The sequence below is a fragment of the Ciconia boyciana genome, chromosome 3, assembly GCF_034638445.1.
Source record: "Ciconia boyciana chromosome 3, ASM3463844v1, whole genome shotgun sequence".
NCBI lineage: Eukaryota > Metazoa > Chordata > Aves > Ciconiiformes > Ciconiidae > Ciconia > Ciconia boyciana.
This window is the reverse complement of record NC_132936.1, coordinates 123,877,139-123,983,768: the sequence shown is the minus strand read 5'-3', so window position 1 is coordinate 123,983,768 and position 106,630 is coordinate 123,877,139. Positions and strand designations below refer to the sequence as shown.

General features: G+C 42.6%; 4 protein-coding genes and 1 long non-coding RNA gene across 11 annotated transcripts; 1 reads left to right on the top strand and 4 right to left on the bottom strand.

Annotated features, from left to right (window-relative positions):
- Positions 1 to 1,608: 1,608 nt before the first annotated feature.
- On the bottom strand, positions 1,609 to 12,269 carry FAM161A (FAM161 centrosomal protein A). 5 transcript variants are annotated; one of them, XM_072857472.1, is made up of 7 exons: positions 12,044 to 12,269; positions 10,359 to 10,606; positions 8,715 to 9,899; positions 8,147 to 8,314; positions 4,980 to 5,079; positions 3,796 to 3,950; positions 1,609 to 3,145 (listed from the first exon to the last, which is right to left on the bottom strand). In XM_072857472.1, exons 1-7 carry the CDS (start codon positions 12,161 to 12,163, stop codon positions 2,668 to 2,670), a joined length of 2,454 nt encoding a protein of 817 aa, XP_072713573.1. In that variant the 5' UTR covers positions 12,164 to 12,269; the 3' UTR covers positions 1,609 to 2,667. The 5 variants fall into 5 exon arrangements, with proteins under 5 accessions (XP_072713573.1, XP_072713576.1, XP_072713575.1 ...); XM_072857475.1 differs by lacking the exon at positions 12,044 to 12,269 and adding an exon at positions 11,432 to 11,570; XM_072857474.1 differs by lacking the exon at positions 12,044 to 12,269 and adding an exon at positions 11,435 to 11,569.
- A 2,008-nt stretch (positions 12,270 to 14,277) lies between these two features.
- On the bottom strand, positions 14,278 to 22,426 carry CCT4 (chaperonin containing TCP1 subunit 4). The gene is made up of 15 exons (XM_072857471.1): positions 22,377 to 22,426; positions 22,088 to 22,290; positions 21,384 to 21,436; positions 21,048 to 21,137; positions 20,098 to 20,206; positions 18,680 to 18,822; positions 17,854 to 17,975; positions 17,633 to 17,765; positions 17,116 to 17,255; positions 16,719 to 16,815; positions 16,287 to 16,397; positions 15,875 to 16,005; positions 15,529 to 15,763; positions 14,819 to 14,932; positions 14,278 to 14,511 (listed from the first exon to the last, which is right to left on the bottom strand). The coding sequence occupies exons 2-15, from the start codon at positions 22,203 to 22,205 to the stop codon at positions 14,497 to 14,499; spliced, it is 1,611 nt and encodes a 536-aa protein (XP_072713572.1). The 5' UTR covers positions 22,206 to 22,290; positions 22,377 to 22,426; the 3' UTR covers positions 14,278 to 14,496.
- A 429-nt stretch (positions 22,427 to 22,855) lies between these two features.
- LOC140649781 (uncharacterized) lies at positions 22,856 to 106,189 on the top strand. Its single transcript, XR_012041755.1, has 4 exons — positions 22,856 to 23,508; positions 28,811 to 29,703; positions 100,650 to 101,591; positions 106,015 to 106,189. It is a non-coding gene; the product is annotated as an uncharacterized lncRNA (long non-coding RNA).
- Positions 32,180 to 42,047, bottom strand: LRRN4 (leucine rich repeat neuronal 4). The gene is made up of 5 exons (XM_072857467.1): positions 41,681 to 42,047; positions 39,140 to 39,863; positions 37,720 to 37,924; positions 35,980 to 36,117; positions 32,180 to 34,808 (listed from the first exon to the last, which is right to left on the bottom strand). The coding sequence occupies exons 2-5, from the start codon at positions 39,825 to 39,827 to the stop codon at positions 33,479 to 33,481; spliced, it is 2,361 nt and encodes a 786-aa protein (XP_072713568.1). The 5' UTR covers positions 39,828 to 39,863; positions 41,681 to 42,047; the 3' UTR covers positions 32,180 to 33,478.
- FERMT1 (FERM domain containing kindlin 1) lies at positions 47,137 to 70,656 on the bottom strand. Of its 3 annotated transcripts, XM_072857465.1 has the most exons (16): positions 70,310 to 70,656; positions 68,769 to 68,900; positions 66,301 to 66,473; positions 63,199 to 63,432; positions 61,499 to 61,645; positions 60,698 to 60,911; positions 59,592 to 59,694; positions 57,887 to 57,994; positions 56,830 to 56,961; positions 56,633 to 56,682; positions 53,897 to 54,021; positions 52,461 to 52,567; positions 51,503 to 51,724; positions 50,698 to 50,822; positions 48,867 to 49,008; positions 47,137 to 47,586 (listed from the first exon to the last, which is right to left on the bottom strand). In XM_072857465.1, the coding sequence occupies exons 3-16, from the start codon at positions 66,449 to 66,451 to the stop codon at positions 47,413 to 47,415; spliced, it is 2,034 nt and encodes a 677-aa protein (XP_072713566.1). In that variant the 5' UTR covers positions 66,452 to 66,473; positions 68,769 to 68,900; positions 70,310 to 70,656; the 3' UTR covers positions 47,137 to 47,412. The 3 variants fall into 3 exon arrangements, with proteins under 3 accessions (XP_072713566.1, XP_072713565.1, XP_072713567.1); XM_072857464.1 differs by lacking the exon at positions 68,769 to 68,900 and having other exon boundaries at positions 70,310 to 70,442; XM_072857466.1 differs by lacking the exon at positions 68,769 to 68,900 and having other exon boundaries at positions 66,380 to 66,473; positions 70,310 to 70,336.
- Positions 106,190 to 106,630: the final 441 nt, after the last annotated feature.

The window sequence follows — 106,630 nt, the reverse complement described above, 5'->3', positions numbered from 1 at the left end:
ATATCTGTTCTTCTATCATTCGGTGTCACAAGATCCTTCGGCATGTTCTTTGCAGTCAGTTTCAGTTTTTCACAGCATTGAATAACTCTGTGGGCCTCAGCAAACTCTTTGGAATGGATACTACAGATCCCTTCTGAGTATGCTGAACAGTTTGAATCTCGTTGAATGTCTGCCGATAACTGCATTTATTCTGTGAAAGTTGACCTTTTCTTCCCTGAACTTTTAATTGGTCACTAATTCATTCAGACCTTTATTCTCCTACAATAAGGTTGGTTTCTTTAAGATCCTTTGATAGCAAATTGTCAAATGCTTCCTGAAAATCTAGGTAAACCACATCAACTGGATCCCCTTAGTCCACATGATTCTGCTTGACTTTTTCAGAAATCCTAAAAAAGTTGAGGTGTAATCTCCAAAAGCGTACTATAACTCTTCCTTGTTATATCACATTTATCCATGTGTTCATTAATTCTGTTCTTATTAAGGTTAATACAGTAAAAAGTCAGTGAAAACCTCGATCGAAGTTATACACAGGTCCCCAACTCCTTCTTCTAAAACCTAAAAAAAAGAAAGAGTTGTTTTTGCTACCTCCTTCCAGTTCAAAGGAATTTTAGTAATATTTTTAGTCTCTATCTTAATAGTTCAACAATTATATATTTATGTTCTTTTAGAACACTTAGTTGAGTCCTATCAGATCTTAAAACCACATTTTTTTTATTTGAAACCTCTTCAAAATAATCTTTGAGAAAACCATAATTTAGAGCTCCTCTGCCTTCTTTCAAAAAACCTGATTTACTAAAGAGACAAATATGAGTAATACGTGACTACGAATTCAGTAACATATTGTACAACTCCTCAGAATTACACAATACTGACAAGCACAAGCAAACCAACCCCGAGTTTGTATTGTGGGGTTGTCAGGTATAACTAGCGATTGTAAACTGTGATTTTCCTTGTGAAGTAATGATTAATATTTTCATGTATGACACATATACAATGGATAGTTTATTTAAGTAAAAAAATAAGTTTCAAATTCATATTATTTATGCTCACACTTAAAAAATAAATAAAAGCAGTAATGATAAAAATCTTCCAAACATTGTTACACAGTTTCTCAAAGTCAGGAGGAAGAAATAATAACAGATTTAGTTAGTGCTCTTGCATGCAGCATGCAAGAAAATAATAATAAAAAAAAAAATCCTTATTGTTAGTCATTGCAGATGCTTTTGCAAATCTGGTAGTTTTAACAAATGCATTTACTATTCAATTACCATGTTTTGAGCACCTGTGCAATGTCGCGTTATACTCTGTCCTGACAAAGCTTGTTTGCGGTCTGTTATTATGTGGGTGCATTCTTTCCTAACATTGCATATGACAGGTTAGCAAGAAAGCTAGTAATAGGAGGAGAAGGTGCTACTGATACAAAGAAGAGGGGTGGAAAAAAAAAAACACAATCAACAAAAAAGCCCAAACCTTCCCTTTGTATTCTTTGTTGTGTAGTAGCTGAAGTCCTGAGTAGCAAGCGCATAAGAAAAGGTACTAAAGCACTTCTTTCCATACTTTCATGTAAACTAGAGTTGCTGGGCTACATTTTTATCCAATGTAATAAGATTCTGTCTTTACAGTGTGTGTTTACTGTCTCAATAAAGAAATTTGAAGATTAATGTCAGCACTTGTGGTTATGTTATGAAGAATGATTTTACATGATCATGGGAAGAACTCTTCAAAACAAAATGGAGTTGAAAGAACAGTTTTGGGGCTTGGTTAGACAGTAATACAGGATCTGCAGCATAACATTATTCTACTGACTTACTCTTCTACCTTACTTGTCTATAAGTAAGTGTTAAAAATCTCTGTGAAAGTTTAAGTGGCTCCTCTCAAGTGTATTCTAGGCATTTTCTCCCCTATAGGGAGAGCCACTGCAGTACTGTTAATATTTTAGTTGGACAAAGTAGTTGAATTGATATAACAGCTTGTTTCCTCCAAAAGCAGTAATCTTTTCTGGCCCTGGCACTCATCTGACCCATCACTGAGCCAATTCAGCTCACTTAAGTGGGCAGAAGACGAACCCCATGGGAAGAGTAGGGAGGAACTGAACAGATTAATTTGGCCATACTGTCTAACTACACAAGCTGTCTTCCTAGCACCTGCTCTGCTAAAAACACTCAGAGGTCTTGCACAACACACCCTTGTCTATTCATTGCCATCCTAGAAGATGTTGCAGGAACAGACCCCAGAAGTACGGAAATGTTTGAGACTGGGAGGCACAGATAATGGCAATTTACTACTCCAAAATCGCATCTGGCTTTGCCAGCACATAGAAAGAGCTGGACGTAAGACCTCAGTACTTAACAACACAGCATGCAAGACGTTATTATTAAACAGTGGTTGCAGTTCATTTTATGAACAGCTGTGCACTAATGTCACACAAGACTAGAATAAAGAAGATGAATATTCAAGTAATTTTTTTTCTTGATGGAAATTAGTAACTTGATCTTTCTTACTGGAAAATAGACAAAATTTCTGTGCTGCAAAGACTGCTAAGCTAAGAGGTTTCAATTCACAGAATTCTGTATCAGTAGCAAAGTGCCGAGTTTTTCTTTGGTGTCTATTTCACTGCCAGCAACAAAATAGGTTCTGGAGCCCCAGGCCATCCTGTCTGCCTTCCTTTCAGTCAGCTTCATCATTGCTGGGTTTCTCTTCTGAATCATCATTTTCGTATTCTTCGTCCTCATATCTGAAGGCACCCTCAGCTTCAGGGTCAGACTGACTTTCCTCTTCACGCTCAAGGGACTGGTCAGACCGAGAGCTGGGTCTTGACTGATCGTCTTCCTCCTCCTCCTGGGAATGGCCAAGCGACAGGCCTGCCTTTGCTTCCTCTTCCTCCTCCTCATCCTCTTCACGGTGCTGCTCAGAGGCAGAGCTGGACCCAGCCTCCTCTGCGTGGCAAGGCTGAGGAGCATAAGGGCTGGCTCTTGCCTCTTCCTCATCCGCCAGCTCACTGGACTGGCCATCCCGGGTGGAGGTTTTGACACCTTTTCTCTTCTCTCCCTCCTCCTCCTCCTCCTCATGGGACTGCTCAGACTGAGGACTGCTGTCAGCTGCTTCCTCAAAGGATTCCCTTTCTTTCACTTTATCCTTGATGACTCTGAAAAGACAATTTGCATGTGTGATTTTATTTTCAGGTAAGATGCTTTCCAGCAGGTTTTAAACTACCTTCAGGTAATCTAGGACAAATCCTGGTAGATTTGGCTGGGGTGGAACTGGGGAAGGAAAAGGAAAGGGGGGACACTAGAGTCTCCTTTTATGCTAGAAAGTAACTCGAACAGTATTGCTTATATACTTCAATTTTTTTATTTCTGCTTCCTTTTAAATCATAACACCTAATGGATATTGAAAAGTATTTTTTTATAAGGCTCATTTTAAAAATTCAGTAATGGTAATGCAGAATAGAGTGACTTACTAGCAACCTGCCAGAATTTTTGGTGAATGGAACAAATAAAAAACGTTTTTCTTCATTTTTCTTTGAAGTGCATTACATAACATATCCAGTGCTCTCCTCTGTTTTATGAAATAATATTTAATTCAGGAAAAACAATAAAGAATACACACTAATGCTAACATTAGTAAAGCTAACTACATAGTAAAATATTTACCTGGGAAACACTACAAATAATTAAAAACAAAACAAAACAAAACAAAAACCCAAAAAACAACCTACTCATCAAAAATTACTTTCTAATTACTAGGTATGTAGTGGCAAAAAAAGAAAAAAAAAAAGCCTTCAGTAATCTCTACCTTTCTCTGGCATCAGTGGAGTTATTAAAATCTTCAGCACTGGAGCATTGTGGCAATTTAGTTGTTTGTCCTTTCTTTGAAACAAACTCTGGGCATATCCCCAGCGCTCTCAGTCTGTTAGAATAATGCTTTTCTGCAGCTATTCTGGCATTTTTCTGTAGGAAAACCACAATGGTTATGTGTTATCTAAATGCATTAAATGCCTGTCTTTTGATACTTTTGTTTATTTATATTAATACTCTGTTTCATTAATTGCATCTGACAAGTTGAATGATTATTCCCTGCAGGTAAGAATGGCAAAACAATGTTTGAAAACCTCACACCAGGTTTTCCTTTTCTGTACTAATTTAAATCCCATTTGTTCCCTGTGCCCACTGGCTAATGAAGAGCTATATATTCTGTATATAGCTGTGAGGGAGGAGGGGGAAGATGTGGACGTGTAGAAAATTAGATTCCTAGGGCTTCTCCCTTATCCCCTCTCCTTCTCCTCTGTCTTCCCTCTCTGGGACCTGCTGCCCTAAAAAAGTAGTATTGATTCACCTTCTTATAGTGCTGTTTAACAAATTACATAGATGTGTATCTCTGCTTCTGAAATGGAGGGTGTAAATTCTGTTCCTCCAGGGAATATCCGAGTGAGGAGGACTTGTCCTCCGATCTACACTGATGGTCCTGCCCCGCAGCGATGGCAGAACAGGAAACCCACACAGACAGAAGGGACAAGGGAACCAGCAATCTGTGACTTGCTGCCTCTCTGGGCTTGGCAACAGGTCAGGGACCACACTACCAGCACATACTTGTACTGAAATGGAGAGATAAAAAGTACTGCGTCTGAGCTTTAAAGACGATGCTAAGAATACTCAGATTTTCTTATCGCTTCTTTCCCAGCTTAAACTTCTCACATTTTGGCTGTAAATTTTTGTTGTGTTTAGAGTTAGTCATGTTATAACTGAATTGGACAACACGTTTAGAACAGCCATCTCGGTTCCCTGTGCAAGCAAGCCATGAGTGCTTAGTCACAAAAATTAGTAATAGCTGTATGGAGATGGGGCAATAGAGATTAAAATGGACAAATACTGGCCTCAAAAGTATTTTTCAAGTATCTTCTATGTTTGCAATGTTTGACTACAAATGCCTTATGCAGTATTTGAAGATAAGATTAAGAAGTAATACAGAAGCAAGACAACCTGAGTGACTCTTTCAAAAAGCAACGGCCTTTCATTTACTCTTTCTTCCATTTCTTGCAACTCCTGCAAATATTCTTGCATTCTCTGCTTCTCATAATTCCTAAGGGAAACAGAGTACAAGAGAAATTATTATTAATTTATAACACAATAAGTAATTTTCTACACCAACTGAAAGTTAAATTGCTCATAACCAATATTGTCCTACTTAAAGACATGTAAAAGGCAAATTATTTTATAGTGGTTACAGGGTCTGAGGTATATTGTCTAATTTTCACAGCAATTGCTTGCCTGTAAGTACTGAACAAAACTGTCTCTGAAGCAGTCACTTTGGATAAGCAGAGAGGTCCTGGCTAGTGAGGTTAAATAGCAACTGAGTTTGGATTCTTAGGTTTTTTGGATACTTAGGGGTTTTTTTTAAGTTTGGATACCTAGAGTTTTTTACATGCTGATTTCATACCGATATTCTAGTTGTTCTAAGCAAAATTAAACAGTTTGAAATGACTGATAAAATCAGAATACACCATAGGAAATTAATATCATTAAATAAAAATCAGTACGTTAAGGTAAAGTTTGGTGATAAGAATCTTGCTGCTTTACCAGTGTGTCTCACAAGAGGGGCGGCCACATTCTGGATCACAGTACACTTTTTCTCCTAGTTGGTTTGTCAAGGGCCCAGTCAATATAGCAGGATGACGAAACTGTTGATTCATCAACTGAAATGATATCTCAGGTTGTAGCAAGCACTAGATAATCCAGGTAGCATGGGTTGTAATCCTCGGTGTGTGACAAAGGCACCTCTGTGTGATGTTGCCTCTCTACTGGGCCAGCTCTAGCATTACTAAGGCAGACACTTAAGGGCAAGTATGAGGGCTAGGGAGCATTTTACACTTGGGTCCCCTCCTGCCTCTTTCCCTTACCATCCTCTGAATTTCTGCAATATGGCTGTGCGTTAAGGCAAGTTATTCACCATTTTGAGGGAGTGAACTTCATTGTTGCTACTTGCTTGCTCTCTCGGGCGGCTTTCTACAAACCTAATTATCTGTTAGAAGAGCACTTACATTAATATACCTTATTACCCAGCCTACGCTGAAATAAGCATTATCAAGTTAAGCACTTGTACCAGCCTTAATGCATCAGCACTAGGGACATAATCTTGCTTTGTAATAGCATAATTTTGTGTGCAGACAAGAATTAAGCATGAGTGTTTTACAATACTCCTGAAATCTGATTAAGCTAAATACTGTAATGTGAAGTTTGCTGTTGAATGAACTCAAATGAAATCTGCAAGCACACCCACTGTCTCAATTCTCCACCTTGCTACTGTAACTCCAATTGTTTTCTGCTTCCGTCCTAGAGTCAGCAGATCATCTGCCCAAGGACACTTACGTTATAGAGCTCCTGTTATTAACAGTATCTGCTGGTCGTCTTGCAAAAGCAATTGCGCTTGAGCTCTGACTCTAATGAAATAATTAGAAGGGACCGCCCTCTTTGACCTGCATCTCTACCACTGCCTCTCTGCTCTCCAGGACCCTGTGTAAGCCCTGCTTCTCCCAGACCACTGCTGCTTCCTATGTGTGCTTTGGCTTCAGCTGTCTTTGGGGGAGCTGGTAGGTGGGCACAGATGTATGCTGGATAGTCACTGACTGCCCGTGGAGTCAAGCAGAAAATGTTTGTTGCAATGCTGCTTCTAGCATATCCCGGCTGCGCCAGTGCATGTCGTGCTTTCAGCATGCGAGAACGCACGTGCTTCAGCTTCTGCTACATTCTCTCGTTCTGGTCGCGGCACAGCAACATTGGTGGTGAATAACCATTACAAAGTTTGCTGGAGGAACAGTGTGCGGTATTGTCTTGCCATGGTGCTGCACTATTTTAGCAAATTTGCTTATAACAGCCCAGAGTTTAAAGTCTATTAAGAATAAATCCACAGTTTTCTATTTTAGCTATAAAGAAAGAAGAGACCCATGTAAAGCAAAAAAAAAAAAAAAGAGAATGAGGAAACCTTATTTGTTACCTTTCAACTCAGCCATAAAGACAGCCCTAGTCTCCACCCTCTTTTCAGAAAGATCTCTATCCTGGACCATATTCTAAATGCCTTAAAGTTCCGTACGGTAACTTAAAAGTTGCTAGTGCAAGCTATGAATCTTGTAATCAGGCGTATCCCCTGATCATTCACCCTTGTATTGTTTTGCCCTACTACTGTCAGTTACTGGCAATTTGCCTGGTTACTGGAAATCAGGATTCATAGTCGCTGCCCAAGAATATCCTGCCTATGCATGAAGCAACAGGGGCAGAGCAGTCAGTACCTCCCACCGTCTCCACGTAACAGCGCCTTAAATACTGCTGCAGTGCCATCATGCCAAGACAGGTTATAAACCTCACTAAAGACTCATTCAAACAGGACTGATTTTTTTTTCTAAGATTAAAAAGAACAGGAAGCAGAAATGGTTAAATTAGCCACAAACACAAGGTCAAGCAGCAATTCCGGAGCTAGATCAGCATCAGCGAGCTGGAGCCATGTGGACTGCAAGCCTACAGCACACTGAGAAGGCCCTGATGTTTTTCCCTGTGCACTACTTTTCTCAATCGTGTAGAAACAGTCTTTGAATTTGTATCTCTACTAAAGGTAACTTCGGATCCCATTCCTCCTAAGCACCAGCAGCTTCCTGGTTAGCTGTTGATACATGTGCTAAGTTAAAATAATATCCCTGCTCTAATTTTCCCTCTTAAGTGGGGACCTGCTGAGGCAAAGAAGTGAATTGTGAAATGTTCGCTGCTTTAGGAGACAGCTAGCACCAAAGTTGTACCAACATCTATCAATCCAGCAGTGCAATGATATTCTGTAACTATACTATTCCTTTTCCTTTTGATTTTTTTAACCTTTTCCTCTTTAGTTGATAAGTCAATTGAGAAAACACAGGAATCTCCTGTTAGCTGATCTATAATACTATAAGGTGGAACATACAGATCAAAATCATTAGAACAGGCAACAATTTCCCAGTTGAAATACTAAATTTGGCCACTTTTTTTTACTAGCTGCTTGTACAGTGTATAATTTATCAAACATGTAATTATGTAAACTTAGACTATGCTATTTTTTACATTGTATGTTTGTTTAACATACAAGGCAGAACCAGAGGTTCAGGATTCAGGGGAATGCAACAAAATACCTGAATGTTTTTAATTTGGATTTAGACATCTGAGCTAGGCTCTGATGTGGGTCATTGGCCTCAGCCCGAGTTGTTACAATTTTCTGGAGTTTTTTCGTTCTTTGTTTCTGCTTTGTTCTGTTCCTTTTTTGTTGTTCTTCCAGCTTTCTCTTTTCCTCAAGTGAATTCCTGGGTGGAAAAATAAACTAAGGCTGAATTCATTTTAAATCAAGAGCAAGACTTCAAAGGAAGCTTTGGCAAAGGAGATTCAAAAGAGAAAAACAGGGTGATAACAGGGTTTCCCAGGCATATCCTGGGAAACAGCAGTCATTTGTCCCTTTCCTATGGAGGTTCTGAGAAAAATGCACCATGTTTCTTTAACAATGATAAATACTAATGAAGTCCTATATTTAAATATTTTAAGTTTTCTATTATAATTAAGTCCTTTAAGTTTTCTATTATAATTAAGTCCTTATATGAATGTATTAAGTCCTATATTCACTGCACGGAAGGACTACATCTGTAGAAATACAAAAGAAATCTACTCTTAAAGTATATATAAAATATAGAGCAGCACTAAAGTAGTCACCTTATGGCTTGTAGCCGTCGTCTTGTAGATTCTGTGATTTTTGGTGATTTAGATTCTCCACATCCTGAGAGATGTGAATTTGCACTGGAATGTCTCATTTGAGGTTTACGTCTTGGAGAGGCATACGGCCAGCGTGTTTCTTTCAACTTTTCTTCATCCTCTTGAATGTCCTTCAAAATCTTCCCCTTGTTTGAGGGAATATAGGGCGTACGAAGATCGAAAGGTTCACAGACTGTAAGGTGTTTCACTTGTTTTTGTTGCAGGAGCCATGTCTGAAATTTCTGGTGTAGCAGATCAAAATCTGGAACGTTTGATTTGATCTTAGGCTTATGTTCTGTTTCCTTTGGTTCAATGCACTTGTGTTTCTTCTTTTTATTGGTATCTTTTAAGGCCAGTCTGCTGTTGGGTAGAGATGAATTACGTAGCAACTCTTCAGCTCTCATTCTGATCCTGATTTCTCTGTAGAGCTCTTCCTCCTTTAGCTTGTTGTTAACAGCTGGACTATAAACACACTTAGGAACTGGTTTTGCTTTGAACAGTTTTGTTTTCTTTTCAGGTGCGGAAAGGTCTCTTAATTGCATTTTCCTAATTTCGTTCCTTTGCTTCTCTCGTTCAATGAATTTAAATGGCTTCTGAGAAGCCAAGAGCTTGAGTTTGCTTCTCTCTTTCACAGACCTCCTGCGTTCTTCGTTTCGTTGCACGATTTCATGGTACAGCGGAAGGAAGACAGCAGCAGGCACTGGATTGGCTCGGAATTTTTTCTGACACTCTGCTTCTTCCTCTAGTTGCTTCTTCAATAAGTTATTTTCCATTTCAGTCTGTGACTTTGATTTGACATTCTGTTCTTTTTTTCTAGCTTCTCTAATAGTCATCTGGAAAGGCTTGGGCACAGTAACTTTTGGTGACCATGCTTTCTGTTTCTTCCGTATCATTCTGAAGGCTGGTGAGCTTGGTAAGCTGTGTTTGGTGCGGGAGATGTAGTCTTCCACAGAGAACCCCTCCCACATTTTTTCAATCCGTTCCTTAGCAAATGCAGATGATCCAGTTTCACTGCTATTTTCTTCAAACGCTAATTCTCTGTCAGACCCATCAGATATACTTGAGCCTAAGGGATCACTTAAGTCAGAGTCTGAAAAGGATTTGTGCAAAGTTAGAGGCTGATACAAGCTCTTCTCCCAAGCTAGCCTTTAAAAAAGGAAAAAAAAGTTGTTTTGAGTCCAGTCCAACACTGATGCAAAGCCACTAACTTCCACTTTATGGTATCATCATTAGAAAAAAAATTAACAGCACTGGTGGGGAAGAAGAGAGGGGGAAGAGAAGGGAAAAGAGAAGCACATTGGGCACTCACACCAGATCATAGTTTTAAGTAAGTGCTGATTGTGAACAAGTCAGCACTTCTTAGGGAAAGGCACCGCGCTTTACTAAACACGTTGCCCAGTCGCTGCTGCACGCACACTTGTAAGTCTCACAGTCCGTTAGCAAGGTGAATAAGCGTTTTTAGTATTAAAACTAACTTTTCTGTGATTATCTGCTCATAGGAAATGGGGAAAGTAACACTTCCCAGCCCCAGAAAAAAACCTGCTGTTTTACAGATGTCTGCAAAGCATTTGAGGATCTTCAGATAAAAAGTACCACCATCCTTACCTACGACCCATGTCAGAAGCAGCATTTTTCTTGTCCGAGGGTTGTACTCCTTTTAAATATAGTTTATTCCGATACATACTTTCTAATTTTGCCATGGTCTCCAAGTGGGCATTCTTCAACTCTTCTAGCTTCAAGTAATATTCTTGATTTGAATTGCACATTTTGGAAAAGTCTATCCACTCGTCAGAGTCTCCATTTAGAGAGAGGGTCTGCTCTCTGTTGGTATTTGAATCCAAATCAAAACCATCCTAGAAGAGACGTTTAAAATTTTCTGACTGTTAGAAGAAAGGGGAGCAAGGTTCTTAATACTGCTTTATCCTAATTAAGTCTAATGAATGATACGGTAACAGCAAACAGAGATACCTGTATACAAAGGTTAATGCAGAGTTACATGGAATAATTTTATTGCATAATAATTTCTATCCTAAGGGTCCTATTTAAAGCATGTAAAATTCCAAACTCTGTCCCTATAATCAATATATTTATACCAGGAAATATGATCAAAGGGACTTATCAAAATAAAAAAAATTTAACTATTTTGTAAAGTGTAATTTTTCCTTGATTGCTACACAGCTCTAAAAAAGCCTGTATTTAAAAACAAACAAAACCACAACGGAACCTTCTCTGCCTCCCATTTCCCTAAGCATTCTAAAAATAAGTCATTAGGTACCTTGTGTATAAAGGTTTATTCCCATTTCCATAACTTACTGTGAAATGACAGGGATTCTGCACAGCTTACAGTTCCCATACTGTTTGGCAGCTTGCAGCTGCGTGCAGGCAAGCACATTCTTTAAATATTTTTAAAGCTTACTCAAGTTAGAGAAGTTATTAAAACCAGGTTAGTCTGCATTACAAAGGCTTCCTTTAAGTTATTTTTTTTTAAGCACCATGTTTTAAAAAATTACGGGACTAGTTTCTTTACCCAAAAATTAGAATGCTACTTTTCCACACAGAGGTATTTTAATACGCTTTGACATTCCAACAAAAAGCCTGGTTTACGTTTTGTCAGGTTTTCACTGCAAAAACCTCCGACCCGTTTTTTCCGTAGCATAGTGACCTAATGCAACACGAACTACCTGATCAAAGCAGCAAATTTAAAAAGCCGTTGCAGAACGCCCAGCGAAAGGCACCATCCGCCTCTTTCTGAATCTGCTGCTTCTGCCATTGTCTGTAACCCTCCCGTTTGTTCTCGATCTGCAGAACGATCCAAGCCTCTTCCCTGGACTCGGGCATCGCCAGGTCTTCAATCTGCTCTGCAGCCCCCGGGGTGTGAGAAGCTCATTAAGAGCTTGCTGTTGCACAGGCGCTGCCGCAGGACCATCTGTCAGGTTCTTCCACATCGGTCTGTCTTTGCCGTGTGCGTGTACTTGTGCCGCGTGTCGCTGCCACGGGGTGCAAAAAACGCGCCCAAGGCCGTTTTGGCTCCCGGTGCGGGGGAAAGCGGCGGCCCCTCTCCAGGGGCGGCTTTGCGGTGCAAGGGCACGCAGCGGTGCCCAGCCGGTAGGGCCAGCTTCGGGTGAGCCCCTCGCCCGGCCTCAGGCCTGCCGCGTCCCCCGGCTGCCCAACAACCCCGAACGGCGCTTCCCGCCTCCTACCCGCCGTCAGCCGTGCTCTGGGGCCCGGGAGACACACAGACACACAGCCAGCCAGACACACACAGACACCCCCCCCGCCCCCGGCGGTACCTGCGCGGCGGCGGGCGGCGGCCCCCGCTCGTACAGCGCGGCGGGCGCCCGGGTGCGGGGGTCGAGCGGGGTGCGGAGGCAGGAGGCGGCCAGCCGCGCCGCCCGGTGCGCCGCCGCCATGCCGCCCGCTTCCCCCGCCGCCGGCAGGGCAAGGGAAGCCGGGAGGGAGGCGGGCCCGGCCCGCCGCCCAGGCAGCGAGCCCCGCGGCGGGGGCCGGGGGGGGCTCCCGCTCCGCCTCCGCGGCGCGGCTGGAGGCGGCCCGTTGAGCGGAAGGGGAGGGCTCTCTCCGCCGCCGGGGCGGAGGGGCCCGGCCGGCTCCGCGCGGGGCGGCGGGGCGGGCGGCAGCGCGGCTCTGGGCGGGGAACGGGCTCCTGCCCGCCACGGGACTGCCCTCGGACGGGCGAGGGGAGCCGAGGCCCGCCAAGGCGACCCTTCTGCCAGCCACCCTCCGGGCCGTGTGCGAGGCGCTGCCGTCTCCGCGGGTGCCTGCCAGGAGGTGCTGGAGGCCTGGGGTTTGGGGCTGGAGCTTGACCCCATCGCCTGTCTGCATCTGCAACGCTTGCTCTCCGCTGTGCTCGTCTGTAGGCTGCCCATACCCGTTTTTAGTAACTTTTGGCGGGATTTTAGTTGGAACTCGTAACTCCCTCTTTGACAAGCCCACATTTTTTACCCCCTCAAGTTATTAAAGAATCTTCTCCTGTCATAAAGTTTGTGCTTCAGATACGCCATTACAGGATGCAGGAATATTCTTCCACCGCTGCAGCAAGGCATTAATGACTGCTGGAACTGATTTATTGTAGTGAAGTTACAAATACTCCTTATGTAAAGAAACAGATTAAATCACACATGATAGTTGTTGTAAGTCTTGCCAAGAATGGGAAGTTTGTGATGATGGGGAGGGAAAGCCTTCATCAGAGTTAGTACCTAAACTACAAGAGATCATTGCTGGATGTAATCCTGTGGGGTAAGGCATTATTTCTAATTTTAAACAGCCAATAAGTAATTCATGCAGAGCACTGATGCCTGAATCAATTGTCTAATTTAGTTACTAACTTATTAGTATTTATTTGAATTTTTATTTGAATGTTCTACTTAGCTAAGTCATAGGAAAGTATTTCAACAGTAGCTGGTCAACAAAGTGGTGGAAGTTTACTCAAAAGCTACAGCGCCGACCAATGATAAATAGAAACACGAATTAGAGAGTCATGAAAGAAATACTTTGCTTTAAACATAAAAGGGAATCTGGTCATCTCAGTATAGCAATAATGAAGATGAAAGGGTAAATTCAACATTTCAGGCTAAGAATGAGAAGCTGAAAACTGTTTATTCTAAACTATGAACTGTAACACTAAAAACAAATTAAATTAAACTGAATGAATCCTGGGCTACCAGGAAAATCCTGGCTGCCCAAGAACCCCTGCGTTACCACTCACCCTCATAAAGTGACTCTCGCTAACGCACCGAGATGCAGTGACACAAACAAGGGTACCCATTTCCTTCAGGTATTAACAGATTTTAATGTCTTTTCTAGGACTTGTTTTAGGAAGGTGTAATTCGCATTATAAAATACACTTTTTGACTTCTCTGCCAGTTTTGGGAAAACCACCTAATATGGGGGGTGGATTACTTCAAGCTGCCCAAAAGTTTCACTCCTGGGGTTTTCCCAAACAGAACTGTGAGGTGACCGCCGCCAAGATGTAAGTGACCAAAAGAACAGTTTTGTTGAGAAGAACTGTTTCCAAAATGGATTTTAACTAAACCCCTATTAATTTAGATAAGCCTAGTTATCCTTGCCTTTTTAGAACTAGGTTTAGTTTTGCCACTTGCACTTCGCTGTTGGATGAAGTACAAAAAAACTGCATGTAAGGACTGCCCTTTGTAATGCTCTGCATCACGGGATGGCATCAGAAATCGCTGCAGGCTTTGGGAGACAAACCAGAGCAAGGACTGTGATCGTATTCTTAAGCGCTACCACTGCAAAGACAGCCCTTTGCTCTAGCCAGTCATCGTTAAGGGAAATAATACCACTTCATTATGGAAAAGTGCCAGAGAAGCAGCTCTAAGCTAGCATGGTAGGAGAGTGTAAATTCAAGGGTGTTTTTAGAATATATTACAAGAGCTAATTGTTTGCTGTTAAACATTTGAGAGCTAAGCAGGAGCACGAAAGCAGAGAGAAGAAAACCTAACAAGAAGTTTACCTTATTTCTAGCAAAATTATAAAGCAAAGACTCAGGTAGACTACTGCATGTTTATTGATAAACAGCATTTCCTTTTTGAAAACATTGTTGTTGGTTTTTTTTGTTTTGTTTTGTTTTTTTTAAATTAACGCAATGAAAGTACATAAGCCGTTGTGGACTTTAAGACAATTCACACAGGCGCTTTTGGTGAGGAAACCATATTCCAGACTACAGGGAAGGAGCTCTAGGGCACAGTCCCAGCTTGCTTTCTTCAGCTTACCGAGTGTTCACCTGCAAAGACGAGTTCACAAAATCAGGCCTAAGAAGCCCACAGGATACATAACAATTACTTCTCCTCTGCTTAAAGATCCTGGTGTTTTAGTAACTTCCTTCACTCCTTACTTTAAGGGACAGTATTTCTGATGCATTTCATTTTGTTCCAACTGCAGTTATTGGAAGGCCAAATGGTCGAAGTAGCGCATAAACTGAGAGTACTACACAGTAATTCTATTTTGAAGCACAGCAAATTAGATGACAATAATCATCTTGGTGCTTGCGAAGACAAGATTAAACAAAACACGATGCAAACACTACTCACCACATCATCAATCTTAAGAATACTGCGCACGGTTTCTGTCGCAAGAGTCAACGCGCTCAAAGACACCAGCAGCGGCTGGACGACCAACTCCTCCAGGATGTTGGAAATGCCACCCTGTGAGAACAAGTAGCTTTGACTTTGTGCAAGACAGACTACAGTCAGATTTAGCAAGTTTTCTTTTAGTAGAATCCCGAGAAGGACGGTCAACTCCAAATTAGCCTATCAAAGGGCTTGTACTCTTCCGTCCTCAACAAGAATATCATGGTATGCATCTTCTCCCCCCAAGCACTTGACATATCCAGTCAAAATTAGCCAAGGGAAAAGATAAACATAGTTGTGCCAGCTTAAACATGGTGACAACGTGAAAGAAGGTAGCCCACTGTGCTACTCCTAACATATGAGCACCTTCCACTGCAGGTAATACTGAGGGATCATTCTAAATGGATCTATTTTTGTAGCTGAAACGATGTTTTGAAGAGACCCAGGAAGTTTCTTGTATGGCATTTAAGTATCTGCTATTACCAATGCTCAGGATAAGCTGTTAAAGCCTCAGAGACAACCTAGAATCTACCTCAACACAAATTTTAGGAAAAATACTGTTACGCAACACAACCTTGCCCTCTCCTTAGTTTAGCCCTAATGCAAAGCATTCTCCTTTTAATGCCCAAGTATTTTTTTAGCCGTGCTATGCCTACACAATTCCTTGTTACCTTTCTGACGTTAATGCCAGCTGTTTTCTCTCCTTGAGCATGTCTATTTCTCAGCTCTGTGACCGTTGAAATAGGATTGAGACCTGCATTTTCAGCCAGTGTAGATGGTATGACTTCCAGTGCGTCTCCATACGCACGGACGCAGTACGAGTCCATACCCCTCAAAGTGCGAGCATACTCATTCAAGCGCAGTGCCAGCTCTATCTCCGGTGCTCCACCTCCTGCAATTAAAGCTCTGAGGACGGAAATTAAAAAAAAGTCAACCCTCATTTTACATAAGTGCATAAATCATTAGCTTTCTGTATCATTAATATAATAAATTACTCTAACCAAGCTGAGACATTACCTTTTCTTAACGAGGCATCTTATGACACACAGGGCATCATGAATTGAACGCTCAGCTTCTTCTAGTACAAGTTTGTTGGATCCACGTACCACGATGGTTACCGTTTTTCCAGGGTTTGTGCAGCCTGTAATCTAAAACATAAAACCAAATACTAAGACTGTAAAAAAAAGGGTTCTGGACAAAAAGAGACTTCAGTTGGTATTCACAAGTTCTAGAACAGTACTGACGTCTGGTTAAGCAAAACCATTACACTTCCTGAGTCGGTGGCTAACTCAGGGATTAGAAGTAGGTACGTAAATGTAATGTTTTTTACTACTGAAGTTATTAAAGTTACCAGTCGCTATTAAAATAATTGGCAGATGTTAAGTAGGTATTAACATTTTTTCACTCACTCACTCACTCACTCACTCACCTTTATTAATTTCCCAGAACCGTTCAAGTTGACCTCCTCTGCCAGCTCAGCAGACCCCAGCATATCAGCAGTAAACTGGTCAATATGAGCAACAGGCTTAGTTCCAATTGTCTGAAAAAAATAACGGGGAATAAAGTAATCCAGAACCGGAACAGCAGAGTCACCAAGTATACTGCACCATGTTCTTCTGCATATTACAGTAAAAATGCAGTTAGGACTACAGCTTTTACATCTGTCCCAAATCTTTCTAAAAATGTGACTGCTCAACAGAACAGGCAAGTTTTTTAAGGGAAATGTCTGCTCTTATGTTACAGTCAGAACATGAAACTTGTGAAAGTATCATAATAAACTGGCACTAGCTGGCTACTTAGTTTTGGGGTAGACTTTAAACACCACTGCTATTTTAACAGCCATTTATGTAACTCACTTTACCTTACATATAAACTCAATGTCATCTCTTTCAATGTCTTTGACCACCATGATCTTCATTTTGTTCAGAAAATGGAGGGCTAGGTCACTAAGAGCATCCCTAAAAACAAGAGGGAAGGAGTCAGTCCACAATGCTATGTTAGTAACCGGATCATACTTGCCAGCTGCATGCGTCTTACCAGCAGTGCTGAAATTCTTCAGACTACAAAGTAGGGATGTCACTAAACTCAAAATATAGACAACACCAGTGCTTTCTAAAGGTAAGGTCACTGCTACAGCCAGTCTGACACTCTGCCAAGTGTGACTGGTAGTATTTGACTTCGATTTTCCAGGTATTCCAAACAATTCCAATTGTTCCCCCAAACACACACAGTAAGCCAGTAAATCAGTATTAACGTACCGTAGAATAGACTTCTGAATCAGCAGCACATTGCATCCAGCCTTCTTAATTTGCTTAACTAAATTTAGAATATAGGCTCTCTCTTCACGCAATACTCTGTCCATTTGAGCATAATCAGAAACAACTATTTGGTTGTCCATCTATTTTAAAAAAAAAAAAAAAAGAGAAAAGCAAGTATTATGAACAACTGCTGACTTTAGAAGCAAGTGTCAAGATGTTCCACATTCTTTAACTTAGGAGCCTGTTATTCAAAGCAAATAAGCATGACAGGAAACTATGTCTTATTAGAGATTGTTTAAATGATGAGAAATACTGGACTTTTGAACTATTTCTTTTCTTATACCAACTATACATTCTTTAAGAGTTATGAGTATCTATGCATTACCCAGCAGACCTTCACGACAGCTGCGGAATAGAGCTGACATCACGACACCTTAAAAAAACATGTTATCATTACATTTACATCCCTCCCGAGTACTACAGCAAAAGGTTTCGCTATAGTTGTAGTTTAACTTACATCTGTCTTTGGAGCAGACAAGCAGAACTGAATGAGGCCAATTTTGGCTTTTTCTACTCTGGTTACACCGGTATTTGCCACCTTCTGAGTCAGGACTAGTCCTTCAACCAGTTCGCAATCATCAATTGTGCCTCTGGAAACAAAAACTATCCATGACTCTAGCACTTTGGGAAGCTGATTTCACAGAGACAAAATTCATCTAGTTACAAACTGTTTCTTACCCCAACTTCTTAACAATTTTAATATCTCTGAGGTCCACACTACTAGCCGTAGTTGGGTCAATCACCTTCATCACTGCATCCACACTCATTGGAGAAAGTAAACTAGAATACTGACACACAACCTAAGGGATTTAATAGTAAAGAAAAAAAAATGGTGAGAGATTTAACACTGGTAAACAGTAATTTCAAAATAATACTGTCATTGTATTTTAGTGTTTGACTTCTGAATTTTGAAACAAAGCTCTTTTCCCCTCCCTGTCCGTCAGCCAAGTGTCTTAATATGGCACCTTCTTAAGGGCCACTCCATTTAAAGAAAGAGCAGCTACATTGCTGGGAAAAACCTATGCTAAGGACTTACAGAAGAAACTTGAATTTCTCTTTCTTAGAATCTTAAGATAGGACTTTTGAGAGCTTCCCAGATTATTCTGCAGGAAGGGAAACTAGCACATTTCTCCACATTTTGATGCTGTTTAGGAGTTTCTGCCACACGAACAAGAACCGCCTACACAAAAAGCTGGCAAAAGCTCTCAGTATCCCACCTGATTTTTCTGTTGCCGTTTTCAGTTGAAGCTTGTTTATTTTACACTTACAGTTAACATCTAAGATTGCTAAATAATTCAGACTGAAATTCAGTTTGAGTGCTTCGATTTAATCTCAATTGACCATGGCTTTCTGAAAAGTCAGTCTAACAGAAGGTAGCCAATGGTGGAAAACCAACTAGATTCATGATGTGCAGGGTACTCTTAATAAGCAAACAGTAGCACGGACTGGGAAAAGCTGAAGGCTCAGCTAGTCTGGAGGTGCTAAGTTCAAGTATCAGTCATACCTTTGAATTCAGCGAAGTCGTTGCACTGTTTAGCAAGGTTTCTCTGTCACTCAGTTCAACCGGCTGCGCCATGTTGGTCAATACTTCAATACCTTTATCCAAAGCTTTCTGGAATGACTCCGAAATGATGGTGGGGTGAATTCCTGTGGATCGTATAAAAAGGTTGTTAGACAGTCATGCTTTCAAACCAGCGGTTTTTTACTGTTTTTGCCTCACCCTCTTTTTCCGTTTCAAAGATTGAGAGAGACTCTCATGTCAGAATAAACTGAAGACATTTTAGCAAAATGTGTTCTTCAAGAGCAGATGACTTCCCTTATTACTTTCCACTGTTAAAGCTGAAGAAAAAAGCTATCATGTTCCTAATAATTTGTCCTCACACACAAGTACAGCACATTTCCCTGCAACGTCTGACATCCCAGAAACATACTTCCTCAAAGTTATGCTTACCCTTGGCATTCTTAAAGCTGCCGCTGTTTATGTAATACCTGCGAGGAGCCTGACAGGGATTTTAATTCAGATTTTCAAAGACTGTTTTCCCACAGTTGTATATGAAGTTCCTCACTTTCTCTGGAGTGTGTGATAGATCCTTTATATTTTCAAAGCAGGCAGCTTATTTATGGGCAAACATTAGACAGGCATCTTCTAACTACCCCTTACGGTAGAGGATGCCAGGCTACTGGTCCAGCAGTACCACCGGTACCGGGAAAGGAAGTAAACCTAAGCGAACTGTTGGTAGGGGCCAGAAAGAGGACAAGCAGCAAAATGGTGTGTATCGAGATGAGGCAAGCGTAAGTAAACCACTATAAAGTCCCGATCTGAGACAGAAAAGGACTCTGCAGGTCCGATCATCCTTGCTCTATTTCCAGTGCACACAGAAGCCTACGTGTTATCTGGCTGGACAGCTAAAAAAGCTCCTGAACTGCACAGAAGCAGACTACAAGAGAACATCCTGAGCTAATGGAACAGAACCTACATTAACTATTGTGTTCCATCATTCACGTCTTTTCCTGACCAGACTTTCTCAAGGTCCCTGTATTTTAAGTGATGGGAGGAGACAAATTTGCCGAGCATAAAAAAAACCTGTAGAATCACCGGTTCCAAATTTCATTTATACCTTCTTACGCTATCTCTCTGTCCACAAGAGAAGTACAAGTATAATCAAGGTGAGTTTTTACAAGGCAACATTCATCACATCATCTAGGCACTATTTCCTGTATCAACAGTAATGCATTCAGCTCAAAGTAAAAGGCTAAACAGATTTTTAATCAAAAGTGGGACACGAGTGAAACCTGAACATGAAGACTCAAGTCACCTTTCATGTTTAAACTGGAAACAGCTACTTTAAGCTTCATTATACAAGTGCAAGCGGATAGAGGACTTAACTATGTCCAGTCATGGTTTTATATTAATGTATTTACCTTTCTGAAGAAGTCTGGAACAGGCATCCAGAAGAGCTCCAGCAATGACAACAACAGATGTAGTGCCATCACCAGCTTCAATATCTTGTGCTTTTGACAGCTCTACCAACTAAATGACAAATTATGGCAATGGTTTATATATAATGCTACTTAACTGCAATCACTGACAATTACAAAAAACCAAACCAAAACAAGATATTCAAGAATGCAGCACTACTGAAATCAACCTTAGTATCAGGACTAATCACACCTTTTCTAATTTGAAGTTGGTGCCTTTTGCACCTTGCTTTCCATACTTGTACACCTATTTGGTGCACAACTTGTGGTTTGGTGTACAACTTGTGTACAACCTACTTGGTTGTACAACTTGTACAACTACTGTGAAACAGGTCCCTTATAGAAGCAAAGAAGCTTTTCTCCCAAGCTTAAAACTGATCACACCCCCATCTAACAGGTCTACCTTTCCCTTTCCTGTAGAAGGGTCATGGGAAGCTCATTTCCATCTCCAACCACAATCAAATCTAAGAGGTTGACATTTAACTTCTCAAAAGACCAGGCTACTGCATCCTCAGATCACCTGACCATAATGTTATTAATTCTCTTCTTTCATTCTCTTCTGTCCTAGCAGTTCAGGACATCACTGACTTCTCTTTCTTAGAAGAGAGAATAAGGTTTGGGCTAGATTCTTTTATGTCTTAAAACATCTCCAGAAGGATTACGCATGAGGAATATCAGGTAAGAAATAAGGTCTTGGAACTCTTCAGCACATCTTAATGTGCTTACATCTTACAATCAAAATAAACAGTCCCGGAGCACGCCGCGCAAAATTTCTTGCTCTATCGCTAGCGGGTAATGCTCCTCAAATCCACATGAAATGTTACTATGGTTTTTTGTCCCAGAAATTAAGCTCTAACACATATCACTGTCCAAGCAATGGAAAAAACACTTACCATTTTGGCTGCAGGGTGCAGAACCTGCATTTGTTTCAGAATAGTAGCACCATCATTAGTGATCGTCACATCTCCTTTAGCATCCTGAATCTGAGAAGAGGAGAAAGACAGTTCTGATCAGTAACTACAAGTCTTTGATTTGATACTCAACGTAAAATATTTTTCCTGACAACATTAGATCTCAAACTGAGATGTGCATTTAGTACACACTTTCCCTTAAATACATGAAACTTGGAAAGGAATTTCAAGGCAAAAGATGGCATCCTATATAAAACATGTTGACTTTACAGTATCTCTATAAGCTTAACGTCTCAAAAATTTAAGTATAAGGTTTACCATTTTATCCATTCCCTTTGGTCCAAGGCTTGTTCTAATTGCATCGGCAACAGCTAGGAAGAGAAAAAAATACGTTTGCAAGTTGATCTAAAGAACTACAAGCACTCGCTCCATCATTCAATGGCCGATCACTTGATTACGGCCATTTTAAAACTGAGCAATAACGTGGAAATATTATATGCCAAGTAATCCAACCAAGGCTTGTGCCAAATGCCAAATGCAGCATCCCCCAACACGCACTGGCCCCATCCCTGGGAGTTTCCTGCCATTAAAAACCACAAGAACGCCTCCCGCTAACACAAAACCGAGCTCCTATCGCAGGAGGAGACACCGGGAACGTCTGCCCCTGAGCCGTGACACCAGACCAGGGCGATGCACGTCCAGCTGTCAGGCCTCGGCAATGACAGGCACGGCCCACCCCGCACCGTCTCTCCCCCCACCCCAACGGGTGCACACGAAGGGACGAGTCTCCTCGGGGCGCGGGGCCTCCTCACCGAGGGGAGGAAGCGAACCCGCGCTGCCCTCCTCCGCTCCAGGCGGCTGGCTCGGGGCGGGAAGGGCTGCCGCTGGCCCAGGCCCGGGCCCGGCCCCGAGCGGCCCGCGGGGGGAGGCCGCCGGCCGCCTCCCCTCAGCACAAAGGGGGGCGCGGAGCGCTCCCGCCTCCTCCGCGGCTGGCGGCCGCCACCCGCCGCGCCTCACCTCACCTTTGCCGGCGGAGATGTTGCTGAAGCGGATCTGGGAGGGCTTGTCCCGGTCCTGGTAGGTGCCTTTGGCCCGGTTCCCCGCGCCGCCGTGGGCTTTGGCCCCTGTGTTCTCCGGCATCGTCGCCCGCCGCCGATGGACACGGATGGGCCCCGCGCTCAGCGCCGCCCCGCCGCCGATGGACACGGATGGGCCCCGCGCTCAGCGCCGCCCCGCCGCCGATGGACACGGATGGGCCCCGCGCTCAGCGCCGCCCCGCCGCCGATGGACACGGATGGGCCCCGCGCTCAGGGCCGCCCCGCCGGGAACCTTCCAGAAGGCACCGCCGCCCCCCGCCACCAGGAGGACGCGCCCGGGTCCTTCCGGCCGGCGCCAAGCGTAACGTCACGCGGGGCTGCCCGCTGCGCGCCTGCGCCCTGGTAACGGGGAAGAGACTCCCCTGCCTGCCGGCGAACGGCACGGACACCTAAAGGAACGCGCCGCCGCCTCTAGAACGAGCCGCGCGGGGTCCTCGGGAGGTTTCCCGCCCAGCGGGGCGGGGCGGGGCTCCCGGGGCGGCGCTGCGCCAATGGCGCGGCTGGGCCCGCCCCGCGCCGCCGCCGCCGCCGCCGCTGGGGGGCGGAGGGGCGTGGCCGGTGGAACGTTAAGGCGGGCGGCGGCGTCCCCTCGTCCTCTGTCGTCCCCGAGGCTGGGGCGGCTGGTGTCCGCCTGGGCCCCCTCGGCCCGGGCCGCCTCCCCTCCACCCGCCCCTCAGGGGGAGCTGGGGCACGGAGGTGCTGGCTCTGGAGAGCAGAGGAGCGCAGGGGTACGTGGGTTTCTTCACCTGTGAAGCAGCTGGTGAAAGGGTCCCGCTGGCAAAGCGGGCTCTCCGAGGGAAGGTGTTTTCTGAGGATGTCTGGTGTTATGAGGAGGGATAACTTCCCTTGCGTTATGACTGTGAAATCACTCTGTTGGCCTTATCTGTCACTGCACAGCCCGTGTGGAATTCAGCTGCACAACTACGTTAGAAACATTTGACAGGCAACTCTTAGAAAGCAATTAATATTGGTGCCACATAAAGCACTAGCGGTGGACGGGAGTATAGCTGTGACTTGTCCTCTCTGGTCCGGCCCAGGGCTAGGGAGGCCTGGTCTTTTGCCTCTATTTGTCCTGCTGTGGCATCTTGCAGTTTTTTTCCTGCTAAGACCAAGACCTGCTATGCCATGCCACCTTTAAGTAGGTTTTGAGCACCTGTTTTCTTACATTTTGCAGAACCTGTTACCAAAAAGGATTTTAAGCAGCCCCTTTATTGCAAGTGAAGTTAAACAGACTTGAATAACAGGAAAAGAACAGAAACAATGTGTATTTTCTTGTAACACCCTGATCTGATCTTCCCATGTGTCTGAGGGACTCTCACTTCAGCTGCTACCACCATTGTAAAAAGGTAGGCTTTATTATCAATAAAAATAATGCTAGAGTTGAAAGATAGCTTATACCTCTTAGGATGATCTTGCCTCAACTACTGTATTGATATAAGAAGCTGGTGTACACTTGTCTTTTTTGGGATTTCTGAATAGCTATTTAAATTATTTTCTTCACCTTGAACAGAATACAAACATAATACAGTTTAGATGCAAAGCACATACTTGAATCCACAAAGTAAATTAATTTTGTACTGTGTTCAAAGTAAGACACAGCAGCTCAAAAGAACTCTGACTGAAAAAAAAGCCCAAGTAATATCTAAACCATATAATTTTTGTGGCATATCTCTTTCTGACTGGATGTGAAAAGTCAGGATTTATAATATGGCAGTGCCAGTAAAGTGCTCCTGTGTAGAGACAGTTACACAAGAAATGTGTCCCTGCACTAGTAAGGTGCTGCTGATGTGAGACAGTACATTGTAAGAAACAGGCAAAGGATGTGAGCTCTTGAGCTTGTTTTCCATTTCCAAGTACCTGCATCTATATCAGGAGCTCATTGCAAGTGAAACGTGTCCTCATGGTGAGCAATTTTCTACTGCCGGCAACAGCTTCGTATGGTGATACATAAAAATCAAGCATTTGGACAGTTCTGTTGTCAGAAAAAAATAGGAAAAAAGACTCTGTAGTGACATGATTTCATCATTTCTCAACCATTTTTAACAGTTGCTTTTGAATTTTTTTCGCTGGATTTATGCACCATTGAAACATAGATAACTGCTCTTTGTCTGTTGGAGACTGTTTATAGAGAGAAGGTTTTGGAACTGACTGGTCTTTGCCTTTTTATATTCAATTTTTAACAGGCAAAGAAGAAAACAGTTTTAAGTATAAAGGTAGAGATACATCCAGGTCATAGACAGGGGGAAGATCTACTAGTGAGACTCTTGACCTGGGTTTATATCACCTTCAAAATCATCAGAAACACATCCTAAATGACCAAGATCATTGTGGTCTCTGACCCTTATCTTAAAGTACATCAAGCAGCGATGGCAACAGTACTAAATCCTGGACATTTAACGCTAATGCAATGTTAAAAGCTAGAATTGGTAGAGAGCCAAGCTTTTAAAAGAGCTATTGAGGTATGTTTAGGTGGTTGTAGCTGGCCACCTCCTTGTCGCCTCAGGTTAGGGATCATTTAGAGTTTGTTGTGGTATCACAAGAGGTTCCTGGTTTCTTCTGGATGTATATAAGTGGTATAGCTACATTTAAGGGTATTGTGTAAATTGGGGCAGTGGCAGATGTTGCTTCTCTGGTGCTGAACTGGGCTTTGGGTTTGGTTATGCCAGAGTGTGGCACAAAGGACCTTGTTTTCTGGCAGGAAAACACAGATCATGTGCTATTACCATCAGTGAGCACGTGCTGCTCAATGCTGCACTTGGGTTAGGAGCAAGGTTTTTTCAAGATTTTGAAGGAAATGAAGGTTAGAACTGATGCTGTCGCAGCCACCTTGTTACACAGAGCTCTGCGTCTGGCAAAAACAGCCCCTCTAGTGTTAAGAATCATTTGGGGTTGGAGTTTGTTCCATTGCTGGGTGGAGAGCCTGGATTTTTACTTGGTACGTAACAAGCTGCTGAGCTAAGTTTAGGGCTGTTGTGGTTAGCAGCTACCTTCTTCCTAATAATTTTGGTCTGGCAGGGTTGCTTCTCCAGAGCTGGGCTTCAGGGCAGAGTTACGATTAAGGGTTTTGTAAGCGTTAGTCTGTGCGATCAGGTTTGCACTGGATGTCAGAGGAGTTGTCTGGCTAATTTAAAGGTTGTCATCCACTGCCGCCTCATTCCGTGTCCAATAGAAACTCCTTGGGTAGGGTTTGGTTTGATCTTAGGTCATTGCAGGTTTTAAGGTGTCACTGGGTGGAGACTGACCCGGAGCATGCGTTGTGTTTTATTACTTGTTTCATGTCTGCTACCTGTAATTTAGATGAGCAGATCCATAGGGCTATCAAGCTGTTGAGTTTTGTTCAGGGCTTTGGCTACTACTCAGTTTTTTGCTTCATTCTGTGTGAAACAAAGATTATTTTTTTCTTTTTACTAGTGCTTATTTAGGACAGCCTTATGGTTAGGCTTCCTCCTGCAACGTGCCGTTGACCTGCATGTCAGTGTTTAATGTTGATCCAGGCAGAGGGTTGTGGAGAGACATTTCTTAGGTATTCATAATTTGGTGTTGCTTGTGGGAGAGTTATCTGAGATGGCTTAACATCAATCAGACTTGCTGTTGAAGTTCAACTTCATGTCAGGGTAAAGGTTCAGGTTTCAGACAGCAGACCCAAAGGACCAAATTTGTTGTTAGGTCATGTTTAGAGCCAGCACTCACAGAAGCCTTCCAGGCTTGTTTTAGAGCTGAGATTAGACTTGGAGTTGCCTGCACATTATATTGTTTTTCTTACCCTCTTATCATCATTTTTGGCTGTTCTGACCTTTTCCAGCGTTTCCAAGGAGCAGTGAGACAATAACAAATCATACAGAAAACACCCACGCACGTGATCCTAGGGGTTGTAACGTTTTTTTTTAGCTTAGTTTCTTGAAAAAATTAGATTTGTGTGCTTAGTACTCTGTCTGTCAAATAGGACTTGGACCTATAGCCAATTTTGACTAAATGTAGAAACTCTGAGTTTTCTGGCTTTCTGCAAATAAGCAGCTGCACAGAGAAGAGAGATTTTTAGTTAAAGGCACACTGAGGTGTGCTGGTTTTGGCTGGGATAGAGTGCCAAAACCAGCACGTGAGGACAGAGCTCAGTCCTTCTGAGATGTTCATCGGTGGCACAATGTTTCTATGGCTTTCAAAGCTTTATTTTACTCAGGCAGAGGCAATGACCCGCTATCAACATGAAACTTTTTTGATAGTCACTGTTGTATAAGGTGCTTGTGATTCTGGGCAGATCACGTCACCTCTCTGTCTCTTGATTTTTCTTCCCCAACTGTTTCTACTCTGGTGCTAGTTCTACTGCAATATGAACAACATGAACAACCTTCACAGCATAAATATAGTCAGTGGACACCTAATCATGTGATTAGGACAAAATGGGGCTTCTGGGAATATTTCTGTCCTTTTCACAAGGTGAAAAATGCCTGGGATGTGTATCTTCACTACTTACTGCACTTATGTCAGGTTGGATGTGAACGTTAGTCTCGTGTAGGGTCTTTTTTTCTTTTTTCTGGAGATAACTTGCTGAGTATTCTCAAGTCAGTAGCGATGACAGCATAACGAATGATTGCCAAAGAGAAGGTGACATCATTTCACCTAATGGCCTTAGATAAGTTATTATGTACCATTGCTTAATCATGCTGTGATAAGAGCGAGTAGCTTCTAAACATTTAATAAATGCAATACTCATGCCTTCCCTGCACAAAATATTTTGCACAGCAAGTAGATTTTTGTTTTTCAAAGAAGAAGAAAGTCTCTACCTAGTGCTGAGTGTGTGGTTTTTTTCTCTTTTATCTGAAGTTTCATCCCAGAAGTTATTGCTCTTCGTGTCTGAGCGCTGTGCCCTGGTTAGAGCCCTCCAGGAGCTGCCAGCCCTGTGCCTGCCTGCATGGCAGGGATAGCTGCATCGCTGCTTCCACCTTCTGGAGGAGACAGTGCACAAGGGATCCTGGGTTTTATGGATTTTTCGTGGGATTCTTTTACTTGATTTCTTTTGATTTTCGTTGGTTCTCTCCTGCTCTGGGTGTATCCAATGGACTATGTATTGTGAAGACTTTTTGTCCCTTTTCTCACACTCCCTCCATTTCTCGTTAGTATTTTCTGAGGTTTTTTTCTCCCTTATGTTCCTTTAAAAAAATATAATCTGGGAGTCATGGTAAACAGTTGAAAAGGCTGCTCACCCATTAAAGGAGGTTGCAAAAATGAGGATATATACTGTGTAAGTATGTTGGGAAATAAACAAAGTGCCATACAGGTATTATCTTCTTACATATACTAGTAGGTAATATCATCCAGCACTGAAGTGCGAGGATTAGGTAGCAGCACAAAATACAATGCTGCACTGTGGTTTGGAAGAGAAGAAAAATACCCTATTTATGGTGATTTTAATCTGCTAAGACACTAAGGTAGATATTGCTAATCCTGTGAAGAATTTGCTATAAGGGATTCCTATGGATTCAGACCTTTTTTTTGAAGACTGTACTTTAAAGGTAGCGACATTGTCAAAGTACTCTTAAAAACATGTTGTGGCATGGGAAATGTCAGCTTGAAGTTATGGGTTGGTCAACTCTAGCAGTGAAAATGGAGATGATTTATTTCGTGCTTTCTTGGCAGTCCCTGACTCCTCAGAGCTGCTATAGCTGGGGCATGCAAAAACCTACATTTTGTATACGGGTGGATCAATTGTATGTATCAGTGGGCCCAGAGCACTGATCTGCTCGTGTCTCGAGTAACCAGATGCTGCAGAGACACTGTGTCTGGCTGGACATATTGCATAGGTACTACGGAATGGCTCTGTGCGTGGCCCGACTGTCTGCCCAGGGCTCTACAAAATCCATGAGCATCAGCTGACTCGATCAGTGTTTTCTGAAGCAGATAAGAGTTGCTTAGAAGATCCCCATCCAATTATTGTAATATTCCACAGTAATATTAAATGCAAAATGACATTCAAGATATCAGATAACGTAAACATACTTAACTGTTACTGATCTTTATGTGTGCTGAATCAAAAAGCCAAGCAATTCTTGCCTTTTTTTTTTCTGTAAGTGCAAAGAATGTGATCTGATCTCTGTTTCCAAAATCTTCAATATTTAAAAAATCTTATTGCACTTGTAGACTGATTTACCAGTTTTGGTTTTCTCAGACAGTCATCCCCTCCTTGCTCTTCAGTTTCATTTACATTTTTCCTTCCTATTGTCAAGTTGGCAGAGAACCTCCAGGTCATAAGGCTACAAAAAGTATTAGAGACAGGGACAGATAAGCTGCTGAGTAGCAGTCTATGGGACTGGGACTGTTGCTACTGTTAATTCTTAGGGGGATTAGTACCTGGGGAGATGATTCCACCCTCTCCCTCTAGATGACAGCAGAACACCAGTCTTGCTGGGAGGGATTGTTTCCTGAATGTATTTCAAAAGAATATTGTTATTTGTTGTCCTGCTCGGTAACTTTTTAAAGAGGTTGGAATTACTGTTGTAATATATTGCCCTGCTTCAGAACAAACTCTGCATACTTTGGACAGCTGATAAAAAGAAAAAGCACCGGGAGTTTAAACATGTTCTTTTATGAATATCTGTTTCCGCAAACATGAAACATGTTCACACCTGCAATAGGTATCTCTGTATTTCACAGGTAAAGTGCGAATTGGATGCTTCTGGACAAGCAAGATCCTGAACCCTCAGAGGCATCCTCATTTCTAACACCACATGAATGCGTTTTTCTGGAGACCACTGCAGAGGAGTACGTCTGTGCCAGTGCAGTGCTTGATGAATGATCATGGTGGTTTGATTTTGCATCCTTCCACGAAGAGGCTGATAAAGCCAGTGGTGTGATGGGCTGCATCACAGCCTTGGGCTGCATTGTCTCCCAGCTGGCCCGTTAAATGCCTCTCAAGCCTGTGGCCAGGGACAACTCTCAAAAGCACCTTCTGTCACCCAGGCAGATCAGGGTAAAGCGCTTTGTCCTGTTGCTCAGGGCTTTCCTGCCCACCCGCTTCTGCCACCCAGGACAGGGCTCTTGGTAACTGCTTCTCTACATGGTGTTTGTTGCACCAAAGACGAGGTGGTCTATTCCCTTGCAGCCAGCAAGGCTTTTGCCTGGGTGGGTTCTGGCCCTTGGAGAGCTGCTGTTTTTTTCTGTATGGAGGCCTTTTCAGGGATCAGCTTTTTTCCCCAGAGTGTTTCTGCTTCCTGGGAGACTCCATGAGACTCAGTGACTGATTTTCAAATGCTGAGCTAGAAAATGGAGCAGCATGCACCTCTGCCATGACACCCAGGGGATGCACCCACATGCACTGTTGGCTATTTTGGACTTTCTTTGCTTGAACTTGGTCCTGTGGAAAGAAGAAAAACATTGACAAGCGAACAGAGAAGGTTCTTAGGAATGCAGATAACAATTTCTTCTTAGGAAGAAAAGCCAGAAAAAAAATTACACAACCTCTTCAAAAAACATATTAAAATGCTCTCTGCGCTTCCCCAAGTGATCTTCCTCTCACAGAGAAACAGGACAAGTTGAACTATGAAACAGTAAGTGGATTATTAGTTATATTTTTCTAATGGGTTGGCTTTTGTTAGCTTTTAAAATTGTTTCAGAGATGTTTGGGTATCCCAGTCATGCTGCCAAAGGTTTACGTCTTTGGAGTTGGAGGTACAAACAGGATTTGCTATTGGGTGCAAACAGGAAGAGGAGGAGGAACAACCAGGCGGAGCAGAGCTGGGCAACGTCTTAACATGGCTTTAGGCGTGGGTGGGAAAGTTTCCGTTTAGCTCCTTGGTTGTGCTCCCTCACTGCCCCAGTCCCAAGCAGCACTGTGAGAGCTGGCTCTGCTGCTTGAGTCGATCCACAGTAGTGAAAATACAGGAAGCATCCAAACTGGTTATTAGTTGTGTTTACAAGAATGACAGCTCTGGGTTTTGAGGTTGGGGAATGGGGACAACATTAATTTTTTTCTGCAGTTATACTTGGATTATGTAGAAGCCAGAAAATAGGCTTCAAGATAACATTGCCCTATTGATAAAAATATTGCTTGCTTTTTAGGGTTTACTTTCTAAATTGGTAGGTGCAACTACAATAAAAAATCTAGAGGGGATAATGTGGTGATTCAGTTTTTCTAGAAGTATACATTGGTTTTAAGAACTAGCAATAGGCAGTGCTTTCAAAGAAAGGTTTTATACTTGAATACTTACTTTGAAAATATTGTGACTTACTCAAATGAAAGTTGCTCTTTTGAATAATTGTCATTTTACCTGTTCTTGGGATGCAGCAGCTATTTACAAGACACACGAGTTCTGGGTGGGAATACAGGGGAGGGCTTTCTAATCCAAGCTGGAATTTTTGAGGGATGGCAGAATAAAGCTTTCATAACTTGAAAATTATTTCAGAGTGTATATATATGATATATCCAAGGAAGAGTGTTGTAGCTTAGCACAAATATCAGGAAAAAGTGAAGTAAGAGAAGCACTGATTCAAATAGAGAAAAAAGACAACAGACTAAAGTTGGTCATTACTAAAATAAACTCTGGTGAAACTATAAAGTGGTAGTGGGGGAAAAAAAAGAACCTCTGCACCTAAAGCAGTGATACTTACCATAGGCGTTGATAAATAAAAATCTCATGTGTCAAATCCTGCTGCGAAATCTCTTACATCTGACTTGTGAAAGGGTAGAGTGTGATCAGGCAAGAGAGAGGGCACTACCCCTGGCTGGGGGATCTGTGGTTCAGGACGGTTCATTAGCCCAGATGAAACTGGGCTGTTGAGGGTTACTTTAAGTTGGAGCAACTGGGGCACATGGGAGTGGGACTTATATATTTGTTTGGCTCCCAGGAAGGGCACTTTTAAAGAATGGGAGGCTCTGACATGTTGCCTTGGCTTGAAGGCAGTGAAGACTTGTGAAAAGTCAGGAGCAGCTGGAGTGAGAATTGGTTGGAGAAATCGGTTGTGATAAACCTGCATCTGACAGTGGGGAAAGATTCAAGAGACTGAGGTTGCGCTTCTGGGTAGTGTCAGGTTGGAGTGTCCTCTGGTCACTGACCCTCAGGGAAGTCAAATCTTACTGGCAGATCTTCTTCTGCTGAGCTTTGTGGCTTTCTAGTTAGGTGTTGCACTGATTATGAGTTGCAATGTTGTAAAGGGTAGTTAGACGTATCTCCTCAAAATCTCATTTTAAATGATGTCCTGTTGCTTTGGACTAACTCCTAGTTAAGCTGGAACAATCTTTATTTTCAGTTGCAGTATCTTTTTTTGTCCTCCTCCTCTAGAGCTAATCTTTAAGACTATATAAATTGCTATTCACAAATCTCTTATTTTGCTCCACTTTGTTTCTGTTTCTGGTAATACCAAAGACCCCAGTCAAGGTCTCTTAAGGCTATGTTGTACAAACACAAGGGAGTATATGATCTCTGCCCCAGTCTGGAATAATGAGTCAAAGACTGAAGGTTCCAGCTCATTCCAAATGAGGTTAAAGTATCATCTGCGCCTGTTCACTAGACCTTCCAGAAAACGCAGGAAAAAACAGGCCGGAAATAAATACGAAAAACTTAAGTCCAAACAAAGAAAGGTCTGAACTACCAGAATGTGGAAAAAAAAAGATTTTCCAAGTGAAAGGTGACGCCATCCTGGCTTCTCCATTTGCATGTCACTGCTGTTGTGAGTTTCAGTCATGGGGCTCAGCCAAGCTCAAGCAGCTCAGGATGGGCACGGCAGGCATTTGCAACGAGCATCTGTCCAAGGACGGTGTCATTCCCAACAACGGTGTAGGGGAAAGGACAAACCTGCAGGAAAGGGCTGCAAGCCTGTAGTGGTGAGGATGGCACGGGCCACCTTATGCACATACAAAATGAAAGCTCTTATGGCATCAGATAACACAAATTTACCACGATAAAAACATTACTTTACTATATGTTGAAAGTTTGTTCCAAAGCAACAAAATATTTAATTTCTCAGGCTAAATGTTGTAGATGGTAAAGACAACACAAAGATCTAGGTCTTTAACAAAGAACCAGAACTCAACTCTGTAGATTTTATTTCCATTAATACTGGAAGCATTAAAAAAAAAATGGACAGAACAGAGACTCTTTTACACTGTATAGCACCCTTCATTCTCTGAGATCGGGCGGATTTTACATATTGTATCTATACAGCAGCAGAAAGACGCAGCTACTGGAACATAAACCTCTGGGTCTCTGAATAGGAAGTATTTGGGACAAACACCTCCTCTTACAAAAACATCTCTTTGAATTTTAATGGCAAGCTCAAAGCTGCTGAGGAACCAGGGTTCTCAGCATCTGTTATTATTTTATAGCAGAAATTAGCATCCCAAAGTACATTTGAAAAATGTCTGCATAACTGTCTGCTGCTAGTGGATGGGATTTCAGTTTTTCAAGTCTCAGCAACACACGCATTAAATTGTTGCATTACTTGGCTCTTTGCCTCTGTATGAGGTAAATCATCAGCCTGCTAAATCTGTAGATGGGACTGAGCAATCATCTCTGCTTAAAATCAGTTGTGAAGCAAATGCTAATGTGCTCCCCCCTTCTGCGGGTTACTGCTGTACTGCAAACTCCTCACTGCCTGTAAATTGGTATTGTGGTAGCACTTGGGAGCCTCAGTTGTGGAAAACATCGTACAAAGTCAGAACAAAACAATTATCCCTGTGCTAAGGATCCTGCACTGTCCTTTTTTACAATTAGTCTTCATATTTCTTTTTCCTGATCTGAAGTTGTGCTGAGCAGTTGTAGTCACCGGAGTTATTTAATGGAGTTAGATCTGCCCAGCACCTTGCCGCTGAGCCCAAGGAGACCTTTCTCTCGCTCCTTACAGTAAGACCCTCTTTTTGGATAATACCTTTATAGGTACATTAGAAGAAATTGAAAACCCAGCTTCACTTGTGTGAGTAAAAGCAGAGTCTCTCTTGCTTAGATAGATGCATCTTGGATCATGGCTGTCAGCGGACTGTATCCATGAGAGATACTGGAGGCAGAGTATCTGCCTGGCAAGGCAGCCTCTCACTGTGTGAAATGTATGCTAGTATATTTGTAGGTGATTATAAAAACAACTTTTCAAGGTTGATCTCCAAGTTTGCTGCTACTTAGCACATGAACAAGAGTCCAAAGGCTTTTTTCTGTTTGACTACCTTCACTATTAAGTTTTTCTTTTTTTGTGTTTTTTTTCTCCCTTAGAAACATAAGGGCTATGAAGTCTGGTGTTTCATAGTTTTGCTGAAGGACATTTTGAGAGTCTCAGGAAAACATACCAAGGTGATAGAGACAGTGAGCTTTGAATGTGTAGAACAATCACCTAGAGCTAATTAGTGGTTTGTAGTTTTAACGGGTAATCAAATGCTGGGTTCTTATAAGAGACTAAGTGTGTACCATATTGCTCACTCTGAGGCTTTTTACATGCCTTACACAGACATACAGACAAAATAATTGTGGAAATGAGGAAGAGTCCGCTTGCTGCAGACAGAGCAGCAAAGACAGACTTGTAGCTGGGTTTTGTTTTAAATCTGGTGCACGAATTACCTGGAATTTCCTGACTTGCTGTCTGGCTTGACCCTGCTTTGTTCAAAGCAGTCACGCAAATGTGGTAAGTGGTGTATGGTAATAGATTATACAGAGTGTACTGCCTTGCTGTGGAATAAATATTGTCCAGGACAAACTGTCTGTCCTCATTGCCTTGGGCATGAAGCGTCAGCTCGTAGGTGTGAACAACTGAATTTGGGGCACACCAGCGTATCTGTGCAGAGCTGTCTGTAACTTCAGACACCTCTCTGAGCCTCGGTGGATCTGGAACCTCATCTTCCCTTGACATGCCAGGACATAAACATTGGGATGCACTCTGAAGTTCACTGCATGGCTTCTGAAGGTGTCTGCAAGGGTTGTAGTCACAGGAGGTGTATGCCAGTTGCACTGGGGTTTCCGTCGACTGTTCGTCGTAATCGTAGTCATCTACATAGTGTATCAGCAATCTGGTGGATGCAGGCTGTGACCGAGCATTGGTCCTTGTGGAGTTCAGCTGTGGTAGGCTCGTTTGTAGTGTACCTTCCCCAGCGTGAGTGGCAAAGGAGTGGATATAATGGTCAGTGGCATCGGGGTTTCCTGTTGCTCTAGTAGAATAATCACTAGTGGGCTGGTTCGATGTGCCTTCCTGGGGAAATGTCGCATCGGTTGTTCTGAGCTCTCTCTTTAGCTGATCTGTTTCAGTTTGGCTTGTGGAGCCATAATCCAAGGAGTGACTATAGAGCTCTTTGAGAAAACCCGGGGAGGTGGTTACAGACTCAAAGGAAGGGGGATTGCTCGTGGATTCGGAAACTGCGCCCTCCTCGTGGGAGGAACTGTTGGCCGTTGTGAGCATCTGCTCCGTCGGGTTGGCTGCCATCGTGCTCATTACATTCCTCTGAATTAGGGAGCTGGTGTAAGTGTCTTTGGTTAGCGGAACAGAGTCTGTTGTTGCTACAGTAGTGGGATCGTAACTGGTAAGGCTGAAAGCATCGTGTTTGGGAGAAGGTGTGTTTGAATCGGGCAGCACAACGCTTCTCTCAGATTGGCATTTGTTGTAGAGTTCTAGCAGTGAAAAAGATGTTGAAGGTCTGCCCCAATCTTCCTGGGATGTGTTGCAAAAAGTCTCCCAAGCCCTGCAGAGGGGACAAGTTAGAATAGACAAGGTCCACAAGAACATTACAGGCTCCTGTAAGGCTGCTTGGATTGGAATTGGCAACTTGCTGTCCAAAACCAGTCTTCATATTAAAGAAGATGTGAAACCTAGACCAAAGCTAGGTTGTCTTAACAATAGTCCTGTGCTTGGCAGATGGCTTTCCACAGCACTGGGAACTTAGCTGACTGGCTTTTTGTTTTTGTAAGGTGCAGGAATATCTTTTGCCTGAGAGGAAGCAGCCTTTGGTACAAGGACTGTGAACCTTAGCAAGAGTGTTGGGGTTCAAGGCAACTTGTCAGAAACGGTCAGACTTTAATGCCACACTAAGAGGGGAACGCATGCAGAGAGATGTAATAGGGTTCGCAAGATCCTTAAGCCAGCTGGTTTAGGCAGCTGGAACTGTGCTGACACGGGATGCGCTTTCGAATGACTAAGCTCATGTTCTTTACTCAGACATCGCATGTTTTTGTAAAGAATGCAATTGCTAAGCCAATCCTGATGAGAAACAATCTAATTTTAACAATCTACTTCTCTGCTCTTCCTGCTACGGATGACAAATCTTCTTGGTGGCCTTTCAAAAGGAAGAGAGATCATATATATGCAAAGTACTTCTTTTAACTACAGCTTATTGTAATTAGTCTGTGAAACTGTAGGAGAGCATGAAAACAATAGGTGACAAATGGTGCTATTTGCAAGGGGGGTTGTTGACTGCCTGTGCTGATGTAGGCTTTGGGAATGCAAGGGCAAGGAGGAAATAATTTGCTAAAGTTCTTGCAAAGTCTTCCAGTTCCTGCTCCCAGTGCTGGCCCATCAAGGCCACCAAGCCAGCCCATTTTTTATCTCCAGCTAATAGAGTAATATGAACCGAAATAGAGAGAAAATAAGCTATTCTCACCTTAAAGGAGAATCCACAGCTAATAACACTTTATACTGTTCTACATGTGCCCATCGCATTTGTCGACATTCAAGTATAATTCAGCCATGATTTATCCCTGAAGGGGACTTTGTTTTGCATTTCTACCTCTTGTGGGAGGGAAGAACACGCAAGGAATTTGAATAACTTAGATGGTAGTGAATGTTCGGTCCCCAAATAACTTACACATTTAAGTTGTGTCTGAAGAGCATTACTTTATCTCCTTGAACTCACTTACTTTTGCAGCACAACTTTCTTGGGCTTGGAGAGCAGCCAGGAGAGCTGGCAGTTGCATAACAGAGGATTTCCATACAAGTTGATGATGATGCTATCCGATGAATTGATATTCCAAGGATTAAAGGAACTCAGGTTACAGCTACAAGATGACAAATGCAGTAATTAGCAAGCGCTGAGCTACCTTCCAAGGGCTGGAGTGTGCTTAGCATCCTAGCATGTGTAAGACACAAAGCAATATTCCCAGTTCCCTTGGAAGCAGGCAGTTACCAACACCACCATCCTGGACTTTAAAGTCCAGGCTAATACCTGGACTTTAGTTGCACAGCATAGCTGCTGTGTGGTAAAGCATAACAAGAGCATCGTAAGGGGATAACACCTTTAGAGATGGCAGCTGGAAGGGAAAAGACCTGGCATTTTGGCAAGGGCCTTCTGTGAAAGATGATCTCCTCTCTGCAATCATGCATTCAGCTACAATTTTCTTTTATACTATACCATTTCTCTAGCTTCTTTCTCAGTTTGCTTGTAATGGCTTGACTTTCTCTATGCCGATCATCCTCTTCGTGTTAATTGCCTCTCTCTGACAGGTACTCTCACCTACTCAAGTCAAATGACTAATACAGGAAGACCTTGCTTGCCTTTATTGTTAAGCTGTCCTAGCTGCAGAAACAGTGTGATAATGGGACCTCTTTGCAGTCTGTGTGCTCAGAAGATGCTCTCTTTTGTCTATGACTTTAACTACCACACCTTTGTCTTTTAAGTTTGGATCGTGATTTTTGGCACTTTTAAGTGGTATTCCTGCAGGTATTGTAAAGTGCTGTGTAAAATTCAGTGTGGCAATCTAGTGAGGGATGGAATCCGTTGGGTTTTTTTGCTTAAATGGGTTTATTTTCCTAAAACTGGTTCCTAGAGCACAGCCAGTGCTTTAGTGTTTGTTTTCTGATATGCTTATAATCTGGGCCTATATTATAGAAATCTTTTAAGATGCTCTCCAAGTCTTTTCCTTTATGCTGACTGTTCTATGTGCAGTTTACCTACTCTTATTTTGATAAATCACTTTCAGACTTTGGTTTCCCTTAGTATTTCAACAGGTGTGTAACATACCATGTAAATCACACTGCGGTGTTACCTCTAGAATAAGGACTAAACCATTGCTTTTACTAGTGCTGAACAAGGAACTCTAATAATCTCTCACACTGAAAGTGGGAGGGACAGAATTTTTGACTGCTTCCAAGGCGCAGATTTTAGGAAACTGTCAGCATTCATCCTTTGTAGAGCAAGGAATCCTCAGTGACCTGCTTCTCTGGTGAGACATTGCCATTGTAGATGTTGGAAGCATGGTATGTGTTGCAAGTGGGCTTCAGTGGGTCTATGCTAATCTTAACAGCGCTAGACAAATTAATCCCGTGGACTGGGAGATAAGGCAGACGAGTGGGAGCACGATGGACGTGATCTCAAGCAGACAGTAACTGTGCTGTTGCTTTGAGTCTCATGCCACCCCTTTGGGCTGTATCAGCTCTTCTGCTGTATCAGGTCTACCTCGCAGGCTTTACGTGGCATATCTGAGTATAAGAGAGCGTGTTTCTCTGTAGCACGCAAGCCCATACCTCCTTCCTAAACATTTGATAACAAGCAAACTTTGCATAAAAATCACCTTTCACTTTGCATAAAAATCAGCTCCCAGGCACCATGGTGCTGAGGCAAAGGCGACATTATGTGTGGAAGAATAAAAAAGAAAACTCACTTCTCAAAGGAGAGATGGCTCAGATGAGGAGCACTGTCAAACATCTCTGTCCTCACGAAACCCAGTGAGCGGGAGTCTTGGCAGTTCAGCTCTCGGAGATCAGGCATGGACTTGAAGAAGTCAGTATCGAGGCTTCTTAATCGTGACATCTTTGTCAGGTGAAGTGATCTGAGGTTGGGCAAGTGTCTGGCCCACTCTGGTTGAACTGAAGCAGAAAAAAGATTTACACCTGTTGCCTAAATAGAGCATTCCTGTGGATTTCTGCCTAGAAAAAAGTTTTGAGTTCATAGAGACAGAAAATATCTCTGTGATCTTCTGCAGCTATTCTCTTTGGGAAAGGAATAGAACAAAAATCAATATGCCAGTGTATAAACACCCATGCAATCACATTTTTGTAATATTACCTGCAGGTCATGCTGTCATAGGACAGAGGAAAAGAAGGGAAGATAGAAGGGCAATAAAGCTGATAAGAGATATGGAATAGCTTTCCTGTTAGGTGAGATTAAATGAACAAGGATTTCTCTGCTCAGAGAAGTGGTGGGTGGGGGGAGATTAGAGAGGTCTGCAAAATCTTGACTGGTGTGAGAAAGGCAAATAACTTCTTATTTCTCCTAGCACAGGAAAAAGAGCTGAGAAGCATGAAACTCAAATAATAGGTCTTATATAAGTGCCTTTCCATCCCATGACTGAATTGTGTAACTCACTGCCACAAGAGGGATTAGGCAAATTCATGCAGGAAATTCAGTGGTGTATCTGTTAAATGTGAGTTGAGGTGAAACCTCTAGCTTGAGGAGTCCCTGGGGTCCTGGCTCTGCCCCAGGCTGAGCGCAGCTGGGCAAGGCATCTAACATCTGTCTGCCTCAGCACCTTAGTTATAAACTGAGGCTGGCAGGGGAGGCAGACAAAAGAAAAAAAAAAGCTGTAAATTGCCCAGGGCAGGGATTGTCTCCCTGTGCGGAAGTATTTGGCCCATTGCAGTTGACACAAAAAGCCTCTCTCTGTGCTACTTCAATACAGTGGTATAAAGAAGAGTGTAACTGTGGCGATAGACAAAGAAAGATTTCAGCAGTGTGTCTGGAAAGAGAAATTAACTTCCTCCTGCGTGTCCCAAAGCTAATCTCAGGGCTGACAGTGGAATTAGGATAGAGGTGGGGGACTAGAGACAAATAGTCCTGTTTGGTGGTCTCCGTTCTCTGCCCTTCCTTCAGGAGGCTGGTCTGCATGAGGGTTTCCCCCCAGCAGTTTCGTCACAGCTGGAGAGTGCCTTGCACGCTTGGACCAGCTGTTTGCAGCTTTCAGCGTGGCGTGTTCCCCCTCCACCCCAGGTATGGCCAGGATGGGAGCCATCGTCCCAGCAAGGCTTCTGCTCCCCCCAGCCTGACCAAGCCTTATGTTTACAGTGGGAAATCCAGGAACTTACTTTTCTCAAGAAAGGTCCCGCTCAGATCAAGCACGTTGATGGTGTTTCCAGGTCTGTTCGTGGCCTTACTAGGAGATGTGCTGATGGCAAAAGCAGACTCCCTAATTCCTCTGCTGTCATCCTGCCCGAGCAGTGTTGCAGAGAGGTTCAGGAACTGTAGCTGAGGGTAACAGGAAAAAGCCAGTGGCTGGATTTCAATCAGTGGATTTCCAGCCAGGGACAACCACCTCAAGTTAGGCAGGGCAGAGCTGTGGCATGATGGCACAGACGACAGCTTATTAAAGCTTAAATCCAGGGAGAGGAGACTGCTGAGGGGTTCAGATCCCCATCTAACTGCCTGGATATGGTTCTGCCTCAGCAAGAGGATGCGCAGCCGTGGGAGGTTTGCTATCTCTGTGCCGTTCACCTCTTCTAAGAGGTTGTTGCTGAGATCCAAGGTCTCCAAGGCCTCTGGAAGGCAGATGGGGAAAGCCGTCAGGCTGCTGTTGGTCAGCTGCAGGGTGATCCAGGTCCTGTTCTTCTGATCCTCACAGGACATGCTGGTGAGATTGACATTCTCCCAAGAGTCTTCCTGAGCCAGCTGGAAAAAGGTGGTGACGTCCCTGGATGCTGCAGGCTCTGCTCTGCTCACTGGGCCCGACGCTGTGTTCCCCAGCAGCAGAAAGAGGATGAGCAAGCGTGAAAACATCCTTCCCCTAAGTGGCTTGCAATTAACTTGCAAGATCTGTTTGGTTTTTGTTTCAGGGAGAGGAAAACAAAACATCAGCATTAAGAGCTAAATTAAATCCCTCCAGAAAGCTACAAGCTATTTAGAAGTGAAACGTTTGTAAGTCCTTTCCTATTGGATCCAGACAGTGGAAGTGATAATTAATGTCTCTTCTGTAATTAAGCCTAAGTAAACACAAACCCTTGGGGACAGGAGTATCATGCGATCTTAGTCTTAAGTATACCTACAGTTTTTCATGCAGAAAGCAACCAAGTGGTATCACGGTGTCTGGTTCCCAGGCCGGTACCCTCAGTACCAGTCTGGCACCCAGAACAGCAGCAACGCAGGAGGTGGGCTCCCGGTGGGCTCCCGGGTCTCTCTGCTCGGCTGCCTCTGTGCAGTACAGGGGTATGAGGGAGTGCCAGTGCTACTCCAGTATAAAGATAGCAGTTAGTACTATACTGGACAAGCTGCAGGAGAGGGATATTGCCATGTTATGGGACTTGACTTTTATACCTGATTGTGTATTGCTATCTACAGGGCTGTCCTACTGCATAGTGTCCCGTTTGGCCAGCCCACTGGGAAGAGTTATCTAACGGGATGATACCCAAGCAACAGGGCTAGGGTCAGGTGTGACCATGGCAAGGGATTTTTTTCTGTGAGGTTGTCTGTACAAAGCAAATATACGGATCCAAAGGCAGGGAGGGTTGTCAAACATTAAAGGACATAGGAGCCCAAACTGGGCTGAGCTGCAATGGGGTGGGCAGGTAACAGTGCCTTTCCTCTGTTAGGAAGGGCTTTCCTTCCCTTAGCAGAAGTTGAAACAGCAAAAGCCCAGGGCTTGCGCGGGCTCTGCCAGAGCAGTTCTGTCCCGTTCTGAGTGGCAGCCACAGTGTCTGAGTGGCAGCCCAAAGGCACTGTGAGACTTGCCCTCCTCCTTTGCTCCTGACCCGCTGGCAGTGCCCCGGAGGCTGTCTGCCAGGGGGTGGCAGGGCTGGGGCCCTGCTGCAGGTGGGTGCCTCAGGCGTGGTATGCACTCCAGCTGCTGGGGAAAGGAGGTGCTGAGCACGCAGCTCCTGAACCACATTTCAGTCAAAGTGGTCAGAAACAGAGAGTGTGCTCCTGGATCAGGGCCCCAAAGGCCCGGGTACGAAGCAGAATGTTATTCAGTTTTACAGTTCCCTCTGTGCTCCTTCCTCGTCCCACCCCAGCTTTGTCTTTGCCATAAAAAAAAAATTTAAAAAAAGAAAGAAAACGTCTTAAATGACTTGTCCAAGGTTGCGCAGGTAATCTGTGTCAGAGGAGGGAATTAACCACAGTCCAAAACTAGTGCTTTTCTTACTGAGCTGTCTTTTGCACTGCCAGGCATCATAATGATCATTACTCATCCAAAAATATATTACACTGTAATATATGTGTATTACACTGTAATATATGTCACCCCCATGTGTATAAATTACACAAGGGGGTGACTGAACCCCCTTCTAGGATGAAATATCTCAGAATTACTCCAAACCTTAACAGCTACTTGCTGTTCCCTGAATGGTGCCAGGTCTTGCCCAGACTGTTGCTTGCCATCCCAGCAAATCTGTTGATGCGTGGGTTGTGCAGATCTGTTGCTTGCCATCCCAGCAAATTAGTATAATTGGGTTGCCTGTGCCCTTTTTGTCATCTGGAACCGGGCAAGAGCTGAGCAGCCTCAGGGCTTCCCGGTCACCGGAGCTGCTGGATTCCCAGCACATGGTAGGGAGAGGATGGGAGGAATTGGACTGCTGGATCCCGTTCTTAGATTTAATCTTAATCCCTGGCTCGAAACCGCATCCGCTTGCACATACCTGCCCCGAAGTCCTGATGCCTCGTGCCTCCGCTCTGTGTGGCTCCGATTGCCTGGCCTTGATTTTATGCACTTCGGTGACTCAGCCGAGAGCGTGAAATGCCTCTTTGCTGTTCCCAGCTTTCCCTGCTCGCGGCTCTGCCCACAAAGGCAGGCGAGGTTTGTTCCAGGCTCGCTCCCCCGCATCCAGCTTTCCCCTGCCTGGGGAGGGGGTGGCTCCGGGCAGCTTTCGCCGCTCCCTTGGCCCTAGCAGGAGGTGGGTGGGAGGGAGGGCTCTTTTTCCCAACACTCAGGCAGGGCTACTCCGACTGTCTTTGTCTAAGTAGAGGGGGGTAGAGGGAAAAGATCAGTGCCTGTAGTCCCAGCTCGCACGTCTTCCACTGACAGGGGGGAAGGGAGAGGAATTACTGTGTTTCTTTGCTGACAGGTCATGATGATGTAAAGCTAAGGCTCTGTCTGCTGACACGGGCTTTGGTCGCTCTCTAGGTGCCAGTAAAAGGCTTCAAGTGTTTTTATTTCTCTCTAAGACTCTTGCACTTGGGAGTAAATCCTGGAAATGTTCACGCAGGACAAATGACTTTTCTAAGGAGGCCCTTGGGAAATGTCAAAAGCGAAGCTCTCACCTGCCGCTCCTGCAGAGGCAAATTGTCTCGGCCGATGGAGAGGGCCTGCGGCATCTCACGCCGCGCGTGACAGACTTGGGAGGCCTCTCCTGGTCCTGCTGTGCGTGGGTTGTGTTCTCCATTCTGCATCTGCTGTACCGCGTGGCTTGGCAGAATTCCCATTCAGCTCTTTCTCTCATCCTTTGCTGGATAAGTAAGACTGACAATGTAAAACATCTTCTACCAAGGGACCTGCCCTGAGCTGGGTTTCTCAGCATTCCCACCATTCGCATAATAATTAGGCTGGTCAAGGGCTGAGAATAAAGCCAGGAACTGGAAAGGGATGAATTGACAGAGGTTGTTCCAAAGTAAAAGCAGAAGGGTGGTTGTTCAGTTGCTACTGTAAGGCAATTAATGATTAAAATTTCCAGGGAGAACAGTAGTCAGTGCTTTCCATTTGTCAGGACAACAAAACAGATCCATGACATGAAGGCAACACAGACCTGTATGCTTTGGTGCTAAAGTGAAGATAAAGGTCTTGCTTTCCCAAAAACCTTGAGTCTGCATGTACACAGACCTTATCTATTGACCGTGTCATTCATTATCTGTGTGGGGAGAGAGCCTTGAAAAACACCAGAACATCCACAGAATAAGATACCGTCTTTTAGTAGGGCTCTCTGGAGCCATTGCGGTTCCCTTGGAGGCTGGGTGAGATGTACATACTGTTCCCCGTGTGGAATGGCTCTAAGGTAAGACAAATAGTTTCCTAAATGGGGGGCTAATCCCACAGTTTAACCCTGGTGGAGCAGCTCACAGGCCTGCGCTTAGGGCAGCGTGCAGGCCAGGCACGTGCACACTGACAGGTACCTTCAGAGATCTGCACTCTCTTAGGTTCAAAGGGCAAATTGGAGCAGGTTAAAAAAATCTGAAGAATTTGGTATAATAGGAGGGAAGTCCAGCCCCTGCCAGGCCGGTGGAAACCCTGCCTTCCCTTTGGTTTTGCAGACCTGCTGCAAAGCTCCTCTTCGAGAGAAGCTGGGGAGCAGGGGGTGGCCTTGGCTATTAAGTCCCCCCGTGTTGTGTTTGCTGCCGTTAGCTCAGTATTTACAGACAGTGAATTTTCATTGGTTATTGCATCATTTTTAATCTCTTAAAAAACTACTCCATGAAACCTGGAGAGTCAAATGCTGCCTTACTTTTAATGTGTTCAACCTTACTGACTTCGTTTCGGAGACTGAGACAAGCAGCCTTGTAAGACTGGAAAAGCAGCCCAGCCGTGAGGTAGCAAGTGGGCCACTCATTTCAGTGAAGGTGGAAGGGAAGTGGAGTCTTTGCCCAGAGGCGCTTGATTTCCGAGTGATGCAGAGAACCTCTTGCAAGAAGCAAAGCACCCTTGGAAAACGAGCTTTTGTTATTTTTATTTTCCACCTTTGTTTCTGCTTTTTGGATGCCCAGTTTTTGAGGCAGGCATTGTATTTTCCCCAGCTCTTTGCCTAGCTGCAAACTCTAATCATCTGGAATATTACTACTATGGTACTACGTCTCAAACAGCTGCCCGGTTATTGGTGAGGGTTTCCCAGGGCAGACAGCAGCCCTCTCTCACCAGTTTCTTTGAAACCATCTGGTAGCAGCAGGCAGAGATTTCCCCTTCGTGAGTCACTTTGGCCTGTTCTCATGTTGCTGTGTTTCTTCAGGTTATTCTTCTGCTTTTTCTACTTTTCTAAGAGTTTCAGTGGCAACCTGGGGGCTCGTTTAGTAAAGGCAGGCATTTTTGTCAGCCTTTTCACGTGGATGATGCACAAAGAGCTGAACCAGATGCCCCCTCCCCGGGGCTTATTTAGTGCTGCACAAAACACCTCTGCCTGAAGGAATGCTAGGGATGAGCCCTGCATTCCTTAGTGACACCCAGATAAGCAGAAGCACCAGGAGAGCAGGAGAAGGCGAGGATGGTACCAGGCTGTAAAGTTTAAGAGATGAATGTTTCTCACTGGCCGTGATCCAAGTGATGGTTAAGAATGAAACTATCCTGAAAAAATCCGGAGAACGGCTTTTAAGGCCAACAAAAGAAGAATTTTGCAGGTCAGTTCACAGAGCAACCACAAGCAAGACATTTTCCTACAGAGAACAGGGAGAGAATGAAAGGACATGATTATTCAGCCTGAGGTTGCAGAAAACTCTGGGGGGGTGTGTGTTGTCTGCTGCAGTAACGCATGCTGAAGGCAGCGGTGAAATCCCCTACAGAATTTATTGTGAGTAAGAACAGACAGCAGCCATCTGACATCGGTAGTGTTTTACCCTGACCTGACTTTGGTTTAATTATGCACGATGTACAGAATAGGGTTGCAGCTGAGCCAAGGTATTAGTTTCTTAAAGGTTTTTGTTTTCATCTAAACAACATTCCTGTCCAGGATTTTGCCTCTGCATTGCGAAATTTCAGGGCAGACGCCCTTGTCCTGCTTTTACTCTCTCTGCAAAACATCTCATGCATCTGGCACCGTGCAATTAGTAACTCGGTTACTATAGACCGCTGAGCCTGTGGTCTTTATGTATAAATCAGGTGGTACAAACAAGCGAAAGCCAAGTCTAATCAGGTTATTGGATGAGTAAAGGGAGGGTGCGGTACCCCATGTGCATTAAGGGGAACGTCTGGAGTTTGGCTGGGACATGTTCAGTGACATGGGGATGGAAAATGACTCGGTGCTGTGGCTGGCCCCGAGCTGGGCTGGTGCAGGTGCCAGGCAGAGCAGGGTGGTGCAGGCCTCCTCTCAGGAGCTGCCAACCGTATCCAGCCTGGAATTATGGAGGTGCAGGAGTGCGCTGGGTTGTGCCTTCCCACTCCGACCTCTTCAGGGGCTGCTTGTAGGAAGCGGAGCTACAGTCACTGCCCCCACGCAGCGCTGAAGGCAGCTGGATAAAACAGATGCCCTTCCTAAGTGTTCCTTACCTGTCAGGGAAAAGCCTTGCAAGGTGAGTGGGGCAAGGAGAAAGATAGCTGATGAGCTAAAGAAATACGGAGACAGGACAGCAGCAAGGGATCATTCCCTTAAAGCTAAAATGATAAGGGTGGGTCTTACAGCCAGCCTGGATGAGCTGGCAGAGCTCCTCCTTGCAGAGCAGCAGGAAGTTTATACTCGAAAGGCAGTGACACATGGAGTGAGACTGAGGGAGGGGCAGGAAAGAAAATGGAAATATTTGATAATTTCTCTGAAATCCCAGCGCAGACAACTTGGACTGCAAGCAGGCATGTTTGCTTAGCAGTCAGATGAGCCGTACACTCTGCTAATGAGAACTACATTCAAAGTTCCCGTATCTGCATTCATGTGTTCGGATCATTTAGACAACAGGTGGCAACTACAAGGCTTCCCTGCAACAGTCGTGTGACAAGCTCTGCTCCGAGAGTGGCAAGCACGGGGCTGTGCTGCCCGATGAACAATTTAAGGGAGTCTGTCATTGCCAAATGAGGGGTTCCAATGCAGGCACGGGCACAATCCTGACTGTAACTCAGTAGCCAAAAAAGTGGAGGCTGAGTCTGGAAGAGGGCTGCCTGTGGAAGAAGTGCTGGCCCTAAGATGTGCATTCAGCTCTCCCACAGCACCCTCGGGCAGGTTTTAAATATTGCAAGTGTTTGGACTTGGACTATCTGTTATAGGTGGTTCTCACACTCTGAGGAAAATACTTGGCCCTCATCAAGCAAGTGAGAAGCAGGTAAGTCAGTCCTCTGCTGAAGGAAAACTGGATGGTCCCTCCGCCCCTGTGTAAAAAGTGCTGAGGAGAGGCAAGTACAGAGGGCTGGGAAGCAGGTTGTATCAACTCTTTATTTTGAAAAATGTAAAGCTATAGTTTGTTTAAACTGGCACAAATTGGGAGCTATTCCACTGCAGCCTACTGACAGGCACTGGAGAAAAGCAGAGGATATGACAGAAAAATCCGGGCTATCCGGTCCCAGTTAGGAACTATGCAGTGATTTCTGCAATATCTCTTGGTGATATGACAACACCTGTCTATTGTATCTAGATACGTGAAACCAGTTTTGGTTTGTCCAGCAGTTTCACGAATCCTCCTAGCTTCGTTCTCTCCTTGCTTCACTGATCACTATGCATTGCAGGGCAGAACCGAATTTCTTTCAACTCAGTGGATGTGTGTGGCTCCCTCCGGCAGGCAGAGCTGACTGCTACAGATCTGGTTCCTCAGGCACAGTATGACCGAATAATCTCTTTGTATTCTGCATTACATACATGAGTAAGATCATTTCTACAGGCACTTCAACTCCTTACTCAACTTATGAACAAGTTTAGTTTAGAGTTAGATGTCTCAGTGAAACAGAGTAACAGGGACAGAAAATGGAAAGGCCTATACTCAGAGGCCTTTTTAACAAGCAAATAATTTTAAATAGTACCTAAAGCATTTTTTTCAACCTGGAAATTAACAAAGTTCCTCAAAAGATCAACGTTTTGAATACAGTTTTGCCAAGATTAATGCTTTGTTTTAAGTGTCTGGTAGCTTCTCTGGCTTTAAGGGAACTACTTAAGTGGACGAAGGTAGACACGAGTGCTACATTTTTGAACAATTGTGTTATCACTACTTGGATTGTGATAGCTCAGTCTGCAGGACTTTGGAACACTGATGGAATGTTTTCTGTTCCCAGTGCAAGTGTTAGACAAGTAATGTAGCTTTAAAATAAGTATTTATTCAGCTTTATTTCTGTTAAATGCTGGCCTTTTTAACAATGGCCAGTTTAACAGTGGGAGTTGCACGGCTGTAACAGAGAAGAAAATTTGCTGTACAATATCCTCAAGATACTTGTTCCGGATGCTTAAACAGATTACTGCAATTAAAAATACTAGATTCAAAAATGCCCAGTGGCTAGGCGCTGTTTATTTTAAAACTTCTAGCTGTACAAAAGGAAAACAAAGACAATTTAATTTTCCTAGTGTTGATGATGGATACTGCATCCAGTGACATTGGCTTCAATATTTAACAAAAACTGTAAATAGTCCAGTCATATTACAAGATGGATTGACATGTACAAGATATATTAGTCAGCAATTAACAATCAGAGAGATTTTTGTTTAATCTCTGGTCTTCTTAGCTGTGGGGAGAAGCAGGCAGAGGGAAGAGAGTTTACTTCACCTCATTCCTGACCTCCAGTTAATTTATGGAACAGATCTTCGTCCAGTGTTTCATTCTGGTCTTTGGAGCGGGTTGACAAGAAGATGTAGCCCCCAATATACTCATGGATGATTTTGCAGTCTGCGCTCAGACACGTGAAAGCGATAGATACATTCTGATCAAACTCAATTGCAACCTAAAGAAAATACATATAGGAAAATCAGGAACGGAGATAAGCTGCATCTGGGAAGAAAGAACCGGTGTGAGAGCACAGCTGGACCACAGATACTGTGATAAAGCAGTACCTGTCTCTGCTAACCGAGAGCTGTAAAGATTTCTGGGTCTGCAGGATGTCGAGTGTTTGGCTGCTTGTATCTTAATTTTCTGCTATGGCAGGGCCCTCTTGTGGTCAAAATCTTGTTGCTTTTTTAGGCAGGCAACAAACACATGCTTTTAACTATTTTTTCTAATGGTGTATAAAGTGAACACTGAGAAAAGCAGGAATGGTACTCCTGACTCTTTGTACACTGAACCAATAATGTTTAATACTGTCCATTATTATGTGCTGACCTTAAATCTGCTTTTGGGGTCCAGGTTTTGATTTCCAACTACCGTCAGTTCTAAAATCCAGCAAACTGAGGTTAGCTGCTAACTGTGGATTCTGCCTTTTTTTGAGAGAGATTTAAAGCAAACCCCACAGTTTTACGCAGCATTACAGGCTCGGGCACAGGAGTACTGCAGGAGAGTACTAGGGATTGTATCTGATCTCTCCTGGCTCCTACAGACGGATGTGGAAAACTGTGTAAGCAGGAACAGTTTCCAGGCTGCTTGAATTTACATCAGGTCACACTAGTTCTACCCCAGAAATCTAAAATTTACAAAGCTGGCTTCAAGCTTTCAAACCCAAACTCTCTAGTGGACTGCTGGGCAACAGCTGGCCCCACTGAGCAGCCTTCAGCAGGGTCAGGAGCACCCCAGTATAAATCACACAACGGAGCCTCTTTCTCAGGACCGCATACTGACACCGAGGAGCTTGCAGCCTGGCCTTGCACTCTCAGTTTAGGATTTGAAAGACAAACGGGGTTCCTGTATCCTCAGCCTGTAAAAGAGACTGAATCACCACCATTTACAGGATGATGCATGAGCTAGACTATACAGAGAGCTAAAATGAGACTTTTACTGACTGAGCCGTAAACATCATGGGTTGGAGTTTACATTTGAGTCTCTGTATTTCATCCCATCGAAATCAAGGGCAACTTATAAATAATAAGCTTGGTATGAACCTTTTAAACTGGAGATCTTTTGCTTTCTGAATTTTGACTACAGACTCCATTAAGAAAAATTTTAGACATTATTTAATAACATGTCACAACACATTCAAAATCTTTTCACTCTGAGGTTTAAAAAGATTTTCTGACAGCATCCTCCAGTGTCTGAAATGTAATGACTGAATGCAGAGAGCTGTTCCAGTTTTACCTGGCGTATTTCCCAGTTCACATTCCACTGCTTCATGTTGGAGAACCTCCATGTTGTGATAGGATCTCCTGTGGCTATATCTATTCGTATCAGCCTGTTATAGGACACCCCAAGCACATCATCCTTTTTGCTTCCTTTAAACCTGAAAAAAAAAACCCCAACAAAGCCTTTGAGAAGATCTGGTTTGCAGTGATTTCTGTCTAGAGAAACATTTCACCTGCCCTCCTCTGAAAGTGCAAAAAATGTGGGAAAAGTCACAACAGCCTGGGCCTGCGGAGAGCTTGGACCCCTCTTTGGAACAGTATTTGTTATAAAGCAAAAATGTAGGCTGGTGAATGATGGTATAAGATGGAAAATAATCAGGCAGGTGTATCTAGCTGAAATCTTTCCAATTAATTGTTTTCTGCTAAAAATTACTCTTCTGCCAAAATGCATGAATTTGTTTATACTTTTACTGGAAAAGTGTCAACAATAATTTTCCTTGCTTCATTTCACTAATGTTTGAACCTGTTCGTCTAGTTATATTCACCTAAATTATACAAGCATATAATAGGAATAGCTAGGAAAAGGTTACTCTAGTAAAGCAACTACCTTCCTCTACCTTCATGCTGAAAGCTGGAAGAAATCTCATCTGTCTGCTGTTAATATTTTCAGTATTTTTGATCCTGTTTCTGAACCTTCTCTCCTTAGATGAAGCTGGCTCTTAGGGAAAGAATGTGACCTGGACCACAATTTGTGCCTTAATGCCCCCACTGAGATGTTGCCCATCAGTTTGTAGAAATTCACCACAAGGTGTTTTGCTCATGCTACAAAATGCAGTTTGAGTGTTGGGTTGGTTTGTTTGTTGAACAGAATTAGTGCTGACAGATGGGGCAAAACATCTATATCTATGTTAGTAAATTAAATAGTGACAGGGAACATTCCCGGGCACTGAACTCGTGTTCTGTTCAATAGCTAGAAGAGTCCCAGGCAGAATTCTGGCTGCAACCAAGCAGCACTCTCTCAAATTACTCCCAGGTATGGCTCAGGAGCTGGAACATCCAGGGACCAACATGATCTGGTAGTTCACATGAGGCTACTGGGTTTTGGGAAGTCAGAAAGTTTAATAATACAGATGTGGGCTGTTCTATGCCAGCTGGCCTCTGTGCCAGAGAATGGTTCCCAGCCGGTTCAATTTATACTGCAGATGATTCCTAAGTAGCCCTGAAGAGGTGTTAAGCACAAATTAAGGAAGGTGCCTCCAAGTATGGTTGTGTCAGTACTTCTCAGTTTTTTGGTGGTTTGTCAAGAGACAAGAATGCAGGTCAGAACCCTGCCATATTCAAGGTAAGCATCCCGGGAAACTGCTGTGAACACAACAGGACCCTTCTTGTGCTGACTGCTCTTCCAGATTAACCTAAAAAAGGGATCATTTGCCGTTTTCTTAGTGAAATGCCAAAGAAATTAGCATTTTGTCATATTCCAATAAGCAAGAGTTGGAGTGAACAAATATATTGCAAACCTGAGAACACCAACAAGACATGCAATGTTTTACATTTTAGTGAGTTTATGTCCATAAGGGCTTAATCCTAGTGATATGTTACTTCAGGCAAAACCCGACAAGTCTGTATGAAGGCAGCCATAAATGGAGAGTCTCACTCCAGGAATGGAGCTACTGAGTGCTACTGCTATAGAAAAAAAACCCAGCAGTATGGAAATTACTAGAATTAAAAAAGCTCTGTGCGGGAAAAAATAGAGAATGTTTCCAGAACAGAGAGTCAAAGAAGTTCCTGCAAATCACTGACCGTGAACATGTTATGGCAGCTTGACACCGCTGTAACAGCGTGATTACCTTACAATGTAGTAGGATAAGCCAAACTCGGGGAGGGACTGCCATGCTTGAATAAAACGCAGCTTAGCCTCCACTAGGGGCATCTGGGATACATTTTGGTGGGCTTCCAGAATACGAGCAGCCAACTGGGAAACACAGGAAGAGAGAAAGGTTTCAGTTGACTGGAGAACAAAAATACCCTTGCTTTCACTAAATCAAACAGCATTAGCTCTGATGCCATGTGCAGACACTTAGTCGTTGCCGTTCATGCAGATGTACTGCAGAGAGCACTTGGGGACAGATCCTGAGCTACAAGGGCAGAACAGTGCAGGAAGGTCTCAGTGTCTGGGTTTGTGCTGCACTGGGTCTAGCTCCAGCAAACTGCTCTGGAGACTGTGTCCTGAGGATGGGGAGGCTGAACTCTTTTGCAGCAAAAGCAGTGGACAAGGAATTAGGTGGAGAGGAAGGAGAGGCACCCAGGCTGAGAGGACAGGAAGACACTGTTGTTTAAGATGCAGACAGTAACTTCCTGTCCTTAAAACCCTTCCTTTCTTACTCTGAAGAGACTTTCAGGGACAGCGTTATCAGGAGGAGACCATGATGAGTGACTTAGGAGGCGGTGTGAATGTAGGAGGAGTACTTGGAAGAAGTGCCCAGAGACCTGTCCCTGTGTCCAGTTTAAAGAAAAGGCCTCTTGGCAAAGGGACAAACGAGTATTGCAAGATGATTCTACTGTATGGTTTCCAAATGCTGCTTGTATCCAGCCTCACCCCTAAGCAATCATTGGAACCACCCAGACCCAACCATCAAGCCATGCTCAGGATACCTGCTTGGACTTGTATTTTTTGGTATAACGTAGTGAGACGAAGCACTCTGGTTTCATATCTATGCTTTCTGGATCAGAGACAGCCTGGGGAGACATGGTCCAGTTCTTCATCTTTAGAAATGAAAGGATCTTATGGACCTCAGGATGATAAGAGCTATCGGCCATTGTTTTGCCTTTTGAGGCTAAAACACAAGCAGCCATCCACCGAGCATATTGATTCTCCTGCAACAAAGACAATTGTTTGATATTTTCGGACAAACCATTTATGAAGATGGCTACTGCTCACGCATCTTTCACTGTGTGATAAAACCACTCTGGAGTTACTCCGCTTAATTTGCATGGATGTATAGTTACCATAGTACTGTTGTTCTTCCCTGATTGGGCTAGTTCCACCTACAGGACTGCCTTTACAGAACAGTTAGGTTTTAAATCTCCAAAGAAATCCAGTACTTTGGAATAGGTTTTCTTGGAAATTTTATTGCATGACTATTTTCCACCTAATGAACATTTTTACACAATTTGGATTGATGCATTTCAATACAAATGAAATACATTGAAATTTAAAACAAATGTAAGATCCTTAGCATGCTATACTCATCTGAATGGGGAGAGTTCTAATTAAGAAAAAAGAAGAGAGCAAAACCCAAACCCCCATCCTCTGAAAACACTGAAGCAAAATACTGTAACTTCTTTTTACTTTTTTGATAGTATGTTTTTTCTTTCCAGCAGCTTTACTTGGAAACTGATTATAAACATAGAATTACTGTCCTTTTGTCCCCTCAATCATGAAGTATTCGTTAGATCACCACATCGTTCTTAAATTTTACTAAACATGTAGATAATAAACTCTCTGCAGCATCCTTATTTTTCTATACAAATTCTAGAACAAGACAATGGGTCCTCTAGACAATCTGCCAACAAATCTGGAATACAAACTTTCCCTTGTCTTATTACTCACATTTTCGCATCTTAAATATACTTCATTCATGCCATCAGCAACAGGAATTAGTAATTTGATTCCAAACTTCTTCGCTGCAACATTTACATCTGGTAAAACTTCACATCCTAGATCACACAGAATCAGGAAGGAATAGATTTATTTAATTACTACATTACTAATTTTAAGTACTGATTAATACTAAAGAACAGTACTTAATGGTTGTTTTCCTTTGAGATCAAGGGCCAAGACTTTCGAGGCTTAGGCCTGTTCTAGCTTTCTGTTCTAGTTCACTGCCTGGTCTGGCTTGCCAGGGTGATGAATGCTCTGAGCTCAAAGAGCATGCTAGTCAATGTGGAATAGAAAAGATGCAAGTGCTCTCAAAACCTCAGCCTGCTCTTAGGAAATGCTTAACACTTAAAATAGAGAGGAGCTGATGAGATGGGCACTTTTGGAAATTTTAGCCTAATTGTCTTGAAAGCCTGGACTATATTTTCAGAAGCAACTAAGTACTGACAATGGGATGTAGGTGACATCTACAACAGGGCTGGCCAGTTCAGGAGTCCCAGAGACCTCTGGGGACCTGATGTTTCATGTTGATGGTGCTCTTACAGGCCTTCTGGATTCAGCTGGAGTCGAGGATGCCTACAGTTCCCCTTTGTGTCAAGGGACACCAAGGCTGTGGGCTACTTGGTGAGGTTCCAGTCACCTTGGCTAGTTTTACCATACATTTATCTGACGTACTGAGGATATGCAGATTGGTATGCAGAGCCATTTGTTCACAGGGGTCAATCTTCTTTCTATTTCAAAGGTTTATTCTAGGATGAATCCTGGGCATCACTGGTTCCCTGATGCTGAACAAATGATGTCCCTGCAGGAGTAGATGTAGATGGAGGCTATATAGGGTGCTGGTGTTTGCCGTGTGTACACCCGGGGTTTCTCTTCCAGAAGTACCTAAGGCTGGTTGTAGCTATGGAAATCCCCATGCATGAAACAACAAGGTCCAGAGAAGGTCTTCGAGCTGTCCCTGCACAGCAGCATATAGGTGCAACCTATGGCATTCTTGTCCACTGCATCATCCATAATCCTCTGCTACCAGTGTGCATTTGCCAAGGATAGAGGTGAGTACTACCATTTAACGTAGAGTAAAAATATTTGGAAATAAAAGTGTCACACAGATCACATTCTCTATCTGACTCATCTTTAAGTGAATTCAGCAGTACGTGGCATTTTACAAGCCAGGTCCAGATAATCTTGGATTGGGCTAAGCTATTGAATCCTTTTTGTTTAGGCCTCTTCTGCAGATGTGGTCTGCCTGCTTAGGAGTGTCAGTAACTGAAAAAGTTCCAAGACTAAATGCTACTGTGCTTGCCTTCCTGAGTCTCACAGGAATTCCTTGATTTATTCAGTTCACAAATGCAATAGAAAAAGGAAAGAAAGGAAAAGAAAATTCCTACCTTTTAGGTTTAGTTTCTCAATAGGTTCCCCCTGTGCGGATTCCTTGTTTTTAAAATAAGATACTGAAGTGTCTTTAAAGACAAACCAATATGGCTTGATAGCTTTGAGTGACAGCTTCCTGGGCCTAAAAGAAAAAAAAAGAAATCACATTGGTTTATATTGAAATGGACAAATTGCTAAGTCACTCACAAATATTACTGTGGACATCAAATTGCTTTGAGGTCATACACATGGCTTCAGTTGGGTTACTCATACTTGGGTCAGTGAGGGGGGTGGAAAACGCCTGGAACCAACACAGCATCCAAGTTATCCCGGGTATGGATGTGTTTTTTACCCCGGATTCTAGCTGAATCCTATCTATGATTTCTCTCAGATTTTTTCTTTGTCTTCTATGTGGTTTTTCTTACTTTTTTTTTCTTCCATTCCTAATCAAAGCCATTCCCTTCTAACAAAGACTGGTTCTGTTTTTCACATGAACTCAGTAACACTAATGTAACCCACTAATTTGTTCACATGCACTAGAATTAGCTTCAGTTTTTCACGGCTCCTTACCTAGAAGATTTGCATCCATAAAACTAACTTGTATTCATTAAATTGTAAGGGAGTAGAGACCATCTTTTTGGCTTTATCTGAATAGTATCTAACAAAACAAAATTCTATTCCTTCACTTAGTTTAGAGAGGTTCTGTAGCACTCCAAGAAAAGGTAATAGTTTAAACCATCTTCTTCCACTAGGGCAGTGTTATTCCAGGTCCTTAGACATGTATATAGATGGATATAATCCTCATTTTAATTATTTTACTTAATTTTAATCCTTTGCTAGTGCAAACTGATTTCTTTCATAGAATAAATTTAAAAATATCTACTTCGGAATTCAGAATAAACTGATAGATACTAATGGTCAAACATAATCACTGTGCGCGCCCCATCTCTCTTCAGTAAGAGATAAAAATCATCATTAATTCTACAAAGAATATACTAACAAAGCCACGGGGGGGATATAAAATCCCAGGTTCAATATATTTCAGGAGAGAAAACCAGAGGTATTAGTACTATTTTAGTAGAGAAATACTTCACAACTAGCTACAAAGATCAACAATGAAGTTAAAAAGAAGAAAAAAGAAAAACAAATTCTACTGTCTATTTACTACTTCCCTTTAAATCTCAGATGATGGTACAAAGAGTATACAGCTAGCTGGAAAACAGTGATTTCTTATACCCACTCTTGCTTTCTCCAGAGCCTTTCTAGAAATCCTAGTTTAGAATCCTTTCTAGAAAATGGCAATTTTTATGTTTAAATTAAAAAAATAACTTGGATTTTCAAAACTGCCAAATATTTTGGCTTTTAATTTTCCAATACAGTGACATTCTTCAAAAATAAGGGACTATAATATTTTTAGACTGACAAAATTATTTTTCTATCAAAAAAAAGTTGCTGAAAACTTTTTTGAAAGCTTTTGTTGTTGTTGTTTTCGAAAAAAATATGGTAATTCTCCACCATATTGCCACCCACCTGGAAGCAGTATTTACTAGTGTGCTAACGTGGTGCATATTGTGAATAAATGTGAATAAAAGTTCACTATATGAATAGACCTAGCAGTATGACATGCAGAACTTTGCATTTCTGTTCACAATTAAGCAAATAATTATAGTAACAAAATGCTGTTGTTCCTGTAAAGAAATGCTTTACACCTTACCTAGTTTCTACAATGTCTTAGGTTTAGTAAGGGATTTATCATGTCTATAGGAAATTTTTCATGATGAAAAATAACCGTTGAATGCTTTTAAAAGCAAGCTGCTCTGCTGCTGGGGAAAAATAAACAACGCATTGTTAGAGGCGAGTAACTGACAGAACTTAAAAGGCTTAAATTCCCTTTCATCTTAAGCCACCTTAGTAATTTGAATGTCAAATAAAGTTTCTTAATTGGGAATTATTAATTAACAATTCTTAACAGTTAACAAAAGTTAACAGTTTCCAAGTGCAATTTTCAGTTCACTGGCTACAAATATGATTTGTCAACAGAATGAATGATAAATATTTGTGCAACAGAAATCTTTATCTTTCTAAAACATGAAGACTGTTTTGTGATAAAAGGCATTCCAGACTTGAGGTCACTGCAGCCATTTAAATAACCCATAAATCAAGATATTATAGTGGGATCACAGAATTGTACTTTCCTCAGTTTCCTTATTTAGGTGAGGTATTACTGACCTGGTTTACCATACTGCTACTCCAACTTGAAAGACATTTTGATATTAGAAACAGACTCCATGTTTGGTTAGAAAGGGGTAATTTGTTTGTTTCTTTTGTTTAAAAAAATAAATAAATCCCCAGGGTTGCTTTCAGAAATTCTTCTCAGGGAGAGCTGAAAGTTTTTTCAAGTTTTTCATTGGCAAAACCCAGTAAAATGTGATTGAAAATAAAAATGTAGACTCTGTTGTTTAGAGATGATGATTGATGAGCACTAGGAAGTACAAAGAGCCTGGTCTTTTAATAAGCATAAGTATAGCTACCCCAGCACCCCAAGAGCTAGAAAGATTTGCTGAGAATCTTGCTCAGAAGCCATAAGAGAAAGATTTGAAGAGGATGATATTAGGCTAGTTAGACCTATCTGGTGTATTTGTTGATTTATAACCTTAGGATCTACTGTTAGATTAGAATGAAAAACTCAACAGATCTCTTGTATGGTTAAACTTTTTGTTTTGTATGTTTTATTATTAGTTTTAATAACTCACCTAACTAGCCTGAGATTATCAGCAAGTTTCGGGATGTCTGTGATGTCCTCCTATCAGGAATAATTAGGAATAATTTTAGTACAATGCACTTTGTAATCGGCTGTTAACTCTGTTAAAAAAATCAGGAACCAGGTGGGGTCATCAGAGTCAACATATTTGACACAGTGAAAACAATTCTGGGACCCGAAAGGACATACCAAAGTGTTACTTGCATTTCCCCCTTCCAGTGTCACTTCCAGATTAGAAAGTGCAGCTTCTATTTCATCTACTTCTGATTCAGAGGTGAAATCTTGTGCCTCTGATGATAACGATAACTTGCTTACATGATACTAAAATAAAACATCAAATATCAGATAGTCAAGATAACAATTAGCAACACACAATCACAGCATATGAAAATAGGCCATTTGGTCTTCTGGGTCTTGGACAACTGCATACAGTTCTGCAGCACGGAACTATGGGGTGTTCCACAAGGAAACAGGTATGTCCGCTATGATCGCCAGTGCAATTACTGATAACAGTTTCTTATTTTAATTGCCAGTGTTTGTATTCCTTCACTGTATAATCATCCTGTTCTGTGAGGTATAATCATCCTGTTCTGTGAAGCTGACTCAATGCTAACATTTCCATCCCCAGTACTGTCAGCTATAAGTGCCACCCCTACCAGGTGGAAACTTGACAGCAAAGTTCCGTAGTGTTACGCAGTGGCACGCTGTGAATTTTCTGGCAGCTCCGTTTACATTTAAAAGGAAGGAATTTATTATTAATAAACATTTGTGCCTTATTACCTATAGTCAGGGACTAAGTCATGCTAAGTCATGTTAAATTTCTATGTACTCCATAGTGTCCCTACCTTCACATTGTGCTATAGCTTTTTTTCGGTCTGTTGGGAACGTATGTATTGATGTATTAGAGAAATTTTCAGGAAGAATATGTGAAAGGGTGGTAGCTGGCATGGGAAGCAACACGTCATAGTAATTCCCTTCAGAACAGACTGGTATCAAAGTTACATCCTGGGTATGGTTTGCTTTAGATAATTTTAGTAAATGGTTCCATAATCGTGTCAGTTTGAATAATGGTGTGCTGCTGTTGAATTTAGTTGGTTTAGGTGATGGATGCTGCTTATTGTTTCTCACTGAAATAGCAGACCCCCAATCCAAACAGAGCTATTGGCCTGGGCTCTCTCCTAGTCTTGTCCTAGCTTGTGCCTGCCTTTTGAGGAAACAGGTTTTGCAACTTGGATCAAGTACGTGCCTGTAGTGCAGCGAAGATCAGCATTTCTTCCTCTGTGCAGTCAATTTCTTCTAAGAGGATGGCCCAACGGGCTTGTTCATATATTTGGTTTATTCGCACTGCATCATACTGCCGCAAAAAAGAACAACATTGGTCATTAATGACCATCAACATACAGATTCATGATCAGCTGCAGATGATCTAACATTGGGCTGAAGCCATAAAGGTTGTTTCCTTCCTCCGCCCACCTCTGCCCTGCTGTATGTTCTCATCCTCGTCTTGTACTAGCCCGTGTGGTTGTGTGTAGGGTCACAGTGGCTTGCTGATCCAACAGAAAATTAATCAGGAGTCCTTGGCTGAAGCAGAAGGGGAGATTAAGACATCCCCTTTTGTGGTAGTAGGCCTTGGACTGGCTTAACCGAAATGTGAAACCACACTATGAGAGTGAAAATAATGTGACACAGCTGATATGAATGTGACATTCAACAGCTTGCTACTGCCAAAAGACAGAAACTCTTATTCCTCACTTCCCCTCTTCTGCTCTTGGCATTTTCAGTTCTGGCTCTATCTTTGCACTGGCTTGACATTTGTCAGATCCTGCTGTGAACTGCTTTAATTCACTATCCATTTTTTGGATAGTGATTGTTTCTTATTATCTACTTGGTTAATAAACTGAAGTGACTCACAGAAATAGTCAAGCCCCAGCGCTGGTGAAAGGTAGGTGATGGGAAGGTAAACCTTGGAGCGTGACCTCTCCCAATAGTAGTGAGCTATTAAGTTGCCTGAAGCTGTTTTGGGTTATTTCATCCTATGGCTCCATGGCTGGCTGGGGCAAAGACGGGAAATGTTTGGGCTGCTGAAGTTGAGATGCATACTTGAATTTAGTGGGGATGGCATTTCACCCAAAAACATGCCACCTGAACTAAAAAGTGCCCTTCTGTTTATCTGAGATGCCTGAAATGAAAGAGTTCTACAGAATTTACAGAAAATAACAATGTGAAGGCCAAATCCTCTAAAATTCACATTTGAACTCCTGTTGATTTACACTCGTCAATGATCATGCTTTAATTTCACTAAATGTTATCACCCGAGCCTTAAAAACACTGGCTTAACACAACCACCGTGACTGACTTTTAGTGGCAATAAAGGCAAACGAGAGGCAACTTGAGAATAACGTTTAAGTGATTTTTTGAAGACTAAGTCTTGTTTTCAAATGGGACTTAAATACTTTTGCTGAACTTTCCAAAGGTATTTAATCACCCAGTTACATTGAAAGAAATTTAAGTGCCCGAGTGCTTCTGAGGGCTTCAGCCCAGAAAAGCTGAATATTCAGTGAAGGGTGGTGGAACATAAATGTCATTTTTAAAGTCCATGTTCAAAAACAGGACTTATACCTTTACATCATTTAGGATACAGTTGGTTTAGTTTTCCCCTTAATTTTTCTTGTTAAAAGAGAGGCAGAAAGTAAACCAGCCCCTCTGGAAATCCGGATACTGTTTCTGGTGCTCTTCAGATCTCATCTTTATACTTAAGATCTTATTTCAGGTGAGGAACGGTGATTCAGTGTCCAAAGGGGAAAAGTGCAGCCTTAGCTGAGGGGAAGAAGTAGAATTTGATCTCTGAAGGGCCTGTAACAAATCCTAGCTAAAATTCGGTATCCTTGTGCTATAGCTCCTTGACATGAAAGCAGGCAAACAATGAATAGCAATAAAAACAAAGCTCTTACTTTTGGATTCAAATCAAAGAAAGTGTAATATTTAAATCGTAAAAGAAGTTGATCGTCCTCCAGAATGCCTTGTTCCATAAGTGATCGAGATGAATCTAGCCAGCTGTGGAAGAAAACAACCCACAGATTCATCTGTACAGGAAAAACTATCACACCTGCAGAGCTCCAATCTACTTGTGAAACAAAAGTGGGAACAAACAGCTCTAATTCCTGCAAGTCTGGGGAAGATTCACATAACTCGAGAAAGAGGAAGGTTCATATGGATTTCCAACTTTCACGGTATAAACACAATACCTACAATCTTCCTATTTTTTTCTCCAGCACTATTCAAAACATCAGGAGTAGATGCCAAAAACTGAGCGGTAATTAGTTCTGGGGTGACCTATGCCAACAAGATTCTTTCTTCTTGATCTCCAGAAATGCAAGGTTCATTTAAGCCAGGGCAAAAGTGTACCTGTATATTTAGAACTCCTGCTTTTCATTTCAGTATTTGCTGTTTTATAATTCTAGCTAATTCTGTTCTCCAGTGAAATCCAATTAAAATATCGAAGTCACCATTAAATACTCCACAGATCTAAAAATGACAATCCGTATTTTAATCCTAGAGAGACAATCCTCTCAAACACTTGCACCACTAAACCCCCTAGTGCTCTGTATTCTTTGATGATGTACAAGAAGCAATGTTTGCTTGTGTATAATTCAGTAAGTCACCTATTTGTAATGCATTCGAGCTTTACTGAATTTATCCACAGGTGTACTTCCACTGTCCATTTAAAGCCTTTAGAGTTTGCTATCCAAACTGTCCTTTAGCTGGGCCCACAGTGCTAAACTGGATTTGCCTTCATCTAACAACAGAATTTAGTCCAGGGCCTGCACAATTACATCATTCATCACTTTAAAGCAAAATTGCCTAACCAAGAATATCGAATAAGGAAAAAAGATTAAAAAGAGTAAGTATTTCTGAAATAAAACCTAGATCAAAGCATGTTTTTAAGTATCAATGTAGCCATATATCAGGCGTTTGTTTTCAAATTCTGCTTTATGCTTAAAAAGCTGGATTAATGCTATCCTTGTTAAGCCAAAGATCTCAAAGAGAGGCCTCTTACCCTGCATTGAGTTTGGCTTTGTCAGCTAAAGTCCGAGGCTGGTACATCTCTGCTAGTGTTTCTGGAGAACAGTTGGGATGACTGAAGGCGAGGATGCTGCAGTTCTGCTCAGTCAAGGGACTGTCACTGAACCACGTAATTGTAGAAGAAGCTGGTGTCCCACTGATGGGATCATAAATGGGTGTCATGGTTTTACTATATAAACCTGGACTTCCTGCAAGTTAAGAGAGTAATGTATTATTCCAGGGAAAACTGCCTTCAGACTTAGGTAGTCTACCACTTTCCGTCGTAAAAGTCTAACCCTTTTCTTTCAAGACAGTCTCCTATCTCTGCTGTTTACAGCAGGCCTTGTCCTTTCACGGAAGTGACCTCAGGGACAGAAGTGCTCTTCCTTGTTCTGTGAGATACCTCTGTTGTGTTGGAGATAGGAAAGACATACTTTCAAGCCTTTAGTTCTCCTTTCCCTTGGAGGTTGCCAAAATTGTTGAATATTTTAAGAGCGGTCTCACATTTTCAAAGAGCAGCAGCACATCCTGTGTGCAGGGCCGCAGCTGATCACCTGTTTTCTGGTACAGCCTTTCTCATATCAATGGAAAGGAATACATTTAAAAAACCACAGAAAAATATTGATATACTGGAGATTTCAGGACCTTCCTGAAGCCACTAATTTCAGGCCAACTGTGTCTCTCTGACCACCATCCTACATTAAACTGGTCTCCTGGTTTTAATTATGTAGCAAAGGATTTATTCCTCTTTTTGACTTTCAGTCAGAAGAGCAAAATCCTATTGGTTTTTCATTACCTGATAATCCAGAACTCACTGGAGAGTTGCACAGGTTTAAGATATCTTCTGTAAGTGGTTCTTTGCTGTTCTTGTCTTTTTTCTTTTTCTTTTTGAGTGCATCTTCTGATTGCTTCAACAAAGAGAGTTCTTCTGACCGTCTAATATCTAAAATGGCAATTTGGGAAGTGAAGCAAGATGAAACATTTGAAACTCAGCAGCTTACATCCCAAAAAAAGCCCCTGGTTGGTAATAGCATTTGGGGAAGCTCCATGTTGCAATGTGAATTTTATTTTTAGCAGGTTGAAAGCAGTAGCCATGGAAAATCCAGTACTTCAGTAACAAGGCCAAAGACTTGGGCTGTGAGAGGGAGTTTTGACAGGATTTAAGCTTGCTTTTGTAGCAAGCATAACTGCATTTTAGAACACCAGGGAAAAACTCTTTCTCCCTAATGGCTCTGCAATCACCTTTGAGCATAATAACCTCAGTGAAATGTCTGACTTATGAATAAGCAAGAGCAGAAATGGAACCACGGTATTTGAAGTTCACGCCTTCTATTATTCACTTAAGAATTTTATATTTCACATACAAGATTCTGTCTGGGCTATACACTGTTCCCCAACGCACTACTGATTCAGACACATATTGTCAGTTGCAAACCTGACACTTTGTTCCTGAAAAACACTTTTATCCTGGGGTAAGCAAAGACATCTTTGACAGTATTCACTCATGGGAAAAGTTACAGGGTTCCTGTACTGACTCAGTCTGGAAGAAAAATGTGGGTAGAAATACTTAATTTGGCCAAACATCAGTTGAACAATTATGGCATCATTTTATCAGAGCTGTTAAATGTAATAAAGACATACTATCCCTTTCACAATCCAGTGCTAGAAGAGGAAATTGAAAGCTACATTGTGGTCAATATGAGGTGGTAATTCCTTCTGAAGATGAATGTGTTATGGGCCTAAGCTTTGAAGATCTAAATTGAAGAACCCCTAAAACTGAGGGATTCTGAAGACTGTTTGCAGACTTGACTTATCCCTGTGGATCACAGGCACACAGGTCCAAAACCTCAGGCATGCTCCAAAACAGGCATGCTCCAAAACCTCATCTCTGCTTGGAAGTGCTCCATTACTGGAAAGGGCAGAGACACGGGAAGTCAGTGCCGCAACGTGTTCATGGGCTTGTGTGGGGTAGTTGGGTATGCCCTGACCTCAAGAGGTTTGGGCATATAAAAGTTTTGAATGTTTAAATCATGCTCCTTCTGAAGTAAATACATAAACCAATAGGCCAAGTTGAATATCATTAATGCTAGTGAAAGTAGGTGATAAATCAATTGACACCAGTAAAATTGCCTGTGGTGAAAGCTGGCGTAAGAGATTGATAAGCTCAAGCTCTTAGTCAATGGCATAGAATAAGCAGGACTGAGTCCCGCTCAAGGAGGACAAGGATCCCTACAAAACCATCAACAGGACTTTGACTATCCTGCAGCTCCTGGGACACATTTCTGACACTGTTTGCATCAGTTACCACAAAGACTGAGAACCCTTGACATGCACTGGATACTAAAAACCAAAAAAATCTGTCTTTTGATCTTGGCTCAACTCAATCAAATTTCTCCTTAAGCTAAACAGTTTTGTGAGTAAGGACTTCACATCAAAACAAAGTCACCGAATAAAATGCTCCAATTCAACTGCCAGAGGGGATTTAGCTTTACTTACTGAGAATTTTGCAGATGTCACTGACAGCTTTGAATACCACAGAAGAGAAGCTGACTTTCAGTCTCACAGTCTTCATGTTTGGCAAGCGAAGCCGCAGCATTTTGTGCTGAGTAGTAAAGAACAGCTTAGCATCTGCCTGCACCCCGCATTTATCGAGTGTCCAGTGGGTCTTCAGAAGCCAGCATTTTTTTTGCTCCCACCAAAGAGCATAGTCTGACCAATCTTGTTTGGTTTCTAGGAAAGTACAAAATGGCTATTAATAAACTATGGAGCAAATATACTAAAAAACTTGGTTTAGAAACAGTGCTCTGCAAACAGGAGAATTTATTTACGTTAAAGTAGCAACTACAGTTCCTGAGACCTAGACCCCATTTGCTGAATACTTGCGGCAGTCACTGGGAAGTAACTTTGTTTTCCTTGAAGAGTTAAGCTAGGTGCTGACTGCGGCACTGCCTTAATCTTGCAGATATCCACAGGGAAAGTGCATCTCCTGAATCTGGTGCTATACATGGTCCAATGCTGCTTGGATTGTGCTGGGATACGGACTAATAACAAGGGTACCCACTTCACAACTTGATAGTGCAAGCTGAAAATCCTCCCACAAAACCTTGTGTGCACCCAGACGGGCACAAGTTCTTCCACAATCTCCTGGGAAGCACCACTGAACAGCTCATCTCTGTGGTGTTAAGAACCAGCAATGAGTCCCTTGAAGTCTTGGTGACGCACAGCTAAGGGCTGTTCTCAGCTCTTCCCTGTGGCTGCAGTTAGACTAACAAGGATGCTCACCTGAGCACAACTCACTTACGACAACTTTACGGTGGCAACATTCTTTAAATAATCAAGGAAAAGAATTGTTATTTTGGGAGTAAGCCCTGTGACAATCAGGAAAGAGTTAACAAGCTCTCGAACAAATAAGATGACCTTCTCTACCACACAGGATGCAGAAACTTGTAAAAGAGGTAGAAACTTGTAAGGGAGGTAGAATGGGCATGATGCAATATGGTACAGTTAAATCTTTTATTAGTCTGTGCCGGAGGGCAGGCTGGTGTGACTGACCAGGGACTGACAAGGGTTGCCTACAAAAACTTCTCAGAGAAGGCAGGCCTGCCAGGAGATGACTGTCTTGTTTCACTAATATGGACTTGCCTGTGGTTTTGCTTCAGTGAAAAATGTTTGTCTATTTTGTACTTTGAAAGCATACAGATAAAGTAAGGCTTGCTGAATCAGGAACAGATAGAAGACTTTGTTCATGACTTTTTATTAAGAGTTTTGGAGGGGGAGAACAGTTGGCTTTTGTCTGATTACTCTTGAGCAGTAAGCTATCCTGACCTGAAAGGTGTCAAAACCTTGATTAGATCAACATGAGAAGCACATGCACAAGGAAAGAGATAAGGCATTGCATGGAATTCCCCATGCTCTCGGTTCTATGGGGAATTCCAAGACTAGATGACTTCCCAGATGCCAATGATGTGCAGTAGCGGGTAAAGTTTCTGTGTGATCTTGTGTCAAGTTGTTTCTCTCTTCTGTGTCATTTCTCGTTCCTCCTCACCAGCTCCGCCAGGTAAAGGCTGTTCCTCAGCATGTCTACAGCACAGTAGAGCCCTGTCCTATTTTGGAGTTTCTTGGTAAAAAATTGTGTCTGAAGAGAGCTGCTGACACAAATCACTTAGTTACAGATTTGCTTTAAATATTACTTAATATAGAAAGCTTTCTGCACTAGCTGAGTACTAGTTATAAAATACTGTGAAAAATTAGTCTTCTGACCCAGTGAGAACTCCAGCTACCATTGGTTTGCTGGCTGAATTGTGTGTGTAAGTACACACAGAAGTTGTTAGAAATGTATCACAGATATGCTACCTGCTTTAATGCTGGAAAAGGGATTCCCTGATAAAATCACTATCTCCAAGTAGAGCTTTCCCATCACAAAGGGTTTTCATGTAAAAATGTCCTTCCATTGAATGGGAGCCTTTTGGAAAGGATATCTCCTGCATCTCCCCTTTGTTTCCTTCAAAACCCATGTTTGAAAACAAAACCATTCATTTGGCAGTAAGAGCTCTGAAATTAAGTTGCTGATTTTAGATTTCTTGACATTATTTTGCTGAAGGGTTTTGTTATAGTTCAGTTTTTCTCTTCTTGTTTGTCTGAAGTCAAGCTATGTAAAAAAGACTAAAGTTTCAAGGAGGTTTTTTTGACTTTTTTTTTTTTGTTGCCACAAATCTTGTACTTCTAGAGCAATGCATAGAAACGCAAAGCTCACGGTGTTCCCACTTGGCAAGTCTAATCTAGCAGACAGGTTCCTTTCCATATGAAGTTGGCGACTGAAGACTTCTAGATTTAAGAATTCCGGGAAAAAGAACAATACTTGAAGAATGAGTTGCAAATGGAAACCCTGTGGCATTGATACAATAATCAAATACCATACTACCTTGCCTGTGTCTATCACTCTGCAGCCTCAAAGTGCAGATTATTGTTTTAGGAGGCAGCTCCATTTGATGGCTTCGAGTTAAAGAAACCTAGATTCTCTTATTGCCTGTAGCGCTGACTTGCTGTGACTGTACACAGGGTATTTTACCTTTCATCTCCTCCCTTGGACTCGGCCAGTCTCTGCTCTTCACAGCTGTTCCCTACTGGATATATGCAATGGATAACGTGGCTCAGATTTTGGCTAGAATGCTACTGTAGCACAGGAGACTAACTTCTGAAATGCCTTTGTAAGAACTAATCCTGTCTCTTCGACTGCTACAGATGGATAAATAGGGTATCAGCTACCTTTATTGCCCCTCCAACTAGCCACCATTAAAGTCTATCTGGAAAGGGAGTTGAATAGTTAGTCTAGTCCAACTATACTTGTCTATCTGGAAGACAAAAACAAAGTCAAGTTTTGTTCGCACTGTGATAGTATAGGGGCTTTAGTGACAGACAGGCAGGGGTTCTGGCCACATAAAACCCCTGAGTCTGCAGCACCTACATGCTCGGTGTAGCATTACAAAGAAGTAAGTGAGGCAGTGCCATTTCCAAATGAGCAGGAGCCTCTTTTTGTAGAAGGAAAGCTGCATGTATTATTTTAATAACACTGTGTAAATTAAACAGGTCTTTACTCACTGATTTGCTCTACTAATTTCAGCATCACTCCTCCAATATGAAGGTCCCCTGTGACCCGTAGTAAAAATTCCTTTTGTACCTCTTCATGCTGATGATCAACTGTCACCAAGAGCTCCCAGGAATGAGACCCATATTGACTTGAGGAAATCATTTTGGAAAGGTCTATGTAAGCTCTGCAAAAACAAAACAAACAAGCAAAAAGGAGATTTTTCCTCCACTCTCTGAAACAAATGTATCTCTCCACAGCCTCCAAATACCTCCATGCTGCCAAGACTTCCCAGTGGCCTTGGCTGGAACTTCAGATGTGTTATCTTGTTACCTCTGAACTAGACTCTGCTCTTGTGATTACTCTTGCAAGATAGGCACGTGGGATTTTTTGTTTTTATTCTGATCCCCTCCCCCAACTCAAGTGTCTCCAGCTGGGTAGAGGTAGTCCAGTTTTACCCGGGTTTCCCCACTGTACAATGCTGATCTGCCAGTCTGGACACCGTAAAGCCTGCAGTTGTGGGTGGGATCTGTTTTGGCAATCTGTCCAGCAAACAAAGGAATTTCATTGACTTGTACACTTACAGCTGTAATTTTCACTGCAAATCAAAGTTTACGCTTGCAGTTCTGCCAGCTTGGTCCCATGGGACCAAAACCAGAGAGTAGTTTTACCTATTGGGTAAATGCAAGGGGAGACAAATAACTTCAATGGCTCTCTGCCAGCATATCCAGGCATAGAACTGCAGTTTCTGCTGATTGTCTGCTTGCGCACATGTAGGCATGTGTCCTGTCTCAGCAGGGTGAATTGTCTGAGATCCCACCAGGCTCCTGCCAGGACAGGTAAACAGTAATCATGCCAAGCCAAACTAGAGAAGATGCTCAAAGTAGAAGCTGTGGTTATCATCAGTAGAGTTCTGCTTATTACTGAAGAAAGAGGTTGTAGGTATAAGGTGGTGCTGCAGGAAGGGTTTGGGATATTTAACCAGTGAGAGAAGATACCAGATTAGCACTCAAGTGTCCTCTTAAACTGAACCCTAAGAAACAAGCCTGTGCAGTTGAAGCTTAGGCAGTAAAGTAGATGACTTCTATTTATTGCAGACTTTCAGCAATACCTGAGAACCCAAGTCACAGACAGAGACGCTGTTAAAGGTGCCATACACAGACTGCTTCTAACATAAAAAATAACTAGGATTTGTTTACAAAGAAGGCTAGAGGGGATGTAACGATATTAACAGATTTCTGTCGTTCTTCTTTTTAAAAAGAAGCATTTACTAAATTAAAACCCTTAGCCTCAAAGTTAGGTCAAAACCAGAAAAATCAAGAACCGCAGTCACAGGTGAGGAGTGAGAGAAGGAATGACCTTTTCTAGGACTGACTGCAGGACAAGGCCAGACTAGCTTAGGTTACACTAATGTAAAATTAAGCTATAGGTTAAATAAAGCGTGCCTGGAAGCAGGGTGAAAATTTAAGTTCACCTATTTACCGAATTTACAATAACGAAGCTTTATGTTACCGATTAGATAATAAAAGAGGTTTTTAGTGCCAAAAGGTACTTCTTCAGCACAGAGCCCGGTTCAATGTTCATTCTGAGGTTCCCTTCCAGAGGTGCAAGGAGGCTCTTGCAACTCAGCAGCCACCCTGTTACAGCTTAACCTTCCCCAGACTTTCAGGTGTTACTCATGTTTCTTAATATCTTATAGTTTAAGAATTTCAACAAGACTGTTGATATTTTGTTAAATTACGTATCATGCAGTATTTGTATTATGGAGTACAACATAAATCAAAGTCATCTAACCGTTTCAGTGAAGTTCTTTTAAAATCTGTTCTCAGAATACTAATGTTGTAGACTTGGTTCCTTGAACTCCTTTAGGCCTAGGCCACGCCTGGTGTCAACCCTACTGATATAAAATTCAGTATCAAAGGGATAATAGAAATGGTGGTAATGACAAATTCTACTAATAAGGAAAAGTGATTCCAAAGGTAAAGGCAATGAAAGTGTATCTGTTAAGATTAGATTGATTCCCTCCTAAATGAATGACAATATAAACAAAACAATCTGTCCAGCTCAAACCCATCGTTTTAGGGAAAATCACCTCGCCAAGGAGTTTCTCTAGAACAGTGCTGGGAGTCTGCCCTGAAATTCTAAAATCACGATGACTTACAGACAACCCTAACTCCAAAAACTGCAACTTCATAATCACATGACTCCAAGAGGCTAATTTACACTGAGGAACAAATGCTATTGTTAGTTATGTTCTTGGATGTGCCAGCCTACACCTTTTCACCAAACAGTTACTAAACCAACAAAGGTTGATACTTATCCAAGAAGTTTGTTTGTTTTGCCTTGGTAAATAAAGACACTGTGTTGGACGCTGGAAAACGCTATGGCTCTTCCGCCTCAGGGATGGAGCTGGGATTTTGAATTTGTGCTGCTGTGTGCCACACGGATGTGCTAGCTTAGGGATGCATTAGAGCAGGGGTACCTGGTGGAGGGGAAGGGCTGTACCTCTCCTGAAGGCACAGTGTCCAAGAGACGGCTCCTGAGATGGTCTCCCAGGCAGGTGAGGCTTTCAGCACAAGGGCAGTACAAGGTGCAGAGAACAGTTATCGTTGCACTGTATTCACAGCAAAACAAAAATCCTGGCTTTAGAAAAGTCAGAATGCCACCAGCCACTCTCCTAAGCATCAATAACAGCATTAAAAGTAAATAAATCTACAACTGGCCTAAGAGTGAGAACTACATGCTTTCATGTCAGGAGCATGGGTATGAAATCTGGCAGGGGAACTATACTTTTGCCTACACTAGAGTCCACTATAAGGCAGTATTGTTACTGAAAAGAAGCCATCTCATCTGCCCTCTTGTGCCAGCGAAAACATTTGGGAGCTGATGTGGATTTTTTTTTTTCTTTTTAAATTTGGTTTAGCTTCCCAGTCTAATTCTGCATACAAATGCTTGTGCTGACATGGGTGAAAATGAGCAGCCCAAGGGGTGGGTGAAACTCTTTCTTTCATTCACGCTGGCTTGGAAAACCATGGCCTCAGCGCAGCTAATCCTGGCACTCCGTCATTCCCTAAAGCTGCTCTCTTCCCCACTTCCTCTTCAAACCAGGAGGTTTTAGTTTGATGATAAGAAAACACAAACACTAGTAAATCTATCACAGAACACAGCACAAACAAAGCCTAGTCTCAAAAAAGAGGCAAGCTAAGCAACAAGGGCGACTAACTATTGTGTACTAAAACCCAAACAAACGCAAACTGCCAGGGGAGGCTGTGCATGCTCCATGTCTTAAAACCTTCAGGTCAAGACTGGATCTGCTCCGGGAACGCGCCCCAATTCCTGGGCTCCACGTGGGTTGCAGCTGTATGGCCTGGCACAGGGAGATCAAAAAGGCCAGAAACATGTCTTCAGGCTACGGCTGACTCCAGTCAGTATTTCTACAGAGCATTTTAGCCAACACAGCTATAAAAAAGCAGCAATTACTCTCCAGATCGAGATCTCCGCAAATTTTAGCCCTTACAGCCCCGAACTTCAAACTTTGCGTGGAAATACGGGATGTTAGTCGTACTAAAGCGGGAAAAGATCCACTGTAAGGTAAAGGGGGAAAACCAGAGCATGATGTTTCCCTGAATATTTCTAAGACAGGTAGTGCCCTGGCAACTTTCAGAAGGTAGCAGCTGAGAGGTAAGGGGTAAACACGGCACCAGGTTGCGCTCCCTCCTGCACAGCTCCGAGGGCAGAGCCGGCGTTTGAGGAAGTGCCAGGCTGCCGCTGCCGGAGCGACCCCGGGAAGGCCGTTCCCCGCGGGGGGCCGGGAGCGGATCGAACCGCAGCGGGTACGAGCGCTGGAAAACAATCAAAACCCAGACACGATAATCTGGTTGCCCCGCGTTCCTCCTCCGGCCCCTCGGCGGGTCCCCACACGCAGGGCGCCGCGGGCGGGAAGCAGGGCCGCCGGACACCCGCTCCCGCCCCGCGCTTCCCCCGGCGGCGGGCGGCCCTGCCCGCGCTCCCTCGGCCCCTCACCTGCGGTCTCCGATGGCAGCGCCGTCCCTCGCCTCCCCGCCCGACTCCCGCTCCCTTCGCCTCCACCTGGCGTCTGGGAGACGGGGAGGGGAGGGGAAGGGAAGGGAGGAGCGGCGCCCGGCCCGGCCCGGCCCGGCCCTACCGCCGGCACCGGCGGGTAGGCGGCCCTTCCCTTCCCTCCGCCCCGCTCCGCTCGGCGGGCACCGCCGTGCCGGCAGGTGGGGAGAAGCCGGCGGGGAGCGCTGTCCTCCCCTGGGGAGGCGGCCGTTGAGGGCCCTCCGCCCGCGGCTGCGGGGTGCCGGGCCCCGGCCGCCCGCGTCGTTCCCCGCGGTTTCTCTGCAGCAGATGTGGCAAAGCTGGCCAACTCGCCAGAAGCCTTCGGTCGTGACAGTGCCCTCCGCAGAGCTGGGGCTGCTCCTGCGGCTGGAGCGGCCGGTGAAAAGTCAGCGGCGTGAAAAAGCGCTTTCTGGTGGAGGTGGCTGGGCCACGAGTGAAGGCTGCCGGGGGAAGTTGATAGCTGCCCTCAAGAACAAAGAGTAGCAAAGCCATATCTGAAATACTTCCATATCTCCCTTTCAGGAAGTGAGAACCGGTGCAAAGATACCAGAAATATGGTTTAATTATTAACTCTAGGGTAAGTTTCAAATATCTATGAGTCCATTTGAAGACCGATTAGTGTCTGAAAATGTAGAAAGGTAGATATAAGACACTCTGTAGTGACCATGGCTAAAAGGTTTCCTCCTTCTGTGCTGAAAGCCTTCCTGTCTGGCGTTGGATGTTGGCTGTGAAACCGATAGCAGTGACAGTGAAACGCCTGCTGGAGCCACGCTCAGGCATGCTGTAGCCAGGAGGGCTTGTTGGGGGACTCCATTTATGTTTAACTGCAACACCATAACTCCGAGGCCATCGAGCCACATTGGGTGTTGTCGTGGTTTAACCGGAAAAGTCCTTGACTAGTGCAGCGACAACTAAAACATTAGTGTGTTATCAACACTGTTGTCAGCACAAATCCAAAACATAGCCCCATACTAGCTACTATAAAGAAAATTAACTCTATCCCAGCCAAAACCAGCACAGGTGTACAAGGGGTTGTTGTTTTAGGCTGCAGTTGTTGAGAGATTTGAGACTAGTCAGAGAAAATAAGTTCAGTTCTGAGGGTGCAATGCCAAAGAATAGAAAGGCGTGTTTGTGATGCAGAGATGTGTTACGATGCGCCGAATAAAAGTGAGTTGATTGACTGGAACTGGGCAAGTGCTTCTCCAAGAGGCGGATTCCCACAGAAAGCCTTTCTTGCTTTAAACTTTTGACTTGCTTGGTGGTATAGCGACTAGATAAAACACAGCAGGGGGGACACACACACACAAAACAAAACCAAACCAACAACAGGAAAGAGAAATAGAGAAAATAAAAGTTCTTTCAGCTTAAACTCCTATCCTGGAAAAAGAGCCCCCAGAGGCTTTATAAAGGACACATCGCTGACACTCCATAGGCAGCAAAGAGTTACTTTCATTAGAACAAAGCAGATATGAAGTTGCCAAACCACAGATAAAATCACAGGATAGTTGTTCCCCTTATAGTTGTCCTACACTCAGTCACTGAGCTACTCTGGCCATGCTCATCTCTTCAGATTGTCTGTGCATGCACTAAGATTGTGTAACTATCAGACATCCTTTGAGGCAGGAACTTCACAGCTCATGCCTTCTGAGGCTCTCAGTCACCTGAGGGCACAGATAGGCCTTTAATTGCCCCAACCAGCCTCCCCTGGGACCAATTCCAGGAGCTCTAGTTAAGCTCAGCCTAGGTGTTCAGTCTTTGCTGAATGACGTTGTGGGTGTCCTGGTTGGTAGGAGCACTGAAGGGGTTGCCCTCCAGTCTTGGCTCACCCCTCCATGTGGGGCACCTCTGTGTTTGCTATTCCTTGGCAGTTCTTGACTCAATAGCTTTTAGATCTTCATAGGACAGTTTGGTAAGCTACCTATTTATTATTATTTTCTTTTAAATACAGGTACTTATGCAGATGAGCAAATAACTTTTCATGGAAAAGGCTATGGGGTAATATGAAATTCAGCTCTGAATTACTTTCAATATTTGGAAAAGCAATTAGAAAAACTTAAAAGGCTGTTCTTGGGCCAGAATATTCTGATGTGTGCTCTTCCTGGCTATGTGAGCTTGTTTTGCCTTACCTATGTGGCTAGGACACAAAACTAAGAAGATTTTCCTGGTGTGCCATTCAGCCTAAGCAGAGACATGATGCAGAGGTCCAGGGAAGCTTGTAAACAGCTGAGTCTCCTGCTGCTCAGCTCAGAAACAAATCCTAGTGTTTTGTTGTTTAAACAAATAAAGCATCCCTCTTGTGGGCAAAACTGCAAGCCCTTGATTAAATTGGGTAAAAAAGATGCTCAGGACATAATATATACAAGCAAAGGTGGTTTCCAGGCCAGAAGTATTAATAAAGATTGACTTTCATTTCCAGGTTGGGCCAAGTCTTGACCTCTTCTAAGTGCAAGCACTATCCCCCCCCCACCCCAGTTGCCTGTGAATAAGTAACTTGAGGGAAGAGACTGCGGAGTTTGATGTCAGCCTTGTTCTGCTGTGCCAGGAGGGCTATGGCGCACGTTCCTTCTGAACTGCTCTGGGTCTGCTGGAGAAAACTCTCTGTTACCCATCTGCCAGATCCCTTTGAGAGGGAAATGCACTCACTGTATGCTGGGGGAGCTGGATGAAGAGGAAAAGATCTGGAAAAAAGCCAGAAGACAGAGAAGTTTGGGTAAGTTCTCTCTGAATCTAGCATAAACTGTTACAAGGTGTAGGTGCCAGGAAATGGGTGGATTTTAAGTCAGCATTGACCATACCCACAGCATTAAAGGCAGTGATGGATTACTTCTGAAGAGTTGCAAAGTTAAGGTATGTTTTGGAGGCAGCACGCTCATTTTCAGCCATCTTGTGGGAGGCTGAGGAAATCAGATTTGGAGACCTGTAATTCCCTCATCCTTTGAGGTGGTGAGTAGGGAAAACTGTAACTGAGCATCAACTTTTCTCTGTCAGAGTTCCCACGGAAAAGGACAGGAAACCTCCATTTGCACCTTCTTAATCAGTTTATATGCTAAACCCCTCCATTAGTCAAGAATGAGGCTTACTGCATGTAGGTCACATGACTTCATTCTTGGAGTTAGTCAGCTAAGACTGAACATGATCTGTTTAGAGTTTGATTCCTTTTCCTATGGGGTCTACTAAATGCCTATAGCTAAGAGTCTCTTCGTAGACAAATGTATATTTTGAGAGCATGGGAATGTAGCATGACAAAGACAGAATAATAAATACTCAATTTTTTTGTAAAAGATGCATTTCTTCTTCCAATACACTTTTTATAACTCCTCTGTACTTTTACTAGGCCAGTGTTTTAAATTATCACCAAGTGGGTGTGTAGGACTGGCTCTATTGTTTCTTGTGTTTATGCTCTTATTAACAAACACGAGGTGTGGAGAAAGTGTCTCTTCTTGGTAGGCCTCTGATCTGTTAGGATCTTACCTTAACTATGGGAAAAAAATTTGCTCAGTATTAAACTTCAAGTACTGTTGGGGTCACTTCAGTTCATGGATGCATCTGTTTTCCAAATTCCCATTCCTACCCAACCTGCCTTACTTAGATTCTCTTCATATTCTCCCTGTAATAGATGTTATACTTTCTCCTTCTCCATAAGCAGACTTTCCTACTTGGTGTGTCAGGCTGTGTCAAAAGTGGATCCAGAACAGAACCGCAGGAGGGGTGGGAGGACAGTATTAACGTGTTGCAAGTCCTGTATTTCCCCCAAGTCTCTTTAAATGCTTACTCACTTCAGCTTTTCCAAGTAACTACTCATGAGAGTGCCCTGAGTTTGGAGGGCAGTAGGTGAGCTCTGAGTGTAGCCTTTGAGGCAAAAGTTACATCAAGACATTTGTGAAATGCTTACAGATGCCCCTGCAAGTATCTGGCACCTCTGAATTTACTAAAGCCTTGCAGGTAAGAAGCTATTGTTGCTGTGCTGAGTATCTTGGCTTGGATTCCAGGTGAAGACTCTGATAAAGCTGAGAAGAGAACATCAGTGTCCTGTCCTATAGCTGGTCATTGGAGACCTGTTCATCACATAACAGCATCAAAACCAAAGAGCAGAGATGTAAAAGAGTGGTGCCCTCTCTCCCCATGGAGAATTTGTGTTATTTTGTGATGTGACTTCTGATGTCTGCCTTTGAGACACACTAGGCAAGCAGATGATTTTTGTTGGGCTAAATAAAAAAAAATATTGTCCACTTGCTCTAGGTGAGGAAGTAATGCATGTATCTCTTTTATCCTTGCCTTTACTGACAAAAAAAAAAAAATCAGCGCAAACCCTGGAATGAGTATCAGGCCATACTGACAAATCTGTTGTGAAAAGCTGATCTTTACCACAGTGGATCTGTAGGCCTCCATGTTTAAAATCTACTCTGTAATAAATGGCCAGGATGAGAGGTGGTAATACTTTATCTTTTGGTATCCCTTAGCTATACTGCCTGTTGATGAGGCTAGTAGCCATGGTCTAAATATCTGAAACTTTGGAAAAATTCAGTGCTGAATCTAAGTTCTGTAAGCAGTCCTCAGATGAAGAGGAACAATAAATAAATCCCCCAATCTTACTCTTGGTTTAGGAGAGTTCAAGCTTCTATTGCAGGTCTGAACCTGGGGTCTGAGGTTGATGTGACTGGGTTTTCCTCGGTGCAGAGCAGATGGCAATGATCCATAATGAGTCAAGCTTGCAAAAGTGTATCTACCCTCTGGGCATAAGTGCTTCTGAAGGATTTTGAAAGTTCACCTTCTGTCTCTGGCTGTCTCATGCTTGAAAAGCAACTCATGATGAAACACTGACATGTCTAGCGCAAAGTCTGAGTCATTTAACAGTGTTATCAGAAACCCCTTTGATATGAGGAGCAGAGAATGGTGAGTGGGAGCAGTCTTGCTACACAGAACAGACCAAGGACAATAATGCCTGAAACAGACCATAACAATGCGTATGTTCCCCAGACAGCTGATTTAATGACTCGGACCTCTGTCATACTGCTTTCAGCTGAAGCAATGAAGCTCTGCAAAGCTTTTTCATGACCAAGGATGAACTCATCCTACCATTCAGCCAGTGATTGCAACATAGAGCAAAAAATGGTGGTTTGGACTGTCTTTCAGCCTTTTTTTTTTTTTTTAAAAGAGTGGCTTGGTTGTCAAATGTGCTAGATGGTGTAAGACTTTCAGAAATTCTTGGTGTTACCTTTTCTGTGCTCCTGTCAAGTCAGGGCTACAAGGAGGTGGTACCAAGTGAATGTTGGCCAGTTTTGAAAATTCTGCCCTTAAATACATATCTGCATGGTTAATTAAAAGAAATACCTTTTCCTTCTCCACCCTTAGAGTCTGAACACCTACTGTGGAGTTGTAAAAGTTATGAGTTAAAAGTTATTATGCCTGACTGTGTACATAAAAGTTACAGGCTACAAGATATAGCATTATATTAAACATTGGCCAGTGGATTTAGTCAGCGCTCGTATTGTGTTGTGTTTCCTGTAGATCCCAAGTCAAATGTTAACATGTTCATGACAGCTTTGTTGCGGATGTGAGAAAAGAAGTAGCAGTCCTCATTCTGCAAGTAGGAGTAGCAGTCCTCATTCTGCAAGTAGGAAATATGAGGACTGGAGTGGCTACAGGTCTGTGCAAAGTTACATGCCTTTCAGAGGGTGGAACTAAGGCTGAAATCCTGATGTCAAGTCTGGAGCTTTAGCTGGAAGGACATGCGCATCGTAATTCTTGTACGTAAAACTAATACTTGAACATCTTTTGTTTGTAACAGCCTTTCGGTAGTAGGACAAGTTATTTGCAATAAAAAGTGGCTGTATCCTGTAGAACTGTATGTGGGTTTGCTTTACGCATGCTGATCTGGAGTCTGCTGCTTACCAAACAAATAACTGAACCTCTCTTTTCCGTCTTGCAAATTTTGATAATAGTGTTTCATTATGTTTGAAAAATTATTCTGAGATCTCAGGGTGAGCAAAACTGTATAGTATTGTCCTGTGGTGTGCTGGACTGTGTCTATTATTAAGGTATTGGATCATGTCTGATGGGGATGTCTTGCAGCTGTACTCTTAGCTGTAGGAACAAGTGAAGAACAAGTCCCAAAGGCAAACATAAGATTTGGTACTATTCCTTCCAAAACTGGAATATGAAAGACTGGGTTCAAAATAATTGTTTGATTACATGCTCTTATTATAACTGTTTTCCTTAGGATACTATTTCTCAGTTGGAGTGACATTCTGAGATATTAACTGAAGCTGGATTGGGGCTATTTGGATGTAAGCTTTTAAGATAAAGACTTGCCTTTGTTTGACCTTTTCAGTTTAAAATTGTTCACATTAATAATACCCTAAGTCATTCTTCATCCTTTTTAGACACTTCAGATATTACAGCTGTACTTACAAGATCTAAATGAAACTGAATGTCATATGTCTGTGCAGATTGACTAAAGACAGTCTTTTGCCCCAAGGAGACTGGAACTGCAACAGGGGGACCTCTCAGGGTGAAAGTGTCGTTATTCTGTTCACACAAAAAGAAGAATGACTGGAGGATGCCAAGGGGTTCAGTTGTAAATCAGATGTTTCTGAGCCACAGGTGGTAGAGGCAGAATTGTACAGGTGTTCCCCTGCTCCAGTTTGGGAGGTCTTGCAGAGCCAGCAGCTCTGGGTCAGGCTGGTAGGAGCCAAGTGCTGCTGCTTCAGGGCAGGGTTTGGGCATACAGCCCTGAGGCTCACAGAGAACTTGTGGTGGTGGTGGGATCTGTGCTGGCTTCCAAGGAGCTCCTGCCCTGTGAACTCTTTCTGCCCATTTCCTGGCCTTTGGGCCACAGCCCTGGAGAAAGCAGAGTTGCAACGAATCTGCGGGGGCCATGTAAGTGTGCCCTGGTGGCTGGATTAGGCTCGTGGGCCTATATTAGAACATCTCAAGTGAAGAGATCTTCCCTGGTCCATACAACCTGGTATGGAATAGAAGGCTGCATCTGTCTGTGAAGCAATCCACAGTGCTTCTGCAAAGGTGGGTTGTGCAACTTTCCTGAATGAATAATTTCTGATGAAAGCAATGCGAATACTGTGTTGCTAAACTTGGTTCTCCCATCCAAACATGCAACTCTCTTTTGTTTTTTTTAAATGCTAGACCCAGCCTTCTAAAAATAGAAGCTTTAAATAAGACTTTCCTGTCTCTACTCTGGCACCTAGATCGGTGTCAGCGTTTTCCAAAGGGCTGAGCAGCACCTGGAGTTCCCCATGAGGGCTGTGATTGACCACTGAAAGCTGTAGCATAGTTAACACTCTGAAAAATCACGTTGCAGATTCATGTGCCTAAGGGTAGGTTTTTTTCCTCCGTCCCCCTCCCCCCCGTCTCTGGCTGGATCACCAACTCTTATGATTTTATTGTTACTCTCATGTTAATTCATGTTTCTCAGACCTTTACCTCTGAGACCAAGGCTAGACTTCGAGAACAGTGAAGAAAATTTGAAAATATGATTCAAGTGTGTTCCAAACCAAATAGTAAACATTGTATTGCTTATTTAAAAACTAATTTAAGAAAAAAAAAAATCTCATCAGGGCACAGCTCTTTAAAAACTGACAAAGTTTTCAAGCCTTGAAGTACTGCTTTAAATATTTATTTGAAAAGGAGTCATCTTTGAAGATGACTGAAACAACGGTTGTCATAATAGTGGCATTACTTGTATCTCTTTTGTTTTCTGGCCCTGACCCAATGTTGGGCTTCTTGCCTGTGCTTGCACTTGTGGTTGGACCAGTTATTATTTTATTCCCTGTGACAGAAGAAAACTCTGATTTCTTTGTAAGATGAATGTTGGATACTTGAATTTCCACAAACTGAGAGTTATAATATGGTGCTTAACTGCATTCTTCAAACTCGACCCTCATTTAGTTTTGCTTTGCAGTTAGAGCTGAGCACTGATAAAAGAGAAACTCCCTAATGGCAAGCTACTCTCTTGCACTGACACAGACGTACACAAGTCTCATTTAATTGTTCATGCCAGCCTGAGTGCAGCTTTTTTTTCTCTACCTCTAACTGAATCACAACCTGTCTCTCACTCATGCAGATCCTTCTGACTACCTGAAGAAATAAAAATATTGCACCATGTGGTAAACAGAAATACCAAGGGGGGTCCAACTGTCCCAGCTCAGTGGCTGGAAATAACTGGCCTTGTAGGCCTTCTCAGAAGCCCAGCTAATCCAGGCATAAAATGGCACTGACTCTTGTTGTACTACTGGTAGGATACAGACTAACTGGGGGTTGGTTGGAGTGATGCATTCATATCCTGAGGTTTTTACTTATCTCTTAATTGATGACAGGCAGCTGTAATATCCATTGCTGTAACATCTCCAAAACAACAATAATAAATAACAACAATAAGGAATAGCTGTGGAGAAAAAAATTGTGGAAGAAGCCTGAAAAGCTCTTCTGTCACATGGGGAACTTTTGAAGCTGACGGAAATACTGCCTGCCTCGCTGGGCAGTGACCAGTAGATGCCACTGCAGCCTTATTAATAGGGGCCACCGCAACATGGATATAACTGAATAGAACTGCAGCGTAGGAAGGGGACATCTGGTGGCCTTCTCAGTCATGTTAGCTGATGACGGCGTACACCACACCACCTGATGCTAGGGGTGTACAGGATAGACGTGGGGTAAAACCACCTTTTGTATGCATCTGCATGATTAATTCTTAGGGCAGACAACACGCTTCCTATTTAGGACTCTGTGGAAAGCTTGCTTTTCCTGTCTGAGTTTCCTGCTTGCCCTTGCCTTATGATAGAAGTGAGATCCATGATGGTATCTCTGTCCCCGCATCAAAGAGTGCAATTTATATTTCTTTCCAGGTTACTAGAGCTTTGGGCCCAGCAAGCGCTGAAGGTTTCTGCCATGATATGTCTGCTTGGCATCAGGTTCAGCATTTGATAAACACTGACTATTGCATGTTCATGAAATAGTGTGAGCCACCTGTATTTGGCTTTTTTTTAAAGTATAAAGACGATATTTGGGAGAAAAGATCTTCCCTTGAAATGTTATTTAATAAAAAAAATAGGTTATGATAGTTTTTTATATATATGTGTTTTATTTTTTTTAACGAAAAGCAAATAGTGGAAGCCACACAGCTTCTATGGTAGTTCTAATTTTTATGTGTACATAAATGTATATTTTTAACCCACCTGACTATGAAGTCTGTCTGGAGCATTATCTATTTAAAAAGTACCTCTTAAGCCAAAGTGTAGAACTTGCTGCTCAGACAAAATATATCCCCAGAAGAGGCCTTAAATTGCTAGGAGAAGACTCTGCGGTGAGGGTATCTGGGATTAGAACCAGCACAGCTGTACTGTACAGATGGCAGGAGAACTTGAGGATGTGGTGGGGTCGGGTCTACGTCATTCATGCTTTCGTGTGGGATTTATTAAGGGCAAAAAGAGTTGGCTGTTGTACCAATCTCTATTTGGGGTATTACAAGCTTGCAGATGCTGTTCCAGCCAATTTGCTTCAGATGGAAAACGCCTCCTTCCTGTTGCATTTTAATAATCTCTACCAGGCAGGTGTGGGCAGGGGTTTTGCGGCTGCTCTTGGAGGAGCTCTGCTCTGAGCACCTGTAACGTGTTTGGGTAGACCTCAAGGAACACACCATCAGTGGATTCTCTTGTCCTAGCCTGAGTTCCTCTTAATATGAGCTCTTTTTCCTAAGGGTAAGATTATGTATTCTGGATCAGTTCTGCAAAGCACTTCATCAGATGCTTAACTTAAGGATACGAATAGTCCTGTTGAAGGTGTTCCTTTGTGCTTTGGCCTGGTGTGAACTCTGCTGCATCTTCACAGATCAAACATGAGTGACTTTTACTGTGGCTGACACTGGAAGGGTGGACTATTGTTTTAGCTAAAGAATACTGCAGTTCAAGCAATGCAGATCCCTCACGGTTTGATACACTCATCTGAACAAATATATTTCCTTTTGAAGCAATTAAGCAAGCCCCCATTAGCAAGCCTTGAAGGTCTCAAGTTGTGAGCTGCACCTTTCCAAAAATAAATCCCACCGCAATATTTTGGCTTGATCAAACTAGCTCTGCCCAGTTTCATTATTTTGTCACTTCTCATTTGTCATTTTGAGCCATTGTGATGCATACAAGTCATGTTGTCAGTCTTTACTGTGCAGCTGAAAGGAAGGGAGATATACCTTGATGAAGTGAAAGGTGAGATTCCTGAGTAATTGCATGAATAGAAGAAAGAAATAATCTTAAAAATACAGAATATCTGAAGAATTGGATCAGACGTTGTGGTAGTCTTTCAAGGATTTGATTAAACTGAAGTGGAGTTAGGATCTTTTTTCCTCTAAAAGAAAGCACGTGAATGCATTTAACAAAGGAAGAGTGAAAGCAGTTTAAATGGAGCTTCTTTTTTTTTTTTTAATAGATGGATCTTGAAAAATCCTTTGTGTCTGTATGTGGGTTCTTCTAAACTGATTACACTAATGTGATTGTTTCTGTAATTTAATTATCTCTGCACTCAATGAGAACAAGTTAATTAAAAGTATCTTCTTTTGTTAGCTGGAATGTATTAGTTTTTCCTACGTGGAACTTCATGGCTTTTGTTTGCTCCTCTTGTCGTAGGCTGTTTTTGTTCAGCGCAGCTGTGCTTTCTATTGCATAACAACTTAATATAGCTGGCTTTATGGCTCTTCCTTTTTATAGGCTGGACAAAATTACCTCCAGGGATTTGCAAATGTAGGTCAGTAGTGTAAAAACACAAGTCCCGCTCCTATATTAAAGTTTGCTCCTAAGCAGCCAATCAGTTTTGCTTCCAGTCCCTTCGGCAGGTTGTATTGCAGGCGCTTTGATGTTGGAAGGGTAAATGTGTCTGCAGGGAAATTGCTGGGCTTTCAAGCACGGTCCCGGTAGCCTGGGTTTGGAAATCGTATTTTGTTTATAACCAGAAAGGTTTTTATTTTAGAAAGTTCTTGGGAGATGAGCTTAACCTTGGGCTACGGTAATGTCAGGACTGAACAGGGCTGGGCATAGTTTGTATTTAGATTGGCGACAGCCAATCCTTCGGAGCTGCATGACTCAGTAGCTGACACACTTCCTTCTGGGTATGAATGCCACAGCACGTTGGTAGGAGGTACTGCACTGCTCTGTGAGTCATTAAATCCAAAGCACTGAATTTTTCCTGGTCATTAAAGATCACTTGGCTCCCTTACTAAGAGCGTGGCTTTGCCCGGCTATTCTGACTAACCCCTGACTGCAGTAAGCTCCCTGCCCTTGCAGTCCCCTCCCTGGCAGTCCAGTTTCATCATTTGCTCTTTGCGTTCCTGCTGAAGGGCTGCAGATTCGTGATGTTGGTATAGAATAGCCGGTCCTTTTTAGTACTGGGGAGATCCATGTATTTTTACAGCTGTGAAACTAGAAGGCTAAATAATCAGATAATGTAAACTGGATAATTTCTTTTGATCGTCAGCATACGCAGGCCAGGGATCTTGTGCCTTCTGTGAGTTTCTTTTCCCTTCCTAAGAAAAGTCCTTGGAGTGAAATCCACCAACCTGAAACCGGAGCATTTCTTGTCCATTTCAGGAGCGAGGAGGAGTTGCCCTTTCCCCGCAGCAGGGCATGAAGGGGCTTTGAGCTTTGCAGATTCCCAAGGACCTGCTCCATCTTGTGATAGCGGTAGATATGTTTAGGTCTCCTTGTGTATCTGTTTCACAGAGTGACCTCCTCTTTGTGTCCCAGTGAACTGCAGGTGGTATCCTGCCATGAGAAGGGGGAAATGTCTGCATTACAGCTGGCAGGCTAGCCACGTGCCAAGGCTGCCGTGGCTTGAGGATTTTTAGCAGCTTTGTGCTAGAATGCTATTTATGCACAACTGCTTTAAGCTTGACTAGAGATGCTGGCAGTCGGTTTACGCTGTGGAGCAGCTAGCTCTCCTTTCTGACCTATACAGACCGATGGAACTTCCCCAGTTTCAGAAATTGCAGGTTCTGAACTGATGAGGATGGAAGAGGAAAACACAGAAAAGAAAAATGGGCAGTCATGCTCCCAGGACTCTGGACAGCTTTCTAGATCTGTGTCTGCCATAACTTACCATCTGTGAGGATTCCTGGTGGCTTTTGGAGCTGTCCTTTCCAGCAAGATTCATGTGTTAGTCATGAAGCTTTTAAACCAAATTTCTTACTCATTGCATATTGTAACCTGCCAGCTCTGACCCATGTTTGATCTGGAATTGTTTTAGGAATATCCAAGTATGAAGGAAATGTCTGTCCTTTAGGCAGAAGTAGGGGCTCCATTTCTAGATGAATATTCCATAGTCTTTACAAATATCTTATTTTGATAATAAGTTTTTAAAATTACTTTCCCAAGAGCCCTAGTTCTGCACTTATTGACATCTTAGCTTATTGAGTTGATGGCCCACTTTGTCTGGTGTATCAGGTAGGGTTCTTGGTCAAGTTTCCAGCCCAATGATAAACGGGAACTTTCCTTTTAAATCTCTTTTTACAACTTTAGTTTCAAACCCAAAAACTTAGCTGCAAAGGAAGTGCCTACATTGAAAAAGTAAACTGTAGAGCTTTAGCTATCTTAATCCTTCCCTAGAATTTCTCTGGAAATCAAGGTGACTGTCATTCCAGTGTTTGAAATCTTCTAGCATATTGTAATAATTCTTAACATGTTTTGAGATGTTATTTGGTAGCCATCCAGTATATACATGTTTAATCAGAGTTTTTAAAGGCTCAGTTACATTTCTAGGATGAGAGGTTAGCAGTTAATAAGTTTTTGACAGCAACAGGAGTCTTGTCTTAACCCCCTTGCTAACTCAATACCTGTAAAACTCCTCAAAGGTCTCAGATTCAGTATTGCTTTTAAGTGGATACTTGCAATAATATTTGTAGCTCACACACTGATGCCATGCTGTGCTTGTTCTGACCTCCCTTTAAGGACCTGATCCAAAACCAATTTTGAAATAAGCGGAAAGTCTTCCATTGATGTTGTGCTTTAGAACAGATCCTAGAAGAAACTGCAGAGGAAGCGATAACATAGTGGTGGGTCATGTGTCTTGTGTCTGCAGTACTGGGGAGCTGATGTCATGTTTATTAGAAGCCAAGATCAGAGTTCACAGGCTCAGGAAATGTCTGCAGAGTTTAGGAATGGTTTGTAACTTCTATCCCAATGACAGGTTTATTTGGCACTTTTTGATAAGTGGCCTGTTTGAAATTTCCTCTCCAAGTAAGCAATTTGTAATTCCCACTTGAAAGGGCTACTGTGGGGGATGGTGATGGGGCCATATTTGAAAACCATTTATGGTTACTAACATCCTGGCATCTGTCATCCAGGAGTCCTGTGCCTTTATTGGTTTGATCTGTCCAAAATGACTTCTTTATATAGAAACTGGAAAACTTTCTTTGTGTCCTGAGTGCAGATAAAAATATTTATGGTCCCTTAAAACATATAAATAGAATTGGTGACTAAGCTAAAGGATCATTAGAAATAGTTCCGCTTTTTTTCCACGATTAAACTCGCTCGCTTTATTGTCTCATACAACCTTACAGTGCGGTTTTCACTGTTCCTCGCCAAAATACTGTCATTGTGACACTTAAAATCTGCCAATTTTGAGCCGTTGCACTGATTCACAGTCCTCTTATCCTGAGCTTGGCTTCCGCTTTCTTAAGCGACAATGTAGTCATTTTGCAGGTGTTGGAGGCTTCTTCCACTGACGACTTCTATTGGCTGCTGAAGAAAGTTAGAAAAATTCTCGTTGTCATGGTGGTGTGGCTGCAGTACTCTAAGGACATCAAGGAAACAAAGTTTATGGGGAGAGGTAACGGCTTTTCTTACACCAGCTTGTGTAGCTGGAAAGAACAAACAGACTCAGAACCTCAAGGGATCTGACAAAGTGAATCTGAGCCGAAAAGTTTGTTTGGTCTTTCTAAATATGTTGGGTAATTCTTGTTTACGTTCCTGAATTTCAACAGAATTGTCAAGCTCTGTGGATGGGAAAAGCGTGTCATTATGTGCTTTTAGGATTATAGTTAGATCCTAGAACTATAACAATGCTTATAACAATGCTTATTTTTGATCATAATTGGGATTCATGAGCTGTTTTTTCATGTATGATTGTGTGACTGCCCCTTTGAGGCACAGAAGGAGTATGAGGAACACCCGTCAGCTGCCTGCCAAGAATGAAAAGGGAGAATTTCCCTTTGGCTGCTTTTTTTCTCTGTTTCCAGAGGCAATCTGGTGCAGTAGACCTAAACTTGGGTTTCAGCTACACTGGTTTTTATTTCAAGAATTGGAGCAGGTATTTAGGGAAGTGTTACCAAAACATAGGCTCTTCAGAATCAGCGCTTAGGGACATGGAGGAACCCAACAAAGCATCTGGTTGTTCCATCTAATCTGGTTATTACCAGAGTTCCTGGGAACACCTGGGTCAGGTAAGGGCCTGTATGCCTCTCTTTGGAACCTGAGTACTCTGAAAAGCTAGTCTTTAGTATGTGTGTAACACTTGTAAATAAATCCCAGAGTCCCGTGCCATTTGTGGGCTCTTGAAAGTACCTCAGCTCCTTTTTGTGGTAAGCTCTAGCTGGGCAAATAATGTCTCCACTCTTCTGATGCTTTCAAAATCTAAATAGATGGAAGAGACCTGATTTGCCTGAAGACACGTGGAAGACAAGTGGTAAGGTTGAGAGGAGAATCTGGATTGCGTTTCCATGGTGCTGCCTTGTTCGCTGGGGCATGAAGTGACATAGGCTGATCTTGAATCATATTCAAATTTATTTCCTGTCATCAGAGGTTTATGCATCGAATATACCTTGATCTCTGTCCTCATCTGAAGTAAACCAGCCAAGACTATCCAAATAGCACTTTATTGTAGCGTTGATTTTGTTCTATTCTTGGCTTCCTGTTCAGGCCATTTAATGATGTATTCATGATGATGTCTCCAGAATCACGGGGAAGGTACTGCAATTCAGTGTTAGAAGTTGAGTCTAGTTCCTGCCAGCAGAGGACATTGTTGTTCAATAAATTTCTCCAAGAGGCTGTCTTTTGGCATTTGCTGTGGATCTTCATAGCCTGATGGTTTATAGAGTTTTGGACAATTTGTTAAGCTTACAAAAGAGCCTATTTTTGTGGAAGAGTGAAAACTTCTGAGACTTTAGAAAACGAATTGCAACTGAACTGTCTCTCAGGTCCTGGAAGCAGAGTGCTCTTTGCCATGCCAGTTTTCAGCCAGTAAAGCACTGCTTATAGAAGTGCTGTTGCTGGCATCAGTACTGCAAAGACTGTGTGTCGGATAAGCAATCAGCAGGAGGAATTGAAATCTAGGGAAACATTATGCATCTGTTATTAGCAAAACTTTCACCTGCACGTGAGGGATAAGCAGGCGCCATGGCAGAAGCTGAAATTAAGGAGGGATTTAAAACTGATGGCTTTGAGAAAAGTGAACTTGTACGTGTCTTGTGCGAGGGTACCTCTCGATGGCAGCAGTGGGCTAATGCTGCCACAGAAAGTTCAGGGGGGAAAAATTGTGTTTGTTCAGCCGTTCCCTGATACCTGGTGTGGAGGTGGGAGCTGAGGAACAATTAAAAAAAATCAGCCTATTTATATAAAGGAATCTTTATTGGGCCAGCCAGAGAAATGGGAGTCCCTGCAGACACGGAACAGCTTTGAGTCATGTACACAACAGGGTAGGTGCCGAGGTGTTGATGAACCTGGAATGCAGTCCTTGTCTATGGGTAATTAGCTGTACCCTGAACTGAGAGCATACGTCCAGTCAAGTGTCTCCCGTAGGAGGTGGGCCCCGTAATTTAGAGGGCTCTTGAAAGGCATAAACATCTTGTTTGCCAAAACCAAACAAGCCAACCCAAAAAACTCCACCCCCTCTGAGGGTAAAAATAGAGATTTAGAAAAATTTTTTTTGAGAGTTCGCCTCAATTTTGTTAAATTATTTGCTAAATAAAAGTAATGTGAAAGCTAAATACTTGATGCTTTAAAAATACTTCTGTTGTTCACTACAGTAGAACATTCCTTTAATTCACTATTAAGTTTTAAAGTTAAGATGGGAGGGAAGGTTTTAGGCTGACTTCAGTTGAAATGTTTTTTGACTTCTGAGACTGTTGGGCCACCAGGGAGGATTCAACTCTTTGATAGTGAGCCAAGGAACATGTTCTTTGTCCTTCTCCTTCAGCACTTCTAACGCCTACCATTGTCCATTACTTTGTTTCTAATGAGTACTTGAATGAAAACGCCCTGATGCCACTGCAAACCCCAAACTGTGGCCTCCTATCCCAAGCATGCAAACAGAGCAGCACTGTTCCCTTCTCTTGTGCGTTAGGAAAGTTATTCTGCCTCAACACCAGTAAAAAGGATTACAAAGGGACTGGGATGTGTTTGACAGGCCTTGCTCTATCAGCTTCAGTTGCACCATATTTATATTAGCTGAGGATGTGGCTTTGGGTTTTGATTTCAGATGTTGGTTAAGTCAGGAAAACTGAGTTTCTCAGCTGTGATGCCTCTTTTTTTTTTTTTTTTTTATTTGCATGGAATCTGCTTTTAAATAAGGCATATAACTGACTGAATGTTGCTCTTCTGATGGATTAGTTCTATTTTGGGATTTTGTGGCCAGATGCCTCCTGAATGCTGCCAAAGTCAATTGTTTGCCTTTTTTTTTTTTTTTGGAAGAAGTGTTAGTTGATCTCTGCAGAATGATGGGTGAATTCCTCAGTGCAGACTGATCTTCCCCTTACCTTGCCAAGCACGGGGGCAGGCATACCGGGGCTGATTGGTGGTGTAGACTGGTAGCACTGATGTCGGGGACACTGACAGTTTGCAGCAATTCAGAGCTTGGCCTCAAAAGTATATCTAGAGCAAGTGTTGGAGATAGGTCTTTAAGCAGAAAAATATGATGGCTAAACCGAAAAAACCTGAATCCCCTTTCACAGGGGCAAAGAAAATCACAGGCTTATAAGGAAAGATGTGGTGAGCTTCATTCTTTGTAGCTTCCCTTTCCTACTCCCCCCACAGAAGTTCAAGAGGTCTGCAAAACCTCAGGTTCCACAAAATATGACCATCCCTAATTATAAGGTTAAAGTATTAATATTGCATATAGCAATAGGAAGCGTGAGGAGGAAGCACTACCCCCTCTGCTGAACACCGCCTTTTCAATAAAAATAGCAAAATCAAAGTTTATATTAGGAAATGTGAAAGTCCCATGAGTCTCAGCGTCCTCTGAAGTAATTTCTTCCACTGCTAGGTACAGTCAGCTTCCTATTTATTCAGAAACACTGTAACATCTGTGGGAGAGAGAAAGACATGCTAGTATGTGTGGCCTCCTCGGCTGAACCTCGGGGCCTGGCAGTCGGGGGAAAAAGCGACGTGTTCCCTAGCACTGTTTTTTCAGGTTTGCTTTTAACACTTGCACAAGCCTGGCGATGCCCAGGGAAGAAGGAGGGCAGTCTAGACTACTTAAACCAAAGAGTCAGCAGCTGTTGGTGTGCTGGTTTTAGGGTGGGAGTCACTGGCTTTGGGACCTCTTGTGTTCTACAGGTGGCAGGGCTGATCTGGCACCTCTCTCTTGGGCAGAGCCCCAGTTAGTCAGTAGGTCTCAGCTGATTAGGGATGAGTTTTGAGAGGTTGAAATGGATGCTATAGTTCAGTGACAGAGAAGAATTAAACCTCCGAAGATTGATTTACCTAATGAAATTTATGATGTCACAGAGACTGGGTCGTATCCATCCTTGCATGGTTAAGAAGGGAGAATGCAAGAAGTTTTTGAAATCCCAGTGTCCTGGAGCTTTCCTGGCTGAGTGGTTTAATGGGTGGCCAAAGGCACAGGCTGGCTTTTGTTTCCAGCACCGGTTGGAAGTGGCAAGTTACAGATGAGAGACATTTCTTTTTGATGGTATTGGTGTGTTCTCCCTGTTCACTGGAAAGGGATAGGAGACACGTTGGTACCTGACTGAGTTTAAGAGATGGGTTTATATATGACCGATAGGTACTTACACCCTTGATAAGCAAATATCAACTACGTTACATTTTGGATGTATAAAAACAGCTGGGGTGGGTATGTCAGAGGAAAAGTATTTGTCCCTTCCATGTTCCTAAAGCTGAGTCTTTACCCCAAGGTAATAGCCCATAATTGAAGCATTCATTTGCTTAAATAATTTTATTTAGCTTTCTCTTGCAGGTCTGTCTAGTCTTTTTCTTTCTGTGTGAGATTCACACATCTGGCCCCTCTGTCCTGCTCTCCCATCGTACTACTGACAGCACATACATTTTAAGCATCTCAGCTTTCCTCTGAATTCCCCAGCTGCCTCCGCTTCCAACCATCAACATCTGGCATTTGTTAGTGACAATCTACGGCATCACAGATCTCTGGCTGTCCACAAACGCAGTCCTGTGCTATGGCTGTGTCCTGTTGTGTGGCTTGGCTTGTAGGACACGTCCCTCTCGTGATCTGAGGTGATGGATCCTGATGCAAAAAGCACAAAGTTGCCTTCTTGTGTCTTAAACTGATTTTTATTTGAGGTATGAGATAAACTAGCCAAATGGAAGCTTAAAAATAACATTTTCAATGTTTTTGAATTCTTTCTCATAAATTACCTTTAGTAAGTTAGAATTTTTGAAGCTGGGTCCTTAAAATGGCAGATGGAAAAACTTTAAGTGGGGCCTAACCTGAGTGATTTGTTTTCAGAAATGAAGGACGATTAGTAGCTCCCATCAGCTCAGTGAAGGTTATGGAGGGCCCAGCACTGTTGAGAATTGGGCTGTTTTTTGTCTCCAGTTCATCCAAGTCTTTTAAGTACACGCTTATCTTTAATCCTGTGAGTAATGCTATGTGATGGTCAAACACAAGTTAAGAAGGTGTTGCATTTTAATATTACGCTTCAGTTTTTCAAATGACGGTCTGTCTCTGCATTATGTACAGGTGACTTTCCATGCACTTGTGTGACCATGGTGCATCAGAGGATTCAGTTTTGGAGTTACTTAATTGCTCATGCAGACAAGTAACTCTCTTGCATGTTCGTGTACCAGTGCTGTCAGCGTGCAAAAGTAAGGCAGACAAAGATGACTTTGTGCAAATTCGGGGGTCTTCAGTTGAAAGTCAGCTCCTTCGTGTGAACTGCTCGGGAATTCGCTTTGGGAAGTGACTTGAAGTAGCTTCATCTCTAGTATTGCTAAACTTCAGTCTTCCGAGAACAGCCTCTTCTGGTGCGATTGTCTTTTCCTTTTATTTATACGTATTTGCTCTTGTTCTTTAATATAGAACAACAGAATTATTTTGGTATTAGTGCACACGTGTAGCTAAAAATGGATGTCTGCATATAATGTGGATGTGTGTGTATGTATGTGTCAGTTTTTAGAAGATTATTGGAAGCAGCTGTGGGTGGAAGAGAAACAAAGCCGTGGGTTTGCAAGCCAAACAATTAACATAGGAGTGGAATACTGTAGTTACATCAGTCTTTCTTTAAAAAGCCAGAATTTCTCCCTTATTCCCAAACGTACATTATTAATTCTCTTGGCATGTAACATAGCAAAATGACTGCGTTTATGAACTTGACTACTTCTTTTAACAAGTTCCAATAACTGCTTCCTAAACCTTGTGTTTTTATATCAATTACATACAGTAAGCATTGAAATCAACCAAAGAGAACTGCTGAGGCCAAGAAGGGTTATTTATGTTAAATGAGGATTGCCAACTGCCAAAAGTAAAATGTGGATATAATTTTATAACACCATTTTATAATTAAAGTCATAAGTGAGGTTTCCTGCTATTGTTTAAAAATGTGTCATGATAAATTTAAATCAAGGATGAAGGCACAGAATGGGCTACTAAAGAACATATCAATACAACAAAGATGGTACGGCGAACATGTCTGTTGGAAAAGAAAAACATGTGCTAACAATTTCAGTGAAATAATTATATTTATTGCATATAGATTCTGTTTTAGGAACTATAACCACTTAGAAACTGTTTTCATTCATGTCAGATTGAGGTTAATTTGTTGTTACTGTATGTCTATAGATAGATTTTACTGTCAGAGAAATTTAATATGTTGGTTTAATGATAAGGCAGTCTTCTAGCCAGACCAGATTTTTTTAAAAGGCCAAGAAACCCAGAAAAAGTTAATAATTTTGGCTAATATTTATGTGTCCACAGCATTTTGGAGTTAATATTGTATCAATAAAGAAAATAAAACTTTGGCAAGTAAATACCCACTGGCCAGATTCAGGAAAATATTTAAGCACATGCTTAACTTTAACAATTTCAGTGGGATGTTGAGTTTAATAGGCATATGCCTAAGGACTTCTATAGGGATTCTTTTTTCAGTCGTGGCCTAAACTTGAAGAAGAAATAACTTCAAATTGTCAAAGTGAACAGGAATAATAATAGCCTTTTGTTTTAATTTACTTGTCTGAATATATAATTTTGCTACTGTACTGTCAAAGCCATTTACTTCAGAAGATTTTAGGGCTGACCCTTTGCAGCCTCTTGGTAGTTGATAATGCTGCCCTTTTCCCAGAAAGAAGTAGTTTAATTCACATGCATTCGTAAGAGTTAATCGCTAGAACATTCCTGACTTTGGTAAGTCATGTTCATGGAATAGGTAAGTAATTTCCAATGTATCATTTCATACATTGCTTTGCTAATATAGCCCATGTGTTTCATATCAGCACCGAAAGGACATTAATCAGTACGCACCATTTCTGCCAGACATATTCTGTGCAAAGTCCCTGGTTACATCTCAAATGTCAATATGTGGAAAAAGATGAATAATAAAATGCAATAGATATCATTTGTTACACATGCCATTTCTAAGTTCATTGTAAAATAGATCCCATAGAAAGAGCTGATGGTAATACAACATTAAAGTTATACGGTTAAGCTCTCAGAGGTAAGAAATGCCACAGTCAGGCGTATAGTCATAATTCTGCTGCCTTGTGCACGTGCATTATTATCATATAGACTTTAACTGCAGGATCACAGGTTATTTCTCCAGTGACACAATTTCTTTTTTTTCCAAACTGGAAAAAGCTTGGAAGCTGCACAATGCAGGAGCCATTGATGTCCCTACAAATTCTACCGCGTGCCTAGAAAATTTCAGTCAAAATGTACGCGTTTTTAAGTTATTCATGGCTCTTGAAATTAGGGATGCTGGAATGGAAGCAACTGTATAACCCTAGCATAGGAGGTCACTGTAGCCACTGGTCTAATAAATGCTGAAAAATGTTCTCATTAGTGACACTAATTCTAACTTAGTTCATTAGTCATTTGAGGCAGAATTCTTTAAAGTCTGATTTCCCCCTCCCGTCCCTGGGGGAAGAGGGGAAGAAGTGGTGCAAGGTAGAGATTGTGAGGCAAGGGATGTCAGGGACAAGGAGGAGCAAGAGGAGGTGCTGGGACAGAAGGGAGGTACTGGAGGCTGGAAGGTATACCTGTAATCAAGTAAATAATTGGCCTAAACCACCCTGACACGTTCTAGAAATCTGTGACAGGTGATTTCACAATCTCTCCAAGTAACTATTACTTAACTCTTTAAAATCTGTTTGACCTCTCAACTGAATTTCTCCCGTTTTTAAAATTTAGCCCTTTACTCTTGTCCTGTCCATGGGGGAGGAAGAGAACAAATAGTTGACTCCTCCCACCAAATTTGGTTTCCTGCAAGATGTCCCCTTCTTTTCTGTCTCCCTACTCTCTAAATCTTCTGATTTGCTAAAATTTGCTGTTATTGCTATTGATTTACTGTTTTCCAAAGGTGCCTAACAGGTCTCTGAACTTTTTTCTGCTGGCTTCTCCAGTTGACCAATATAAGTTTAAATTTTGATTTTTGTCCTCCAAAGTACTTGCCCTTTCTCCTGGCTCAGTATCATGCAGTTGTGTTTTTTTGGTTTGGGTTTTCCCCCCCCTCCCCCCCAATAAAGAAAGTCTCTCTCAAAAGCACTTTAAAGACTTCTGAATACTATTGCACCGTGATAGATGTGTTTAGGATGAAGGTCCTAGTGAATACATTCTCTCAGTCTCCCAGTGAATGGTTAACAATGACTTGTTGAACGCAACTTTTCAACCACTCGTTTTGCTACTTTATAATCATTTCACAAAGAGCATGTTTTTCCTTGTTTTTTTAGAGGAGCTGTGTTGAGTGCTGTACGCAAAGCCTTGCTTGCCTCTGTATAATCTCCTTGTGTACTGTAGGCCAGTTGTCTTGTAAAGGATGAAATTTTCATTTGTTCTGTTGTGTGTACACAAGGTATTTCTTACTGTCTTATTTGTATGGTAGGGTTTATAATCAGGTATATAGACTGGGCTATATGTTCCCAAACTGTTCCCTATCTCTTAAAAATCAGTAAAATTATGCTTTCTGGTCTCCCGGAGTTCCGTACGTGTCTTCAGTGAGCACTCTACAGATAACCAGGAATGGCTCAGGTCCTTCATTTTTAGCTTCTTAAGTGCTCTGAAGTTATCATGTGTAGCTGATCTGGATATATTTAACTATTCCAAATATTTTTTAACATTTTTTTCTTCCTTAGTCTGGACTGTGCACTTACGCTGTTGCTATTAAGTTCAGCTTTAAGTATCTGATCTCAATTAACCTCCTTTAAAAACCAAAGCAGGAAAGGCCATGTCTAAGCCTTCTAGATGTTATCGATAATCAGGAAAAGCATCACAGATGCCCTCTCCTGTTAAGCAGTTTACTATCAATAGCCTGAGAAGGCAAACATGGAAATGTCTTGGACCATTTAGAGAAAAAGACTCTGCTACTGTGGGGGGGGTTTATGCTGCCAGAAAGCTCAAATATTTGCGGATTACTCAATGTGAGAGCAGATGACTGAGCTGAAATCACAGCCTCCTGCGTTTAACAGCAGCAGGAAGCATTTTGTTGTGCTACTTCCCTGGGTGCTCTCTAATGACAAAAAAATTGCACATTTCTGTCTGGTGAAATTCAGTCAGAATCCTTGGTAGCTGGACAGAAATCAGGCTAGACGTAGCTGCTTAACATGGTTTGCATTACATACTAGCTGCAGATATTGCCTTGAGGAGAGTATGCACACAGAATATTTTGTCTTAATTGACTCCAGTCTGTGTCACCAAGAGGCTTCTAATCTTTGTCCTCTAAGTTAATATGTTTAAAAGAACATAAGGCTTCTTTCTTTCACATATCTTTTCTTATATAGGTACAGAAGAATTTTGAGAAACAAGAAAATACAGATTAGAGTGTTTAAACTGAAGTAAAAGGGAGTGTAAGATCAGTCCAGAGTTGGCTAGTGAAGAGGAACTGGAATTTGGTGGAGCTGCCGCTTCTGTAACCAAAAGAATAAATGCAGTTGCTGTTAGGAGCTGCAGCAAGTTTGTATCTGCACACTGGGCAGTTGGGACTGAGTAGCAGATCTTTAGCAGGTCTGCTGCTAAACAGACCTCTCCAAGCTCTGTTGTGGAAGAATCTCTATGTGAATTCTTCAGTTCAATTAGAAATAAAAATGATTGTTCTTTCATTGCTCGGAGGTAACTGCCATGTGCTGATGCATATTCTGGATTTCAAAATGAACATAAGACTATTATCACTCTGCTTATGCTTAGCATCCTTCTAGGAAGGAGCACAGGCATAAACAAAAACCTGGCTTCAAATTGGTCAAGCCTCCAACTTCACTCAAAATGCCTGTGTTGACCAGTGGCCAGTAGTACATTTTGATAGCATTGGTGAGAGTCATTGTGAATTTTATACCTTCTTGGTAAGGTACATGAAGTCTTCATGTTCCCGGTCCTTGTTACAGCTAAGCACCAGAAAGTTTTGAAAGCTTCTGTCTTTACATGACTTCCATGAGGTAGGAAGTCTCAGTTGCTTGGAAAACGAGGAGACAGAGCACAGAGAAACTAACTTATGTAGGAACACTGTGACAGAGCAAAACACTGATCCTGGATTTCAGCAGCTGAATTGTTTTCTGTAACTTTTAATCTCTCTAAAAAAAGTGAGCTTAAAAGCCACTTCAGGAGCATGCCAGAGAACTCATGGCAATTGGGAGTCCCTCTTTCCATACAGAAATCATATCCTGGATCCAAGTGCATCGTTGTTAGTATTGATGAATCAGCATTTTACCACAAAACCCTGTTTAAAAAGAAGAAAAATCTAGTTCTTATTTGTTAACAGGAGATCAGTGTTGCTCTGAACAGTACTTATCTTGCTCTCTGACTGGCCCTTGGAGCTCTGGCTTACAAGATGGTGAATAACTTCTGGTCTCCCTGGGCCTGCTGTATATTCTAATACGGTTGTCATAGCTTTCCTCAACAGCTTGTACAACTCTCCCATGGGTCTTGTGCATCATGAGATTGGTGGCAAAATTGTTAGGTGATGTGGAGCTAGGATTCAGAAAATCATTCTCAAAAAGCTCATATGAAACTTGCCTGGTTTCATGGTTCATTTGAAACTTTAAACTCCTGCCATGCATGTTGAAAGATTTGCTTAAGTCAATGAAGTCTTTCGAGTGAACCTCATCAGGCAAAATTGGTGGTTCCACTGAGAATCCAGAAGAATATTACCAGTTCCAAACAGCTTTTGCTCTGAGATTTCTTTGATTGATTTGGAGCTGACACAGTAGAGCTGTGGAGCAACTTGAGACAAAATACTTAAATGATCTACAAAGCAAAACCACAGAGTTTTGTGAAGTTATCGTTAGAGCTGTGTTGAAAACTAGACAGTTTTTTGAAATGAGAGGGGAAATACGAAACTAAGGTCTGCAAATTTGCCTTACTATGGTTGCTATAGTAAGAAGTTTAAACCCTGGAAACTTCACCAACTCCTAAGCTTCATCAGAGAACTCGGACCAGCCATCATTACTACAGCAACAGGTACAACCTCCCATTCGAAGCCCTCTTTGCTGAGCTGGATCCTATGTGAAGAAACACACGACAGATTAGTCCTCCTCTCGGAAGGCCAAACAGGCACAGGAGAGCTTTTCAAGTCAGCTTGAGGGAGCTTTGTTACCCAAACTTTATTGAAACTCATTCATAATTTTAAGCTGCTTTGAAAATCTTAGCTGCAGGAGTCTGATACCATCCAATAGATAAAAATGAGAGAGAGCGGTCTGAGAAAATGGGGGATCAAAATGTACTTTAGCTACAAATGGACATCCTCAGGCATTTGCTTTAGACCCTACCTTCCAAGCTGTGCCTGCAGTACTCTTAACGCCCTATTTTCATTATATTTCAGTCACAGCCTTCTGAAGGTTTTCCATAGATGCTAGCACTGGTAATTCTATATTATTTTGATTTTACTAACCCACTTAAGTACCTCAAAAGACTGTTTCAGTGCCCATGGGGTCCCATTGAGCAGGCTTGCCTAACCAGATGTCCACACTTGAAGATTCCCGAGATGCCTGTGCCGTTCTTTTCCTTGGGAGGAGACGGTGGTACCTATTGAGAGCTTTCATCTAACCAGAGATGAAACCAGCTATTGAGATAGCTGCTTATAGAGGAGTATTAGAATGTGAGGCAACTGAATTACAACACCTGTAATACTGGAGTGGCATTTTCAAATGGGTTTACTGCTGGCTTTGGTGTTTGTTTTTTTTCCTTCTCCAGAAGAAAATTACCGTTTCTGTGGAGAAAGCCCATCTTTCAGCTTGCTGCATCCCAACGGACACATTTGGAAAGCTATTTTACTCTGGGGGTGATTCTTACCCACAAGGTGGTGGCAGCTTGCTTCAGTTTGATTCCTTTTCTTCCCAGAATTGTCTGGTGTCACCCCTTTCCTTCAGTGCCTGAAACCAAGATCAGCTTGTGAAGGTTCCTGCTGTTTTCTGTCTTTGTAAGGGAAACCAGGAAAGGGGAAACTACACCACTTAGGATCCCATTTAGAATCTGGATCCCACAGGATTTAACTCTCATCTGGCCAATTTCTCCCTCGAAGGGACCATTACCCACCACCCAGGGAAGTAAATCAAGGCGTATCTTGGCTCAGCGTATCTTACTCTCTTCTCAGAGTACTCTGTTTCCACCATTGCTAGGCATCGCAGAAGCACAACTTCTAAATATAAAGCCCTTTCTGCTATCAGTAGAGCAAGGGGAACACAGCCTTAAACCCCATATTAAATGAACCTAATTTCCTCTGAGATGTTAACGTGCTGCACTGATTTCAAGTTAATCAAAACAGATGTTTTCTAAATGCATCAAACAGGATGTAGAAAATTTGGCTATTTAATGTAGATTCAAAGGCAAATTCCTTATAACCACCACGGAAACCATGGCTGTTTGCTAAGTACTGCGAATTGATGCTGTGCTTTTTAAGTGCCACTTGCTGACTTCTGCACACTGTTGCCTACATACTGCAGACTTATTTAAAGCTTAGTTATACAGAGGCACTAAAGATAGTTGGCCAAACCTTGTTCTTGGGGACATAATTAATATATCCTGCCAATTTCTTAAATAGATGCAGGATCAGATCTAGTTCCTGTGTAGGAGCAAGACACTTTCACATATATTATGTTCTATTCTGGAAGCTTTGCTATTAAATTCAGGCATTTTGCACAAAAGAATGTTACAAATGGAATTAAACTGAGGAGTTCATGTCAGTATTTGGTGTTTCTTTTAATTGCGGATTCTTTGAATGTGTATTTGATCGGACGTGTTTCTAACCCTTAAATTCAGTACTACTCGGAATCCAAAAACAGTTGCCTCATTCCTTCTGATTCAGACACAGAGGTAAAAGCAAGTCTTTTTAGTCCATGATATCCGTTTGTATGTGTACCTGCCATTGACGTGGATGAGTAAGTCCAGTTTATGCCATAACATTTTAGTTGGGGATTAGTCTGTCTGAATCCCCCTCTTCTTCAAGTTTCTCCTCTATGTACTAAGGGATCAGGTAGAGAACAATCTTAAGTAGACAAACAGTCAGGGTACTTCAGCATATATTACTTCTGGTCTGGAGTTTTGCATTTTTGTTGATCTTTATTGCAGTTTAATGATTCTGACATGACCTAATTGAGTAGAATTTGATCTCTATCAGCACTTTTAAAAAGAACCAAGGAAAACTGAGGAGTTTTAGGAATTCTAGTTTCAAGAACGGAGACTCCACAACCTCTGTGGACAACCTATTCCAGTTTGACCACTCTTACAGTAAAAAAAGTATTTTTCCTATGGTTGGATGAAGTTTCCTGTGTTTTGGTTTGTGTCTGTTGCCTCTTGTCCTGTCACTGGCCATCAGTGAGAAGAGTCTGGCTCCCTCTTCTTCATTTCCTCCCATCAAGTATTTATACCAGGTGATAAGATCTCCCCAAACATTCTCTTTTCTAGGCTGAACAGTCCCAGTTCTCTCTGTCTCCCTTCATGTGAAAGATGCTCCAGTCCCTTAGTCATCTTTGTGGCACTTCATTGGACTTGCAGCAGTACACCCATGGTTTTTGTGTACTGGGGAGCCCAGAACCGGGTACATACTCCAGATGTGGCCTCGCCAGTGCTGAGTAGAGGGGAAATATTCTTGATGATTCTTTTACGCTGTCTTCCTTCCATTACAGTTAAGGTCTTTTGTCCCAGGTCTTCTCTTGCATGGCTGTGATATTCTTCACTTTCTATTCTAAGCTGCATTACTTTGGGGTGCCATTAAAAGCTTGGCATTGCTGAAACAGGCTTTTTTTTTCTTTTTTTTTTTTTTAAACACAGGGCAAATTGTAGGAGTTTTTGGAAGGACAGACTATGAAAGGTGACATATTTTCCTATTGCTGTATTCCACCAAATGTCTTTTTAAGTAGTGTGACACTATTCAACATTTGTTAAGATCTGCGTAGAATTTCTTTTAGCGAAGATAAATGGAGAAAACTTCTTATTGGCCATGGAATGAAATCCCTTTAATCTGCGTAGAAGGACTTTTGCATTTGGCACAAGAGGGATTCAGGTCAGTTTTTACAGTGTACAGATACAATATAATCAAACATAACTAGTGAGTTTCTGTAAACTAGCTATTAAAATCCCCTCCAGTGGATTTAACCCTTCTTCAGTGAATAGTATACTGTGGCAGTTGCAGGCTTTTCAGACATCTCAGGACCATGTTATTTGTGGTGTTTTATGCTCCAGATGACTGAGAACTCTTTGAATTCATGACACTGAGACTGTGGTGAAATTGGTGTCTCTGAGCTTTGTCAATAGGTCTGTAGTCTGGACGCTTGTGCAAGACCCAGGTCCTGCCTCCCCCCAGGTAAACAGGAGCTCCAGTCCTACTCGTGTCAATGGCAATTTCTCGCCTAAATACTTTTGAAGATGTGGACTGAAGTCTCCTAAGATCTGTATGTATGACCCAGTCTTAGTATGAACTCTGTCCAGTCCTGGTATAAATGGGAAGTGATGTTCCAGAGCATTATACTCTACATTGTGCCTACTTGTCAATTTTCTATTCCTGCATTTGCATGCGCTTGAATCATAGAACAATTTAGGTTGGAAGGGATCTCTGGAGGTCGTCTAGTCCAACCTTTAACCTCATCTTTGTAGAGGAAGGAAAATCACTCGTTTAAACTTCCAGCGATAACCACTTGCAGTTGTTTAACTATGTATGCCTCTGGGCACCTGTATTTAAATGTTTAATGTGCACACTTGCTGTATCAGTTCCTTAATGGCAAATTAAGGACTAAATGAATGGATTCCAAACCAAACACAAAACAGACCAGACACCATACAACCAAGCGTCTACAATGCCTGTATAATCCAGACCACATTTATGAATAAGTGGATATGTTCTCTTTGGTGATCTTGATAATATGTTGTACTGAGTAGCAAATTCTAATTACAGTTCTTTGATACTCTCTGTTAGCTGGGGGAGAAAAGCAACCTTCCCCTTGCATTTTTGCATGTTTTGTTTTCTGGTTTGTAATTCATAATCCAAAAGGAGTATCTGTTTTCTTTGTGGAATCATCTATGTTTTGGGAATTTGTGGTTAGGAAAATTGAAATGTATTCAAGGAACAGTCATATATTTGACTCGGCAGTTCAAAATAAACGCAAAGGGGCTTTACTTTTGGATTTCTTAATTTTTCTTTTTTTTAATTCTGTGCAAGTGGCTGAGAAGCCGTGAACCTAGTGAAAGTTTATATAGTAATGACTGACCAGCAGACTGGAGGCCAGGAAATTGTTCTCTGTCTTGTGTAGCAGGAAGGCTCATAATTACATTAAAAGGCTAAATTATGCAAAAACCCCCCAAAATATTTTAAAAAAAGTGAACCACACTTTCATACAATGTACCTTTGGAATATCTTTGGAATATCTTTTGGAGTATCTTTGGAACTTACTGCTGCTGATCGGTGGTGAAGTTGAGGAGGTATTAAAAGTCCAAATCAGCTTTAGGATTCATGTGCATAACAAGAATACTCGGCATGATTATAACAAAAATTAACAGTGCTTTTTGAAGGGCTATGATGAAGCTTTGTCATGCTTCGTGCTTTGGGCTGCAAAGCTCACAGGTGAGATTAGCTCTTTGTCTTAGCTTTCGTCGTCTGTGGCAGCGTTCTTGCACCTTCTGGCGAGGAATCTGGTGTGGCTGGTTGTCAGGTCTGGGTGACTGAGCTTGGGTCTACGCCAGGGTGGCACTTTTTGTCTCTTGAGGTTTTTTGTGGTGGTTTTTTTTTTTTTTTTTGAAATCACAAGTTAAAATCTAGAGCAAAGCAGTAGGTGGCACTACAGACTCTCTGTTCTGTGGGTAACTTTCCACAGTAATTCTTCCTTGCCAGCTTGCCCTGAACAAGTGTATGTGTTTCCAAAAATAACAAGGTTGTTTCCAAGTTTTCTTGAAATATATGCGTGGCTGGTTAGTCATTCATAATCACTTCTTTGCAAACACTGCGGATATTTCACATAAGAGCAGCACGTCAGAAACGGGGGTTCTGCAGGAATTCCCAATATCGTGGAAAGGAGTCCCTGAAATGGTTCTTTCTGGCAGCAGGGGCGGTGGGTTTACCTACATCGGTGACTGAGCTGCAGCAGTTTCCCTGCTCCTCTCTCTAAGCCCTTTCTGGGGTTACAGGCTGTGCGCACTGTTTGTCCAGGTGAAGAGGATGGGTAGAGCCTTGCTGGAAGACTGCTCTTGTTGTCTTGGAGGGTCCTTGTGTCAGCTGAAGTTGTCTTGCTCCCTTCTGCACAGCCAACCCCTTGTAGATGAGGAGAGCATAGACGGGAGGAATGGCTGTTGTGAATCGATATCCACTGACTCGCTGGCTTTGGCTAATACTGTGTGTGAAACCAAAATTGGGCCCTTGAGCTCACATGCCATTATTGCCCTCTTAACCTGTGTTTCTATTTTATTTTACTAGAAGTGCAAGATTTGATTACACAACAGGTACCTAAGCCAGGACCAGTGTGATGGAGCTGTATATTGTTGAATGAGTGGAAAAACTTCTACGGGTTCTTCAAGGTGAATGACGTGGAAGATGGGAAGCAGGATATCATTCTTTAAACTACGTGTGAGAGCTTGGTGCTTAGCTGGCTCTGTGGGACTGGCCTGAAGTGCCTCAGCTAGAAGCAATGAAAAGCTCACAAATCAATGAAGAGGCTTTAATGGTGTTTTGGAGTAATTATCCTCTTTCTTAGAGACTTGTGAGGATAGCTGGTTAGATCTAAGGAAGCTACACAACCTCAAGTGCCAGGTGACCCCAGTACCTCCTGGTCGTCCACCCTGCCTTTCCTGATGCAAGCCTGTGAGCAAGAGGTCAGTATCAGCGTGGTGCCACTCTTGCGGGGCTGAAGCAGGCAGAGGCTAAGTGACTGGACCCAAGTGATATGAAAGCTTGTGGCAGGGAACAAACTTGAACAAGTGACTGGACCCAAGTGATATGAAAGCTTGTGGCAGGGAACAAACTTGAACCAAGGTGGCCGCACATTCTTGCTCTGACTACACCAATGCCTTTACTCAGGTCCTGCAGACTGGAATACTTCCCTTGCTGAAAACTTATGTCCAAACATATCGTGGTTTGGATTTGCCGCTACTGAGAACTGTCTGCTGGAGTCTTCCACGTGACAAGTTTAGACTACATCTTCCTATGACTTTGAACTTTGTCCTCTCTCCCTGCTCCACCAACCTGTCCCATCTGCCTATCACTCTTCCACCCTGATTCATGAAACACCTAGTACATCTGTTATTCAGGGAAGTATATAAGCACCTGCTTTTGGCAGGTGATTAAAAGCAGCTGGTAATAAAGGAGTCAGTGGGACATGTGCATATGCTTAAAGCTTCAGCACCTGAAGATACTGGCCAGGTATGCTTCCCATATGCTTGTGATAGCTGTTTCCTTTCCATTCACAGGGTACTGGCATAACAGGGCTCTGAGCTACTTGATACCTGAAGTGAAGCCACAGTGTAAATAACAATGTTGATTATTTTAGCTGACTACACTGCTGCAAATGTGATTGCTATTTTTAATTTGATTTCCCTGCCAACCTTTGTTCTTGAAGACAGGGACTGTTTTTCTTTGCTATCCAAGAACCCATGGTGTGAAGGAAGAACAATAAATAAAGATGGGAGCAGCACAGGAAAGCTACAGCGCGAGACAGAACAACGTTCGTGATCCCCGTGCCGCCCCCCCCCCCCCCCCCCAAAGCAAGCATTTGATTATGTTTCTCTTTGTTTAGACTCTCTATTGAGAGATCAGTCTAAGAAAGCCTGAATCAATTAGAAAACAAAGAAATGTTGTCAAAAGGTTGTATAATGAATTTCAGTTTGGAATAGACCCGGTACAAATGGATTGCTTTCAGCCTGGATCTACAAGGGGTGCAGCCCCTGCCTCTCAGGTGCTTATGTCGGGTCCCTATGCTCGCTGTATCATCAGTGGGGAGCTGGGGGGTCCAGCTCTGGATCATCTTCAGTGGAAACTCCCCTCCTCTCTCCATGGACTGCCAGGGAGCCTGGGGAGCTTAGCTTCAATAAGGTAGCTAAACTGTGGTATTTGAAATACTTCTACCTCCTTCCTCTCTCCTAAGAAAAGAGACTAGGTTTTTTAGCTTTTTGGAATGAATTGGGGGTTTTAAGCTCTTATTTTTCTTTTTTCTAAACTTGCCATGCAGACTAGAGGCTGCTTAGCTTGTGTGCTGTCGCCCTGTTTCCTTCCAGCACATCAGTCATGCTGATGATCCTAATAAAGTAGGAGGTAACTAGGATTATCTGGTCACGGACAAATGCTGGCTCTCCAGAAGAACATGTCCTACTACTGTGTGAATGCTTCCTGGTAGAGAGTTGAGATTGAGGTGCAAAATCAGCCACATACTTACTAAGCAAGAGACAAAAGTCAGTTACCCCCTGGGTGTGCTTTGGAAGGGAACTTAAATTCCTGCAACTGGATTTTGCACATGTGGGTTAAAGTATCTCTCTAAAAGCTGCTGTATCATGCAGTGTATATAGCATCCCCTCTAGCGTGCTTTCCCTTTTAGGCTATAATGTAAATACAGCTGCTGTCACAGGTCAATACTGCCTGTTAGATCTTTGTTACTGTAAAACTACAGTTGTCCAACATGAGGGTAATGGTCTCTTTCTTTTTCACGCGCTTGTGTGCACACTCTCTTTCTCTCCCCCTCTCAAAAAGAAAAAAAAAAAAAGAGTTTGGGTGGTCTTAAGCCTATATTCATATAATTCTAAAGACCAAGAGTCAGAATAGCTAGGAGGCCCTGGGAATCTTTTTAATCTACAGCTGTGCTGTCACAAAGGCATTGCCTTCCCTGAACTTACAGCTTCAGGGACTTCAAATAGAGGTTTCAGGAACTTCCCAAAATTGTTATTTATTTCTTGACTTCTGTCATGAAAATGCTTGTTTAGCAAAGACGACGGATGCTCTAAAACCGCTGCACAGAGATGTGTTGGGCTGATGGTTGCTATGCCTAAAGGTAGCAAATGATGCAGGCTGGGAGCATCTTTGATTCGTTGAACTGAATTTTGAGAAAGTGTGGAAAAGAAGGTGCAGTGTGATAATGTTGGGTCAGTGAAGTGGTGGCAGGGCAGGCTCTGGACATAGGTGGTAATTAGTTTACTTTCTCAATTATCAGCTTGGCTGAGGTTACAGTCTGGGGTCAGTTAAGCCAAGAAAAAAAAAATCAATCCTTTCTAATGCTCCCCTTTTAAAAATATACCCTCCCTCCACCAAAGCTTTTGCACATCTCTAAAGGCCAAGCTGAAACTGAAGACTTCCGGGTTTTTTAGAAAGTTTATGTAAAAAGCAATCTATATTCCACGTATAAAAACTACCTAGTCAAGAGTTTGTTCAGCATATGTATCAAAAAAACCCCTGCACTGTAAGGGATTATCCCTAGAAAAAACACTGAAAGCCTAGGAAATTGGAGATAATGATGTCCTGAAAAAAAACCCGTCTTGACATGCTAATATGAGGAATTGCAGAATCTAAATAATCTTAACTCTACATAGGAGGTGACCCTTTATTATGACTTTTAGAGCTGTTGAGCACCTTTGGTTCTAACTGAACTCAGTGGAAACTCTGGATATGCAGTACTCCTGAAACTCAGGCTCAGAAAGTCTTATTTGTTCCCTCATCATCACTGTTTTTTCCACAGGAGAGATTTTAGTACAGTAGCTAAGCAGGGAAAACCTGGGGTTGTGATGAGGTTATCTTGTAACCTCTTTGGATTCATCTCTGTTTAGGGGTTAAGAGAGTTAAAGCTTGCCAGCCTATGGGGAAGGTATTTCATCATGCCCCAGGGTAATTCCCAAGAGGGTTTTGTAGTTCCTGACAGAGGAGACAGATGCATGGCACAGCAGAATTTAAGGGGACATCAGTTTCTGTGAACAGGTAAGGTGCCTGGATTTTGAAGCAGGGGTAATAATTATCGGAACTCACATTCATAATCAGATTTTCATAGTGCTTAGCACTCAGTTTTTAGAGAAATGACTTGTGACGTGATGTTCAGAAGTCTCCTTCACCCTCTGTGCTGGGCTCTTCTGAGAATCTGACTCTGTGCGTACACAGAGGCAGAGCTCAGCACGGCAGCAAGTGGTTTCACAATCCTGTCTTTATTTGCTGTGCAATGAGCAAGGAATTTTCTTTTCATTACTACATCATTCATGACCTGATGTGGCGGCTCCAAGAATCACATAACCTTATCCTGCACTCACGTTAGCATGAATAGTATAAATCAACATTTCTGTTGGGGGAAATTGTTGTTTGGGAAATGGGGAGCATCCAGTAGGCGTGTCTGTCGGTATGTTTTTCCTGCTGAGTCTCTCCATGGACTCAAATACCTGTCTAAATACAGCTCCCTAACACTAGCTATGCTGTTTTGTTGGGGTGGGCAGTGAGTTCAGATCACTACATCATGAGATACAGTACCAACCTTATGTTTTGCTGTAGATTTCTTTAGCAGGAGAGCTCTTGTCTATATACGCAGCGGTACCCCTTTCACGAAAGATGAGATTTAATTCAAACTAGGATAAAGGCTTGATTTTTAGTGGGAATGAAGTTCATAAATATAAAAGAAGCTGGGCCTTAGTCTCTGTCTCCAACATGGAGCTCCTTACTGCCTTGCTGGCTGCTCTGTAGGACCCTGGGATGTTACCAGGAGTGAGGCTGTGAGAGAAGTAATGTTCATGGTGCATTAGTTCAGAAGAGTGTTGTTGGGTTGGTTTTTTTTTAGGTACATGAGAAACAGCATTTGCAAGTGTAGTCTTGTGGAGACATCAGTACATGGAAGGCATTCTATTTTGGGATATTGAGATGATAAAGATGCTTAGGATGTCTAGTGAAGTGTTGTCAGTGTGTGACATTGGCAACTGCTGTTTGTGAGACGAGGATAATAAAGATAACTGTCTTTTGGGTAAATCTGTCTTGGAATTTGACTGATAAAGCTATATCACTACACTCGCATCAGGCAGTAATATTGATAGTGGTAAAATTTGATTTTCAAATATCAACCTTTGTCTACTAGCAACATGGTAAGGAAAATGGATCATTTTGATCATTTTAAATGCAATTTGTTCAGTTCTTTTCAAGCATATAATCCCGATACAAAGCAAGGATTTTTGTTAGGGCATTTTTCAATTCAAATGGAACAAAAGAGCAGACCACTTGGAGGTTGAATTATCACTTGCAGCTGCACTGATAAAAGAGCAAACACTAAATGCCTCTACAGTTCTGAATGCTTTAGAAGCAATGAAGTTTCTCTAAAGCAGCTGCTTTCTTCACTGTTATCTGGTTTCTCATTGAAAGCAGTATCTCCCTCCTTCCTAGGGCATTCCTACGTCTGTCTTATGCACGTAACACAGGCAAGTATCAACAATGGGGAGAAGATCAGTTTAGTAGTCTGGTATCTGTTTCCAGAGAGATGTCATGCTATTATCATTAGGCTATAGCTTCTGGCTGAAGTGTATTCAAAACAAATCAAATTATCAGTTGTGATTTGTTATATTGTCTAGGGTTATGGACTTTCAGTGTCTTTGTTCGGAACAGTAGACACAGAATATATCTGTACATAATAAGTATACTTATCTTCTGGAAGAAGAGACAAATTGCATGGGGACAAAGGAGAGCTTCCCTGCTTTCACCCATACTTGGAACATGTATCATAGCTCCAACCTCTGCTGTGTTTCTGGGATCCACCTGGAGTCTTGTTATGAAATCCATCAGTTTTTATTTAGTATTGACCTTTTTTTTTTTTTTCCTGTGGCTACCAATGCAAATAGAGATAGTGAACTAAAAAAGCATGTGTGAACTCAACCTCCTGGACCCTCTGTAGCAAAGATCTTGATCTTCAGAGAGAGTCAGAAGAGAGAGGAGGACTCGGCAATCTCAGATGCAGTGTTTTCCTAAAAGAAGCAGTAGGGTCTCTGCTTCTGTTCCACTCCCATTCATTTTCACCTCGCTGCTGACAGTCACTATCTACAGCCTGGAGGTAAGCCAACACCAGTGCCACTTTGTGAGTCAAGTGTCAGGACATGGCATGGAGTGATAGTGCCTGAAATCTTCCTGAGCCCTTAGAGATAACAAAGCCAGGTGCTCTTGAGAGCCGAAGTTCAATTCCCATCACCTTCCGTCAGGCCTGGAATCTCAAAAGGGCAAGCGGTGAGGCAGGGTGTGTTGACAAGTCAGAGGAGGGGTTTGCTCTGAACATTGACTTTCTGAGGAGCGGGAGAAGGTTGGCTGTATACACACACTTGCTAGATACTATTCTTACATATGTAACTGCTTTGAAGAGTCCACTTCTGTGGTATCTGGGCACTGTAACCGATAGTCGTAGCAGTGAGGACCTGGAGCCAGGGTCCCTACTGATGTAAATCAGCGCGGAGCTGGGTAGAGGTAGG

Coding starts and splice junctions, on each gene's coding strand:
- CCT4 (XM_072857471.1), bottom strand. CDS start 22,205: ATGCCGGAGAACACAGGGGCCAAAGCCCACGGCGGCGCGGGGAACCGG. Junction 21,138..21,383: donor CAAAGGGAATGGATAAAATG/GTAAACCTTATA, acceptor TCCTCTTCTCAG/ATTCAGGATGCTAAAGGAGA. Junction 16,816..17,115: donor ATTCAGAAGTCTATTCTACG/GTACGTTAATAC, acceptor TCTTGTTTTTAG/GGATGCTCTTAGTGACCTAG.
- FERMT1 (XM_072857465.1), bottom strand. CDS start 66,451: ATGATTTCCTCAAGTCAATATGGGTCTCATTCCTGGGAGCTCTTGGTG. Junction 63,433..66,300: donor GAAATTAGTAGAGCAAATCA/GTGAGTAAAGAC, acceptor GTACTTTCCTAG/AAACCAAACAAGATTGGTCA. Junction 47,587..48,866: donor TGAACTGGGAAATACGCCAG/GTAAAACTGGAA, acceptor TATTTTCTTTAG/GTTGCAATTGAGTTTGATCA.
- LRRN4 (XM_072857467.1), bottom strand. CDS start 39,827: ATGTTTTCACGCTTGCTCATCCTCTTTCTGCTGCTGGGGAACACAGCG. Junction 36,118..37,719: donor AGCCATCTCTCCTTTGAGAA/GTGAGTTTTCTT, acceptor GTCATCTTGTAG/CTGTAACCTGAGTTCCTTTA. Junction 34,809..35,979: donor AAGAAAGTTGTGCTGCAAAA/GTAAGTGAGTTC, acceptor TCCCCTCTGCAG/GGCTTGGGAGACTTTTTGCA.
- FAM161A (XM_072857472.1), bottom strand. CDS start 12,163: ATGGCGGCGGCGCACCGGGCGGCGCGGCTGGCCGCCTCCTGCCTCCGC. Junction 9,900..10,358: donor GCTTCTGACATGGGTCGTAG/GTAAGGATGGTG, acceptor CCTTTTTTAAAG/GCTAGCTTGGGAGAAGAGCT. Junction 5,080..8,146: donor TCCAAATTAAAAACATTCAG/GTATTTTGTTGC, acceptor TGTTTCCCTTAG/GAATTATGAGAAGCAGAGAA.